Raw genomic sequence first — 144,179 nt, 5'->3', positions numbered from 1 at the left:
GAGGGGCCTAGCCTACAGAAGTCGCCCTGGCCTAGGGATACCCACAGCCCTCCTCCCCCACCCAGACACCTCCACTGCGCGCAAAGTCAGCAGAATGAGGTTGTACTCACCCCCTTGTGTCTTCTGTGATGTCCTCACGCGCCCATCCAAATCAGGGTAGGCCACCTCCAGGATCCGGGACATCAGGGGGGTCAAAGTACGACTGGCACCCCTCCCACGTTGGGAGGCCATCCCCAGCTGAGCCTCCGCCGTCTTCCTGCTCCAGCGTCGGATGTCCTCCCATCTCTTCCGGCAGTGGGTGCCCCGTCTGTGGTGGACCCCCAGGGCCCGGACGTCCTTGGCGATGGCACGCCAAATGGCTATCTTCTGGTGGGCGCTGACCTATGTGAAATGTACAGGGGGAGAAAAAGAGTCATCACCTTCTGCACCCTCAATGTGAGTGTCCCCCCATCCCTACCCTTGCCATGTGGCACATCCTGTCAACCGTCGTCTGATGCATGCCTCATTCGCTCCCCTCCCCACCATCTTTCATCCACCCGACTCAACACAGGCATTGCCCCCAAAGCATGGTCCCAGTGTACTTACCTGTTGGTCTGGAGGACCGTAGAGTAGCGCATACTGTGGGAGGACCCCATCCACGAGTTTCTCCAATTCCTGAGCAGTGAAGGCAGGGGCCCTTTCCCCAGTCGCATGAGCCATTGTCTCTTCCAGACCGAGGTCACAGCAGCACTTGAAGTGTAGGTCCTCTCCTGTCGAAGATCAGGTATCGAGTGATTAAGCAGATAGAAAATGGCGGTCACGCCTGCGGCGGTGCGTTCCCGCGGCGGTGCGTACCGAGACCGCCGGCGCACATCGTCATTGGCTCCTGAGACCCATAGGGTTCAATGTTAACCAATGCTGCTTTACGCCGAGGTCTTCGACCGCCTACCGCCACGGTGTGCCACGCCAGCGCATTGACCTCACATCCCATTGTCACACTTCACAGGTCAGGCAGGTCAGTAACTGCGTCACACATACCTAGGCCTTGCAGCAACACTCCTACAAACCATTCAATGCATTGGGAATTGTGTTTTTTGGAAACTGTGGTTACGTACCTGTAGGCTGATTGACTCTGTGCTCGCTGTTGTCCTACATAGGCACCGTCCGCTGGGACATGCGAGGAGATGGAGGAATCTTCCTGTGTACAGACCGCTGGTAGACCTGTCAACAATGGAGGAAAGACATGTCATACTGACATACAGGCTTGACCGAGCCACTATTCAGGAACTGTGTGCCCAGCTGGAGCCAGACCTGATGTCACCAATCCGCCAACCCACAGGGATCCCACCTCTAGTGCAGGTGCTGTCAGTACTCCATTTCTTTGCAAGTGGGTCATTTCAAACAACAGTGGCCATATCATCAGGGATGTCCCAGCCTATGTTTTCCAAGGTGTTGTCCAGAGTGTTGTCTGCCCTTCTGAAATACATGCGGAGCTACATTGCTTTCCCTGAGGTGGAGGATTTGCCTACAGTGAAAGGTGATTTCTATGCCCTTGGACATATCCCCAACATCATAGGTGCCATTGATGGGACCCATGTGGCTTTAGTACCCCTCAGCAGGAGTGAACAAGTGTACAGAAACAGAAAGAGTTATCATTCGATGAATGTACAGATGGTGTGTTTGGCAGACCAGTACATCTCCCATGTTAATGCCAAGTTCCCTGGCTCAGTGCATGACGCGTACATCATGCGGAATAGCAGCATCCCTTACATGATGGGTCAACTCCAGAGGCACCGTGTGTGGCTAATTGGTGACTCTGGTTACCCCGACCTGTCCTGGCTACGGACCCCAGTGAGGAATCCCCGGACAAGGGCAGAGGAACTGTACAATGAGGCCCAAGGGAGAACTAGGAGGGTGATCGAGTGGACCTTCGGCCTTCTGAAGGCCAGGTTCCGCTGCCTCCATATGACAGGTGGATCCCTATTGTACTCACCAAAGAAGGTGTGCCAGATCATCGTGGCCTGCTGTATGCTTCACAACCTGGCTTTACGACGCCAGGTTCCTTTTCTGCAGGAGGATGGTCCAGATGGTGGTGTTGTAGCAGCTGTGGAGCCTGTGGAGAGTGAAGAAGAGGAAGCCGAAAAGGACAACATAGACAACAGGAACACAGTAATACAGCAGTATTTTCAATGACACACAGGTAAGAGTCCAACCCGTCATTTTACATATACTTAACCCCTACTACCTCTCTACTGTCTGACCTTTTCCCCCAGTGTATGGTAACTGAGTTGTGACTTTCCCTTCCAATTTCAGAGATGTGGCCCCCAGTTTGTGACATCTGCTTTGTTTCCCCATGGACTACAGCTGTGTGACAGTGGTATGTTGGCATCACAATGTAAATATGCATTTTGGGACGGTAATGTCTAATACATTAGTACAAAATCACAGCCAGACTCCTGATTGTTTTGTGCAATAACTGTGTTTATTTCAGTGCTCTATATTGGTGGGTGATTGCAAATCGGTGAGGGGTGATGGTGGAGGATTGTCCATGGCAGAGTCCAGACTATTAGTCTCACAGGTGCAATGTCCAAATGCCTGTCGAAAGTGGAGCATGGGCAGTATAAGAATGGACAGGGTGTCAATGTGGGACAGTGGGATGACAATCAGGGAGGTATCCTTTCCTGGCGGGGGTCTTGGCATCTTACTCTGTCTTCTTCCTGGATCTCAGGGCCCGCATGCGGGGTGGTTCTCCTTCTGCAGGGGGTGGGGTGCTGGTGGCCTGTTGGTCCTGTGGCGGGGCCTCCTGTCCACTAGCGCCGGCGGAGGTGGTAGGCAGTTCTTGGTCCATGCTAGTGTCAGGGGCCCTTTGTCCTGCCACAGTGTCCCGCAATGTGGTGACTACCTGATTCAGAGCCCCTACAATGGTGGCCAGGGCGGAACTGATGTTTCGTAGTTCCTCCCTGAACCCAAATACTGTTCCTCCTGCAGAAGCTGGATTTCCTGAAACCTGGACAGGACCATCGCCATCGTCTCCTGGGAGTGGTGGTATGCTCCCATGATGTTGGAGAGGGCCTCGTGGAGAGTGGGTTCCCTTGGCCTGTCCCCCCCGCTGTCGCACAGCAGCCCTCCCAGTTCCCCTGTTTCCCTGTGCCTCTGTCCCCTGGACCGTGTGCCCACTACCACTGCCCCCAGGTCCCTGTTGTTGTTGGGGTGGTGGGTTAACCTGGGTGCCCTGTAGTGGTGGACACACCGCTGATTGACGTGTCCTGGGGACTGAGGTATGGGCCCGCTGGGTGGGTGCTGTGCTGGTGTTGCCAGAGGGGGGACGGTCTGCTATGGGCTGTGGTTGTCTGAGGGGAACCGACTGTCCCGAGGTCCCCGATGGGCCGGGCTGGTCATCTAGATCCAGGTCGACAGAGGTGCTGTCCTCACTGTGGGCCTCTTCTGGGGGTGGAGTGGACATTTGTGGACCCTCCTGCGCGGTGACGTGGTGTTCGGGTCCTGCAGGGGTATAAAAGTATGGTTATTGCATTTGTGTGTGCCATAGCGTGTAATGGGTGGGTGCCCTTGTACCCCAGTGCTGGCATTCCCGTGTGGGGGCTTTTGTGACAGTGATTTGGTGGGGGATGGGTATGTGCAGTGGGCATGCTTTGGTGATGGGTGTCCATGCTTTGTGGTTGCATGCAGGGCTTGGTGTTGGGATGGGTGGGCTGTGATGTGGAGACATTTGCAAGGAGCAGGATGTGATGGGGGTGAGGGTGAGGGTGGGGGTATAAGTTGGCATGCTGGTGGGGTGGGGGGATGAAGTAGTGAAGATGGGACTTACCAGAGTCCATTCCTCCGCCTACTCCTGCGAGGCCCTCAGGATGCAGGATCGCCAAGACTTGCTCCTCCCATGTTGTAAATTCTGGAGGAGGAGGTGGGGGTCCGCCGCCAGTCCTCTGCACCGCGATGTTGTGCCTGGATACCATTGAACGCACCATCCCCCGTAGGTCGTTCCACCGCTTCCTGATGTCGTCCCTATTTCTTGGGTGCTGTCCCACAGCGTTGACCCTATCGACTATTCTGCTCCATAGCTCCATCTTCCTGGCAATGGTGGTGTGCTGCACCTGTGTCCCGAAGAGCTGTGGCTCTACCCATACAATTTCCTCCACCATGACCCTGAGTTCATCCTCGGAGAACCTGGGGTGTCTTTGCGGTGCCATGGGGTGGTGTGGGTGATGTGTGGGGTGGATTGTGTGGTGATGTGTATTGGTGTGTTGTGTGAAGTGCGTGGAAATATTGCTGGGTGAAAGTTAAATGCGCGTCTGGGTGCTCAGTTCTCTTTTTCTCAGTGCGTGGTCCCGATTCTGTAGAAGTGGGTGTTTGTGGGTGATCTGGGTGTGTGTTTTATATTGTATTGGGTTTGTGGGAGTGGTGTGTGTATGTGTTTCAGGTGTGTGTATTTCGAATTGTCCAATGTGGCGGTGTTTTGTATGTGTGTGTGTGTATTTTGAGCGCAGCGGTGTGTACCGCCAATGGAATACCGCGGTTGAAAGACCGCTGCGTGGATTCGTGGGTCGTGATAGTGTGGGCGTATTTCTGTTGGCGTGACGGTGGAGGTTTGGTCTTCGCCAGTTTCTCGCTGGCCTTTGGTGTGGCGGACTTTTGTGGATGTCTGTATTTTGGCGGTTTGCCTGTTGTGGGTCAGAATGACCGTGGTGGTTTACCGCAGCGGTATGTTGGCGGTCTTCTGACAGCGGTAAGCGGCTTTTACCGCCAAGGTTGGAATGACCACCTAAGTGTCTCTGCCACCTCCTAGATAAGATCCACCGCTCTAAGCTACCCGCCTTTATCCTTTCTATTGATGTGGAGAAGACTATTGACCGTTGGCACTGGCCATACCTCCATGAGGTTCTGGGGTGCTGTGGGTTGGGTCCCAGGTTTCATACATGGATCCACTGTAACTATGACTCACATAGAGCTATGGTGACTGTGAATGCCACGTTGTCCCGTCAATTTTCAATCTCCAGGGGTATTTGGCACGGCTGGCATCTTTCGCCCCTACCATTCGCTTTGTATATGGAGCCGTTTTCTGAACATATACAACAGCACTGAGGCATAACAGGCATACCTATGGGTGGCAGATCTCATAAACTGGTGCTAGACGTGGACGTTGTGCTACTTTACCTGTCCCATCCTCAAACTTCCCTCCCGGCGGCTATGGCGTAGCTGACTACCTTTAGTGAGGCTTTCAGATTCAAAACTAACCTCCATAAATTGGCCATTCTGAATCTTACTATACTGGAAGCGGATATGGCTTCCTTGGAGGTGACCCTTCCCTTTTCCTGGACCATGCATGGGATTACATATGAGGATACTTCCCACACTGGAGGCCACGGTAGACTACAATTATAACGCAATCCTATGCACCACCCGCTCAGATGTGGTGAGGTGGAAAGCATATGGTCTCTCTTGGCTTGGCCACCTGGCTACAGTTATGATGACACTCTTGCCTAAGGTGCTCTACATCATGCAGACTCTGCCTCTGCAGCTGCCCCCAACTTGCTGGACAAACTACAAACACAATTTTGGGAGTACATCTGGGACGGCAGGAAAGCCAGAATGGTGAAGCCTCAGGCATACCTGCCACAGACAGAGGGAGGGCTGGGAGTCTCACATTTGCTGAGTTATTACCAGGCGGGCCTGCTGCGCTATATGGTTGAATGGGCACAGCCACACACAGAGAAGCATTGGTGTTTCATTGACCAAGCTGTGGCCGGTGTACATAGCTGGAAAATACCATGGCTGCCAAAGAAACACCGTACATTAGAGGCATACATTTCCCCAATTCTATATGCTACGTTTGGAGCCTGGGATAAAGTGCCGGTTGTAAGGGGGCTGTCCACACCGGTTTCCCTCAGACACCATTCATTCGAAACTCATACTTTCCACCTGCACAGAATGAATCATCATTCACTGTCTGGCAGGTATCTAATTGTAAACGAATTGCCAGCCTCTTTCATACAGAGGGGGACTTTGACCATCTTCAAGAGGGATATGGTCTTCTGGACACAGCCTGCTGGCAGTACCTGGCAGTTTGCCACGGGGTAACCTGTTCCGCGATCCGCCCATATGCGAGCAGGCCCCTCACGCAGTTTGAATGATGGTTACTTACCCGTGCGTTGGCTAGGTGACCTTTGTCCAATATTTACCCATTTTTACTTGTACCTCCTGTATTGCCAAAAACTTCAGCATGCCATAGATGAGAGATGGAGTGCGACTGTCCATTTACTGATAAGGAGTCACGTGATGTCCTACACCTAGAACGGGTCAGAGCGCACACTACGAATACTAAAGAAATGTTTTTTAAAATAGCCCACTACTGGTACTACACGCCGGCGAGGATTTCCAAGTGGAGGGTAAGTGGCATCAGCAACTGTTGGCGCCAATGGGGACAAGAGGGCACACTTACACACATTCTGGGGCAAGGTCTAAAAATGGCTCCCTTTTGGCAAACCGTCCTCCAAGCTGTAGATGAAATATACAACACCAGCATGCCAAGATTTCCCAGTTACATGTTATTAGGTCTTCCAAACTCACTAACATAACCCCTTGATTGCCTAAGAGTCACGCAATCACATTGGCTCTAGGTTCGGCTAAACAACTACTACTCTCCCAATGGGGGTTAGACATCATTCCCACACACACCGTTTGACTACATAAACTATGGACGATGATGGGGATGGAAAAACTGACAGCATCTGCGGCGGGTCTACTGCACTTTTTTAATAAAACTTGGGGTCCATGTATCCGGTAGCTGTCGGACAAATTCAGGGAACTAGAATGCCTCTTAGATTTACATATTCTCCGACTAACCACCCCTGACGTAGACCCACCTTAATTGAGCTCGGCTAATTTGATTCCAATGGGAGGTGTCCTTCTTGCCTCATGTATGCTTCAGCCTACCCACTGTGTGTTGCATTTAAGTAATTGCAATTGCAGGTGTTCCTACCCACCCTCCCTTTCCCATTTCCCCTTTCCCACTTTCCCTAACCATGTTGCCCACCAGCCTATAGATGTAGGTGGAAAATATATTGTGTTTCTGTTTCATCTTAAATCCAATAAAGAGGAGGCGGGCTTTGGAGGCCTGCTGGATATGCTTTATGGCAGTGGGGTTCCTACCCAGATTGCGTCTTGCACTTAGGTGTGGCGGTAAATTGTTGGAAGGTGGCACTAGAACTTATAAAATGGGAAAGACGTATTACTCGAATGACCCCATTGTGGCATCGGACTGGCTGCATCAGCTCACTGCCCTAAAGGGCTTTCAACAGTGGGATTTAATTGAGGTTTCTTACTAAGGGGATCTATATGCAGGATATAATCTTATGTCATTGCAGGGCATGAGAGAACACTATGGGTTATACCAGACGCAGTTCTTCCAATATCTGCAGATGCGCCACACCTTGGGTGCCCATGTTTCAGCGCACACCCAGCTCCCCGACTATAACCCGCTTGAGGCCGAGTTGTTAACTGGGAACCTGGGGAAGAAAGTAGTGCCCCAAATTTAGAAATCGCTGCTTACGAATGCCCTGGATGGACTGGACCACTTGTGCCAAAGATGGGTGCATTGGGTAGGGGAATTGGATGAGGACAATTGGCGGGAGGCTTGTTGGTCCCCCTTTGAGTTAGCCATTTCGGCTACACTGCGGATGGTGCAGTTCAACTACCTTTACGCTTCTCATCTGTCACCTGCAATAATGTCAAGGATGTCAGGTGGGCCTGGGGTGGCATGTGCTAGATGTGGCCTCCTGGTGGGAGATTTCCTCCATGTGACTTGGACTTGTCCCTGAATATGACCCTTTTGGGAGGGGGTTGGTAGGGAACTGGCAGAGGTACTGGAGTGTCCTATAGACTTAAACTCTAGGGTTGTGCTGCTGGGGCTTTTGGAGGAATTAGGGGGCTCCCGGGCTAACCGGACATTTCTAGATGTTGCGTGCCTGGCTACAAGAGAGATATCGCTCGGGGATGGAAGCTTCCCGGGGCTCCTTCGCTGGCAGGGTGGAGGGCGGGAGTGGATTGGTGTGCACATCAGGAAAAGCCGATCTATGAGGCTAGAGGGAGTGACAAGATATGGGGGAAATGGCAGGCCTATCATGGTGTTTTATTGTAATGTACCGCTGAGCTCTGGTTGTCCAGAGATGGCCTGTGTCCTATGCATTGTATCCATATCATTGCTGTTGTCAGAGCTTATTGTGTGTGCATTGTTCTCAACTTATAGAAAATAATAAAAATTTGGTTGAAAAAAAAGAAATCAATAAAAGAGATCTTAAACCTAAATTTAACATATGTTCAATTCAAGCATGTGGGTGCCCTGCATTCAACCATCAACCATGCTCAGTGAGGACTGGAGGCATGGGATATTAGGCACAGGTACTGGGCATAGGCTTGGCACTTTATCCATTTGGCAAGCCTCATAAGTAGTTATGCAGAGGGCCTGAGGGAAGACCAGGCCCTGCATCCACCAATTAGATGCATTAGCACCTACATTGTTCCAAATGCACATGGGAGAATGTTTTATTTAACGTCACAGGATGTTTCACCACCCACCAACAATTAGAGTACATGGTACAATAATTACAGAACCTTGGGTTGCTCTCCTCCCTTTAGCTTGTGTAGTGTAAGGCTGTTGGTTCGACTAGTGGATGTGAGAGTGGAATTAGTGTCGTGTAGCATGGCTGTAGGGAGTATGACCTGGATGATTTATTTGTATTTTTATATAACACAAATATTACCCGAAGGTGCCAGAGCGCTTTACAGTGCAAATATGTTGTAACATCGATAGAGAGGGGTCAAAAGTGAATACATATAGTCACATAAGCCCTATAATTACAAAATTACATAAGGGAGCAAGTTACACAGTACCTATGCACAGTAAGTATGTACATCAGCGAAACATCTGAAAGCATCCGTTGAAGTAGAGGTAGTGCAGTTCTGTGTCAAGAGTGTAGCATGTTCTTAATGGTGGGTGAGTGTCTGCAATGATTTAGCTACAATATCATTGAAAGAGGAGGGCTTTCAGTTCCATTATGAAGGTCACCCATGAGGAAGTAGTGCAAACGTTTGGAGGTAGTGAGTTCCAAATTCTGCGAGAAGGATTGTGCCAGGAGTCGTTCCTTTTTAAAGGACGGGGATTCTAGCAGCAATGGTTTGGTGTTTCACGATGGTCTAGAACCTGCTGAAAGCTTGAGTTTGTCCACCAGGTAACAGTGAGTGGATGTATGTAAAGCCTTATGGGTGATGCAAGCAGTATTGTATATGGCCCTGGTTTCAATAGGCAACCAGCAGAGAAAGAGAGCCCCATAGGAGTGATGCGGTCTTTCCTTTTGTCCCCGTAAATGAAGTGACTGTCGAGTGTAGAACTGATTTCATTGGGATGAGGTAGGCTTTGGGGAGACAAGTTAGAAGGGAGTTAAAATAGTCGACTCAGGAGAGCACCATTGTATAAGCAAAAGATTTCAGATCTTGCTCTGGAAAGTAGCAGTGGATTTCCCAGCACCATGGCAACACATCTCGGGCCATGGTGCTGATTTGAGAGTGCAAGTTGAGCTTCTTGTCTAGGATGACTTTTAGGGATTTGGCACTGTCAACTATGGTGGGTTTTCTGTTGAGGGTGGTGAGTGTGTCTATCCAGACTGTAAAGGAAGAGTTAACTTCGAAGAGGAGATGAGGAAGAATTTGGTTTTTGGAAGGGTTCTGTTTTAGGTGATAAGAAGTTATCCAAGTTTAAAGAGAGTTTAGGGCGATAGTGGGTTCAGGGTGATGTCGTTTGGTGAGTAGACTATTAAATATATGTGTTTGTCGTCGCATACCAATGATAGAAAATCCATTATTGTTGAAAAACTTGGCTTTTTATTGGCAGTCTCATTCCTGCACGATGTTGGCCATGGTAGTGATGAGGAAACCATTTTTTCTGGGTTTCGCAGTGTATATTCTGCAATAGTGATACCCGAGACTGCTATGGTAAGGGTGCCAACTTAGCACACCCATTACATGCGATGGTGGCTCTCTTCGGCCTATGTACCAGTGGAAGGACCAGTTTATTGTCATTGCCGCTCTTTTCCTAAACTTAGTGCAGTTATGCAGACCACGGTACAGCATCTGGCTCTGTACCACAGCATGTGGAAGTGACGAAACAGGTCCAAATTTAGGATCAGTCTGAGTAGCTGGAGCAGCAGCAGATAATTGGCATCAGCCACAACAAAAGGAATGCTATAAAACATAGTAAAGATTAGCAGGAATTAAAATTGACATTGGTAATTACTTGAACAAAATAAAATAATCATGATAAAAGAAAGGGGAATAAAACGAAAGGCATTAAGAGGACTATTTTATAACACTAAAAGAAAACAATCTATACACTTTTCAAAAGTACATGAGGATTACTAAAGAAGCAATATTGATGAAAAACAGAAGCACGGTATAGCCAATATCGTATTTACTGTGTTGGTATAACTGCCCACACACACCACAATACATTGTCCTCTGCAAAGTAAATAGAGTGATTGGTGCGGACAACGGTACACATGTAAAACAAAACAATCAACTGGGAAAATGCTAGGTATTCACTATCACAACAAATTAACATTTAAGAAAACTATTACAAAAGCTATAATCAAGTTAAACAATACAACAACATATTCACAAACATCACTATAATCATTTGAATCGGACTACTGGCTACTTACACCTAAGCACAATCTCAATACAAAATAGATGTAATGCATGGTGTGAACAACTGTAAATGTAACTGTTTAGTCATAACATGTTTTAACCCCTTCGCTGCCAGGCCTTTTCCTCTCAGGTGCAAGGCCTTTTTTTGGCTATTTGGAGCAGTTCGCACTTAGGCCCTCATAACTTTTTGTCCACATAAGCTACCCGCCCCAAAATTGTGTCCTTTTTTTCCAACATCCTGGGGATTCTAAAGGGACTCAGACTTTGTGGGTTCCCCTGAAGGAGACCAAGAAATTAGCCAAAATATAGTGAAAATGGGAAAAAAGGGCTGCAGAAGAAGGCTTGTATTTTTTTGCCTGAAAATGGCATCAACGAAGGGTTTGTGGTGCTAAAATCACCAGGTTCCCAGTATTCAGAAACAGGCAGGTTTGAATCAGAAAACTCAATTTTTCAAATCAATTTTGGCATTTTACTGGGACATACCCCATTTTTAATATTTATTGTGCTTTCAGCCTCCTTCCAGTTAGTGACAGAAATGGGTGTAAAACCAGTGCTGGATCGCAGAAAGCTAAACATTTCTGAAAAGTAGACACATTTCTGAATTCAGCAAAGGGTAATTTGTGTAGATCGTACAAGGTTAACCTACAGAAAATAACAGCTGAAATAAAAAAATTTTTTTTAATTGAGGTAAAAAAAAGCCATTTTTTTCATCATTTTACTCTGTAACTTTTTCCTGCGGTCAGATTTTGGAAAGCAATACACCATTACGTCTGCTGCACTCTTCTGGTTGCGGGGATATACAGGGCTTGTAGGTTCATCAAGAACCCTAGGTACCGAGAGCCAATAAATGAGCTGCACCTTGCAATGGGTTTTCATTCTATACCGGGTATACAGCAATTCATTTGCTGAAATATAAAGAGTGAAAAATAGGTATCAAGAAAACCTTTGTATTGGCAAAATGGGCACAAGATAAGTTGTTGAGAAGCAGTGGTTATTTGCACATCTCTGAATTCCGGGGTGCCCATACTAGCATGTGAATTACAGGGCATTTCTCAAATAGACGTCTTTCTTACACACTGTCTTACTTTTGGAAGGCAAAAATTTAGAGAAAGACAAGGGGTAATAACACTTGTTTCACTATTCAGTGTTCCCCCAAGTCTCCCAATACAAAATGGTACCTCACTTGGGGCCAGATGTATGAAAAGATTTTACCCATTCTTTGTCTATGGGAAACTGTGTTCGTACATATGGCCCTTGCTTCGGTAGGCCTAATGCTCACAGCAAGAAACACAAAATGAACACATCACATTTTTACATTAAAATCTGATGTGTTTTTTTGCAAGGTGCCTAGCTGTAGATTTTGGCCTCTAGCTCAGCCGACACCTAGGGAAACATACCAAACCTGTGCATTTTTGAAAACTAGACACCTAGTGGAATCCCGAGATGGGGTGACTTGTGGGGCTCTCACCAGGTTCTGTTACCCAGAATCCTTAGCAAACCTCAAAATTTAGCCCCCAAAACACCTTTTCCTCACATTTTGGTGACAGGCAGTTCTGGAATCTGAGAGGAGCCACAAATTTCCTTCCACCCAGCATTCCACTAAGTCTCCTGATAAAAATGGTACCTCACTTGTGTGGGTACGCCTAGCGCCCGCGACAGGAAATACCCCAAAACACAACATGGACACATCACATTTTCCCAAAGAAAACAAAGCTGTTTTTTGGAAAGTGCCTACCTGTGGATTTTGGCCTTTAGCTCAGCCGGCACCTAAGGAAACCTACCAAACCTGTGCATTTTTTTAAAACTAGACACCTAGAGGAATCCAAGATGGGGTGACTTGTGGGGCTCTGACTAGGTTCTGTTACCCAGAATCCTTTGTAAACCTCAAAATCTGGCAAAAAAACACTTTTGCCTCACATTTCGGTGACACAAAGTTCTGGAATCTGAGAGGAGCCACAAATTCCACCCAGCATTCCCCCAAGTCTCCCGATAAAAATGGTACCTCACTTGTGTGGGTAGGCCTAGTGCCCGCGAAAGGAAATGTCCCAAAACACTATCTGGACACATCAAAATTATCAAATACAAAACTACCTGTTTTTGCAGGGGGGGACCTGTGTTTTTGGTCCTGGGCTCAACAGCCATCTAGGGAAACCTACCAAACCCAGACATTTCTGAAAACTAGACACCCGAGGGAGCCCAGGGAGGTGTGACTTGCGTGGATTGCCCAATATTTTCTTACCAAGAATCCTCAAAAAACCTCAAATTTAACTAACAAAAATCACATTTTCCCACATTTCTGTGTGAGATCACTGCACCTGGACAAGTTTCCTACCACAGAATGTTCCCCTCAGTCTCCCGGTAAAAAGGATACCTCACTTGTGTAGGTGGGCCAAGTGCCTGTGACAGGAAAGAGCCAAAAACATGTTGAATTTGAGGGGGGACCAAAACAGGCCCAAAAGAGCAGTTTGAAAAAAAAAACATTTTTAGGCTGACAAGTGGGGCAGAATTTTTATTGGTATAGATGAGACAATCCTGGGTGGTAGGAATTTTGTGGATTCCTGCAGATTCCGGAAGGTTCCATCACAATAATGTGGAAAACATTTGTGATTTCCAGCAAAGTTGGAGGTTTGCATTGCATTGTGGGTAAGAAAATGGTACGGGGTGCATGTGAAGCACACCACCCTGGAATTACCCAGATGTTTAGTTTTCAGATGTGTCTACATCTTGGGGATTTTTCAACATATTAGCGTCCCAAAGTCCAAAAAGTGCAGCTCTCACCCTTCCAAGTGGGACGATTTTGAGAGTTAGCCAAGCTCTCATGGCCCAAACGTAAAACCAAAACCCAAAATAATCAAATGTCCTCTTGCTTGCTGTGGGATAAGATGTTTTAGTGTGCGGGGGAGAGCTGAAAGACTGTTACCCCCTTCAGTTGAGGTGGGGGTATAGCCAGGCCCATACTGGTTGGTAGCCACCACCCCCCTATTTTATATATATTTTTTAATTCCCTGGCACCTGTGGGCAGAACAACTTTGGCTCCATTTATTTGGGTTATTTTGGAAAAAAATCTTCCCTGGTCTCTGGTGGGGTTTCTGCCTCCCTTGGGGGCAGATGGGCCTTCCAAAAATAGGCTGATCTGCCCCCAGGGTGGTATATATGGCCAACAGTAATGTGCCCCCTGTTGGGAGTGACCCTTTCCCAAGGGGCTGACCCCAAACAAAACACACACACCAATCCCTGGTGCCTAAGTGGTTTCTGCCCCCAGGGGAAGCAGAAATGGCCTAAAATAAATTTGCCCCCCCCGGGGAGCGACCCTTCCCTTAGGGTCGCTCCCCTTTCGTGAAATTGGCGCGAAAAAAAATCCCTGGTGCCTAATGGCTTCTGCCCCCCCCCCCTTGGGGGCAGTTTGGCCTAATAAAAATAGGCCGATCTGTCCCCATAGTGGGCAGAAATGGCCTAAAATAAATATGCCTAAGGGGTCGCTCCTCTCACGTGAAACTGACAAAAAAAATCCCTGGGGTCTAGGGTTTTCTGCCCCCGTGTGGGGCAGATCAGCCTAATTAAATAGGCCGATCTGCCCCCAAGGGGGGCAGAAATGGCCTAAATACAATTTTCCCCCCAGGGGAGCAACCTTTGCATAAGGGGTCGCTCCCCATATATAAAAAAAACAGTAAACATAAAAACATATATATACCTGGTGTCTAGGGGTTTCTGCCCCCCCGGGGGCAGACCGGCCTAATTATAATAAGGCGATCTGCCCCCGAGGGGGGCAGAAATGGCCTAAAAATAAATTGCCCTTCTGGGGAGTAGCCCTTGCCCAAGGGTCCACTCCCTTTATGATATAAACAAACAAAAAAATCCCTGATGTCTAGTGGTTTCTGCCCCTCTTGGGGGCAGATTGGCCTAATTATAATAGGCCGATCTGATGCAAGGGGGGATGAAATGGCATAAAAATAAATATCCCCCATGGGGAGCGGTCCTTGCCCAAAGGGCCGCTCCCCTTATACAATAATAACAAAAATACCAAACTCCCTGGTGTCTAGTGGCATTTCTGCTGCCCGATCACATCGCGATTGGGCAGCAGAAATCCTGAGAGAGACATGAAAGGAGAAGAAAGGCCTCTCTTGCCCCCACCACATGATCGGAGGAGAAATGCTTTTTGGGGCAGCCTCTGATGAGGTGAGGGGCAGCCTCTGATGAGGTGAGAGTGAGATCGTGCGCTGACGTCATCAGACGTCACAGGGGTCGGAGTGGGGGGTGGAAGGAGAAGTGATTCCCCTTCCATCCCTGCCTAGGGGAGGGGGGTCCCAGGTCCCCGGAGGGAGCGCTAGTGCTTCCCTGTGGCCCCCTGTCTGAACGTTACGGTTACGTCCTGGGCACCTGAGCGGTGCTGCCCAGGACGTAACCGTTGCATCCAGGGCACCCGATGGGTTAAACATACCTCTATTTGTAAGAAGAAACATTTGCTCAGATGTAGCAGACATTTTTCAGAACTGAAAGATGGTCTTCTGTGTATCAAAGCTCAAAGGCAATGGCACCTCAGTTGATCAAATGAGAAGTACTCACAACCTAATGTGATAGATCAGTGGTGCAATAAATCAACACAAAGCTAAATGTCAATGATTACACTATTACAAGTGAGCTGTGGGTAAAAGGAATCAAAACAGGAAATAAGTGCACAAAAGAGAAACCAGACAGTACTATCTTTCAATGGCGGCTGCCGTAAATATCAAGGGGAGGGCTGGAGAGGTGGGATGGTAGGGGGGATAAATTAAAAAAAAAAATAAAGACTTACCATTCGTCGCCACCGCTGTCCTCTCCGGCCACCTCGCTCGTCCTCTTACCTGTTCTGGTGTCCAGCATTCGCTGGGAAACCAGAACAGGCTCCCCAGCAATCCTGGGCTGCTTTCATGCTCAAGTTAGCGAATTGGTCAAAGCATCTTGGGCAGCCACTCAGACACAACCCTGGGGCCTGTGCAGTTTCTCCAGTCCAGTTGTGTACACAGTCAGGCTGGAGAAAACTAAGTGCACACAATTCCTCAACCCCCTCACACCTCCTTTGACCCAACCCTGCCCCTCCCTTCACATGCTGAGCCAACAGCAGAAAAATAAAACGATATTCAAGTATTGTTTTACTTTTTTGCTGCTGGCTCCTAGCCAGTGGGGCAATGCTCCTCCGCCATTGCATAGGAGCCGCCCCGGCTATCTTTGAGGAATTCTCTATATAGGCAATATGTTTTTACAAAAACCTGAACGATTGAATTCATTAGATTTCACAAAATCGCCATATTTTGACAAATTCAGTGCTGTAATGTACATACTGTGCATGCAGTTGTTCATTTGTGTGTGTTTTTTCACATATTCATTTAAAACAACAGAACATGCAGCTTATGCAATTCTTCAAGTCCATATCCATAGTGGCAGCCACCAGGGTCGGATTTGGAACACAATTAGGCCTGTGCACTTCCAAAAAAAAGTGGCCCACACTCATTAATTATTATTAGTTTTTCTAGTTTTATATAGTGTGAACTCGGCCATTGCATAGGATCAAATTCATTTTTTATTTTAAGTAGATTAAGGCCCTCATTATGACATTGGTGGTGACTGTTAAAGTGGAGCGGCAATACCGCCAACAGCCTAGCGGTAATTACCGCCAAATTATGACCATGGCGGTGATACCTCCCATAGACAGCCAAAGTACCACACTAACTGCCAGGGCGTTAACACCACTAACCACGGCGGTAGCCATCAACAGCCAGGCGGAAGCCAAGGTACCACCCACCATATTATGACATAGCAAGCGGCCAGGATTTCAGTGGCGGTACCGATGCCATCAAAAGCCTGGTGGAAACACTGCACACAAGACAAAAGACTCATCTTCAGGGACACAGAGGAGACAGCAGCCACCATGGAACCGGACCTTCAAGTCTTCCCGATGCTCTTTTACGCCATAGCCCTCCTGGAACACCAGCACTGACGATGACGGTGAGTACAGCCGCCTAGCACACAATGGAGGGAGGGAGGAAAAGGAGAGTAACACACACACATGCACAACACACACCATTCACACACACACCATACACAGAACCAGCTGCAGAGTAAACCAATGTCACACGAACCATGTCTAATTAAAACAAGAACCACATTGAGAATTAATAAACACTGTAATTTGATGCCAACAGCCACCCTATTGTCCATTCGAAAGCAAATGCAGGCGTCAATGTCCAGAAAGGGCCAAATGGCCAGTGCAAAGTACAAAAGGTCCACATGGCCACAGTCCAAGGCCCAACTTGACTCCTGACACAATCCGGAATTCACTGTGCAGGGGCATCATGTTCGAAATGGGCAGGCACCTCAGGTGGAATGGGTGTGTGGGGTCACCTCAGCAGAAGTGGGGAACATGCCTACTGGTTCTGGAGGGGGCTCCTTGCACAACAGTCCTGGGAGGGTGGCCTACATGCGCTCTGCTGGAGGTGAGGGCTGTTGTGCCTCTGCTGGAGGTGATGGCTGCTGTGCCTCTGCTGGAGGTGAGGGCTCCCTGCCCACTCCTGTTGGAGGTGTAACCCTGGTTGCCTCTGCTGGAGGTGAGGGCACCTTGCCCACTGCTGCTGCTGATGGAGGTATAATCCTGGCTGCCTCTGTTGAAGGTGGGGGCTACTTAACCTCGGCCGGTGGAGGGGGCCTCTTAGCTCTCTTTGGTGGTTGAGTGGGAACCTTTCCTTATTTTGGCAGGGGAGTGGGAACCTTCCCTTTCTTTGGTGGTAGTCCTCCCTTTCTGAGGTGAAGGGGTGCTCACAGTAGGAGTGACAGCCATCACACTGTGGGCCCCTTTGTGCCAGCAGCTGATGATTTGATGGGAATAGTGGCAGACTGTTTGGCTGAGGTGCTGCTCTGGGTTGTTGGGACCTTGCACTTACGTGCAGGACGGGGGGTGGAGGGGGAGGGAAGAGGTCAAGATGTGCAAGGAAAAGCTTCTTATGGACACTGGGGTGAGATGTGGGAGGAGGGATGGGAGTGGAGTTTAAGGGAGTGGTTGTCGGAGGAGTACATCTGCTGGACTTGAGTGCAGGTGCATGGGCAGTGTGTGTGTGAGGTGGATGGCTGTTGGGTGTCTGAGTGCGTGCGTTTGTGTCTCTTCGAAGGAGGGCAGACAGGGTAGGAGAGGACAAAGGGGGCACATGGATCAATGTTGTGGAGGTGTCTGGAAGTGAGGTGTGTGCTGCTTGATGTGGTGATGGTGATGGCTGTTGCTGCAGTGCATGCAGGTGTGAGTGCGGATGTGACTGTGAGGGAGGAGGAGGAGGAGGAGGGGGGGGTGACAGTGGAGGCAGTGGATGTTGTTGTGTGTGCAACTGTCTGTTGTTTGTCTGAGTGCTTGTGGCCTGAAGTGTGCTGCTTATGTTTGACTGTGCTACTCTTGTGTGATGCTTTGTGTGCATGCTTGTCTGTATGTGTGCGGGGATGGGTTGGGGTTGAGGAGACGGTAGTTGGAGGAGGGACGGGAGGAACAGGGACACTGGCTGCCAGCAGAGAGGAGGCCAGAGCCTGAAACAGTTTCTGTAGGGGTGCCAACCCACCATGGATACCCTCCAGGTATGCACTGCATTGCTGCATCTGGGATGCCAGCCCCTGGATGGCATTCACTATGGTTGACTGCCCTACAGAGATGGATCTCAGGAGGTCAATAGCCTCCTCACTGAGGGCAGCAGGGCTCACTGTGGCAGGACCTGAGGTACCTGGGGCGAAGGAGATGCCCACCCTCCTGGGTGAGCGGGCACGGGCAACTCGGTGGGGGGCTACTGGAGTGGCGGCTGTAGCTGGGGTGGTTCCAGAGGTGCCCGCCACCACCAGGGAGCTCGCATCGGAGGAGGAATGAGAGTCAGTGTTGTCACCTCCTTTCTCCTCAGTGGTGCTCCCCTCGCCCTCCGTCCCACTGGTCCTCTCAGAGTCAGTGGACTCTGCCTCCTGGGTCTTGTGGGATGCAGCTCCCTCAGTCACCGGTGCCCCTGCTCCTTCACCAGTGAATCTAATGTATACATGGACATGATGACAGAAGATAATAGGGGGGGAAGGAAAAAGGGAGCACTGGGTCAATTACAGCACCAACACCACAGATGGCATACACATTACCATCACACACAGGGAACAGGATTGAGCACTAAGCATTGCAGTGGCATTCCATTGGCCAGGTACCACTGCACAATGTGAGCCAACTGCCGCTAACTGCACCCCTCCTGGGACCCACTAAGCCCTGTCTGACAAAGAATGCCACCTAGCTAGGTTACAAGATTTTGCTATACACCCATTTACCTTGAGCTGGACCACGATGCAATGTCTGAGCTGGCATTAAGGGGCACCTACTAACTGAAACCCACCACTAGGATCCCATGCCAGCCAACAAAAATGGTTGTCACACTCACTGTACTCGCCCCCTTGTGGCTGCTGTGCTGCCCCTCAAGCGCCCACCTAGTTCTGGGTAGGCCACCGCCAGTATGCAGGCCATCAGGGGGGGGTCAGGTACCGATAGGCACTCTGCCCTTGTTGAGAGGCCATCCCCAGCTGGGCCTCCGCGGTCTTCCAGGCCCAGCGTCTCAGGTCCTCCCACCTTTTCCTGCAGTGGGTGCTTCGCCTGCTATAGACCCCCAAGGTCCACACCTCTTTGGCGATTGCACGCCACAATACCATCTTCTTATGGGCGCTGACCTGCAGAGGTATTACAGACAGGAGGACACCATTAACCATACAATTCAGCCTGTCACACATATGGCCCACCAAAAATTATATTTCCATCTACATTGGCACACACATCACCTGGAGCCCTGCATGTACACTACCATCAGACATACCCCCACCCAAATGACACACTGCTAGCACACACATCTCCATGCAACCTTGTTGCATGCATCATCCCCATGGTGTACTCACCCGTTGGTCTGGAGGCCCTTACAGCTGTCCATACAGGGGTAGGACCCCATCCACCAGGTGCTCTAACTCCTCCGAAGTTAAGGCAGGGGCCCTTTCCCCTGTCATACGGGCCATGGCAGGATCCAGACACAGACCACAGCCGAACACGCAGTGTAGGTGTTGTCCTGTGTAAAGTCAGGAATCAAGTGAGGTTATAGATAGAGAATGGCGCTCCCGTCCTCGGCGGTGTACACCGTCATCGATGCCGGTGATCCCCATTGGACATTGTACTCTATAGAGCCCCATTTTAGCCAATGACGAATAGCACGGCAGTGCAAGACCACCTCCCGCCATGACGCCAAACGCCGGCAGAGTTACATCATTTCCACCGGTCCATACTTACAGGACAGACGGTCGCCATTTATGGTCGTGGACAACAATCAGAAATTGGAAACTGTCTCATTGCTGTAAATTGTACATACATTTCCATTCACATTGTCCAATTACATACATGCTCATTTACACTGGGGTGGTGGTTCCATTGTTCAGTTTGTGACACCTTTCTCAATCGTGTCCCTTAAATACCTACCACTGTGTGAGAATAGGAGGAGGAGGCAAGACCCTGTGTACAGACCCGTTGTGGACTTGGCTACACTGGAGGACAGGCATATAGTACTGACCTATAGACTGGACAGGGCCACAATCACAGAGCTGTGTACTCAATTGGAACCTGATCTGAAATCAGCTATTCATCATCCAACTGGAATCCCCACTCTTGTGCAAGTTCTAGCAGTGCTCCATTTCTTGGCAACTGGTTCTTTCCAAGTGACAGTGGGCTTGGCAGCAGGAATGTCACAGCCAATGTTCTCAACAGTGCTGGCAAGGGTTTTGTCGGCCTTGCTCAAACACATGTGCAGCTACATAGCTTTCCCCAAGTGGAAGATTTGGCCACTGTGAAGGGTGGATTTTATGCAATGGGACATATTCCTAATATTATTGGGGCGATTGACGGAACACATATTCCATTTGTCCCCCCCCCACCACCACCACAGTGAACAGGTGTTCAGGAATCGAAAGCGGTTCCACTTACTCAATGTGCAAATGGTGTGCCTAGCAGACCAGTGCATCTCCCACGTCACTGCCAAGTATCCTGGGTCCGTGCAAAACGCATTTGTCCTGAGGAATAGCAGCATCACAATTGTGATGGAACAATTACAGAGGCACAGGGTGTGGCTAATAGGTGAGCCTGAGTCTCCACCCAATATATGTCAGCGTATGCCTTCTGGAGTCATCCCCCATACCACTGTGTAAGGCTAATGTTTGTCCCTCAATTCTTGCAGGTGACTGACTACCCAAACGTCGTGGCTCCTGACCCCTGTGAGGAATGCCATGACAGGGGCTGAGAATCGGTATAATGATGCACCTGGGCGAATTAGGCCGCCTGAAGGCCAGGTTCAGATGCCTCCATCTGACAGGTGGATCCCTGTGCTACTCCCGAGAAGGTCTCCCAGATAGTTGTAGTATGGTCCATGTTGCACAACCTGGCCCTCGGACGACATGCGCCTTTTCTGCAGGAACAGGAGATTGGAAATGCCCCTGAGGCAGTAGTGGACACTGAGGACAGTGAATATGAGGATTGAGAGGATAAGGATATGGACAACAGAACATCAGTAATACGGAAGTACCTCCAATGACACATAGGTAAGACAGTGGAACTGACCATTCCTCTAATTATTTATGTTTTCAGTGTGGCTGTAGCAGGATGGCAGTGACTTTCTTTATATCTCAACTGATTGTCACCTTGGCTTTCTCAACTTGCAGATGTTGGTGTTATTACAACTGTGTACTGATGTGATGACTACAGACAATTACAGTTCATCATTTGTATACTATTCCAAAGTTCATGTCAATTGCACAAGATGTAACTGTTAACGTAATTGCACATTTTCATCACATAAAGCACTATCACTCAAGTTGTGCTCAAGGGTGTTTATTGTACTGAAATTTAGAGAAGGAATAGTACAATGGAATGGGGTGATGGTAGAGGTAAGTCCAGGGTATTGGTCCAGTCTGTTTGTAGCACAGGTCCATTGTCCAAGGGGCCATAGGAATGGGAGCAATGGCAGTTCAAAGTGGACAAGGTGGGACAGTGGAACACAAGTGGGATATTCAGGAGGGTCTTATTTCCTGGCAGTGGTCTTGCTCTTGGCAAGTGTCTCTGGCAACTGCCTGGGTCGCAGGCAATGTTTTCAGGGTGGTTCACCTTCTGCAGGGGGAGGGGTGCTGGTGGCCTGTGGGTCCTGTGGCAGGGCCTCCTGTCCACTAACTGCAGCAGGTGAGGTGGGCTGTTCAGTTGAATGGCTAGTGGAAGGGGCCTGCTGGTGTGCTATGTATTCCCTCATGGTGTTGGCCATATCAGCCAGCACCCCTGTCATGGTGGTGTTGAGGGCCTGCAAATCTTTCCTCATCTCCCAATAGTGTACCTCCTGCAGCCGCTGGTTCTCCTGCATGTTGTTACGAATCTGGCCCATCTTGTCCTGGGATTGTTGGTAAGCCGCAAAGGACTTAGTGAGTGCCTCCTGGAGACTCGGTTCCCTGGGCCTGTTCTCCTCCTGGTGCACAGCTGTCCTCAGAGTGTCCCTGTCCCCCTGTGCCTCTGTCCCCTGAATGGTGTGCCCACTGACACTGACCCCAGAACCCTGATTGTCTTGGCTGTGAGATGTGGACTGGGGTCCCTGTACAGGTGGGCACACTGCTGATTGACGTGTCCTGGGAACCGAGGTGTGGGGACGTTGGGTGGGTGCTGTGGTGTTGGATACTGAGGAGGGAGGCTCTGTGGTAGACTGGGGTTAGTCAAGTGTGTAGGTGCACTGTGTGGGATGGAGTGCAGTGATGGGGCATTCCCCTCAAAGGAACAAACCCAGAGAAAATCAAAGGCACGTTTTATGAAGACTTGGAGTCCCTTATAGTATCTGTGCCCAAGAAAGACAAGCTCCCCATCTTAGGTGACTTCAATGCCAGAGTTGGTGCAGACTACCAGACATGGGAGAGAGTCATTGGAAGGAATGGAGTTGGCAAAAGCAACAGCAGTGGTCATCTACTTCTTGAAGACCTGCACAGCTCATGACCTGTTGATCACAAACACAGTCTTCCGCCTACCCAACCGTAACAAGACGTCCTGGATGCACCCATGCAGCAAGCACTGGCATCTCATTGATTACATCATGGTAAGGAGAAGGGACAGGCAGGATGTTAGAGTGAGTAAGGCCATGTGCGGCGCAGACTGCTGGACAGACCACAGACTCCTCCTCTCAAAACTAAACATGCACATCCAGCCTAAGCGGCACCCACAGAGGAAAAAGACCAATAGTAAACTGAATGTCATCAAGATAGAACAGCACTCTGCGTGCCAGAACCTCAGTGAGGACCTCGACAGTAAGCTTGACCAACTCAGCTTTGGCACAATCTGTGCAGAAGAGGACTGGGCAACTTTTAGAGATGTGGTCTAAAACACAGCTATCGCTCACTTGGACCAAAAAACACGCAAACACCAGGACTGGTTCGATGACAATGATGAAGACTTTCAGAAGCTGCTGGATGAGAAGCGTGAAGCCTTCAGATCCCTCCAGCAAGACACTACATCTGCCTCCAAGAAGGCAGCATACAACTCCATTAAAAGCAAGGTGCAAGTAAAGCTCAGAGAGATGCAAGATCCTGGCTCAGCAGAAAGGCAGACGAGATCCAGAGATACGCTGACAGCAACGACTCCAACTGTTTCTACGATGCCCTGGAGACCATCAATGGGCCACAGCCCTCTGGAACATCACTACTGCTTAGTGCCAAAGGGTCCACCCGGCTCACTGACAAGATCGCCATCCTGAAAAGATGGGCTGAGCACTTAAACAATGTCCTGAACTGGCCTTTCTCTATCAATGCCGAAGCCATTGATCACATGGCGCAAGTCGCCATCAACACCTCCCTGGTAGAACCTCCAAAGGAATTAGAGGTTAAGGAAGCAATTAAGTTTCTCTCCTATGGTAAAGCACCTGGCTCCGACTCCAACCCAGCCGAAATGTACAAGGCAGGGGGACCAGTCTTGTTACAGAAGCTCACCAAGCTCTTTCAGACCATGTGGCAACAGGACATTATCCTTCAGAAGCTCAAGGATGCCTCCATTGTCCATCTCTACAAGAGAAAGAGGAACAGGCTATCTTCTGACAACCATAGAGGAATCTTTCTTTTAGTCACTGCCAGCAAAATCTTTGCAGGAGTCCTTCTCAACTGCCTCACTCAGCACATGGAAGATGGACAGTTGCCAAGACTCAGTGCGACTTCAGAGAGTGGCGAGGAACAGTGGACATAATATTTGCAGCACGTCAACTACAGGAGAAGTGCCAGGAGCTAAACAGGGACCTTTAGACAATGTTTATGGGCCTGAACAAAGCCTTTGACACCGGCAGTCGTGAGGGGCTATGGCAGATCATAGAGAAGTTTGGCTGCCCAGGCAAATTCATCACTATAGTGTGCTAGTTCCACAATGGCATGCCTACCCGAGTACTGGACGATGGAGACTACTCCGATGGCTTCCTAGTCACCAGCAGAGACAAGCAAGGCTCTGTACTGGCACCCAGGCTGTTCAGCATGATGGTTTCGGCCATGCTGTCAGATGCCTTCTGCAATGACAAAGAAACCAGCATCAAGTTCAGATATAGGACTGATGGTAAGCTCTTCAACCTGCGGAGGCTACAGGCCACAACCATGGTTGAAGAGGACTCTGTGCATTAATTTCTGTTCGCAGATGACTGAGCACTCAATGCTGCCACAGAGGCCCAGATGCAGCAGAGCATGAACTGTTTTTCCACTGCCTGCAGAAATTTCTCGCAATCAGTACCAAGACGACTGAGGTCTTGCATCAGCCTGAACCGCATAAGACGTATATGAAACCAACTATCACCGCTGAAGGAGAAATCCTGAAGGCTGTTGACAAGTTTACTTACCTCTGTAGCACATTCTCCAGATCTGTGAACATTGACAATGAGGTAGACACACGCATCGGCAAGGCAAGCTCTGCATTTGGACGGTTGCAGGAGTTAGTGTGGGAGAGGAGAAGCGTAAAACTGTCCACAAAGCTGAACATATATATAAGGCAGTTGTACAGCCCACACTACTGTATACGTGTTAGACATGGACTGTGTATAAAAGCCATGCTAAAAAGCTAAATCGCTTCCACATGAACTGCTTAAGAAGGCTGCTGAAAATTACCTGGCAGGACAAAGTTCTAGACACACGTGTCCTCTCTCAAGCTGGTCTGCCAAGTATTTATACCCTGCTGAGGAGAGCCCAAGTCAGGTGGGCAGGCCACCTTGTACATATGCCAGACATGTCCCCCCAAAAGACTGTTCTACGGTGAACTGGCGGAAGGTAAACGCACACAAGGTGGGTAGAAAAAGAGCTTCAAGGACACACTGAAAGTCTCTCTGAAGAGCTTTGGCATTTACCTGGACTCCTAGGAAATCCTAGTGCAAGACTGTCCCACCTGGCAAAGCTGTATCAACAAAGGCACTACCTCCTACGAGCAGAGCAGGATTGCCGAGGCACAGAAGAAGCATGTGCTGCACAAATTCATAGCCAACTCTTTGCCAACCAACCCAGCAGACCACTTGTGCCCGACGTGCGGCAGAGCTTTCCGAGCCCGCATCGGACTGATCAGCCACAGCAGGACACACTGCACCCAGTCAGCCTCCTCAATGTGATGTCCTTGGTCATCGTCAACAATGATGGACGAACGAACATTAGTCGGACAGAGAATGGGAAAGACTGGAAGTCCCTGTGAGCCAGTTCACAGAGGCCTTATGAAACTGGCCCACTGGTGACCCTGAGGCACCGGCCCATCGCCCATGCCCAACTGCCTGCCTTCCCAATCAGACACTGGCAACCACCATTAAGGGGTACACCAAAGTGATACTCAAAAGTGTCCAGCCATAGTCCAAGCTTGAAAAAAGTGATGAAATTCGTAATTTAAAAAAAAGGAATGGGACAATGAGGATAATGTTATGGGTACGGCACATAATAAAAAAACATTTGAGCAGAATGATATATTTAGCTCTGCATCAGACACGGACCCAGTTCAAAGGTGGCCTTATTGAAGTGGGCATACTGGTGTTTGACATAGGAAAGCCCTCCCTTCCACAAAACTCCAGATTTCTGTAGGAGTCAAGGTTTTGGCAAGAATAACATAAATTTAATGTATACAACACACAAAAGTAAAAAGGATTTGAAGGAAAGGGGAAGAAATGGGTTGTTTATAGGAGCAAAGTATATTTTTCAAAAGAAAAGACTGTTTCGAAACACTTTTTACTCACATTGTTTTGGAATTGTACAAGTTAAATTAGTGAATATTGTAGACTGCAAATTAAATTACATTAAAAAAATTACAATACAAATACAAAACGTAGTAGGAAAATACTTTTAAAGTGAGGAAGTGTTGAGACAGAAAATCTCTTGCAAGGCTCAAAAGAGCATGCTTCCTTGCTCAATGCTGGTCTCTCAGCAAATCACTGTAATGTTGCTCTACCTTGTTTTGACTTGTACGTCAGTTATCATGGCAATCACAATTGTCTACTGATGGTCACCCGTGTACTTGGACTGTAATCCTGGATCATAGCTTTCAGATCAAGGAGGCACACAAAGTGCATCCCTCTATTACAGAGAATAGATTCTGCCCTCTCTACTCAGGCTGTGGTAGACTGACAGTAGTGACAGCATGAATCTTTAGTGAGATGTGAGCCTTTTTACCACTACCACTTGGAAGGGGGTGTCTAGCTGTTCCCTTCTGATAAAGTTGACACATTCTCTATATCTGAAGTCCGTTTACCTCCAATATATTTGGGACAGGTGTATTGAGGGCTCTCTAACAGAGTGATTATGCAGTGAACATGCTGGACACATGCCACCAAGATTGGATGGTACCCAGAAATTCAAAAGCAGCAGACCCACTGACTGCATCAACCTCTCTATCAAGGATGATAAAACACTGGAATTGTTGGCTACCAGACTGTTCAGAATTCAACTTGTCTTCTGAGAAAAGCCAAAGGCGAATGCGGCTAGAGACGCAGAGCCAAGAGTGCAATTCTCATGGGACTGACGTTCTCCTGGCCAAACCTGGGTATAGTATCTGGGCTTCACAAATAGTTTCTGCGTCTGATTTGTTCAAAGAAAGGAATTGTCAGCCAGACAGAAGGAGGTAGGCCTCTGCTCATCAGAGGCTAAGAGCCTTATTTAGCTATCAGTGGAGGGAAATACTCTGTCACAAACATAATGGATAGCCTGTTCTCCATACAGCGATCCCATTATAACCTATAGGGCTCATAATAAGGCCTTGCAACAGCCCAACACATAATCATCTATCTGCAAGTCTGGTGGAGATAGCCTTGAAAGGACAATCGCTGTGGACTACAAGGAGACTCAAGGCAGTGGCTTAAAACAAGAAAATATGCTGCACATTGACACCTAGGGAACCAAGAAGTTCCGTACTCTCACATCTCTGAAGGTGAGCCTCCTTCATCTCTGATCCCTTATCTTTGCTGTGGGAGCCTGTGGTGCATACTAGTAACAGCGTGTAGCTGGAGGATATTGCCCTGTTTAGTAATTTACTATCTAAATCTGTCATCCATGCCTCAGACTTGCATAGTCACCTGTTTTATCCTTGCTTATCCTACACTAGTAGCAAGAAGCAATGCCCCTCATAATGTCCCTCTGGGTGACCTACTAAAAGAAATTCTAGATTGTGAATAGTGTGCTGAGATAAAGAATCCACCCCTTTGGTGTTATCTGAGACTAAAAGGGTGTACTGACACCTTGACCAGCAACTACCCTTCTACAGCTAGCCCAGTGGCAACACTTGTGGGAATCCAGTATCTGTGCCTAGAAACCAGACACAGTAAATTTATTCCTGACAACAACACAACAGCGTCCTCTCCCAGAGAGGGTGGACACATCTGCAGTCTTTGGGTGGTGGGACAGCGGGATGATCTGAGAACATTTGAGTTCATAGCAACTGCTGAAGCCAAAACACTAATATACGCATTTATATCATTGCTCTCGTTTTGAAGAGCAAACCTGTGCAGCACGGTTTGTAATGTTAACTTTTTATAGTGCTTAGCATTTATACCATTGCTTACCAAAGTTGTTCTTTTGTCTCAATTGAATTTGTTTGCTTCTTAGCTGACCATTTTCCTTCCTCTTCTTATTTATCCATCCCTGGGAGTGTAGCCTCTTTACCATCTTTTTGATTGAATGACCTGCATCCTTACACTGCACACATTCAGGAATTTTGTTTATTTTTATTTCAGCACCCCATGGCAGTACAGGTATATTCTTGTTCTCTCCATTGTGGGCTGCTGCTCCCATCAAATCCTCACTCCTGTGCTTTAGGTGTTGCTCACTGCTCACCCCCAAAAACCTCATCTGTTGCTCCCCACTTCTCTGCTCTGAGGTTTAAAAAAATTTGAAACAACCCACCCCAAAAGCTCCTGTTGTTCTCCCGCTCTCGCCTTGATGACTATTCCCTAACCTTTACCCGCTTCTTCTGTTCCCTTGACCTTCACAGTTGCGTTCCTTAAAAAAAAAAATATGTATTTGAGTTTTGGAGGGCCAAGCAGTTCCAAAGTGCTGTCGGGCAGGTTCTGTCTTTCAAAAACACAAAAATTTTATTTGGCACACTTTATACTTTTCTTTTCATTTACTACTTCAAGATTGGTTCCCATCCTCTTGAAATGGTTAAACAAAAAAGGAAAACAGCCAACACATTGTTACACATGCATTGTGATGCTGAATCCACAGTGCTGCCATAAGCCATACATGTGCATGTATACATCATCACTTTCTTTTCATATTTTTTCCAATGCGTTTGAACAACGGTAAAAATATTTTGGGGTTTCCCTTCTGCATCAGAAAAAGCACTGCCAGAGCCAATAGGTCAGCAGTGGCCAAACTAATTCAAGACCTATGAGCTTTGTCATTCTTGTTTGAATGGCCTATAACTTTGGTCCTCCAGACCAGATCTGCACCAAATGTGGCACTCGCTTTGCGCACGCAATTAAGGTTCAGCAGATATTTTCTGTGCACTTCTGCGGTGGGAAAACAAGATTAAATGGAAAAGGTGGGTGCAAAAAATAAACAGGTTTTCCCATTTTAGCTCAGACAGTACATTTTGCTTGCATCTAAAGCTAAAGCTGCTAAATGGTTTTATGCCAAACTTAATTCAGAAAGTGTGCTTTTATGGTTTGGTGTAAATCAGTAGTTTTTGAGGTATTAGCTTTTGAAAAAGTCACATGGTGGGATGGGAAGGGCTAATACTTTTATATATCTTATCATAAGAAAAGCCAAAAGCCATTTGTTGGTTTGCGTATATCTTTTGTACTGTTTAACATGTAAGTATGACATTTGGCAGATGCTTAGTATGTTGATGCTACTTACGGCGTGGAATTTAGCACAAAGCATGCCCAGGGACTGTAAGTTAACTATCACTAGTGGACTCATTGTGCCATCCACTGTCTTTAGAGTGCAAACATGACTGGAGGCCTGCCAATGGGAGTCTTTAAAACTGCAGATCAACCTGTTACAATAAATCTGTTCTACGGGCCAAAACCTTTGTTTTAAATATTAATAACTCACAATAAGTCCTTAAAATATTTAAAGTAAGAAATATAGAAGTTTGGTGTTATATATGTCCTGACAGTGAAAAGGCTCCAAAAGCTATTTTCACTGTAGCAATGTTTGCTGTTCCATAGGAAATAACTGGATTACATTATTACATTTAATAATGATAATCTGATTTAAGAAACAGCCAAAATTATAATTCAGACACTCTTTTTAATAGTTATTTCAACAAATCCGGTTTAATGGTAAAATGAAGCTTGTAATAACTATTAAGGAAATGTACTTTTGGAAAGGTACCTTTTTCCTGTCTAAAGCCTTCTGGAGGCCTACCTGCGTGAGCTGAAACTGTCATCTGGCAGCTTAATAGCCCCCTCCAGGAGGTGTGAAAACTGCTCTCAAAGCAGGACAAAGGTCTCTGGTATGGGGAGGAGTTTAGGCATTTGTTCCTCTACCAGTGTTAGAAATGGGGTCTCTGGTTGGCAGTCAGTTTGCACTCTGTCAAGCAGGAACCCTCACTATAGTCAGGGTAATGGAGATACACACTTAGATAACCCCTGCTAACCCCCTTGGTAGCTTGGCACAAACAGTCAGGCTTATCCCAAAGGCAATGTGTAAAGTATTTGTACCAACACACACAGTAAAATAGTGAAAATACTACAAAATGGACACCACACCAGTTTAGAAAGATAGCCAATCAAACAAGTCAAGATATTAATTTTTAAAATAAAAAGAATCTTACTACATAGAAAACAATAGAAATGTTGTTTTTTACACAAAGAACCTGGTTTGTTAAAAAAATAAAGCTGCACAGGCAAGCGTGCGTCGGAAAAGTCAGCAATGCATAGATTCCTTCCTCACAAGTGAGGTAGTGCGTCGTTTCTTCTCTGGTCAGATGCATCGTTTTTCTTTCCCGCAAGAGAGCGATGGGTTGATTTTTGGATGGGGTACCTCGAATCCGTGCAGGTTCATGATGATTTTGACACCCAGCGACGAAGCGTGTGAAATCCGGCCACACAGTGATGGAAAGAACACACTGAGGGGGGGTTGCGTTGTTTTTACCACCGCGATGTAGGTGGTGCGTCGCAATGTTCCTCGCAATACAACCTGTGTGTGGATTTCAGCCTTTTTCTACCAGCTTCACCTTTCAAGGGACTGGATAGGGCACCACTTGGCAGAGCAGGAGTCTCAGCAGAGAGTCCAGATGCTGGCAGAAGGAAGTCTTTGATGGCCCTGAGACTTCAAAACAAGAGGCAAGTTCAATCCAAGCCATTGGAGACACTTCACATGCAGGAATATAACACAAAGTCCAGTCTTTGTCCTCTTTCAGTCAGAAGCAGCAACTGTAGGCCAACCCAGAAAAGTACAGTCACAGGCAAAGGGGCAGTACTCCTCCTCCAGCTCTTCTCCTTGGCAAAGGTTACTCTTGGTTCCAGAAATAATCAGAAAATCTGGGGGTTTGGGTCCACTACTTATACCCCTTTCTGCCTTTGAAGTAGGCAAACTTCAAAGGAAAGTCTCAGTTGTTCACAAGATCCTGCCTTGCCCAGGCCTGGCTCTAAACTCACAGTTGGAAACTGCATTGTGTGAGAGCAGGCACAGCCCATTCAGGTATAAGTGACTACTCCTCCCTCCACTCTAGCCCAGATGGCCCATCGGGATATGTAGGCTACTCTCCAGCTCATTTTGTGTCACTGACTAGAGATGATTCACAAACAGCCCAACTGTCACTCTAACCCAGACAGGGAATGCACAAGCAGACAGTCACAGAATGGTTTAAGCAAGAAAACACCCACTTTCTAAAAGTGGCATTTGTAAAACTAACAATTTAAAAACCAACTTTACCAAATATGTGTTTTAAAATTGTGAGTTCAGAGACCCCAACCCCCCATATATCTATCTGCTCCCAAAGGGAAACTGCACTTAAAAGATATTTAAAGGCAGCCCCCATGATAACCTATGAGAGGGATAGGCGTTGCAACAGTGAATTCCGAATTTTGCAGTATTTCATTGTCAGGGCATGTAAAACACATCAGTCAATGCCCTACCTTTAACATACACTGCACCCTGCCTATAGGGCTACCTAAGGCCTACCTTAGGGGTGCCTTACATGTATAAAAAGGGAAGGTTTGGGCCTGGCAAGTGAGTACACTTGCCAGGTCAAATTGGCAGTGCAAGACTGCAAACACATACAGTGCAGTGGCAGGTCTGAGACATGTTTACAGTGCTATTCATGTGGGTGGAACAACCAGTGCTGCAGGCCCACTAGTGGCATTTGATTTACAGGCCTTGGGAATCTCTAGTGCACTTTACTAGGTTCTTACTAGTAAATCAAATATGCCAATCAGGGTTTAACCAATCACCAATACAATTTACACAGAGAACATATGCACTTTAGCACTAGTTAGCAGTGGTAAAGTGCCCAGAGTCCTAAAGCCAACAAAAACTGGTCAGAAAAATTAGGAGGAAGGAGGCAAAACGTTTGGGGATAACCCTGCAAAAAGGGCCAGATCCAACAACCAGGATGACCATCTAGGCTGCCTTGTCATAGGAAAATGTTAGCTGATACCTGGGCAGGCCCCCTATTTCTTCCCCCAGTCAGGCAGGCACCAATCCCAGTGAGAGAGAAGCTGCCTCCAGAACTGGTTTGAAATTACCACAGAGCAGGGGTTGGTCATTTCTCTGGCCACACATCTGGAATGGACACACAGGTCTGGCACATAAAGGAGAAAAGTTTCACCTTCTTGAATTTAGAGAGGGGCACTGTGGGGATGTTTGCAGAAGAGCACACAGGAACTGCTGCAAACGTGGGTAGGGTTACCCCGGGTAATATCTGTACCTATTGGTCACGGAGGAGCTGAGAGTCTCCCCCACTTAGCTACTGCCAGGCATAAATATGGCACGCCTGAGCACCCTTTTCAGAACACTGCTGGCCCTGTGGAAGACATAACAACAACTGTATCTGCTGTTGAGACATCTGAGAAGGTCGGAAAGGCTGAAGCTGTTCCCTCTTGTGCCCAGGACAAAGAAGTGGATTGCAAGGGTCAGTTGCCTGAACGCCTGCTAAGCTACAGTGACCCATCAAGCTGCAAGAAGCCCATTTTCCTAAAAAAAAATCAGCTGACCGGTTGCAGCTTGACTTGCCCTTGCCCCTGCTGGTAGCTTCTTTTTTAGTGGCCTTTGAACCACAAGTGCGGTTACTGAGGTCCTGGAACACTTGGCTATGGCAACATAGACTTATCCATACATCCTGAGAAACCTGTGACTTAGACGATTTTTGGTTACAAAGACCCCCTAGAGGACTGGGAGAAACCTATCAGGTAATTCCAAAGGTGTTTTGTCACTGCAGTCAAAGATTCAGGTTGCTCCCACTCAGAGATTTTCTGTAGTAGCGAATCTGTTTCAGCTGGACATAACAATATCCAGCCCCGTGGAGCCCTGTCCGGCCAGTGCTTGCAGTCTTGCCCCACTGGAGGAATATGAGCTCCAAAAACGTGACTCAGTCAGAAAATAGAAATCTACACCAGGCGAAGATGTCAAAAGTATCAGCCAAGCGAGAGACCTTTCCTTTGGTGTGAATTTTGAATTTCTCCCTCTCAGAGCTTTCCAGACAAAAATCAACAGCTTCAGGAGGACCTCGTCTGATAGATATCTGGCCTTGTGAAACCCTTCTCAGCCACAGCCTGCTCATTAGGTCGAACCTTCGTTTTTGTATCCAACCCACGCTCCATACCAGTCAGCCTTAAATCAGGCCTAGGTAGCAGTCAAGCGCAATCAGATGACTGCAGTTGGTGCAAACTGCTTTTTTGTAACCATTTGTATTTGAAACTCTAAAAATACCTATCTCCAACTCCCCTTTTTGAATTTTTGTCATTATGGGCCACATCTATCAAACTTTTTTGCATTTGCAAACAGTGCGAATCACAAAAATCGTCCGTTTGCGAATGTAAAAATGGCAAATACGATGTATGAAAGACATTTGCAGTGCGAAAATAAGGAATTGCTAAAATAGCGATTTTTTGCGACTGCGACGTGATTTTGCGTGTCGCAATCTGCATATCGCAAATAGCGACATGATTTATCGAATCGTTATCTGCGTTATGCAAATTGCGACAGATTTGCGAATCGCAGATAGCGATTCGCAAGATCATGACGCTATTTGTGATACACAGATTGCAACACGCAAATTCAATTTCGCAACGCAATGCATCAACAATTCGCAAATAGCGAATATTTGCAGAATGGCCTTTTGCACATGCAATTTACCATGAATTGAAATCAGGTGGAAACCAGGTGCAACCTATATAAAGAGGCCCAGAATGACTTAGCCTCTTTTCTACAATGGCTGCACTCTACGTGATGGCGAGGAGAAGACAGGAGCACATTTTCAGAGTGTGCATAACCCTTTTTGACCAGATCGAGGAGGAGATATATGAGAAGTTCAGGTTAAGCTCAGCCATGATACTTGACCTGATAGCTGATCTACAACCCATACTGCAGCGCACCACATACAGGACCAATAGTATATCCACCCATGTACAGGTATTATGCTGCCTGCACCTATTAGCCTCAGGGAGCTATCAAGGAGTCATAGCAGCAGCAGGAGGGGTCTCATAGAGTGCCCACTCACGATTTTTCAATGCATTTCTCAATGCCATGCTGAGCAAAATTCAACAGCACATAAGATTCCCCAACACCCCACAGGAATTACAACAGCCGAAAATCGATTTCTACCAGATTGCCCAATTCCCACATGTCATAGGTGCCATCGATGGGACACATGTAGCTATCTGTCCACCATCGGCCACCAAGTATGTTTATCGGAACTGTAAGAACCATCATTCCATGAACATACAAGTGATTAGAAATGCCTCCAACATCATAACCGATCTCGTGGCCAGATACCCAGGTAGCACACATGACTCGTACATCCTTCGCCACAGCGGAATTCACACAATACTACTAGCCTGGGAGTTTGGTGAATGATATCTACTGGGTAATTTGATAGTTGACAATGTTGCATTGATGTAAATGTGATGTCAGATATCACAAGTACTCATTTTACTCTCTTTCCTTTCCAGGAGACAGTGCCTACTCAGTGCGGACCTATGTACTGATGCCCTACCTGAGCCCTGCAACGCCAGCCGAGAGGAGGTACAATGCTACACATAGGGCAACCCGCAGTGTGGTGGAGAGGACCTTCGGACAGCTGAAGAGCCGCTTCAGGTGCATCCATAAGTGTGGAGGTGCACTTCAGTACAGCCCAGAGACGACCTGCAAAATTGTGGCTACATGTGCTATGTTGCACAACATTGCCACGACAAGGGGCATACCTGTAGAACCCACCGAGTCAGACTCAGATGAGGATGGTGAGCTCTTACCACCCCTTCACCCAGTAGACAGGAGCAGTGCAGCAGAGGGCAGGCTAAGACATGCTGACATCACGCGCAACCATTTCTGATGTAAGTAATGACAACACCACTTCAATTTTATGTATTTCTGTTGTTAGCACCTTTATTACCTTGACTTCAAGTAACATATGTGTCAATAGGACACAGCTATGCACTTGTTAGCACCTTTATTACCTTGACTTCAAGTAACATGTGTCAATAGGACACAGCTATGCACTATAGCCAAACATCTGCGAGTAACACTGTGACACTATTAGCATCATAGTATAACTGTATTGCTACATGTTAAGGTAGTCCCCTGTAGCCCTCAAAATTACTTTCTACGTCCACGCACTCCATCTGAGTGTTCAGTGACCTCGCTGGCAACTCTTGTAGTGGGTTCCAAGACAGTACTGTGTCTGGTACTGCGACGCCTAGGATCCATCACAGGGGCTGTAAGACTGCTGGGGCTAGAGAGCTCCTCATTATCCCCACCACCAAGTTTGCTATTTGTAGCACTGCGTGATGTCTGAATTGCGTCAAGAACATTGGTTATCTGCACCAATCCCTGTGCAACGTCCCGACTGCAATGTGCCATCTCCACCTGTATGCCCACAGCACGTCGTGATATCAAGGCAGTTGAGCTAGCGAGCCGATTGACCGATCTGCAGAACCCATCAAACCTTCCCATAAATTGATGACGACGCCTACGGTGGATGACACGCTCCTGCTGAATCTCAGTGCAGAGTTCCCTAATGGCTTTTCTCAACTCCTTTGTGTTTTCTGCTGCTGTTTGCTGTCCATCATTCAGAGACTCCAACTGCTTGTGCATGGATCCCATGTTTACACTGAGTGCATCCACTGTTTGTGCAGTACTCCCATATGGTCATTGTGAGACACCAACTGCCTGTACATTGACCTCATGTTTTTGCATTGGAGGTGCTGCACTTTCAGCATGGAAGCTTCAAGGCCGCCAAAGATTGATGGGCCCTCTCCTTCATCAGTGCACTTTCTGCCTGCATCATGACACCTCATGAGGGGAGTTGGCTGACGCTGGGGCAGGGACTGATGTCTTCCTGTGGATCTAGCTTCTGGGGGTGGTGTGGGTACTTCCTCCGGCATTTCATCTGAGTCCAGGTTATACTCTTGGAGAGGTAACACCCTTGCCCTGCATCTAGTTGGTGCAATACTGAAAGACTCACTGATGTTTGAGTCGGACTGTGGCTGTGTTTCGCCACCCCCCACATTTCCACCTTCTACTGCGTCAGGGCCCGGGACACCTAAAATGACAATGTGCAGCATGTCATGGATGAATATTTCACAAAATGTTGCACAACAGTAATGACTGTACACTAACATCTCTTCACTGTGAGTTGTGTTGTTCCTCAGTGTGGCTGTACACTAACTTGCTATATATGTGGGATTAGCACTTAAGGGCTGTGGACTACCACTCCCATAAGACATTGTTGCGTTGTATGTAAGATGTGGCACGGACTACTTATCACAATGCATCGTGCTAATGGCTGTTTTCTAAGGGTCATTTGTACATGCACATATGGGGATACACATCATTACTGCCCTTACCTTTGCAGGTGCTGGGTGTCCCTGAGGTGTCAATCTCAGTGACACCACTGACAGCTTCAGGAAGCAGTGTGGACTCCACCATGTCGTCCATTGGTGTAGACAGTGTCTGGGTGGGTGGTCCTCTACCGGTGCTCCTTTAGCCTGCTGGCCACCCGCCCTTTGGCACGGGAACGCAAGTCGTACTATCGCTTGCGTATCTCCTCAACAGAGCGCTGTGCAACCACCACTCCGCATATTTTTGTCTGGATTTCTGACCACAGTTTCCTATTCTCACTTTCAGGTACCTGGAGTGAGTTCTTGCCAAAAAGTCTGTTGTGGTCCCTTACCACCTCCTCAGTGAGCACCTCCAATACCTGCTCACTGAATTTGAGCTTGCACTTCCTGTCTCCTTTCTCCTTCACATTCCCATCATTGGCCATGTTGCTGTTTGGTCCTGGCTGGCTCACACAACTGCCTCCCTGGTGCTGGGCTGTCTCTCTCTGCTTGCTCCTGTGGGTGTGGCTCCTGGAAACAGCATGGGCTGACTCACTTCCTGGTTGTGATGTCATCAGCATGTTCCGGTTTGGCGTTTTTGCAATTTGCGATTTTCAAATACCGATTCGCAAATTTTTTGCGATTCAGTATTTGCAACTTGTAAATTGCGTTTGCGAATTTTAAGAAAACGCTATTACCGACTCGCATTTTTGATACATCTCATTTTGCATTTCTAAAATAGCGATTTCTTAAAATTCGATATTTAAGAAAAGCAAACCGGGAGCCTGAGATATCTGGCCCTAAGTTCAGTAAATTATTCTCTATTTTTATAAATTGGGGTAAGATTTTTTTATTGTGTTTTCAACTTTTGACACTGTTGTTTTCGGACTTCTAAAGGGTTAACAAGTTTTCTTAAGGTAAGCCTGTCTGCTCTGTGCCATAGCTACCAGGGGTTGAGTTCAGGTTTAAATGACGGAATCCTTTACTGGATCCAACAACAACAGTGATCTTATTGCTTAAGGATTACCATCCACCCCAACTAACAATCCACTTTCTCAAAGGGGCAAAACATTTTTGCTTCACTATTAATATCGGCAAACTTTGATGGATCTGCGCAATATTAGACGTACATTAAGCTCACTTTATATTTTTTAATTTGTGCAGATTTATCATGGGGGGGTGCTCAGTTACAAAGGATAGGCTAGTGAAGTGTTAATTTGCTAATACAATTTCCACTGTATGCCAAACTGCATGAATCCTGGCAGAAACTTGGAATGATTTGTTTTGTATTGATATGTCAATTTTTGTGTTAATTCATCAGGGAGTGAGGCAAAACTAAAAGGGAGTAATAAAATATCCATTTGGTAATAACTAATGAGCTGTTTGATGGACAGGTAGTTGACAAGTTACACAAAGTACTGCCATTCCAGGTTTCATTCAGACCCAATGGGAGGGGCAAAGTTAGAGAATGGGAGTGGGCAGGGAGTGATATTATTTTAGATTCACTAATAACTTTGGCATGGTTTGACAGACTTGCACAAAATCTAGCAGAGAATCAGCATGTTGTGCCACGTCTTGGTTTTCTCAATTTCATGCAGGTCTATCAGGGGAAGATTTAAAAGGGGATGGGGTAAACAAAGTTTTAATTTGCTAATACATTCAGAATAGTACGATGAATCCAAACATAACTTGGCAAACATTTAGCAGATTTACCCTACTGTTGGCTATGGTAAGTTAGGTTAAGTTTTGAGCAGATCAGTCAGAAGGGGAAGGTCAAAGATAAATGGAGGGCAATAAAGGATTCACTCACTGATGACTTCGGAATTGTTAGATGAAGCTATGTGAAATGTGTCAGGTATTTAGCAAATGAATCCCTGCGTAAGAATATACAGGCCCCTGTGACCAACCCTCTCAGTGTACGGGCAAAGGCGGTTGGGCACAGGACCCATCTGAAGACTGTGGGCAGCAAATAATGGGTACACCAGAGGTGAATGTTACATTATTAAAAGCATGTAACTGAAAAGACAGTAAAAGGCTAGTAATGGTACAGTTACAGAGTGCAACACACAATAGACATCACAACTCACCACCCTGCCACTATAAGTACACTCTTAGCCAATGGCATGTAAAATAAAAAGGCTAGCTACAAAGGTGAAAACATTGGACAGTGTGAACTAGGGTTCACTGTGCATTGCGGCCACAACTCTGATCCTAAATGTGTTTTCTATGATTTTATATAAATATACACACACACAGAGATATATGTAGGCATAGCCACCTCATATTTTATACTGTTTACCAAAACAAGCATAAAGACCAAAGACGTCTATCACTCCCAGAATAGAAGAATTACAGTTTGGAGGTTTACATTGAAATATGCAAGTTAAGAACTGTTACCAGTAGTCTTTTCTGGAAGCAAGTGTCATATTCTTACAATGAGGTCTTAATGTAGCCTGCAGAAAGAAGAAGGAATTGCTCACTGTTCCAAAGACCTCTAGGCTTGTATTCTACCAACATCTGTTTTCCTTGCGGTAAAAAACAGAACTCAGGTGACATGCTATTGCTAACAAATAGACAACATAACAATTTTCTTTGGATTTACAATTCTTTTTTTAATAATGAATACATTCAGAATGCCAATGATCGATTTCTGTAAAGAAATCTAAATTATAGATTATTGCACAAGGTGATTTTTGAAGTCACATGGGCAGCTCCAGGCTGCAAAAGCATACAGCATACAGTTATTGGCACTACAGAAGAGCATGACAACATTATACATTTGAAATAAAATAAATAAAAATGACACATTTGGGAACAAAAGTTTAAAAGATGCTCCAGGAAAGGCGATATCCTTTACTCGATCTCAAATATACATTTGGAAAAAACATGAATGATAGTTCACAAAAAGGGCATAAAAAATATTGCCATTTCTAAACAGCAGTTTAAGAAACGTCAGTCCATAAATACAATAATGCGTGCAGCACCATTTATTTTGTTTATAGCCAGTCCTAGTTTTATTGCAAGCTTCCGTAGGAGTAAGCCTTAGGAGAAGAAGCATCAGCTCTGCTTGGCCAGTCAATCTTCACGAGACTGAGATAACAGGACTGCACACACCAGTATCTCACCAGTGACACCACCACCACTGTATCATTTATCTTTTTTCCTTCAGACGTGAGTATTAAAACCCATCTGGAACGCAGCTTACGATGCGAGGCCCAGCAGAAACCCCCCAACAAATCCACTGGATACCACTATGTTCTGTTTCACAAACTCTGTAGACTGAAAGAAAAGAAAGGGGTTATTTGAGCACTCAAGATTCTAGGATTTTTATCATTAACTGCAGAGAAACAGATCAAGCGTTCGGACACATATTTTAGTGTAACAATCTTAACCAGAACACGACAAATTGTGTTTAAAACCACATTTTATTGCGAGGTATACATCTGTGCGGTGCTACCATGAAGAGTACAGGTTACAACCTCTCCTCCACACCAAAACATACTCCCATTTGTCACTGTTCCAGACCAACTTTCTAAACACAGTGGTAAGTTATAATCAGATCACAGAAAGTAAGAGAAAAGTATATTATAAAACATAAATGTTGCACATAAAGTACTGCTTTAACTTCTACTCACCTCACTTATTACTGTAACAGTTATTTATTTCCCATTATGTTAAGGGGTCTCACTCACCAGCACCCCCCTGCACAACTCCAATCTAGTTGTTTTGTTCCTCTACAAGTGTAAAGTTGAACAGTTTGGACAGACGCATGTTGCTAGTCTGCCCTAATGGTTTTACAGGTACTTGGTTCTTTTGTTTTTGTTTCCTGTTTGGTTTTTATTGTCCACACCCAGTCAATACTCACAATACACCAGTTCTGGTGCTAGTTTTCTCTAATGAAGCTAGGCTCTGCGACTCCCCCCAATCGAGACCATGCCTCACACAAATGTGATTATATGGAATGTTCAAGACATGCACACCTCATCACTCAGATATGCTGTGTACCACCATCTGCAAGAATCACACCTAATCGCTGCTGAGACCTCTAAGCTACAAAGGTAAAGACAGGGTCAGGTATACTCCACAAACTTCTCAACATACGCATTGGGAGTATTGGTGTGGATCTGGGCAGGTGTTCCTTTTCAGCCAGACGATACCAGGGTTGACCAGACAGACGTTACGTCCTAATAAAGGTCAAACTAGATGATCGGCAAGTTTTAATTGGCAGAATTTATGTCCTCAGCACGGACCAAGCAACCTTCTTGACAAAATTATGTGACATACTCTTAGCCTAGAGCGGATTTCAATAATGTACTGCAGCTCGATCTAGATCGCTCGTTTCCCCCTCTCCCCAACACGATTGCTACGACCAAAGCCCAACATCTTATACAGTGGCTCAGCCACTGGCGCTTAGAGGATATCTGGCCTGAGCGCAATGCCTTTACCAGAGTCTACTCCTAATCCTGTCCCCATGACTTGCATGTCTGCATCGATCGTGTAGTCAGTTCCCCAGATTTTCTTACACGTCACACATATCGTTTATGGGATGCACACACTCTGATCACAACCCCCAACTTCTGAATTTTAACTGGGGAAGAAGCCACCCACCTACATCTACTTCATGTCTACAACTGTCGACTCTGGAAGACTATCCCATTCTGCACTTTACTAGACACTGCCATCACAAACTACTTTGAAGTTAATGGAGGCACCACCACAACCTGCCTGAGAGGGATGCCTGTAAGGTAAGGATAAGCAGTCGCCAATTAGACACAGACATTACAAACATCAAATGTGACATTCTAAGATATGGAACTCAAGTCCTGCAGAGCCCTGCACACCGTGCTCACCTGACACATGCGCGTTAGGAGCACGCTGCTCTTCTGGACAGACTTTGCTGCCTCAATTATGCAACCCACTCAGCCAGAACACACACTGGGGCGGACAAAGCTGGTGCACTGTTGGCTTGGCTCATCCGTCACAAGCATCCCCGTCACCCGATATTGGAACTACATAATGCCTGAGGAGATCTCCCCCACACCAAGACCGCCACAGATGCTGAACTAACTGCCCACTACTCTGCCCTATACTCATCAGTCACCACACCCCCTACATCTGACAGATCCTGCTGCACTGGACTCCTACAGGCCATTGGCCCTCTTGAACGCTGACTACAAGATCCTGGCCAAGGTGCTAGTCAATTGTCTGGAGCCAGTGATACACCCGGATCAGAACAGGTTTGTTACGCACGTAATACCTTGCTGAATCTGCACAGATTCTTCAGGCTCCTGAAATATGTCCCTGGCCTTTGGCCACAATCGGATTGCATGTTTAATGGTCCCGAAGAAGGCCTTTGATTCCCAAGAACAGCCCTTCTTCTTTGATGTTTTGCGGCGCTATGGCCTTCGATATCGATTTATTTGCATGATTAAGCTTCTTTACACTCATTCACTGACACGAGTAATGACTGGTGCCCTAATCTCTGAGCCCATACCAGTTGCGTAAGGCACACGCAAAGGCTGTCCTCTCTATTTTCACTAGCCATTGACATTAGCACTCCAAGCTGGTAGTCACAACTGGGGAATCACACTGGGCGATGCACTGCACTCTGTATCCTTGTATGCTGAAGATCTTTTGCTATATCTCAGGGACGTCATAGCGAAACCAGACGTTGTAGCCTCCATTACTGATCCAATTGCTGACCTGTCGAGTCTGAGGGTCAACTGGACCAAATCTTGTTTCTTCCCATTCAATCCAGTAACAGTGGACCCAGCATCCACACTAAACAGTATTCCTTTTCCTTGGCAAACCTCAATACCTTCCAATACTTGGGCACCATAATTTAGCTCTACGATGGTAACCACATCAGGGTGCTGATATCAATGTGCTTCTAGGTGGTATTTTGGCAGTCTCTTTTGCTATTGTGGCGAGGTGCATTGCCCTTAGCAACCTGATCATGCTACCCCAGTTTCTATACTATTTCACTATCCTACCACTCTCCATTTCAAAGCCCTTTTTGATCTCAATCGAGGGGTTTATGCACTTATTGGACGCCTAATACGTTTCTGAGGGTCGCTTATTGTTGTTACAGGCGTTGTCTTTCTTTCACCCGTATGGCCAGCGCTCTAATTACTAGAGACACCACATGGAAGGCTGATTACATCATAAGTTTAACTGACCACTTGGCATGTCGTTGGACTCCACACACTTGGAGACCTGTACCAAGAGGGCACCCTCACGAAACTGGAGTCTCCGATAGAAGACGGGGGACTACCTCTGGGCCAGTTTCTTCCTTATAACTCACTGGTGGAAGTGCTAGGAAACAACTAGGGTTACATACACCAAGAACATACCATGCATCGCACCATACACGTCATGGGTTTGGGTATACATCTGAGTTCCTGGTTCTCTGACTCCCTACGTTTGCACACATCTCTTTCACTTCTCCCCTTGCACCACCACTGGAAGGCGGACCTGAGTCGACTATGCACAGACAAGGAATGGGAGACAATTCTAGAAAGCTCCACCCGCATTCCACGTAATGCACATTTCCAACTCATACAACATTGTTCACAGAGCTTATCTCACCCCACACAAGATAAACAGGTATTTCCAACACACCAATGTCACCTACCCCGGATGCAGTGTCATCGATGCCGACATAATATACATGTTATAGGCTTGCCCATCCCTACATTCCTATTGGCATTCCAATTGGCACAAATCCCATCTGGCACAGTGCATGGACTGCCCAGTGTTTACACACTTGGGAGGTAATATTATTGGGTTTACACCAACGTGATAAAAAAAACAGCAAGCCACAGACCAATTTCTCGACTTAGGTGATTTACTAACAAAAACACCTCATCACACCAAAATGGAAATCTTCCATACCACCCACATCCAAGGCATGGGAACGTTTGGTGACTGCCTGGCACCAGGCAGAAAGTGTTGCCTTACACAGAGAAGACACACTGGGACTACACAAGTACCTCTTAGACGGTGCCTGGGAAATTTTATTTGCCGACTACTAGACAGCCTCGGGGACTCCTCCCACCCAATATCCACATACCTTGGAGGTCATGCTGCTTACACAGCATCCCTGTTCTAAATGGGGTTTCTGGTTGGCTAGGGTATGCACCTATCAAGGCAGAACCCACCCCTCTAGTCAGGGCAAAGATACCTTGTGCTCATCCTCTCGTAGCTTGGCACAGAGCAGGCAGGCTTATCAGCAGAGGCAATGTGTAAAGCATAACACACTCACACAGCAACACCATGAATACACCACAGAAGAGACTCCACACAAGGTTACATAAAAACACATAGTATATTGTACATAACCTAGACCCAAAACAACATGAATCACAAATACTGTGCGTCTTATGATAACACTGAGATATTACTTGTTATCCTGGACAATGCAAGGTAAAAACACAAATCATAGAGTAGTGCATTTAAAGCCAATACATTTAGAGAAAAGCACATGAATCACCAGTTACCACCATAAGCACATAGGTCACAGCGCACTTGCGCTTCTACTAGACTTTGTATGGTACTCAGGCTTTCCAATGTAGGGCAAGGGTGCGGCTGCACACCTGCTATCCGGAATATGGTAATCCAGAGACTTCCACAATAGGGTGTATCCTTTCTGTCATAACCTACACAGTACAGCCAAGGAAGGCTCCACAGCAACAAACTCCTCAATGTGGAGCCAGACCCATGCCATCTAAGGTCCGTCCAAATCATAAGAGAAAAGCATTTGGGGGGTGCTAAAGATCTGGCTCGATCAATCGCCTTCCTTTCTTAAAAAGAAACAAGCTACCCGTAAGCACACTGTGAGCCCTAACACCACCAAATGAGAGGGCACGCAGGCAAGCTTTGATGACCCCCTAGAGATGCCCGCAAAGGACCCTAGGGTGGCTTTACTGCTCCCAGGGCCCTACTCAGCCACTGTGCTCCACATGAGGGGCAGACCCAATCTCAGGAGATTTCTACCATCATGGGCAACCTTCAGCAGTGAGGGGGGGCAAGACTCTAGCGGGCCTCGGGGACAGGGTCTCCCTCATTAAACCACAGTTTCTGTGAACTGCGCACCCACTACGCAGCTCTGGGGGCATGTCACCACAATGATGATGCTGGATGTCCCAGTTTCCCTGGTTGCCGTAGTGACCGTCGCTAGAGAGGGGGGCTGTTCCTCCCTGCTTGTGCGGCAAGAGTGAGTCGTGCAGCACACTGGGAATCTGAATGAGGGCCATCGTCAGTGCTGCGACGCTGGTTTTGGGAATCCAATCGGGTCATCCGCATCTGCCCCTTAGAACTCCCACACACACAGGAAATCAGACCAACAGCCCCATGGCGACACTGCATTGCCCATTTCCCCCACCCAGGCTGCTCAGTCCTGGTAACAGTGCTCATGCCCCATTGTTCCATCCAGGCACATGGGAAATCAGGCAACACAAGGTACCGTGCTTGCAGCAGGAGCACAGAACGGTTTAAAAGTTGTTATAATTGCCGAACTCAGGGTCCCACAGCAATAATGCTGGTACACGGACTTTTATGGTCCACAGTCTCTGAAGGAGAAGGGGCAAGCCAGCAAGCCCCTGGAGAACCACTTGGGGGCACAAAAGCAGGCAAGCAGTCAGCAGGCCAGTACAAAAAGGTAGGCTGTAAAGTGGCTGTCCCTTCTGCAGCCCAGTTATTAGTAGGCAGCAGACGAGCACAACAGAGCAGGTAATCAAAATGGCAGTTCCTCCTGGCAGCACAACAGTCCTCCTGGTAATCTGCAGTTGTACAGCCAGCATTGTCTGGTTACAAGTCACATGCAGTGTCTAAAAACATGGGGCCAGAGCCCCTGTACTTATACTCAAAAATGTCTCTGATCTTGGGGTGGTTTCAAAGGAACCCTCAGAAGTGCACAACAATCTGTTTCAACCTAACCCTGACTCCAGACGAGTAGGAGGGATAAATGAGCCCTTTGTGTGAGGGCAGGCCACAACATATTGACAAGTGAGTGTGAACCGCCTCTCCCAACCCAGAAAGACTATCAGTATGCAGACGTATCCCTTCCTTTGTTGTGGCTGTCTAGAAAGTATGCCCAAAAAAGGGTAGCTGTCACCTGGGCCAAGATGTGGATTGGAGATAGGCTACAAAGCACATCAAGTTATAAGTACAGAGAAATACCCACTTTCTAGAAGTAAACAAACTCAAATGATGGTCCAAACTGGAATGGTATGGCAAGCAAAAAAACTGATGGATTAAACCCAGATCTGTGACTGGGGGGAGGGGAGTGAATGTTCAATTTGCTCTACATTCCGTCAGTCTTCTGTTGTTTTTGCACTTTCTAAAAGTGGCATTTCTAAAATAGTAATGTAAAATCCAACTACACCAGTAAGTAGGATTTATCACTACCATTCTAAACATACCAAACACAGCAAAGCTACTCCTTCCTGATCAGGAATTATTAGTTAAAAGGGATGGGAGAGAATTCACAATGCTAACCTATGAGAGGAGGAGACCTCACAGTAGTGAAAAACCAAATAGGTTGTTTGTCACTACTAAGACATGCAAAACTTAAAAGTACTTGTCCTACGTTTTACTTACACAGCACGCTGACTATAGGGCTACCTAGGGCCTACCTCAGGGGTGACCTGTGTAATAAGAGTGAAGTTTAAGGCTTGGCAAGTAATTGTAAATGCCAAGTCAAAGTGGAAGAAACTGTGCACAAAGGTTCTGCAGTGGCAGGCCTGAGACAGGCTTGAAAGGCTACTTCTGTGGGTGGCACAATCAGTGATGCAGTCCCACTAGTAGCATTTAATTTACAGCTCCTGGGTATATGGTCTACCACTTTACAAGGGACTTACAAGTAAATCAAATATGTCAAACAGGTATAACCCATCTATGCTACATTTAGAGGAGAGAGCACATGCACTTTAGCACTGATTAGCAGTGGTAATGTGCCTAGAGTCCTAAAGCCACCAAAATGTAGGTCAGGAAAATAGGAGGAGGAAGGCAGAAAATTTAGGGATAACCCTTCAGAAAGGGTCATTTCTAGCAAATCCCTCTTGCAGAGCTAGGACGTTCCCAGGTATTTTCATCCCAATCGTCATGCCAAAAAATAGGGATTGGCCAAGGATCTTTGCTTATACAGGCTGGGTGCGACATAGTTCACAGTTTAAATTTTTTGTCAGATATGACAGTTCAACAGTATTTTGACATGCCTGATTCCATATCATGAAAGGGATCATAAAAAAGTATATTGCAAAACTGTTCCAAGTGTGATGTCACGTACTCCACCTTTATTATGTATCTGCTCATCATATCACGTTGTTCATTATAAGAACACGGTTGTTGATCCGTGTTTTATGTTCTATGCTGCTGCACATGTCACTTGTGTTACAAAATTTAAATGTACTCAGACCATCATTATGCAAAATATATGTAAACAATATGAGAAATGTCAAAATGTTATTAAACAGATCAACAATCGGTCCATGGACGGCCACCGAAACATTTGACAAAGTTGTTGTTCGGTAAAAGTACATCCCATTGAGACCCTTGTGGGCTACCCTAATTTTAACCCTTTAGGTGGCACCAACTTTTCACCTCAGATAAGAAAGCTATCAAACTGAAAATTACAAATTAGTTTCCCAAAATGGTTGACAAGAACACCAAACACCTTTCTTTCTAGGCCAAATAACAAATACATGTGAAATAACATTTTTCAAATTTTTGGCTGCAAGAATGTCTCTCCTCCACTCCTCTACAGAAATAGCACACATTGCTTCCAAATCAATAGATGCAATCAAACAACTCCCATTGACTTTATCACTAGTATCACTAAGTGGCTCCTCAGTTGAGGGAAACCTGACAAATAATCTGCCCTGATATTCTTATCCCCTGAATCTGTACTACATCAAAATGATACTAAAATAGATTGGTAGAAAACCCAAATGAATGCATTACACTTTTGTAAAGTCCACCAGCAAGCCAACAATTCTTTTTCAATAGCAAAAAAATTTACTTCTGCAACTCTGAGTTCTCTTGTGTACTCTATGTAAGGACTGCCCCCAGACTTGCTGGCATCAACACTGTGATGCTGTTAAACTGATGAGGTGGGGGCTTGAAAGCTGTAGGAGACCTGGAGAGGACCAGTTGTTTTTTGATCCACTCAAAGGATTACTTACACAATTCATTCTAAATAAGCAGTATTTTTCTTCAGTAATAAAGTCAATAGTTTAACGTGAGAAGCACAATCAGGTATGATATTTGCATAAAACTCACAAATTCATGAATGATTTCAGCCCTTTTTTTAATCAGTGGGTGCAGGGTTATCAATAATTGCGGCCACTAGACCAGGTCAAAGTTCAATTACACCTCTTGAGACTGCATGATCCAAATATTCCACTCTGGATTTCAAAAATACACATTTCTCTATGTTGAGTACCACACCATGTTCCTGCATGATAGGAAGTGCTTGATTAAAGATATCATCATGTTCTTCCATTGATGAAACAAATCATCATGAAACGTTACTACCCCTTTGACCCCCCTATGAAAAGGAGAGGTGGCAGAAGCCAGCCCGAAAGGCATCCTATAATATTGAAAAGTGGCAGTGCATGAAGTGAAGGCAGTAAGGTGCCTTGATTCTGGCTCTAAAACAAGTTGATGGGATGGAGCAGCTACATATAGTTTTGTGAACTATTTAGCCTCACAAATTACAGTCAACAATTCTGTGATTTTGGATAAAGGATGTGAATCTACCTAAAACGGCCCTATTAACACTACTAAGGTCGACACAAACTTTAACATCACCATTCCGTTTATGTGTTACTACCAGCAGTGACAGCCAAAGAGGTGACTCAATAGGTTGAATAATGCTCTTTTCAAAAGTAAGTTCTTTAGATGTCAGGACAACTAAGGCAGGATTTACATTATGCTTGCAGGGCATGGATCTGCAACTGAGCTGGCTATTAAAATACCTGGATTTAGCAACAACAGAGTTGCAGAAAGCAAATCTGCCCACCTATGCCACTTCATGGAATTCTTGAAGGTCCAGTGGCGGTCACACAGATTGTGACTAACTGCAGTACAAGTACATTCAGGGCCTAAAACAACAATCATGGATAGGAGTAAGGAAATACGTATTCATGGAACTTTTAAGAATACAGCAATTTACTTTATAATCATGCTGTGATTTTTATGAGTTGACTGGCCCCTACATACGCTCAGCACTTTCTCACCTTATCAAATGTTATTAGCAGGTGGGTTTTTGATTGGCCACTGGGGTCTGGCCAGCAACTTAGAAAGTGAATGGCACGAGTCAATTAGATCGAACATGCACTAGACTCTTTATCTCTATATTAAATGTTGATTAGTGGTTGGCCTATGATCATCATCTTCTAGGGTTCAGATAAAAATCTTAAACCTTTTTTGAGCCAATAGGAGGGTCTATGCTTAGAGCACTTTAGTTCTATCCTTTGATGCCTTAGGCTATCTGTATACAGACCTCAAAGCCAAGAGATTGTAATAGCAAGAATGTCTTCCTTTTCGGGCTAAATCTAGATGCTCAAATTGCTCCAAGGCAAGCCTGGAAGGCATCATACCAATTCATCAAAGAAAAGGTTAAGCCCCTGGAGTTTCTAAAAACTTAGGAGAAGGGTTGACTGACTGCAAGGTCAAAGGCAATAGATAAACAAAAAAACTGAATGATTAAGCCAGACACAATATACATCAAAAGAGCATGTATGCACACAGTAGGAATATATTACAGACAGTACGAATGAACAGCTACAGTTAAATATTTACTAATGTAGCGTTATGTAATGGAACAGGAGAACACAGATTTAATTAGTATCTAATGTTAAATTACCTTGAACGTGCAGCTTTATCACACTGTGCTACTCCCACACATACTTTTGCCCCATTATCTTGTTTTTTGGGGGTTTGCTCTATAACAGATTACTAAGAACAAGAAAACACACATGCCCCCAATGCTACATTCAAAGCATCAATTGCCTGCATAAATCATCTGCAGCTGGATGAGGAATATGGATAGGTGTCAGTCAAGATGTGCTTCTTGATAAATGTGTGACTACAGAGGCCATTGTCTCCTCTCAGACTGGGAAGATGGTATCCCCCTAAATTAGGGAACAATTAATAATAGACAAGGTAGGACTTACCTCGTATTACTGATTATACACTGTAACTTTTGACTGTGACTAGACCAGTTCATTAGGGATACTTGTCCCTCATGAATGCCCGTGACCTTAGTAAGCAACTAACAAGGGCAGAAACATGTTGGCGTCTTGTGGATGGATTAAGCCATTGAGCCTACATTCCATGTCAGTATTGGTTGTATACATACCAGAAGGCTACCTATAATAAATTGGATAACTTGGGTTGCCTCTAGGTAATTTTAGTTGGGTGGATCCCCAGCTAACCAATAGAACTTTCTCTAAGAATTCTCTCCCCCTTTTCTTCAAGTTTGAGTCTTTCCCGGTGGTATCATCCTACCAGGGTGGGGAGAGGTTGCCTATGATGAAGCATGCCAAGAAGTGGGTGAGGCTTCCTCTTCCAAAAAGATTGGTCTATTGTTAGGAATTTGTGTGTGTAATTACGGTATTCTTTGAGGCAGAAACCAGTTTGGTTGTACTAGTTCTACAGCTATCGCACCCTTTGTGTGTTGTCCTGCATAAATTATCTCCATAGTTTCAGAACATCAACACAGATGCCCAAAGTGATGCCGTCATGCACAAATGAGGATTAGCTAACTGTGCGTTGGACTCAAGCTGCACCTCACAGATGAGGCCCAGCAAGGCTGAAATAACTTCAGGTTACTTGTGTTGAAGTTCAAAGGTGACCTGTCAGAAGTGATTGGGATGGACCTTTACAGCTGGTGCTGGGCTAGGGCTGACTTGCCTGTGGTTGGTCCATTTCTGTAGAGGCACAGTAGCACAAAGAAAATCAACAGACTGGAATATAGCCCAAAGTAAGTACAGTGTCTGAGTAAATCAAGCATTTAAAACAATATTATTGTTTCTTAGGGCACTTCAATCCACAGACAGACAATTAATTGATACCATCAAAGCCCAAGAATGGGTAAGATGGACAGTTTCAGAGATTAACAATATAAATGCCAATACAACTTAATGCAATGCATTCCTTTCCTCTAATCCATTAGCCTTTATTTCCAAAGGCTTACCAGAGTACCACAATGAAGAGGGTTGCACGAAGCGGAGGTGAAGAAAGCCAATAAGAAGCACCAATGAAACATGTAAATAAAGGAAGGAGGCTTTCCTTTGGTAAAACTATCCAATAGCCAACATATCAGAATCTGTACAGCCTTGCATTGTGAATGTGTGTAAAGTTGAGATTTCAAACAAAGGTTGTCTGATGAAAGCAGTAAGAGAGCACTAAATGTGTGGCCTTTATTTTATGTAAAAGAGAAATACATGAGAAAATCACTTGCAAAAATGACAACCAAGGTAGAAAGGAGCTGTTTAAGAGAACACTAGCACTGGGAAGCCTGAAAAATACTTATGGTGTTATGTACACCTTAGCTGGTTGGGTGAACCACTGTAAATCAGTGCCTCTGCTGCCAAGCCAAGCTTGTGATTCCCCTCTCTCATTTAGAGGTTGGTGGAATCACTGGCAGACTGCAGGTGGAGTCCAAAAAGCATTCACATTGTTGTCGCCTTTCATGCACATGGAGGAATGCCCCATTTAGGGCACTCTGCCCCATATAAACTGATCCCTGAGCAGGGAAAAAAAACAGTGGCTCCAAATGCAGGAAAAAACTCTCTGTGTACGAGGGCCATTGTATTTTTTTATTTGTCACAAATAAAACTCCTGCTTTGATAGTTAGATTATAAAAAACAAGAAATAAATGCTACGTCCAAAAAACATGGAAAAATCTTAGGATTCTTTTCTGGCGTAAGCTCTCCTCCTGTGTTGACGTATGTACTTTGATCAGGAATCGAACATCGCTGTGACTGTCAACTAAAAAGTGGTGTTTAACCTGTTTGTTTACATATTTATGTGCCTCCTTTAGACAAATCATTAGTTTCTATGCTCTCTTCTTTGTATTGTTTTGGTAAGAGTTATAAACTTTTCCAAACAGCCGAAAAGAGCACAGGACTTCTCAGTTCTAGCTTGCTTGAGATTTGGACTGTATCTTCTTAGCTGTCAAAGTCCTCTCAGCTTCCAAAATGTGTTGTTCTAGCCTTCTGGCCCATGGGACTGACACCTCAAGCTGCAGTCCGATATTTCCTTGTTCAGCACCAAGAAACCCTCAGAAGCAGATGCAAGCTGTATAAAGTTTTACCATAAGAGACAACTGTAAAGAATAAAAATGTCAACTTACCTTACCTAACAAAGTATGCAGTTGGGGGCATGGCCTCACAAAATGGATATTAGCATGCTTCCATGAGGAGCTCCAGCACAACACTTTAATCTAGTCAAGCATCATGCGATGGTGAGGGAGGGCTCCCTATGTGTTAATGCAATCATGGAGACCTGCTGTGGAAGGAGGAAAGCTGTTGAGCCCAGATGGAGTGGGTTTGAGAATCCACATGCTGAAGATCATCACCAAGGGCCAGTGGGAACGGGCAGGGGCCCGTAAAAAAATGGCAAAATAATAAAGTTCTGGCTGATGGTTAAGGAAGAAAGGGGGGTAAGGACAGAGAAGGGAGTAATGCTGCTGAACGCAGTGACGCTCGGGCAGGGGAGAATTAATTATCAGGGTGAGATACACCTTTGGCGGTCACTTTGGTTTCCCACCCGCAGCTCCTGATTCTCCCATTAAACCACACTAGCCTCTCCTCCTACTTCTCTTCCCCGAGGCACCCTGCACCCAGAAATGTGGGGCATAATGCCCGAAGTGAGTTGAAAATTGTGAATCCCCTTAATAGAGGCCTGAAGTGAGAAGCTATTTGTGCATAAAACTACAGACGGGTGTGTGATTTGTGCTGAGTCTTGACACACAGTAACAAGTGAGAATATAAGACAATTCGCAGAATGAGCTGGACATGAGGAGAGGCCTAATGTGGGCTTCCAGGGGGAAGACACAGACAGACATGCAGTCAAACACTATTATCACATAACTAAAGTAACGCCCCAGCTGAGCGGAACATGAATCTGAGACAGAGGTACTAATGAGGGACACAGTGGGACTAAACATTCCTACTGCTACATAGTGTGGAAGTGTAAGACAAACAAGGCCTCATGCAACACAACAAGAGACTTAAACATTATAACCACCCAAGAGGGTGAAAGAGAAAAACAGCAAAATCGCACAGGCCAATAAAACAGACGAATAAGTAATGCACACAACACAAGAGTTGCAAGGAGGAGCACCTGAACTCTCATAAATACAGATTTTCCAGGCAATCGAGATATTCAAGAATGGCGCTGGAGACGAAGACAGAAAAAATATACCTATAAACCTAGAAGTTAACCTGCTCAGAGCAGACTTGACAAACATGGCAGGTAAGACCAAGAAGACAGAGGAGGCAACTTAACACACACCTGCATGAACTGGAGCTACAAAAAAAACTGTGTACCTTTTGTCTGGAATTGTTGTGCTCTGACAAACAGGTGGACAACACCAAAGGCAGGGAAAGAAGAAATAATCTCAGATTTTTGGCAAAAGTGGAGGGCCTTCAGCAGAATTGACCCAGCAGTCATTGACTGTTGACATATTCGAGACAAAGAGATTGCCCACATTTCTCAATTGAGCAAGCTCACACAGCAGTAACAGCACAAATTCACAAACAGTGCATAACAGAGATGAAACAACGGCTGAAAAAAGGGAGGATGAGAACTAGGATTGACGCAAACAGAACACCCCTCGCAAACGAACGCATAGTGATTCCCCATATTAAGATCCCAGGGTTCTCATGTGCTAGTGTTTGTGAAAGTTGCAGAAAGTGGTAGAAGGGCTGATAAAACTCGTTAAGAACTGCCTGGTGAAAAATTGACAGAGGAATTGGCAGATTGGTTAGAGATGATACAGTGACTGTAAGATTACCCCAGATGCAACAGCATGATGCAGGACAGCGATGTGATGTGAGCTCCTATAAAAATGGTTTGGAAAAGCAAGAAAAACAGTGGAGCGTTAATAGGGTACTTGTGGACTGGATAAAATTAAATGTGTACACATTTGAAATATGTACTCCAGTGTAATAAAAAATAAGGACACAACAAAATGATTCACCACAAGGTATAGAAAGTTCGAAATCCAACAAGGTGAAATGTGTCCACATGAAAGTCATAGAAAGTAGCTTGCTGTGGTGTAGAGCAAGTGAGAATAAAGCAGATGAAAATTGCAGTAATGGACTGACAGGAGCCTCTGTATTTTTTAGATGTCACGTTCATTGTTTACAATAACAAAAACAATAACATTTTTGAAAACACAAAGTTAGCAATCTCTAGCAAAAATACTTTGCAAATGAAGCAACATTCATGTCTAAGCTGTTCATTATTTTGAGGGCAATCGGCCATCTCATTGACGGCTGATGTTTTGTTTTAAAATTTCTAACTTGGCCTGCAGAGTCCCAATCCTCTCCTCATTTTGTCCTTTTAAGAACAAACCCACAACAGATTTATTTTTTTACTGTACTACAAACCTGATACAACTTACCTCCTCAATAAGGTTGTTAATTTCCGGGGCTGCTTTGTTTGCCTGTTTTCTTATCTTTCGCTTGGCTCGAGTTACATCTTTTTCGACTCGTTTCCAATCAATTTGTACATAACCACTGTGACTAGCAATCTGTAAAACATATACAGAATGGTTAAACACCTCACCACAATGTATAAGGAACAACAAGTTATAGAAATGAGTAGCAGACTGTAAAAAATATACCAGGTTTAAGCATGCAGGACACTGGACATACTGAAACCAGGTGCTAGTGCACTTCATGGGATAGTACTTTATTGGAGCTACGTGACATCCTGTTAACTAATAGTTCACAGTTACAGTTAACAGATGGACATGAATAAATCACTGCATATATTTTTAGGTGTGGCCTAAACACAGTTTTAGCTGTCTCTTCAGCCTCATGTTTTCCAAAAACTTCTGCATACAGGGGCTTTTGAATTGCCATCTTTGCCCATTGGCCTGTTCAAGTATCATTTATATTTTGCTTCTACACACAAGGTATACAGAGTGAAACAATGGATCAGTCCACTTCATCCAACTGCTCAACTGTACTTGTAGTGACTGCCATTTGCCTCACCACATCTGCGTAATCACTTCCAAAAGAAGTGCACTTCAGTACAATGGCCAGTTAGGCAGCTAAGTCACTACTTACTTTTACATTTCTGCCGATTTCTTTTCTTTTGCATACTGAACATGTTAGCACAAGAAATAAATACAAATTATAGCCATACCTACTGGATTTGGCAATAATTGTTAAAATGCACAGTTGCAGCTTATTTCACTATTCAAAACGCATTTCGTCCGATTAACTAGTATGCTTGCTTTTCAAATAAACTGCAAGTCAACGTTTTAGAAAAGACCAATAAAGGCCACAGCACTCTGGTATGAGAACCTAGAATGCAGATGATAGCTTCCAAGTTATAAAGATTTTGAACCAGTCCTTAAAGAAAATAATGATCATCTTTGTTGCAAACTTGTTTAATTCACGTCAGTGACAGTCCTTTAAAATGTATTTGTTCATTAACAGCCGTCAGCAATAGTCCTTCATAGGCAATTCATTTAATTAGAAAATGGCGCTGAGGTCAATAGTTACAGGAAGAACTCTAAAAAACAAACTACCTCTTTCTCATCTATTCAGGGGTTTGCCCTGTCCAGAAGGCAGATTTAGTTGTGTTGGGCTCATGGAATGACGCTAAAGAAATGCTGGACCAGATGATTTTATCTATCTACATAACGTGGCTCCTGGCTCTCTCCCAGGTCACATCTGTACCCTTGCCAGAGATCCTTAAAGTGCCCCACACATCCAGGTGCCAAATCAAGTTGCTTTCCCAAAAGGGTAGGTCCTATTCCTGTCAGGGCCCCCCACATGCTGAACTGTTCTCGCTCTAAAACACGGAACATAAAAACATTATGTTTTTTTTTTTTTCAGAAGGGCCCTACAACTCACTTACTACACTGTTTTGGTTGTATTTCCTAACATCCTGTTCCAATGTACGTAATGTCTGTAGGAAATGTTCGCAATCAGTCAAGAACCCTTTGACAGACAGTACAGCCAAAAAAGTAGTTCATTTGTTGCACCCAAGAATGTCTGCAATCAGTTCTACTCATGTGGTATTAGGACCATCTAGAAGCAGCCATGATGCATGCCAAAAGGTTCAGAAAGAGTGGCCATGCAGAATTATGGCAAATGTTTTATTGGAATTGAGTTCAGATGAAATGGCACTAACGCAGGAAGCAAGTCGTTCCTTAAATGAAAAGCTTACCAGAGAGTCTGAGAATCGGACAAAACATCCATGAAGTGGGCAGACTGCACTGCTATTATATCCTGAGCATGCAAAGGTGCTACAGTTACTTACCAGAAGTGATTCCCTGCAGTGTTGGACTAGCTTTTCAGGCTGTCAGGAAGTGCCAGATGGGCTAGCTTGAAAGCATTGTTGTGAGAGCTGGTTTATTTTGGTCCTGTAGCAGCCCACAGGACCCTAAAGTACAAGTTACTTACCTTCGGTAACAAAATATCTGGTAGAGACATATTCTAGTTGCAGATTCCTTACCTTCGAATTTTCCCCCAGGCGTCAGACTGGATCCGGAGATTTTTCTTTGAGCAATACCCTTGCGCTTCGGTAGGTGCCGTTGGTCGACTCCGCAGGCACCGTAGGCATCGTGGTCGCCATGATGATGTCGGGAGTAGTACATAGACGCGGCCCTCTCACAGTGACGCCAGTTTCTTTTAACGACTTTCCACGCCAGAGCGCAGAGCCGCTAAGAACACTGAGTTTGGTGCGCCAGAGCTAAGGACCTGAAAGTGCGGAATCCCTGTCCCTAGAAATCAGTTCACAAGCGGGTAGGATGGGTGGGCGGTAAGGAATCTGCAACTAGAATATGTCTCTACCAGATATTTTGTTACCGAAGGTAAATAACTTGTACATCGGATAGAGACTTCTAGTTGCAGATTCCTTACCTTAGAATAGATACCCAAGCAATGCCATCCTCAGTGGTGGGCTGCGAACTAAGATCATACTAGAAAGTCCTGGAGGACCGGACGACCAAAGTAGCCGTCCCGACAGACCTGACTATCCAGGCAGTAATGCTTAGCAAACGTGTGCAGGGACGCCCACGTTGCTGCCTGACAGATATCCAGGACAGGAACTCCGCGTATTAACGCAGTGGATGCAGCAGTGGCCCTGGTAGAATGAGCCCGCAAGCCGTCAGGAGGTTGCTTTTTTGCCAAGGGGTAGCACATTTTGATGCAAAGAAGCACCCATCGAGAGATGGTACGTTTCTGCACCGCCTTCCCTTTCTTCGCACCCACATAGCCAACAAAGAGTTGATTGTCCACCCAGAAGTCTTTAGTACGACGGAGATAGAACGCCAACGCTCTTTTTGGGTCCAGACGGTGGAGTCTCTCCTCCTCATGGGAAGGATGTGAAGGTGCGTAGAAGGTAGGCAAAGTGATGGACTGGTCTACATGAAATGGTGTAACCACCTTAGGAAGGAAGGAAGCCCTAGTGCGTAACACCACTTTGTTGGGGTGCACAGAAAAGTATGGAGGCTTTGAAGAAAGGGCTTTAAGCTCACTCACCCTGCGAGCAGAGGTGATGGCGATGAGAAAGACAGTTTTAAATGTGAGGAGCCGTAAGGGACAATTATGCATTGGCTCTAAAGGGGGTACACATCAAGTAAGTAAGTACAAGATTAAGATCCCACTGAGGCATGATGAAGGGAGTGGGAGGAAATAAGTGGGTGAGCCCCTTCAAGAACCTACTCACAAGAGGCGATTTAAAGAGTGAGGGCTGATCAGGAAGCCTAAGAAAGGCGGAAATGGCAAACAGATACCCCTTAAGGATGCCCAATGCAGAGCCCTCCTGGGCTAAAGAAAGAATGAATAGAAGAACCTCTGAAAGAGGGGCAGAAAGGGGGTGATCAGATTTGTTGGTGCACCATGCCACAAATGTATTCCAACGACAGGCCTATACAGTTTTAGTCGATGGACGCCTGGCTGGCAAGATAACATTGCAGACTTCAGGTGGAAGGACAAATGCCGTCAACTGTTGCCGCTCAATCTCCACGCATGAAGGCAGAGGTTGGACAGGTTCGGGTGGAGGACCGTCCCCTGCTGCTGCGACAGAAGATCTGCACGAAGAGGCAGTCTGAGTGGAGGATCGATGGACATGCTCAATAGCTCTGGATTCCACACTCTTCAAGCCCAGTCCGGAGCCACCAAGATAACTTGGGCCCGGTCATACTTGATTTCCTTGAGGAACTCTGGGCAGAAGAGGGATAGGCCGGAAGGCGTAAAGGAGGCCAGAGTTCCACTCGAGATGAAAAGCGTCTCCGAGCGAGTGCCGCCTTGGAAACTCCAACACGCAAAATAGCTGACATTGCACGTTCTCTGCGGAGATGAACAGATCTAACCAAGGCTCTCCCCACTTGAGAAAGAGACCTTGCGCCACCTCCGGATGGAGACGCCATTCGTGATCGACAGTGCATTGGCGGCTGAATTCGTCTGCTCTGCCAGATGTTGAACCATCAGGGTAATGCCCTGATGTTCAGGTCATGTCCAGAGGCGTAGGGCCTCCTGACAAAGGGTCCAGGACCCTACCCCGCCTTGTTTGTTGGAGTACCAAATGGCAGTAGTGTTGTCCGTGAACACCTGCACTACTTTCCCTTTGAGAGAGGGAAGGAATGCTTTCATCGCAAGTCTGATCGCTCAGAGCTCCAGCAAATTTATGTGGAGTCCCGACTCCGCCAGAGACCTCTGATCTCTTCCTCTCCAATGTGGCCGCCCCAACCCAGAAGCGACGCATCTGTCACTATAGAGAGATCTGGGTGGGGAAGGGAGAGGGATCTGCCAGTGACCCAATTGGGATTTGAAAGCCACCACTGCAGATCTTTCGCAGTCCCCTCCGAGATCTGGACCATGTTGGAGAGATTCCCCTGATGCTGCGTCCACTGGAACTTCAAGTCCCACTGCAGAGCCCGCATATGCCACCTGGCATGTGTTACTAGCAGGATGCAGGAGGCCAAGAGGCCCAGCAGCAGAGACTGTCTCACCGAAACCCAAGACCAAGGCTGAAAGATCAGAATCATAGCCTGAATATCTTGGGCTCGCTTTTGGGGAGGATAAGCCCGAAACAGCACTGTGTCCAGAACTGCTCCGATGAAAGGGAGTCAAGTGTGACTTCGGCACCCTGATAGTGAACCCCAGCTGGTGCAGGAAGTCCGCCGTAGTCTGGAGGTGGGAGACCACTGTCAGGAGCGAAGGTGCCTTCAACAGCCTGTCTTCTAGGTAGGGGAAGACTGAGACCCCTAACCTGCGCAGATGAGCTGCAACCACCGCCATCACTTTCGTGAACACCCGAGGGGCACTGGTAAGGCCGAAAGGGAGCACGGTAAATTGAAAGTGCTCGTGACCTACCACGAATCGTAGGTAACGTCTGTGGGCAGGCAGGATGGGGATGTGGAAATAAGCGTCCTGCAAGTCCAACGCTACCATCCAGTCTCCTGGGTCCAAGGCAGACAGAACCTGAACCACGGTGAGCATTTTCAACTTCTCCTTCTTGAGGAAGTAGTTCAGGTCCCAAAGATCTATGATAGGGTGCAAGCCTTTGTCCTTCTTTGGTATCAGAAAGTAGTGGGAATAACAACCACGACCTACTTCTGGCACAGGGACCCTTTCTATAGCTTCCTTGGCCAAGAGAGCCGCGACTTCCTGGAGGAGAAGCACCAAATGATCATCCGAAAGGTGATGGAAGGATGGTGGCATGTGTGGTGGTGCAGATTTGAAAGGGAGGGAGTAGCCCTTCCGAATTATTTGCAGAACCCACCCGTCCGTGGTTATATGTTCCCAGTGGGGCAGGTGATGGCGGATTCTGCCACCAAGTGGGTGGGAGTGAGGGGACGGACTAGGAAGGTTTGGAGGCTGTTGCGGGGGGCAGAGGTGGACTGGACAGACCTCTGGATCCCTGTCCCACAGCCACGTGGGATTCCGCGCCCCCGACCATGCATAGGCTGTCCAGCGTGCATGGCCCGTGGCTGGGTTGAGGACGCGACAAGGCGCCCCTTCCATGGCCACGAAAGTGACGAAAAGCGGACTGTGGGGGGCGTGTGGCGGAATAAAGGCCAAGGGACTGAGCCGTAGCCCAGGAATTCTTGAACCTCTCCAAGGCCGAGTCCCCTTTGTCTCCGAAAAGACGGGTGCCATCAAAGGGCATGTCCATGAGTGACTGTTGGACATCCCCCGAGAAACAAGAAGTACGTAACCAGGCATGGCGCCGTAAGGCCACTGTCGTAGCAACCGATCTGCCCAGAGAGTCGGTCGTATCCAGCCCACAACAGATCATGAACTTTGCTGCATCTCTCCCATCTTTGACTGCTTGGGAGACGATAGCACAGGCCTCCTCTGGTATCTGCGGCAGGACTTGCGCAACCGTATCCCACAGTGAGTGGGAATAATGGCCCAAAAGGCAAGCAGTGTTCACAGACCGCAGCGCGAAGCTGGAAGACGAAAACAACTTCTTACCGAATTGTTCCAGCCTTTTGGATTCCCTATCCGGGGGTGCGGAAGGGAACGCACCAGAAGAAGAGGACGCCTGGATGACAAGACTCTCAGGCGTAGGATGTTGGGACAGGAACTTTGGGTCATTCGGCGCAGGCAGATGGCGGCGAGCGAAGTCCTGTTCACAGGAGCCCCTGTGTTGGGTTTGGACCATGTACCCAAAAGGACATCAGTGAGGGCCTCATTAAATGGGAAAAGGGGTTCAAACGTAGAAGCACCAGGCTGAAGCACCTCCATCAGGAGATTAGACCTGACTTCGACAGTAGGTAGCTCAAGGCCAAGGACCTCAGCCGCCCTACTAACCACCATACTACAGGTAGCTTCCTCTGCCGTAGCCACGGTAGGAGGAGACAGCATGCCAGCGTCAGGAGAAGTATCCAGACCACTGGCTTCGCCCAAGTCCTGTGCCCAGTCCATAGCAGGGTCTTCCTGGTATTCATAAGGGTCCAGGGACCCCTCCAATTACTCCCCGTATTCGTACCCATAGGAAAATGGGTCAGAATCCAACCTCAGGCGAATAGGACCCACCGAAGTCAATGGCAGCGGCGGCAGACACCGCTCTGACTCAGAGTCGTTGGGAATGAGAATCGGGTCGACGCCGATAGTGGGCACTACCGACATCGGGAGCGTCGATAAACGACCTGGCGCCGGGGAAGGTCTTGATTGAAGCCGCTGGCACGGAACCCGAAGTCCCCTCAGCCAAGCCCCTGGGCCCAAAGGCGCCGTATCGGGGTCGGCACGCCCAAAGATGAGGCGCATGGCCTCGTAGAGCTCTGAGTTGGGCGGGGGTTGCTCCGGCTCTGGGAAACTCGGGGAAGCGCAGAGTCGACCCAGACGTAGGCTCCGAGGACGGAGACCTAGTGCGTGGACGCTCGTCAAGTGTCGCGTCGGCCGAGCGACGGGGTGAAGTCGGAGAGCTTCGACTTCTTTTTCTTCTTACCTTGACCCGAAGACTTCGAAGAAGATGAGTGGTGAGGGCTCCGCGACCGATCTCGAGACCTTCCTCTCGAGCGAGATCGGAATCTACCCAGAGTCGAGTGCTGGGCCGCCATCAGCTTTAGGGACCACTCCCTCAAAGCCTTCGGATGCATTGCCCGACACTCGGAGCACGACTTTGGCCCATGGTGGCGCTCGAGGCACCACAGGCAAACACGATGTGGGTCCGTCATCGACATCATGCGGTGGCAGTCCTCGCACGGCTTGAACCCGGTCTTCGGGGCCACCCTTGACGCACCAAGTGTCGCACCAAAAAAGTTCGACAAAACGGTTGAATTCAGCCAAAAAATAGCCGAGGGTAGCTCTCTCTCGGATCAGCGCGTGGCGCGGAAAGAAAAGAGCTGACGTCACTGCGCGAGGCCGGCGTCTATGTGCTACTCCCGACGTCATCACGGCGACCACGACGCCTGCGGAGTCAACAGACGCCACCTTCCGATGCACAAGGGTACTGCTCGAAGAAAAAACTCCGGATCCAGTCTGACACTTGGGGGAAATTCTAAGGTAAGGAATCTGCAACTAGAAGTCTATCAGATAACGGCTTTTACTCTGTGTACCTGCTATATTTACGACGCAATCCTTTTATTTACCCAAAACATTCTTGGTATGCACTAAAAAACAAACTTAATGATGAAACAACTCTGTTTAAATGACAGTTGTTTCACATCATCAACCCTGACATGACAAATGGGACTAGGAAATCACAATAATGCAATCTTTATTTTGGGTTATAAAGTCATTAAATCGAAATAAGCTGCACAATTTTGAAATCCGGACATTTAATCTTGCATTTCAAATAATCCCAAAAATAGTCAAGAAAAAAAAATAGACCAGCTGGAGATTTCCAGGAGTACTCGCCACATGCAAAAAAGTGGTGTGTGCCAAATGAGCACGAGGGCACTGTGAATGTGTAAACTTGAGGTAGAAGTGGACCGTTTTCCTGTCTGAGGATAATACATTACTCCATGGAGAAATGTTTCCTCCACTGAACATGTAGGTGTTCCTTCCTCAATTCCACATGTGAAACATAAAGACATATTTTCCATGATCATGAATGCCTCTTACAAACCTGAAAGATGTAGTTTGGCTTTTATAGCGCCGTCTATGTTACTCCACTTCTTCTACATGGAGATCCTTTATATATTCAATTGCTTGAATCATTCCTCGTCGTCAGGCTGGGAATGCCCAGCACATTAACATAGCAGTAAACAATGGAAAAATATACAGCATATGGAATACAATGCAAAAGGGCCAGAGCCCTGAAACTACATAGCATCTTTAGTAGCACATTCGCTTTGTTTGACAGAACCCAAATGTCAGCAAATGAGACGGAAGCTTAAGCTCTCCTACTCCTGGGGGCATGGCTGGAGCGTCAAGATGGCGGTTGCATCTAAGAGTGCTCAGGACCCATATGACATCCGCTGCCATCTGCATGCCACCTGGATGCCCCATACTTAAAGTGATGCGGTAATGCCCCAGAACTGCCCTGCACATTGCCTGCCTTGGTGGAGATGCCTGTGCCTCCCCCAACCACTGCAGGCCCGTGCTCTTGTCCTCCTTCCAACATGACCGCCTGTGTGCAGCCAGTGTTGCTGAGACGCGTAGTTCTGTGATGCACGCGGCCACCACTGAGAACAGCAGGTCATCGTCCGCAAGGAGGACCACTAACCTGCCCTGCAGTCTCCCTCAGCCCTCCGTTCCAAGTCACACCATTAACCTGGGGTGGGCTCATGCCTGACCTATAGAGGCACGGTGGGCCTTGGCAGGGTTGGGACGTCCGTCTTCTGGAATAAATATCCCTGATCCCATGCTTTCTGCCTGGCCCCGGGGCTGCCACTGCAAAGTAGGGGTCCCCCACCCCTGGCTCCCCCTGAAAGGCATCCTGCCAGGCCCCAACAACTCCTGTGGCCCAAGGAGCTTATCTGCAGCTGCTCAGCTTGTGCAGCAACATCTGGTCCGACAACCTGCTCTCGCCTGGCAGAAGCTCACCCTGGACACTCAGCAAGATCTCCAAGATACCACCCTATTCACCAGAAACCAGGTACGTCACCGCCTGCAGTGGAGCCCAGTTTGGCTGCATGGCTTCTGGGACTGGGGGGGATGCATGCAAGGACAACCTCGCCACCGCAGCTGGACTCTTTTTCCGTCCTCCGCTGGCCTTGTTGTTTGCTAAGTTGATGGCAGTGGCACTCAAACTAAGGGACCAGCTGGCCCAGGGGGCCTGCAGAATTGTTTCACAGGCCCGCGCCTGCTGCAGTTGTGGCGCCCACTTCACCACCATAGGCTGCCATGGCAAAGGTCTTCATACAGCCTACATACCTGCAGCTCTGTGGCCCCCACATCACTCTAGAATCTGTACCTCCACTATTGGGGTGCAAGGTTTAGCCACCTATCAGGTGGTGTGTGCCTAACCTGCCCAAGCTGAGGGTTGACTCCTGTGGTGTCAAGGTCCTGGAACTTTCTCTGTTGTCCACCTTGGGGGGTGCAAGGGTGGGGAGGGAGGGTGGGTGACCAGGGCCCCAGCCGCAATGTTGGGAAGGACTGCCCTGAATGATTGACCCTGTCCCCCTCCCCCCCTTTACTGATGAATGCTCCTGTCCAAGGTCCCTTGAGGGCCTTCACGGAAGAATCCTAGCATAAGGCCTTACCTTAACGAGATAACCTCAGCTTCTGACCCAGTGCCTGAGGTCTCTGGTGCCCTCTGGGCTGCAAGCTGGGTGGGACCCCCAATCTGCATCCTGAAGTCCCTTCCTGCCCTCCCCAGGCTTGGATGTGCTCACCTAAGAACAGAGCAGTGTTTGCTGGGATACTTGCCCTACAGCCTGGCTGCTCGTGCTGCTGCACTACTGCGGCAAGTGGGCCAGACCACCCACGGAGCCTTGGTACAACACCCTATCTTGGTACGCTATGGGCAAAGACAAACCCACCCGGCCAACAGCCTTCCAGACGTGAATGAAAAAAAATACTACAGGCCACGGACATGCAAGGAACACAGCAACAGATAAAATATTGAGAGAAGATAGCAACCTGGCTCCGAACCTACAAGTCATCCACCCCTCCCGGGCCTCTATGGAAACCAAGATTGGGGAGGTGCGCGTTGAATAACTCTTACGCCACGACCGGCAAAATGACACACACTGGATCACTGAGGCCGAGACCTGCTTGTCCACAGTGGATGATGATGCTATCACCCTTGTAGGAAGTTGCCTCTGTATATACTATTTCAAAGTAAGAAATAGTGTGCACAGAGTTCAAGGGTTCCCCTTAGAGGTAAGATAGTGGCAAAAAGAGATAATTCTGATGCTCTATTTTGTGGTAGTGTGGTCGAGCAGTAGGCTTATCAGAAGGTAGTGTTAAGCATTTGTTGTACACACACAGGCAATAAATGAGGAACACACACTCAAAGACTTACTCCAGACCAATAGGTTTTTATATTGAAAAATATCTTTTCTTAGTTTATTTTAAGAACCACAGGTTCAAGATTTACATCAGACACTTTAAATGTAAGGTACTTCATTTAGATACTTTAGGAACTTTGAATGAAAACAATATCACGTACAGTCTTTGTAAAAATGGCAATAAGCTATTTTCAAAGTGGACACTGCAAAAATCAACAGTTCCTGGGGAAGGTAAGTAAAGGTTAGATTAGAAGGTAAGTAAAACACTTACAAGTCTCAGTTCTGGGGCATAGGCAGCCTACCGTTGGGGGTTCAAGGCAACCCCAAAGTTACCACACCAGCAGCTCAGGGCCGGTCAGGTGCAGAGGTCAAAGAGGTGCCCAAAACACATAGGCGCCTATGGAGAACAGGGGTGCTCCGGTTCCAGTCTGCCAGCAGGTAAGTACCCGCGTCCTCGGGGGGCAGACCAGGGGGGTTTTATAGAGCACGGGGGGACACAAGTAGGCACACAAAACACACCCTAAGCAGCACAGGGGCAGCCGGGTGCAGTGTGCAAAGCAGGCGTTAGGTTTCAGGTAGGAAACAATGGAGGGACCCGGGGTCACTCTAGCGGTGCAGGCAGGCACGGGGGGCTTCTCAGGACAGCCACCACCTGGGCAAGACAGAGGGTCGCGTGGGGGTAACTCCTGCGTCGAAGTTCGGTTCCTTCAGGTCCTGGGGGCTGCGGGTGCAGTGCTGGTTCCATGCGTCGGGTCCCTTGTTACAGGCAGTCGCGGTCAGGGGGAGCCTCTGGATTCTCTCTGCAGGCATCGCTGTGGGGGCTCAAGGGGTCGTCTCTGGTTACTCACGGGCTCGCAGACGCCAGGGAGTCCTCCCTGAGGTGCTGGTTTTCTGCAGGTCGCGCCGGGGGCGTCGGGTGCAGAGTGTAGAGTTTCACGCTTCCGGCGGGAAACGTGAAGTCCTTGGAAGTTGCTTCTTTGTTGCAAAGAAGTAGCTAGTTTTGAACAGGGCAGCTGTTCACAGGAGTTTCTAGGTCCTGTAGTCCAGGGCAGTCTTCTGAGCCTTCATAGGTCGCGTGTCCCTGTCAGATGCGTTGCTGAAGCAGATTTTCTAATTTGGAGACAGGCCGGTAGGGCTGGGGCCAAATCAGTTGTCGTCTTCCTCCTTCTCTGCAGGCTTGTAGGTCAGCAGTCCTTCTTCTTTCTTCAGGTTGCAGGAATCTGATTTCCTGGGATCTGGGGAGCCCCTAAATACTGAATTTAGGGGTGTGTTTAGGTCTGGGAGGGCAGTAGCCAATGGCTACTGTCTTTGAGGGTGGCTACACCCTCTTTGTGCCACCTCCCTGTGGGGAGGTGGGCGCATCCCTAATCCTATTGGGGGAATCCTCCAAACTCGAGATGGAGGATTTCTCAAGGCAGGGGTCACCTCAGCTCAGGACACCTTAGGGGCTGTCCTGGCTGGTGGGTGACTCCTCCTTGTTTTTCTCATTATCTCCTCCAGCCTTGCCGCCAAAATTGGGGACAGTGGCCGGAGGGGCAGGCATCTCCACTAGCTGGGATGCCCTGGGGCGCTGTAACAAAAGGGGTGAGCCTTTGAGGTGAGAAGCACCTCCACCCAGTACAGGCTTTGTTCCTGGCCACAGAGTGACAAAGGCACTCTCCCCATGTGGCCAGCAACATATCTGGTGTGTGGCAGGCTGTCAGAAACTGGTCAGCCTACACTAAAAGTTGGTTAGGTATTCAGGGGGCATCTCTAAGATGCCCTCTGGGTGTATGTTACAATACATTGCACACTGGCATCAGTGTGCATTTATTGTGCTGAGAAGTTTAATACCAAACTTCCCAGTTTTCAGGCTAGCCATTATGGAACTGTTTGACAAACTCCCAGACCATATACTCTTATGGCTACCTTGCACTTTCAATGTCTAAGGTTTTGCTTAGACACTGTAGGGGCATAGTGCTCCTGCACATATGCCCTCACCTGTGGTATAGCGCACCCTACCTTAGGGCTGTAAGGCCTGCTAGAGGGGTGATTTACCTATGCCACAGGCTGTGTGAGGTTGGCATGGCACTCTGAGGGGAGTGCCATGTCGACAGTCATTTTCTTCCCACCAGCACACACAAGCTGTGAAGCAGTGTGCATGTGCTGAGTGAGGGCTCCCTAGGGTGGCATAAGACATGATGCAGCCCTTAGAGACCTTCCCTGGCATCAGGGCCCTTGGTAGCAGGGGTACCAGTTACAAGGGACTTACCTGAGTGCCAGGGTTGTGCCAATTGTGGAGACAAAGGTACAGTTTAGGGAAAGAACACTGGTGCTGGGGCCTGGTTAGCAGGGTCCCAGCACACTTTCAAATCATAACTTAGCATCAGCAAAGGCAAAACATTAGGGGGTAACCATGGCAAGGAGGCATTTCCTCACAACCCTAAAATCTCTAAAGTCTCCCGCCTCCTCTCCCATGCAGCAGAACTCCACCGCCAAGCAGAAGATGCCGAAAACTGCCCCAGACGCAACAACTTGTGCTTTGTGGAGATACCAGAGGGTCAGAACCACCGCAGGCTGCAGAATTCCTCGACACTTGGCTCAGATGCCTTCAGATCTACTAACCCGTTGGTTCGCGATTGATAGAGCGCACAGAGTCCTGATACACAAGCTTGTTCCAGGGGCACCACACAGACCTATGATCGCCCGCATCCTCAAGTTCAAAGACAGAGATGCCATTCAGAGAGAGGCTAGCTCTCGTCTGGACCTTAGACAGCAAAGTACTCATATTTCCAGACTATACCAGTGCTCCCCGTCCCCAGAACACTGGGCCCCATGAGAGGGCAGTGATGGATGCCATTCCAAAGCCAAAAAGACACCTCACCCGCAAAGGCATGGAGGCCTGACTCCCCTTCTCTGTCTCCTGACAAGCAGGACCCACCACCTGCTGTTTCATGCTCCTCTCCACTTACCACTGCGGTGGATTCCCCACCGAGTCAAGGAGGCCTCTGAAATGAGGCTCCCTCCCCTCTTGCTGAACAGGTGGGAGATATGGACCTATAACAGAGCCCCAAAATATGACTTTCTGCACTCCCTGTCGCTGGCAGGCGGAGGGCATTGCACTGAGCTTGTTTGTTCAACTCAAGCCCGACGGCTGCATTTGATCCTACAATATAGAGAGGTCCACCACTCCATTCACAATATCAAGTTGTGTTGTGTTGTGTTTTTGTTTCTTGTTTGTGGGAAACAGATGCTTCTGGGGAGGAAGTGTAAGGGTTATTTGGGGGGGGGGGGGGGGGGAGGAATGTTGAATGTCTCCTCTTTTCAGACAGAGAGGTTTTAGAAGACCCCCGCCCCTTTGGATCGACTCACAATGATTTCATGCAGACATGGGGTCCCTGAGGGTGGTGTCCTGGAATGTTAACGGGCTTCAGGACCATGTAAATTGTACCGCGGTCCTGAGATATGCACACTGATTTCTCCCTGATGCCCTGCTACTTCAAGAGACCCACCTGATGGGGGAACCACTGCTCATTCCTGAAGCACCAGGGATGTGACAGGGTCTAACACTCTGGCTTAGCACGAGGGTCCTGAGAAGTGGCTATCTTAATTTGCTGTTCCTTCTCCATGACTGTTAGGGAGACGTGTGACCCCAATGGCGGTTTCCTTGTTTTCACAGTAATGTGCCAATAGTTAGTGATAGTGTATAGGTGTCCAGATAGCAGAAGCTCTCTAGGAGTAGCTGAGGTGAGCAGCTAAAGCTTATCCAAGAGTAATATAAAGCACTTGCAATACACAGAAGCCAGACAATAACTTAGTCACAAGAAAGAACCACACCAGTGTTGGAAAAATAAAGGATACTTTATTACAGCACTATTATTAAACTGAAATTGGTATATATCCCTTTGCAGATATTAGATACAGTTAAATACATAAAATAACCAGCAAAAATAGCATAGAAACATACAGGGCCCTGGAGGAGGGCTAAACCAGTTCCTATAAAAGTGAAACGTAAGAGTGGAATTTCAACCAAGGTAAGTGCTGAAGTTAGCTAGGGCCACCAGAGCTAAGTACAATAGGTGACCCCAGCATCCAGGAGTAAGTCAGTTACCCACCCAGTGTCCCATAGCCTAACACAGAAAGCAGTGGATGAAGATTGTGCAATTCAGGACCCTTCCCAGTGGACCACAAGAAAACAAGCAGGCAAGAGGATGGATGGAGAGCGCCCCTACCCCACGATACCCAGAAGAAAGGAGTACCTACACCAGGGACCCGGATGCAGAGGGGAGAAGGGACGCTCTTCTCTGAAGACTGTGGATGCCTCATATTGTCCAGCTGCTGTCACGACCAGTGGACCAGGCCAGTGGAACCCAGCAACGGATTCCGGACGTGCAAAGGCAGGGGACAGAGTCCAGCACCAAAGAAGATGTAGGTGGCAATGCCCACCCTCCTGAAGATGAAGTTCCGCCAAGTCGGTGGAAGAAGAAGTCCAGCTGCAGAGTCCAGGAGTCGATGCGGAACCCAGAAGTCGCCTACGAGCTGTCCCTCGATGGTAGCCGGATTGCAGGAGGTTTAGTGACCAGCCAGGTCACCAACAAGCACCGGCAAGTTCAAACAGAAGCAGAAGATACGTTTGCAAAGTTGTGGGACAAGAAAGGTCCAGGAGACTCTACACAGAAGGGGGAGGCAGAGTTGGCACTCAGCACACAGGAAGGCCAGCAGAGGTCGATGGAGCCCCTATGAGTGACCCACAGGCGCCAGACACAGGAAGTCACACAAAGGCCTTAACAGCTCAGCAAAATAGAGGACCCACGTCGCAGCAGTTGCAGGACAGGAGCTGACCTTCGGTTTGCAGAGTGCTGGGGTCTGGGCTTCTTGGAGGTGGAAGATCTCCCAGAGGAACAGTCACCAAGCCTTGGCAAATGCAACAGTTGCGGTGCACAGGGGAGCCAGTCAGGTGGCAGGAGCAAGGCCCTACAGTCTCCCAACTTGGATAGAAGACTAGCAGGATCCAGAGGAGGCCACAGACTCAGCACGTTTGTTGCAGGATCTTCAGATGTCCAGCAGACCCCACCAACCGGTCTACGATGCCTTGAGGTGCCTGCAGTTGCAGGGGAGTGACTCCTTCACTCCAAGGGAGATTCCTTCTTGCTTCCTGGTGCAAACAGAGTCCTTGTGACCCTGGGGGATGCACAGCCTTAGATGTTTCAGAATTCTTGCAGGACCCAGAGAAACAATATTGCAGTGGGAGCCTTCCCACCAGAAGCAGATTTGTTCAATTCCAGGCAAAGACCAGCAGCGGATCCAGAGGCCAGGGGCAGAAGATGTCTTGCAGAGAGTTCCTTGTAGAGTCTTGCTTAACATATCTGAGGAGCCATTGGCAAGGAGCCTTTAAATAACTTCTTTAAAGGGGTTGATCACTCTCTGCAGTGCCCTACCTATCAGAGGGGGTCAGGGACATCACCTGCTTGGCCTAACCAACCAGATGCTCCCAGGGGCCTCTGCACATCTTATTTTCAAGATGGAAGAATCAAGTGGCCACCTGGCAGAGCTCTGGGCACTTTCCTAGGGAGGAGCTGGACAGGGGGGTGGTCACTCCCCTGTCCTTTGTGTAGTTTTGCACCAGAGCAGGAACCAGGGGTTCCTGAACTGGTGCAAACCAGATATTATCAAGGAGGGCACCAAATGTGCCATTCAAAGCAGTCTGGTGTTTCTCAGAGGCCACCCCACCCCACCCTAGCCCTTAGACACCTAATACACAGGGAGAAGTGGTCACACCTCTCCCGTTCAGGAAATCCTTTGTTCCTCTGGCCCGAGCCTTGCTCATCAGCAGGGGGGCAGAAGTGTCTGGAGTCGGCAGCAGCTCCGACTGGCAACTGGACCCCGTCCGTCTGCAGAGGCAGAACTGGGGGATCCCCTAGGGAACCCGTAAAGTACATGGTATCATGCAACTAAGACTGGAATCGGTGTACTTGCATGATTCCAACATGTTTGATACCAAACATGACTAAGTTTAGGGTAGCCATTTTGCAGTTGGACCGCTCGTGTGGATCAGTGTTCACTAGAGGAATTGGCACGGGGTCTATAGGGGTGCCCTGCCCTTGCAGGGGTATCCTCATCCTTAGAGATATGAACCCTGCCCTTGAGCTGAAGGGCCGAGCTGAAGGGCCTACCAAAGGGCTGACTTATAATGTCTACGTGCAGCAGTTAGGTTTGGCAGTGAAAGGGTGCATGCACCCTTTCGCGCAAGATGCAATGACAAGCCTGCAGCCACAGTTTACATGGGCTCCTATGGGGGGCAGAATACATGCTGCAGCCCATAGTGGACCCCTGGTGCACCAATACCCTCGGTACTTAGGTACCATATACTAGGGACTTACATAGGTGCACCAGTATGCCAACTGTAGGTGTGAAAGGTAACCAACAACTACATTTAGCGGAGAGAGCACTATCACTGGGGACCTGGTTAGCAGGATCCCAGAGAACTACAATCCAAGCACATTGACATCATGCAAAAAGTGGGGGTAACTATGCCAAAAAAGATGGCACTTTCCTACACTGGTATCTTCAAAATGAATCCTATACGCAAGCAATAGAGAGTTAACTTATGACCTACTTTCAAACCAATGAGGGCTCAGTCCACTTATGGGTGGTCAGAAAATCTACTATTAGGGGCTCCACCAGGAGCCAAATTAGGGAGATGGAAAAGATCGCTTCAAACAACTGCTCTCTTGGAATCCCAAGCCCTTCAATTGGAAACACATCTTTGCTGCTGACCCTTGGGGAGAGAGAACCAAACAGCTGAGCCTGGTGCATGAGGAGATTTGTCTATAGCCGCTTGCAGCGCGAAACAAAGATGACGCGCCTCAACAGCAAGAGTGTACTGATGAGGGGACAAGAACGACAAACAGGATAATACCTGATGGTATAGAAGAACAGGGACAAAACCTTCAGATCCTCTGAGGTATGGCACAAAGTGCGCCAATTATTACAGGTGTTTAAATTAGCAGCCCCCAAACTGGAATGGTAGCCCGACCCCCACTTATTACACAAAGTATCCCTCCCTCGGCTTTCTCCCTTGGAGATACAGCTGTTGGAACACCTGCTTTCGGCTGAGGAGGTGGGTGAGGAGCTCTCAGCTGTGGCCTCTGGGATACCCCAGGCCCTGATGGGTTTCCTACTGAATATTACACTAAGTTCCAGGAAATTCTAATGCCCTGGCTCCTGGCGCTCTACAATGAACTGACAAAAAACAATATTTTTCCCTCCAAACTGGACTGGACACTGTCACCATTGTGGTATTTCCACAGACAGCCCCCCCCCCATCAACTTCCTGCTTGGACTATCATCCAATATCTGCCATAACTGGGAGGTTAAAATACTTGTCACAGCCACCCATCTCAAGCTGGTCCCCTGCACACTTATAGCCCCAGACCAATACACCTTTATGTTGGCCAAAAGTATGCACCACTGTCTTTGGCGCCTTCATGTTGCTCTGGCATCACTTGCTTTCCTCTAGGTGAGCCTTACTACTTATTAACTTCGAGAAGGTGTTTGACCTGGTGGACTGGATTGGAGCATGTGTTGTAGATAGCTGCCTTCGGAGATTGCTTCCGGGGAGTCATCCATGTCCTGTACTCCAACCCTACTGCACGGGTACAGTTTAACGGCATGCTTTCCAAAGCCTTCCATATTAGATGGGGAACACAACAGGGTTGCCCACTGTCCTCCCTCCTTTTTGCATTGGCGACTGACCCGCTGGCCTGCCTTCTCCACTGCAATGCCCAGATGCAGCGGTTTGCAGTGAGGGGAAGGACATGAAGATCACATTGAATGCAGACAATGTCCTGCTCTTCCTAGAGGACCCTGCAACATGCAGACCCCTCGGTCTCCAAATCTTCAAGCTCTTTAGTGAAGCCTCAGGTTTCCATGTTAACCCGGCCAAGTAGGTCCTGGAGCCCCTGGATCCAGCCCATCCAGCCCAGGACTGCATAGCCTGACACACTGACATCCCAGTGCGCTGCCTTAGTTTCAAGTATGTACGAATATGGGTAGCACTTCACCCAGAACTCACTCGATCCCTTACTCTTGGACGCTTAAAATGGAAAGCTAAGCAGACCTCAGTAGGTGGCAATCCCTTCTGTTGAATGTGATGGGTTAGATTGCTCTTTATAAAATCATGGTGTTGCTTAAGTTCCTCTATGTCTTCATAAATCTCCCAATACCTTTGACTCGACAATGGTTCAGAGATATAGACACGCTGGTGTCCTTGTTCCTCTGTCATAAGTCTAGGCCTCGCTTGGCCCTTGCCTATTGCCAGCACGCCCGTAACAACGGGGCCTGGGGATGACCAACTTTTACCTATAATACCTAGCTTCTCAGCTACTGGTGATCAATGATGGCTTAGTAGGGATAGTTTGATCCCGCCTACCAGCTGGGATTGACACCCCTAGGGTTCCCACGGTTTATGGCCATGCTATACAGCTCCTCCAACATACCAAATGGGATAACAAACTGAAGCTTTAAACCCCCTTATAGCATGGTACATGGTTGTGTGAAGTGTTGACATTGGAAGGGTTTAGGAAATGGGACTTTATTGGCATAACACAAATTAGTGACGTGCGGACCAACATGCGCTCCTACCAAGAGCTACAGGACACCTACGCCCTCATCCCATCACAATAAGTACCAGCAGCTACGCTGTGGTGAGAGAACTATTGAATGTATTAGGATGAGAGGTGCAACTTTTGCCTTTGATATTGCAGCTTGGGATTCTGGAGGGCTCCATGGGTTCGAGAGCTAACCAGGCACTGTTGGTAACGGCTACAATTGTGGCAAAGCGTGATATTGCAGCCTTCTGGAGAGCTCCTACTCCCCCTACGGTGTCACAGTGACGGCATGGAGTAAAGTGGTGTGCGCAACAGAAAAGGCCTGTGTATGAGGCTGGGGATACTCCTAGAAGCACAAACATATAAGCGGTTGGGTCATTTGGAATAGCCCCACAACAGACAGTAATGCTTGCTTCTGTCTTCTTTGTTGGATATTGGCCCTACGGTGCATTGTACATTTGTCCTGTGCTTTATATAAAATGTACTATCATGTGTCATTTGAGTGCTTTATTACTGTGCCAAAACTCAATAAAGTTGTTTATCAAAAACAAAAGCTCTCCTACTCCCTCTAGAGGCCACCATATCTCAGATTTCAAAGCAAAGGTGAGAACAAAATACGATGAGCCTTGGACAGCATAGCTGCCAAGTTTCCCAGGTCCATGCGTGATGTGCTGCTCTACTCCACGTTTTTTTCTTTGCATTCTGGGAATTGTAGTCTGTTTTATAATGATCAAAACAAGAGTACAAGTCCCAGAATTAAAAGAAAAACTTGGAATGGAGCAGGAGAGTGTGTTGCATGTGAGTATATATATAATATATCAATGCTGGAGGACTGGAGTTCGAGGTAAATAACTAATTTCTTCTCCAACACTGAATTGTTTATATATTCACATGCTTGAATCAGAATAGTAAGCACTTTGCACTGTAAAATACAACAAACCAGGAAGCAGGCTCCATTTAATGATAAGGGTATCTCAGAACTGCTTGTCCCACTGCTGAGTCAGGGTCTGGGCCCAGATGTAGGCAGTAGTACTTTGTGAACGTATGGATGCTCCTCCAGGTGACCGCACAGCAGATGTCCTTCAAGGGCACCCCAGCATAGAGAGCCACAGTCAACGTTATGACCCTGGTGGAATGCACCCTCAGTTTTCAATGGAAAGGATGCGTGGCTTTGGCATGGCAGAAAGTGATACAGGCCTAAAGCCGACAAGCTAATGCCTGTCTGGACAGGGCTTGACCTTTTCATGGCTGACTAAGCAAACAGCTGGTCTGATGTGTGTATGTCCTTTGTTTTATCTGTACAGAATTTGAGACATCTACTCAAGTCCAAAGAATGTAACAATCTTTCTTCTGTTGAAGATGAGTTTGGAAAGAAAGACAGGTTAATTTAGGTAAAAGTCAGTTGAAACCTTTGGAATTAATTTAAGGTTGGTTCTGACAATTACCCAGTCCTTCATAAACAGAAGGAAAGGCGCCCTTGTGGTGAATGCTTGAATCTCTCCCAGTCTCCTGGCAGATGTTAGAGCTAGGAGAAGTGCTGTTTACCAAGAAACAAATGTTAAGCCTGCATTATATACTGTATACGCTCAAAAAGAGGTAACATCAGCTGACTGAGGACTGTATTAAGTTTTCAAGGAGCTGGAAGATGTTGAAGAAGTGGAAATGCTCCAAAGAACCCTTTCATAGACTATTTAATGATCCTGTGGGAAAACAGAGTAGACGTTGATGCGTCAGTTCTTCTAAATCTCGAACCTGCAGTAAAATGGAACATGACTGAAGAATATTTGTGTGCACTGTTGACTAAATTGAACAAATATGGAAGATTCTCAATAGGTTTTATTTGAAGTGGATGATGACAGTTATTCCTGCACAAGACACAGACACACTTCCATTTAGCGTTGCAAGTCTTTTTAGTCGCTGGAGCTCAAGCTTGCGCCAGTATGTTTATATTCTTGCAGAAGATCTAAATGGCCAAATTGTAGATGGTAATCTACCATACTATCAACTTCAGCAACCTGAGCTTGTGGTGGAGAATCTCTCCCTAATGTCTGTAAAATATCCAGGGATGCTACTTCAGAGGAATGGCTGGATATGTTGGTAACTGCGGTAGCTAACACCAGAGCAATGAGAATCAAAGTGCAATGGTTTATCTCCATCCTCTCCAGCACCCTGGGGATTTGGGGAAAAGGGGGAAAGGCATGGGCAAATATCTTGGTCTACCTGATCAAAAGAGCATTGCTCATCATCCCTAATTGCCAGAACCTGCTTGCGATGCACGAACATTTCACATTGTTTGGAGTGGCAAACAGATTGTGGGGTGACCCCTATGAGAAAGAACCCTCTCTTTGGCATGGTTAACCCCACGTTTTGCCTGCTGTCGGTGTGTTTTGACTGGGGTCCTGCTAACCAGGACCCCGGTGCTTGTGCTCTCTCCCTCTAAATTTGGTTGCTTAGGACTTTGCACATTCCACAATTGGCATACTGGTGCCCCATATAAGTCCCTAGTATATGGAACTTAGGTACCCACGTCATTGGGGCACCAGGGGTTCCCCATGGGCTGCAGCATGTATTGTGCTATCCATGGGAGCCCATGCAAAATGTGTCTGCGGACCTTCCATTGCAGCCTGCGTGAGAAGGTGCATACACCCTTTCACTAAAGGTCACTGCACCAGGTCACTGTAAGTCACCCCTATAAGTAGGCCATCCTAGCCCAGAAGGCAGGGTGCGAGTACCTGTGTGTGAGGGCACCCCTGCATGAGCAGAGGTGCCCATACGAACTCCAGCTCCTTTACAGTGGACTTCGTAAGCATGGGGAAGCCATTTTACTCTTATACTGGACACAGCTACTTAATAACTTCGAACCTGAGCATGCTTGTTATCAAACATGTTGGAATAATACCCCAATACTGGTACCAGTATTGGTTGTATGATTCCATGCACTCTGGATGCTCCTTAGAGAACCCCCAGCATTGCAACTACCAGTCTTCTGGGGTTTTCCGGGCAGCCCGCGCTGCTGCCACCCCTCAGACAGGTTTCTGCCCTCCTGCTGCTTGACCAGCTGAGGCAGAAGGCGGCAGAACAAAGGATTTTGTGTAGGAGAGGGAGGTAATACCCTCTCCCTTGGACACATTTGGTGCCCTCCTTGCATAAACCCGTTTGCACCAGTCCAGGGACCCCCGGTCCCTGCTTAGGCACAAAACTGGACAAGGTAAAGGGGAGTGACCACTCCCTGTCAATCACCACCCTAGGGGTGGTGCTCAGAGTTCCTCCATGTGCCACTCAATTCTGCCATCTAGAATCCAAGGTGGGCAGAGGCCCCTGGGAGCATATGAGTGGATAGGGCAGGAAGGGGACATCACAGCCCCAGCCTGAAAGGTGGTCACCCTGCTAGGTGACCAGTCCCCCTTCCTGGGCTATTTAGGTCCTTCATCTTGGGTGTGATCTTAGATTTAACGTGCAAGATTCCAGCAGGACTTCTCTGCATCGTTTACTTCATCTTCTGGCCACTGGAAATGCAACTGGACACTCCAGGAACCAACAATCTGCAACTTCAGTGATGGCTCCGCTCAGCAACATTGTTTCTCAGGCTCCTTCCAGCAACTGCAACATTCTCCCAGCTGTGCATCCTCTGAGGGCAGCGAGTCTTCAGCTTGCACAAGAAGAAGGTATCTCCCTTGGAGTGAAGGAGTCACTCCCCTCCATCTGCAGGCACCAACTGCAACAACGACCGGCTGCGTGGATCTTCGCTCCTCTGCAGCTGCGTGGATCTTGCATCACAGGTAGTGGTCTGGAGTGGTCCCCTTGTTCCTCTCTACCAGCTGTCCAACTTAGGAGACGGTAAGCCCTTGCCTCTCCTTGCAGGACAGTACCCCTGTGCACCGCGACTCTTGCATCTACCAAGGCTTGTTTGTTCCTCCTCCAAAGGATCTTCAGACTCTGCGTAGCCCCGGCTCCCAGCACTCCTTCCTGCAAAGCACAGTCTCCTGCCTGCTGCTCCAACAATGTGGGACTCTCTTCAGGTGTGCTGAGTGGGCCTCACTGCGACTCCTGTGCCTGCTGCCAGTGGATTGCCTGTGAGAGCTGCCTCCTCTTCTTGTAACTCTCCCAGCAGCTGAGGGTCACCCCAGATTCACCTCCGTGCGTTGAGTCCCTTGACGGTGCTGGTCCTCTTCAGCCTTACAAACCTTCTTCTCTGTCTCTTGCATTTTCCAAGGTTTATTGGTGGTTTTCCAGCATCACTGACCGACTGCATCTCAACCGCCGATGTATGACATCACTTGCATCACTTCTGGGACTCCTCTTCAGCTTCTGTGCTGCACTGCTGACCTTCTTCGTCCATCGTCGACCTGGTCCTGCATCCACAGAAGGGTGGGTAGTGGCTCCTGCCACTAACGAACACTCAAACTGGACTTGGTCCCCTTCCTCTGCATGTCCTCTACTGTCAGGATCCACCTTTGGGTTCTTCCATTTTCGGCTGGGTCTTGCATAACCCTTTTCCAAAGTCAACCTGTTAGTTTTGAGGTAAACAAGGTACTTACCTCTGCTCTCCTGGCCGCTGGGAGTTACTCTGGTACTCACCTCATGGGGTTCCTAGTTCCTTCAGCTCCTTTTTTGTTGATTCCACTTCCTTTGGTGGGGGACTGCCTTTCACATTCCACTTTTTCAGTATATGGTTTGGCCCTCCCCTAGGGCCCTCACTATTTGTTATTGCTATTTCCAATGCTTATTGCTTTCTATGCTATTTACCGATTGCTAATGAGTATATAATAGTGCTTTACTTACCTCCAATTGGGGGACTGTCTGTTCAGTATTCTAGTATTTGTGTTACCCTAATAAAGTACCTTTATTTTTGTAAGACTGTGCGGTTCTTGCAGGTGTGTAAGTGCTGTGTGGCTATAGTTGTATTGTATAAGCTTTGCATGTCTCCTAGATAAATCTTGGCTGCTCATCCACAGGTGCCTCCCTAGAGTCCTGGCTTCCTAGACACTGCCTACGCTTCACTAATAGGGGATACCTGGTATAAGGTGATACCACCATAGGTGCTCACAACACACAAAGCCAGCTTCCTACAATCCCACTGACTGAAAACATAATCCACCTGTTTCTGTTCTATCTCCCACTCGTGACAATCCAACATTTGCAGACTAAGTGCATCGGCCTGATTGTACATCAATGTCTATCCAGCGAAAAATGGCCCAGTTCCACAGCAGCTGAGTCTCTTCTGAAATGAGTTTGGACTGTGTTCCTCCTTGCTTGGCTATGAAGAACAAGGATGTTGTGTTGTCAGTTCAGACTAGGACTGGTTGATCTGCCAATCTGGGGAGGAATGCATGTAAACCCAGTTGAATGGCACTGAGTTCCAACACACTGATTTGGAGCCTCCACTCTGCATCTGACCAGAGGTCTCTGGTTGAAAGTTCTAGCAGGTGACCTCCCTTTCCATCCATGGATGCATCTGTTATCGGAAGAAAATACCTGCACTTAGGTTTCCTGGGATCCTCCACTACACTACAGCTTGCTTCAAGTGCCTTGTGACACAGACCATATCTTCCAGTTAGCCTTCTATCTGTTTCCATTTCAAATGCAGTTATTGCTAGGGAGGACTGCAAAACGGAATGAGGCCTATACATGATGCCATCAGGCCCAACAGGGATTTTTATTGACTCACTGTGATCCACTGTTTTTCAGAAATAGCCTGCCACTGTCTGCACGTTCTCACCCTTTCCGGTGATAGAAAAGTTTTTCCATACTGTGTGTTGAGTATTCCTCCCAGAAATTTGATCTTTGTCTAGTTTTCCAAAAATGATTTTTCTCTGATTAACGTGAGGCCCTATCTCTGGACAAGACTGATGCAGGCTTTCGTAGAAGCTTTTGCTCTTTCCTTGAATGGCGATTTGGCTAGCCAGTTGTCCAGGTATGGGGACACCTGGTAACCTCAGTTGAGAAAAGCAGCTACTGCGCGAGACATTTAGTGAATATTCAAGGCACTGATTTGAATCCAAAAGGAGGCACCTTAAACTGGTAGTGCAGTCCTGGTACTGAGAATCAAAGGTACTTTCTGTTTTCAATTAATGGATATGTGGAAGTATGCATCCCACAGGTCCAGGGAGGTCATAAAATCCCCTTCTAGCATCATCAAGGTTCATCATCTTGTAAAGTAATCATCCAAAATGGCTGTTTCTTTAGAAACTTGTTCAGCTGACTCAAATCCAGTATTAGTCTCTATTAACCTGCCTTCTTTCCTGATTAGAAAGAACCTGTAAAAAAGTTTGTGGTTACTTTGCAATTTGGGGACAATTACTATTGCTCCTTTGCAGAGAAGCATGAGAATTTCCATTTGAAGCTCCTTCAAATGAAGATGATCCTCCTTTCTTGGTGGACAAACTAGAGGTTTAGGGATGAACTCTAACGTATGGCCTGATTGGATAATTCGTATCACCCATTTGTTTGATGTTAGGTTCTTCCATGTGGAGCAAAAACAGAAATTCTCCCCTGCAACTTCTGAGAACCAGATGGAAAAGGAGGTAGAGCGGGGAGTCAAGCTCTTTACGAATTGCCATTGTTTAGTGCTTGTGAAGAACTTCTCTTCCTTACTGAAGGCATCCCATAAGACTGTCTTTGGTTCTGTGCGAAGAAGTATGCATGATCATATCCAGACTGACTGATGATAATAAGAACACCCCTGATCTCCATACTGATTGAATCCTTCTTTGAAAATTCATGATCTTCTTGAGCCATGAAAATTAGACATACCAAATCTACAACAAAAGTCCCAACGCCTTTGTGGTGTCAGTGTCAGTTTTAAGACCTTGCAAAGCCTCATCTACAGCGAGACCACCAAAAGGCATATCCAGAATCTTGGATAGGAAGTCAGTATGGAAAGCTGTAGACTTTAACCAGCCTTGTCTTCTTAGTAGAGTACCCCCTACCAGTTGCCAAAAACCTGTGTTCAAGACACCCACTGTTGCACCAATAATGAAGGAAGAGGTAAGCTCCCTTCTTTTAGGAACGTTCTTGCAGCTTCCCTCTTAGCTTCAGGAATGAGTTCCAGTAAAGGAGTGATGTCATGCCACATCTGGCAATCATACCAGTCTAGAATTGCCAGGGCACAGGCTGTCTTGACGTTGCTGCCATCAACAGAAATCTTCAGCCCATATTATCAATGCCTTTGCTATCATTGTCTGGAGGACAGGAGGATGGCATTAATAGGGTCTTGGCCCTTCTCTGAGCTGCTGAAGAAATAACTGACTTTGGATTTTGTATGACCGATGAGACGAACCGGAGCAGAATCCGGAGCCTTATATTTTTTCTCTAGACAAGACATCACCACTAAAACTGTAGCCAGTGTCCTCATTAATTTTAATCCTTCCGATCAGACATAATCAAGAATGGGTATGGTTATAACAGACTTGTGAGGTTGCTCATTAAAGTCATTAAGAAAACATGGTTGATCTACAGATGTCATTGGTAGGCTGAATTTCTTGGCAGCTCTTCCCATTAATGAATGAGACTTAGAGATTCAGTCCATAATAATTTCCACTTGGGACAATGAACTCCACTCAGCTATAATCTTGTCCTCCATTGTCTTGTGGACGATCACCCTCTTCCACATGCATTTCCCAATATACCAAACTATTAGAGTTAACATCATCCATTTTTCTGTGAACAGATCCGGAAGAATGTTCACTTGGCAGAGGAGGAGGTAGTAGCAATGGTTGCCCTGGAGGTGAACCTAGCAAAGGAGCAGATGGAGGGTGTGACAGAATGGGTGTAGCATAAACACCATTTAAGGATTATCGGCTGGTTGCTGTGGTAATAACTTAGTCAAAGTATCCATTATCGGCTGTAACGTCAATAAAAAAAAGTCATCAGCACCTGAACCACATCTGGTTTCCTATGATATCTTAGTGGTGTCTCTCATATCAATTTGAGTAGTTAGAGACGTATAATCTTGCTGATAAATTTGTTGTAGGACTCCTCATCCTCAATTTCTTCTCCAAAATGTGGGACATATCTTACGTACAACTGCATTGGGCTGCAAGCCATGATGGAGGCATAATCAATAGCCTCCTTTTCTTGGTCTGATTACATTATTTGAGCGATAGGTAAACTTGACACCTTTAATGGTGAAAAAACATCTCCTCTTAAATTCACTGCTGACAGAGTAGTCGGCAACAGTGATTTTGCTGTCCACAGTATGACTGTCAATGACGGAATGGTCGTCAATGGTCTCATCGACAAAGTTCTTGTTGTCGACAACAATGTAGAAGTCGTTGAGGATTGCTTAAAAGATAAGTCTTTTGAAGATTTCTTCTTCTTTACTACAAGTTGATCACCTCTAATGTCTCTAGAGGTTTGCTTATCCTGTCAATTACCGCAAGAGGTTGCTGCAAACGTTGTAACAAAATACATCATGCTCAAGAAAGTGTACAAGTCTCCTCTTGTGCCTTTGTGGAAGTGCTTGGAGAGCATTCTCATGGAATTCTCCCCTGAAGTGGGGACATCTCCTTTAAGAGGAAAATTTTCTTTGTTGATAAGGAATAATGCCAACCTCCTTTCTCTGTCCATAAAAGTTTAGACAAAAAAAGTCTTACAAATAAATGGAGAATGGCAATAAATACAGTGAGAATGTGGATCATCTGTGTAAATCCTCTTATTTCCATATGATGGACAAGGGTTAAATAGAGACTTATTTTCTCTGTCTGCCAAGATGATAGTTAGTGACAGTTTGTTGTCAGGACAAAAAGTCTTCCTGGTCCAGAAAATAGTAATCTTCCCTAAACACAATACACAGTACCTCAGCGCTGAAGACGGCTGGTTCAAACCCATGTCAGACCAAAATAATTTTAGGTTCACTGAAGGGTCAGAGCAGAGCTCAGTCAGGGGACTCCCTCACACACAACATGCAGTAGACATTTCAGCTAAGATAGCCTCTGGGGGGAGTAGGAGAGCTTAACCTTTCACCTCTTTGGCTGATGTTTTGGATCTCTGAAATGATGTGAATGTGCTACTAAAGATATCTATGTTGTTTCAGCCCTAGGGCCTTTTTCCATTGTATACTGTACGCTATATATTTTTACACTGTTTACTGCTATGTTGTTGTACCAGGGATTCCAGACAACGAGGATTGATTCAAGCATCTGAATACATAAAAGATTAAATGTTGGAGAATTTGTCACTACCCATGATGTGCAGAGTTTGACCAAAATTAGGTGGTTTAAAAGTTTCAATCTGCAATACACTATGTGATGCTAAATTAATTTGAACATAAGTAAGAAACTGCACCCTTGGAATGCTGCAATCTTCTATGTGGGTGTAAAAGTCCATTAGAGTCCCAAGTCAGGAGTCCCAACTCAGGAGCCCCAACTGAACCATGCCCTCACTACATCTTCAACCTAGGTGAAGTCAGAATCAGTCACGTACTTACCATCTTGTTCAACACCTCAATTGCCACGGCCACCTTCCACAAGGACTGGAAACACACAGAAGTCAATGCCTTACTAAAGAAACTACCAACAGACCTCAGTAAACTCAACAACTAACATTTGAGCTCCCTGCTACCGGCCAAAGTATTAGAAACAGCCATCAACCAACAACTCTCCTCACATCTGGAATGGAACCTCCTACTCGACTCCTCCCAATACGGATTCTGTAGCAACCACAGCACTGAGACAGCCCTCAATGCAGCTACCGGTAACATTCGAGCCCTACTCGATTGAAGTTAGACTGCAGCTCTGATCCTCCTAGACCTTTCAGCAGCCTTCGATACGGTCTCCCACAACACACTCATCACAAGAATGCACAACATAGGCATCCAAGGAGCCGCCGTCAGATGGATTGCCTCTTTCCTTACAGGAAGAATGCAAAAAGTCTGCTTTCCTCCCTTCACCACCAGGAAATCATCTGTGGAGTACCCCAAGAATCCTCGCTCCGCCCCACCCTCCTCAACACTTATATAACCCTTCTGGTCAGCACTGCCAAACCCACATACTCAACATCATATCCTATGCTGACTACACCCAACTCATCCACTCCCTCTCTGCAGACACCACTAATACCAAGATCAACTCCCACAACTGCATGACATCACAAACTGGATTATGGACAACTGCCTAAAGCTCAACACGGACAAGACAGAGGTAATGATTTTTGGAAACAAAAGCTCCCCATGGGACACATCCTGGAGGCCCTCAGAAATCAGACCTACTCCCACCCCCACTGACCACACTAGGAACCTAGGCATCACTCTGCATGACAAGCTAACCAGGACGGTTCAGGTCAACTCCATCTTCTCTTCCTGCTTCTCTATCCTCTGCATGCTTTGCAAGATATTGAAATGGCTACCCCAAAGCTCCAGACGCACCATCACCCAGGCCCCCCATCTCCAGCCGACTGGACTACGGCAACACTCTCCAAGCATGGACCACAGATCACATCCAACGATGACTACAGACCATATGGAATGCTGCAGCCAGACTCATCCTTGATCTCCCTAGACAAACCCACAACAACCCCTACCTCAAGGAACTCCATTGGTTCCCTGTACAGAAAACATGCAAGTTCAAGCTCCTGACCAACGCATACAAGGCCCTACACAACTGCAGACCCGCCTACTTGAACCACCGTCTGAACTTCCACCACCCACAAGACACTTCCACTCAGTGTCCCCTTCTATAACCCTCACTGACCGCATCCAAAGTAGCAGATGCAGAGTTAGCTCCTTCTCCTACCTAGCAGTGAAGACATAGAACGAGCTACCCTTTCATCTTTGGACCTGTCCATCTCTTCCAGAGCTGTACAGTATGCTAAATATTAATTCCCAGATACCTAAATGTTATACAAGTGTGGTAAGAGAAAAGCATGAATGAAGTAGGATTAAGTTCCTGGGCATAAAGTGTACAAGACAGAGAGTTTCCCTAGTCATATATTTCACAAACACATATTGAAAATACCTGTAGCAGGAGAAAGCCTCCACCTACTGCCGTAGCTGCAAGCTTTCCAACTTTTTGGAATAAAAATCCTGCGCACCTTAAATAAGATAAAAAAAATAACAATCGTTAATGGAATACCAAAACTGTAATTACACAAGCCATGAAGTTTGAGGCCTTTCTTTTTAACTCTAATTAGATTTGAATAATTATTAAGAAAAAGATATATAAAGCAGTCATCTTTGAGCACATTTCCAGTACAAATCCAGACTGAATAATTAAATAATAATGCACAGGAACATAGGTATATTGTCCCTTACATTTGTGAAGTGCTGCTGATGGAGACAGACATGCACAAAATGATCTGCTGCCATGCAAATTCCAAAGCTATCTGAGAGTTTCATCACCCTCACCATAAAGCCCGTCTGTACTCCTGTATGGAAGTCCTGAAGCTAGTTGAGGGCCTGGAGAGGAGCACTGAGGACAATCACTCCGAATGTGGGGCAGCAAGGACGATCTCTCTGAATGTATCTGCATTCTAACTGCCACCTGCTGCTGTGCCTTCCCTGCTGCCTAGCTGCTCTGAGGCTGTAAACTGTATGCAAGCTGGCAGACTCCTTGAGAAAAATTATCCCCCAGTATCACTTGCATACTACATTTACCCTATGCCACCTCTACAGTGCGAATCCATGGTTTGATACTTCAATCAGGCCCATTTCAGGACAAACTGCAGTTAATTTTCAATCCTCACAGTTATCTTTCACCTTCCTACAAATTTCCACCATATTACAGATCTCCACTATTATTCCTTTGCCCCCTACCACTGTTCATTTTTAGAAGACTCAGAGCAGGAGATATTTCCAGCAACCTGTTCTTTCCTGGTGACCTAGTTTAAAGCATCTTGAACTAAGGACACACAATTGGTGGTCCCAAGATGATGAAATCGGATCCTTAATAGGTGCTCTATAATCCCCTCCCTGGGACTGGGATTGGGCTTCCCATTCCCAGGGGCTTTAAGGAGGATATTCTCCCCTTCCCCCCTCTCCCCATCTCTTACACACCAACATCCTAATATAGAGGCATTCACAGATAGAGGGTTAGCTCCATAGACAACATTGGAATAGCTGGAACAGTCATGCTTCACTTGGCTTTGTGTGTGATCTCCTCTTTCCCAGTGTCTGGGGAGGGGTTGGGGGGACATTTAAGGGACCCCTCTGGAGACCATGCACCCATCATTGTTGTTTCCTGAGTATTCATGTATGGCCTTCCTTTGAGCAGCATTGTATTTTGGACTATACTTTTATTGGGTGCTTGTGGTTCTCCTTCTTGATGGCTGATGCCTGGATGCTGGACCTGTGTTGTGGTCTTAATACAGTTGTTGTTTTTTTGGAAAGGCTTAAAAAAAATGTTTCTCCCAAAAAATATTAAAGCAATGTCCTCATTTTAGCCACATGCTTCACTACCTTTGCTTCTGTTCTGATGCATTTCATAAGCAACACATCTGCGAGTCCCTGCTTTTACACATTTTTTTGCTATCTTGCTATTTCAAGTCCAAGCAATTGAATTCAGGTGCATGATTGTCCTTCCCTTTGAAAACAATATTCCCAGTATCATTTCCCTCTTTTTGATTTCAGGGTCAGCCCTAACATGCAGGGCCCGGGGTCCAGTGGAGACTGTCACCCTGGCATCGTACCAATTCCAATTACTAACACGCCCCAGAATCCTTGAATTTTAGGTCATGCCTACTACATGAAGTTCATCCACTCACCCTTACACCAAGATCATGCGGTTCATCATTCAGGATGTATTTTACTAGTCACTTTAGGCATTGAATGTATGTTACATAGATATGTAAATTTGGCATTTCAGTGTTTCTGGTGTGCATGCCTGCCTGCCATAGTCCAATTTTGTCTCAGCTAAACAGTAGAAAAGTTCATACAGCGTTTGTCCCTAACAATCACTTAGTGCTTAATTTGTGCTAGTGTTTGCCTGTTAAGGGCACCAGTACTTTTTGGTGCCTCCGACTTGTTTTTGTCAGCAACCTTTGACTGACAGTAAAAGAGAGAAATGAGGAATTAAGAAAACAGTGATAAAAGGGAAAAAGTATGGTTGAAAAAGAGCCTGCCAGAGTGAGACAAACAGAATGAGTGTGTAGGGTGGTGGAAGAAAGAGGTATGTGGTAGAAAAAAATAGGTTTGAGGTGGAACAGAGATGAAACAGCTTTGCTTTACAGCAACCCCAGCATTTGGCAGCAAAACTTTGAACCTGTCAGACCCTATTTGGCGGTCCAGGGGGCGGGCAGGGGTTAAAATGTCCCAACCGTAGTGGTTGAGGTTGCTTGCCACTGGTGTCTCAGGGGCCATCCTACCATGGCTTTGCAAACTGGGACAACTAAAACTCTTTCTGCACTTGACTGTGAGGGTAGCGAGGACAAGCAGTCAGAGGCTTCTTAGAGAGGTAGTGTGGTGGACAGGAGCTCAGAACTCAACATATAGACACAACTATGCACTTCCGCTCACTGCTTATTTTATAAAAGAACATACAATAGTTTTCATCTCATAGTAAAATTAAATACTACACTATTCGGTCAATTCAGTTCAGTATACATGTTGTAAGAAGCACTAATCAAGAGGAACTACACTCCATCTGGCCTTCCCCAGTAGCTATCTGCTCTCCATCTGGGGTTGTGAATACCGCTACTGCTGTGCAGTAGCTAGGCATTAGATTCAGGTGCAGACTGCTCATCCTTGTCTTGCATCAGTTGGGCAACTCAGTTCAAAGTCTTTAAAATGTTTAGGTTCTTGTAGTCTAAGTAGGTGCAGTGGTGTTTACTGCAAGTGTTTCAGTCTCTTTCATCCCAGGTGCAGATAGGCCTCACACCTACCTGTATTTACTTGTGGGCACAGCTGTGCAGCAGGTGCCCTGAGTGTTCCCAGCTGTACATAGCAGGCTTCTCTGGGGCTTGTTCACCACAGCGACTGTTGTGCCCAAGATGATCTCCAGGAACTTGCCTTAGGCTGGCTCCCTTTGCAACACCAGTTGTCGGCAGAAGCTTCTCTCTGGGGTCATGGAGAACTGGTGCTTCCGTTGGCATGTGCTGCAGCCTCCGGACAGTCTTGTTCTGGTGACAAGACAGTTATAGTTACCAGACCACTTTGGGGCTTCCAACTTCGCCTGCACTTAAGCTCGCTTGTCAGTGATGTCACAGCAAGTCATGTCAGTCCATGGCAGGCTGCTGTGTAAGTTCACTATGGCATGTTTCAGGTACAATATTAAGTACACTTCCACCAATACAGCACAGAAAGAACAGGGCACCACTCTCAGCACTGGTCACTCTCCCAAATTCACCAATTTCCTCTGTGTTCTCCTCATCCCGGTAACGTGCTGGACCTCTCCTTCTTGGACATTCTTTGCTCCTGCAGGTCCTTCCCGGTCTTAGGTGACAGGCAGGCAGGCTTATAGACTTATTCAGGCAGATCCTCAGTTCCTCCAGCAGAAAGTAATGGCTACAGGCAATGATCCCTCACTTTTGGGAGACTAGCTGTCAGGCAAACACCAGCCCTGGTTTCACAGCAGCTTTTCAAGTACTCTGCAGAGCATGCCCTTCGCTGATCAAGAGAAACATGGTAATGCAACACAGCAGGATTTTTTGTGCTCCACTTTCATACACATTTTCCAGATGGGGAATGTCATAACCTTCACCTGTCTGAGGTGGTTCTTCTCTCCAATGTCCTTCTCAGTTTGCTCTCAAGACACAACCTTTGTGTATTGTGGTACTCATCACAGTGGATAGTGCCATGCTGGCACACCCACAACAAAAACACAATGAAGTGTGAGTTTACTGCTGTTGTGAGCCTTCCTGAAGCAGTAATCAGGAATAGACAAAATGGCAGATCTAGCCTCCAAACTTCCTCACCATCAACAACAGAAACTGCTGTCCCACCTATCATTTCTACCAAATGGCAGTGCTCAGCCACTGGCTCTTCCAATTGCAATCCTGTTGTCACCCTTCTCACTTGAGCTTCTAGGTCTCCATCCCGTAGCCATAGAAATATAGGCAGGACACTTTCAGTATTTGGGAAAGCTGCCCTCACCATCTAACTTGTGCCATGCTAAGCCAGACACATCCAAAATAGACTCCGTTGGCTTCAGGTCACAGACATACACATCACAGGCTCACTGCACATACACAAGCATCAACATACACAGTTTGCCAGCACAAGGTATTGGGTCTCACACAGAGGACATTTATACAAGGGGTCTGTTGCCACAGTTTCCTTGACACAGATAAAAAGGTTTGGTCACACTATACATTATCCAACACTGCCATACCACTTTATGTAGGAGAGTAATCCACTGTTCACTAGAAAGGCTTGTTTGGTGTACCCCTCTTGATCACAGGATAGGTCCTGGACCTCTCACTGTCTGGGACAGGACAAGACCTCTGCGCGCCCTGCAGATTAGTATAACAGAAGGGCCTCAATAAAAAGTCAGGATAACAGATTCACATGCAGTCAGGCACTCAGGGCAGGGGAACATACCTGTATACAAAACAGAGACATTTACTATTTTTTTTAACAAACTAAGCCCTATCAGCAGTAATGACCCAAACTCCGCTTTCTCATAATGCCCTGCTGAGCTCAAATATCATTTTGCCCCCTCTATCAATGCTAGTTCTTTAATAGTGTTACTCTCTCCTCCAGTGTTTCCATTAATTTGTTACAAGTCTTCTTAGCTATTCTGCCTAGCCTTGCATAATGCAGCAATTGTCCTGAATTTCTCCAGGTACTGCAGCAAAGTTGGTACAGATGTTTCCATGAAAGGTAAATATTTGACTGTCATCAGCATAAATGGCATGGGAGGCAGACAATGTTTGTATACCTTATCCAGCCAGGTGTTCCTCAAGTCTGCATACTAGGGGCTCCACAGCAAGTGCAAATAAGTGTGAGGGAAGGCTACACAGATGGGTGCCTCTTTTTAGCTTACAGCATCCTAATACTATGCCACTATCTTAATTCTTACAATAAGCAAGATACAAAACAATTGGTTCAAGCCTACAAAGTTAAGTTCAAAGCTCAGGCATTGTAAAACTGTAAGAATATCCTTCAAACCAACAGTGTCAACGTTTTTTTCTGTATACACGGCAGCCAATGCACAACTTCCCTCCACTGCCCCCAACTGTTCAATAATGTGCACCAGTAACCTTAAACACAAGGTTGAGCTCCTGCAGCAAATAAAATCAAATTAGTACAGCTGAACCAATTACCAAATTACTAATAACAGTCTGGTTATGAAAATGTTACTCTATATGGCCAGGTTGCTGGAATTTCAGCCACTGGTAATTACTCTGGGCCATCTTTTCTTATTTTGTTTTTGGCCACCACGCACCTTTGACAAAAACCAGCCATATCCAAATCAGTCTTGGGCCTGCTCTAAAAGCAACAGTTCAGCTTAACTGGTCAGCTGGATCACATCTGAGAAGAAGCACATGTAACCCATTTTGGCTTCATCAGTAGGGTGTAGTTTGAGTCCTATGGCACAGTGAGTACAGGAGCCACAAGTGGGCATACCCCTCATGCATAGGGCATCACACTCCGGACAACAAAAACGTGATGGTGTATTGCTTGAAACAGTCACTGGTACTTACTATGTGTCACAATCCAGTCCACTGATAAAATCGGTATAGGATTGTTTGTATTCTCATCTGGAGGACTCTTGGCCTGGCAGCCCTGTCTCAACTGTTCCTATTGGGAGACGAAGAGAAAGTTTCACTAGACAGGACTCTGTCTAGAATGACATAAGTGGGTAAAAAACTATGGTCTGCATTATAGAGTGTGTGACAGTGGCTGTGACAGTGGCTGACATTAATTGAATCACTCCATCAATCAACTTGTTGCTAGTTGCCGTAGACACCCCAAGTGTGACTGGATTGCCCATTCTCAGGTTCCTTGCTCACTGTGCCATAGGACTCAAGCTATACCTCATGGACCAGACCTATCAAAATTGGTCTGGGGCTGCTTGTGCTGATGTCTGGAGAGGACCTGGTCTGGTAGTTCAGGCTCGATTGTTACTACTAGTGCACAACCAAGACAGATTTGGGGATGACAGGGCCCTGTATAGAGTGGCATTATGTGTGATGCCTGAGTGACTGCCAGCGGCTGAGATTTCTTCAAGCATTCACTCAAACACCTCATTGTTTGTTGCAGTACATTTGATTTACACACTATCGTTTGAGGATTATGGTCAGCAATCTTTCTAACTTGCCCCTTTTTTACCCCAGTGCAATTTCTAATGGTACTGTAGGTAAAGATGTTAAGCGCGCCATGCACCATTCCCAATCTGTGGTTCTTTTAAACAACCTATCTTGTGGGTCAATGACAAACTATACCTGAAGTTCAGTGATTCTGTCCACATGTTTGACTATAGATGTTTTCTAATTCTAGCTTGTTCAAGTACACCCATGCATATGTCTCTCAGGACCGCTTTAAATGCTTTCCGTTTAGAGCCCCTCACCCCAGCACAGCTCCAATTAGATGTGAAATGCTCTTCTATTACATGTCTGTAGCAAGTGTCTGCTCTTACTAAGTCTCCATGTAGGTAGGCAAACTCTGTTCCTTCCTCTTAATATGTTGCTTTAAGCGGTGAAAGGTCTGCCAACATCCTGCCTAAACAGGACACCCGGAGCACTTTTGCTACAGTCCTCATTTGCTAGTAAATAATCTATCTTATTATGTGTGCCATAAGGTGATAAACAGGAGGAGTAACTTGCCTTCCTGGTACAAGGTCTGCCAAGTAACAGCAATACCTGACTTCTACATCAGACAGCAGTCCATCCCTTCCCTTAACTGTCAGCACTCCATCTCCCATCTTTTATTTTTTAGCGTGGAGCATCGCGGTTGCCTATCTCACAACTGGGCCCATTAACAATTCCCATCTCCCACTCTTATCATGATTACCTACAAATATGGAGTCACTATACCCAACGGCACACCAAATATCTGAATCCTCTACTTCTGGTGCATATACTGTATATTGGCGAGACTGATTTCTTGCCCATATGCTAACAGATATCACTCTCCAGAGTCAGATACTGTTTTATGAGCCAATGAGCAGCCTCATATGCCACCTGATAGTCACTCCCTTGTCATATGCAAAGTATGTGGAGACGAATCCTGCATTGGTCGTTCTTGCCAAGTATATCACATTGCACAACTGTCAAGTGTATTTCCAGAATGTTAAGCTTGCTCACAAATCAAAATGTTTTCTTTTTTTTAAATGTATTAATACCTTGGACATTCCATCTCTCCAAATTTGTGTGGGCTTCCAACATTATAGTATGAGGGGATATATGGCACAGTTCAACATCACGTCATCTCAGGACCAGGATCCCAATGCCATGTGGGCCTAGTGGGAACAAGCGACTTTTGGTTTACATGGAGGCAGAGCACAGGCATGCATCAGGAGAATATTTAGCTTAGAATGGGTCCCTGGCCAGTCCTGCCAGTGGGCTTTACGTCAGTATAGCCCTCTTGTAGATTTTTTGTGCATCAGAACACAGTTGAGCAGGTCCTCCTTCCAGACTGCTAGTTTCAATGAAGAAAAAGAAGAACCAAGAAGGGTGGGGAGGGTTCAGCATCAGCACTGCTACTGGCTTTATCTCTCTTGGCACCTGCTTGATAAGACATCAATGTCAGGCTAACAAACAATTTCACAGCCTGTCATATGGAAATTCTTCCAGTCACTTGAGAGCCACAGCCAAAGGAACCCATACCGTCTGTCTGGTGCCTCCACACCTGGTCAACCCTGCAACCTAGGGCCAAAAGAGATCTTTCTGTTGCCCCACCTGGCAGTCTCAAAACACAGGCAGGTGCCCAACTAACCACACAAGATCACCCTGTCTCTGTTTACTGTCTGGGAAGCAATCCTTTACTATCCTGCACTGCTCCCTCTGATGCGGATTGGAGTCTATTATTAGCTATTGGCCCTCAATTTCACCTTCCACATCCTCCAGGTACCATGTATTCTCAGCTCAATTCGAAATTGCCAGAACTCACCTGCAGAACAGAGTACTCTCAAACCTGTGCTACCATCATCCTGCAGTTAGTGAAGGCAGGTAGCAAGGAAGCATCCTTCATTCACTCCAGAACCCTGAGTCACCTCTGGCATTTGTGAGGTCTCCAATAGTAGAATCACTCTTCTTCCACTGTGGGCCATTTCATTTTGTTGCACATCCCATATATAAGGATTTAGTCATCTCAAGCTCAGAGTTCTTCAAGCACACTTCTCACCTCTCATATAATATCCACAGGAATATGTCATACAAGCCTGTGAAAAAACATGCTTGCACCTGAGGGCCAATATAAATGAGAATATTTAAGTGATACTTTGAGGCAGGACTCCAAACAAGAAGCTCCATCAGGATTTGCTAAATTGAGGACTTCACAATATACTTGTGAAAAGAGGACTTAATTTGTCTTGACTTTAATCTGTCACTAAAAACAAGACATCTAAATTCTTACTAACTCCAAAACGATAGAATTACAAAAAAATCGCTCCGTGTTTCTATGCCTCTGTAACCTAGTATGCACAATTTTGAAAAGCTTGGAAACTAGCAGCATGTTGGTTTTGAGAGCAATCTGGTTCTTTCTCATGCAGCTCTACACATCCACCCACATCAGGGAGAAGTAGCAGCACAGAACAGCAATGGGAAGCTCAGCTATTACCACCAATGCAGGGGGCTCCAGCAAGTTTATGCCATTCATTAAACCACTGCACAGATCAGACTGCTTTAATCCACTTCACAATGTTCCATGTTCACAGACGTGCATTCCAAGGAAGGGCATAAAGAAACAAAGGAAGTAGAGAAAAGATGAGGGAGCAACAAAAAAATGAAAATGAGGAGAGGGAAAAAGCACTCTCCTCCATAGTACAAGGAGAGGTTAGTCAGCGAAGACAGAAATACTGTGCTAAAATAGAATCCAAATCAGAAGGTCGATGTTGGGGGAGTCAGAGCAATAGTGCAATGACCCTTTTGTCCTCCTGGACCTTTTGTGCATATGAGTTTTGGAGGGGCTATGGTCCAGCAACTGACTTTATCCCCTGCTGACGGCACCCAAACCATGACAATAATGTCCTCATTATGAGAAGCCTGGGAAATGGACCGGTATTTCTCCACCCCCAATGCTACTGATACCAGGTGGACTAGTAACTTCAGGGGCATGGACAATCAGGCCAGTAGGAGTTGGACCCTTAGGGTCCAATATCCAATAAAAGATGTGTAATCACCAGGAGAATTGGTAATTCTGGGTCTAATTCTCTCTTCAATTACTTAATGTGGCTCAGCCGAAACCTCTGGGTAAACGTAAACAATAGATCTCGCAATTTAATGGGGACAGTACCTGCTGTTACTAGCCCTAACAGAATTAAGAGGCAACACATAATGAAGGCCCAATATTGTTCTCCTCTCAGGCAGAAAATGTTGGCTGTGATGTACCCCAAGACTCGCCCCTATTCTTATAATCACCTAATCTGTGTGTTGTCTCTCTCCGCCAATCCTAATTTCTATATGTGACTTTCAGAACTACATGTAGACAAATGATAACCAGATCGTTCTCAGGTTGAATGGCGAAAAATAGACTGCTTTATCATGCTTATGCTCTATGAAGAGATGTAGTTCACCTGCTAGAAACTCAAGGGAAAGAAGAATGCAACTGTGACTTAAAGTGGGCAAAATTTATGGGGCCCTGCTTTTTAGCAATCTGCCCATAGTATCAATAACTATGGGTGTCAGCAAAGGTTATGCCCATAGTATCAAGACTGACATAGTATCATGACTGACACTCATAGTTCGCTAATCACTCAGGTGAAATAATGTGTATAAAGCCTGTTTTTTCAGACAAAACTTCTACAGAGGGTTTTCCTTTGCATCCATTTTTGCAAAAGGCCCATTATCAGTGAAGCAAGATCCATTATCAGTGAAGCAATTATTTAGTCAAGGATTATTTTTTCTAATATTTACTTAGACTGCTTCACCCAGCTCACCTCTCCGTTGAAAAACAGCGTATAGGACTGAGTTGGGATGGGCGAGGCAATGAATGCTTGGAGAGTGTCCAACTTGTATCAGAAGAAAGGTCAAGATCTTTGGAGGGAAAGGCATGAGTTTTTCTGTTTGTTTGGGAGGGAGTAGCAAGTCCTTGTGTATCTGGAACAATTCTTTGGAGGCTCTCTATGCATTTACCTTTGAGAAATGATGAAAAACATGTTCTTGTCCTTGTGCCGACTGTCACTTATTAGCTGGAATGTAGTAACTTTGATATTTTTTTTTCCATATCTTTAAGGTAAAACAGGATTCTAATTCTATTTTTGGTTCACAGCTACCTTCAGTTCACACACACATATGCATACTGAGGTTCAGACTTTGGCAAACTAAATGAAGTAGCAGAAACGTTTAATCATTTGAATGATTTGTAGTTATGATCAAGTCAGACTCTAAGCACACCCCAGTCTCGAAGGCCCTGATGAAAGCAAGGAGGCTGTCAACATTCGCCACACAGCCAGGAGGGATTTTGAAGCTTCACAGTCTGGACAGACAACAATCAAGCATATCTATTGAAACATTAGGAATTTCTATCTACGACTATATCTATGAGCAAAGGCTACTGCTCAGCGAGCAGATGCTAAATCTTCTTAGAACAATGTAGGGGCAATTAAATGTAGTGTGTGGTGGGGAAAGAACGACTGAGGTGCAAGAGGGTAGTGTGGTGGTGAATCATGTTAAAGGCAGACAAAAACGGAATGAAGTTTGAGGGCAGCAATTCCATTCCTCTCCACTCAGGTTTTGAGGGCATCCCATCTCACCAAGGGGGATCAGAGAACAGACATGGGTAAGATAATGTCATAGGAGAATTTGGGAAGGGCAGAGTTACATGGTGGACGTTGTTAGAACTTACCTTCGGTAATGGTCTTTCTGGTGTACTCTCTATCTAATCACGTCCCTCACCTTTAGAATATTTCAAGACTTCAGACTGGATCTGGAGATTTTTTCAGCACTTCTTCTCATGCCCGGATATGTGGCACCATGTGGCTCCATGGTGACTTCATAACGCCCCAGATGTGACACAGCAGAGTTTAAAATAAGCACCAGCCTGCATGTCTGTTTCTTAATCTTTCTCCTTCCGTGCCTTCAGACACAGAGCAATTCAAACAAATTGCAGGTGACCCTTTACCAAAATCTAAATTTGGGCCTTTTAAGATGTAAAGACATTCCACTCCATAGAAAATGGAGGCGGGGGAGCAGCGTGGAACCCGAAGTTCTATGCCAGGATCAACAAGCAACTCTTTTGAAGACTACAAACCATCCCGTACTCAGCCACCAGACTCATCCTCAACCTTCCACACAGAACTCGCATGGCTGCAGACCTCAGAAAGCTTTACTGGCTCCCAAAATGCGAATGTGCTAATTTCAAACTGCTCACACACACATTCACGACACTACTAAACTTAGGCCCCACCTACTTTAACATTTGCATTTCCTTCCCTCAACCACTGAGCCACTGCCGCTCTGCAGGACTCCTACTCGTGCACATCCCACTCATACACAGAACCAGATCAGAATGACAGGCATTCTCTTATATCGCTCCTAAAGCTCAGAACGACTTCCCACTCCACATCAGAGCCCCTTTCTCTCTTCTTGGATTCCGCAAGAAGCTGAAGACCTGGCTTTTCAATTAACCATCTACCATAGGCAGGGCTAGGTAGCCACTCCTGCTCAGCGCCATGACACCCACGCGGGTAATAATACGCTTTAAAAATACATATAACATTATAAGCATTTACTCTATGATCCTTTACCAGAATCACCAATGATGTAACTGTAGTTGTGTTCACAGGTTAGGCTCTGAAAGAGAATTCCGTGACCTATGAGTAGTATTTATACATGGCTACCACAAGCCCTGTAGGGATAAGTGAGAAGGTAGTATTACATATATCTGTGCCTTAATACTATCATGTGCATCAATAAAACGCCAATTTTTACGCCAGCCTCGACATGTACTGTTACATTTTATTACTGAATTGCTATGTTGTTTTTATACCAGCTTAAAGATAACTGCATTATAAGTTACACATATTTCTAACGTATCGCAACCATTTTATTTTGTGGCTGGATTACTGCACCTTTTCTGCATTGTGCAGTAAGTGCTGCCTCATTTTTAGGACTGGGACAAGGAAAGGAGAATTTAAAAAAACAATGAAGTCAGTTCCTGTATGAGATATCTGTATCAACTTGTCAAGGCTTTCTCACATGGTTTCTCGTGAGAAGATCCGGTCACCTGCTCATTAGTGATTATCAGTTAGTGTCATTCTCAGTCGCATGTTCCTGCTGCCATTACCTTGAAATAAAGCATAAATATGACAAACAAATGTATGGATTTTAGCTTCATATGCTCCAACTCTGCAAGGGCATACATCTGATGTGTTTAAATGACAAGTGCCTTGCACTATTTTTGCTTACTTTTTGGCTATTTTACATTAAACACGTTAGACCCTATAGGTTATGCTGAATGCTGTGTTTACATTTACAATCAACACACCATTATTTGATACCAAGAAGGCCCACTATTATTTAAGCAGATCATATATAGCATTATGTGGCTACAAGCAAGGAAATGACAAAGGCGGACAGTAGCACTTCATTTCTCTTCCAGAAAAAATCTTAAACATGCATCTACAAAACCAGGGACAGTCGTTCACTTTTAGTTTGGCCAGGCACATAAGGGGCATGCTAAAGAGTGGGTTACAAGCTAGCATTTTTTTTTTAAATCGATTTATAGAAATGGTGTCAGAGAAGAGTTATTCCCCTATTCTGCAACTTACAGGATCGAGACACAAATATATTGGGTATACGTAACACAAATTTGAGAGAAAAGTTTAGATTATAAAACCGAAAGTTGTACTAGCTTTTATCTATTCTTTAGATTTGAGTTATTTCATTCTAATGGAACAAGACAGGATCCAGGTCAGTCACATTAGTGCTGTTCCCTCTATGCATTGTAGGTCCCAGCTTGTTCAAGCGCTAAAATGAATTCAGACCTCTTATTAGCGCCATTGTTCCCGACTAGATTCTATAAACTCATTAATTCTCACTGTGTGATGTGTTTCGGAGTAAGGGAAATGGCTATGAAGCACAAAACCTAGAACTAAATTAGCTCTAGATTTCATCAATTCACTGTTGATCTCTTCCTAAACGAATATGAGTGAGTGAATTGTCCTAGAAATGAAACAAATTCATTCCACTGCTTAAAGCACTCTGTTTTTAGAAAAGTCAATAATTTAATTCCCGGATATAAACAAACAGCGTAGCTTTGTCAAACAACCGCTTTCCTAGAAGCCCACTTATTGTCAAATCTGGAACCCAAAGGCAGAAAGCAAGACTGGTAGACAATAGCAATTACAAAATAAATAAATACAGAAGGTAATCATAAAATAAATGCACATTGTGTAGGGAGTGAAAATAACCATTACAAAGCAAGAATTCAACGATACACGAGCAGTCTAAAGTTGAAGAGAGCCAAATAACCTTGAAAGATGTCAAGCCAAACGACAAAGGTATGTAAAGTCTTAAGAAGTCATGTCGGCACTTTTAAATGATTTAGGCTCTTCGTGGTTATTAAAATAGTATAGGCAAGACATCTTACCAGCCAGATACTCCACCAATTACAATTTGAGTTGCCACAGAATATTTTTCAGTGATTGGTCCAGAGTTGTTGCCGAAGATCCTGCTCCACCAGTGATGACGTCTAGCATACTGTGTTATATCTAACACTTCAAAGGAATCATCATCACTCTCGCGATCTTTGCAAAAAAGTAAAACAGTAAAATTGTTAACAGGTACACCTACAGGAAATCTTTAAAAAAATAGTTTTTTTCTTGGCTTTTACAAACTGAAAGTACTAAGCATTTGATTACATAAGATGGTCCTAAGCACACAATCACGTTATTAAAAGCATAAAACAAACAAAATATAAGTGCATCATAGGCACTAAACACTACGCTGTCTAAAAGTGCAGAATTCATTTTGATTTGACAGAGTTAGAAATGAATATGGTAAATATTAATTGCATAGTAAAATATTTTAGAGCAAATAAACCCTGTACCGTGACCATGTTGAGATGAATTATTTTGTTGATTAAAACAGTGGGAATGCGAAAGTGAGGAGAAGATAGGCTGACCCTGTGATGCAAATACAGAGAACAGAGTGAAAGAAAGCTGGCTATCGTTTAGTAATGTGAAACAAGGTTTGCTCTCCTACCGCCTACTATCCATTGAATTATGTACAACAGCCTCTGGGCCGACTGACTCACTAAGATGGTTTGTACGAATTAACTACAATTCGTGCCTACAACAAACTCATTTTACTAAGTGTTATCAATTATGATGCTGCAGCATTGTATGATACAGTATAGCTAATATTGCAATTAACTTGTTATATGATGTAAACTATACAGAGCAAAGAGGCAACATTTGTTTAATGTTAGGCTACACTTTATGAGTGAAATTCCACTGCCTCCAGAGTAACCAATTCAAAGTGTTTTATCCAAGTGGGGATCTGACACGGTATCTTGTACCTCATTGGAAAACAAAGGTTTTAAACGTGGTGGAAATTATTGTGCCTCGATACCCTTCATTTTCTGGCAAACATAAATGTTCTAAAAATGCAGCTTTGTAGGCAGAATGAAGGGGTGGAAAAACGGAAGATGGGTCCAACCCCCATATGTCTGGGTTTCCACCAGCCCTTCTCCCATTAATATGTGGTAGTGATGAGCTGGCAGTTGGGGCACCACCAGTTTTGAACGAAACATCAACAGAGAAAAGGTTTGTTTCTGATAGTCTGTGAATTTTGGGCAAGTAGGTAAAAGTGGTTTACGCTATCCCTGGCAGCCTTGATCCCCTGAATTCACCCTACTGTACTTCTGAATTTTCATTATGTAATATCTTGCAGAAATTCAGAGCAGATCAACTCGAGTGATGAAAAGTTTCTAGACATTCCAAGACACATCATCATTGCTGTTATCTGGGGAACACCTTTTATTTGTGAGCACCATTTCATATTTCCAAGTGGGGTGTCCCTTTTTTGACCTGAAACTACAGTGTCTTAGTGCATTTAATGGGTTAAAAATTATACCTGCATGTGTTGCAGAAGCACGCTTTGTATGCAAATCTTTTGTACTTATGGGTAGCAAGGTGTCAAATGGAGACTTGTCACTTCTTTGGCAGAGACTGGTCTTTATACAAAAGGCACTGCAAAGTGAAAGCTAGACAAGGTGGCAATGCACCAACAGCTCACTGGTTATGTTTACATTACTGCAGGAAGCTGGCTCTGTATATACTATATCAAAATGAGATACAGTGTGCAAAGAGTCCGGGGATTCTGCAGAGGCTTGACAGAGACTGAAATAGATAATACCAATGCTCTATTTGTGGTAGTGTGGTCGAGCAGTTGGGATTATCAGAGTGTAGTGTTAAGCATTTGTTGTACACACGCAAGCAACAGACAAACACACACTAAATGACTTAACTCCAAACCAATAGGATTTTATATCGAAAAATATGTTGTGTTAATATATTTCTAGAACGACAAGATTCAGATTGCAGGTAAGTACACAGTTTTTCTTAAAACAGCAAAAAACTATTTTAAAAGTGGACATTTAGTGCATTTTTCAACTGTTCCTGGGGTAAGTAAAGATAGTACGGTTTTGCAGGTAAGTATACAATTTACAAGTTCTTATCTCTGGGGTGTAGGTAATCCATCGTTGGTGGTTAAAGTTAACCCCAAACACCCACCACCAGCAACACGGGGCCAGTCGGGTGTAGGGGTCAAAGAGAAGCCAAATTAACGTGGGCTCCTAAGGAGACAGGGGGCACTCAGAACTTGGTCTGCTGGCAGGTAAGTACCCGTTGTTTGCGGAGGGCAGGCTGGAGGGGGGGGGGGGGGGGGAAAGTTAAGAGAGCAGAGCACTGGGGGGGGGGGCCCAAGTAGGCACCAAACACGCACACTCAGCGGCACTAGGCAGCCGGGTGCAGGGTGCCAACAGGTTGTCAGGTTTTCAATGCAACTCTATGAGGGGACCCCGGGGGTCACTCTGAAGCTGCAGACGAGGTCCAGGGGGGGTTTCTCGGGCCAACCACCAGCTGGACAGGGAGGAGGGCCGTCTGCTGGTCAATACTGCACTGGGGGTCGGTTTCTGCAAGGCCTGGGAGCTGCGGGTGCAGTGGTTCTTCAGTTGTCGGTTATCTTCATCCAGAGCTCGCGGTCAGGGGGGTCCTCGGGATTCCCTCTGCAGGCGTCGTCGTGGAGGGGTCAACCCAGGGTGGGCACTTGCTCACAATTGCCTGGGGACCGTCTCTGGCTGGGTGGACCACCTGGACATGGGCCTGCGGGCGTTGGGTGCACAGGGGTCAGGACTCGCGCATCCGGAGTGAGGTGGGAGTCCTTGGTTGTAGGTTTCTTCAAACAGATCGGCTGTCCTCTGCAGTTCTTGGTCCTTTTGGGTGCAGGACAGTCCAATGGAGTTGACAGAGGTCGCTGGGCCTGCTGGATGCGTCGCTGGTCTTTTTGCAGGTTCTTTGAAGCAGGAGACAGGCCTGTAGGGCTGGGGCCAAAGCAATTGTCTTCCTTCTTCTCTGCTGGGCAGCTTAGCAGTCCTTCTTCTTCTTGTAGGTCGCCAGGAATCTGGTGAGCTGGGTTCAGGGAGGCTCTTAAATCCTAGATTTAGGGGCGTGTTAGGGATCAGAGGGCAGGAGCCAATAGCTACTGTCCTTGAGGGTGGCTACACCCTCCTTGTGCCCACTCCCTTTGGGGTGGGGGGTAGGAGAGAGACATTCCTATCCCTATTGGTCCCTGTCCTCCAAACCAAGATGGAGGATTCTGCAGGGAGGGGGTCACCTCAGTTCAGGACACCTTAGGGGTGGTCCTGGCTGAGGTGGTCACTCCTCCCTGTTTTCCCTAATTTTCCTGCTGGACTTGCCACCAAAAGTGGGGCTTTGTCCGGGGGTGTGGGCATCTCCACTAGCTAGAGTGCCCTGGGGGACTGTAACCCGAGGCTTGAGCCTTTGAGGCTCACTGCCAGGTGTTACAGTTCCTGCAGGGGGAGGTGTGAAACACCTCCACCTAGGACAGGCTTTGTTTCTGACCACAGAGTGCACAAAGGCACTCACCCCATGTGGTCAGAAACTCGTCTGAAAGTGGCAGGCTCGCACAGACTGGTCAGTCTTACACAAGCAGTTGGGCTAACATACAGGGGGCATCTCTAAGATGCCCTCTGTGCGCATTTTTCAATAAATCCCATACTGGCATCGGTGTGAGTTTATTGTGCTGAGAATTTTGATCCCAAACTTCCCAGTATTCAGTGAGGCCATTACGGTGCTGTGGAGTTCGTTTTGACAAACTCCCAGACCATATACTCAGTTTGGCTACACTGCACTTACAATGTATAAGAATAGACTTAGACACTCTAGGGGCATATTGCTCATGCAGCTATGCCCTAACCTGTGGTATAGTACACCCTGCCTTAGGGATGTAAGGCCTGCTAGAAGGGTGATTTAACTATGCCACAGGCAGTGGTTTGTGGGCATGGCACCCTGAGAGGGGTGCCATGTTGACTTTGTCTTTTTCTCCTCACCAGCACACACAAGCTGCAAGGCAGTATGCATCTGCTGAGTGAGGGGTCCCTTAGGGTGGCATAATACATGATGCAGCCCTTAGAGACCTTCCCTGACCAAAGGGCCCTTGGTGCCATGGGTACCTTTTATAAGGGACTTAACTGTGTGCCAGGGTTGTGCCAGGGTTGTGCCAATTATGGAAACAAAGGTAGAACACTGGTGCTGGGGCCTGTTTAGCAGGGTCCCAGCACACTTTCAATCAAAGTTGGTATCAACACTAGGCGAAAGGTGGGGGGGAGGTGGGGTAACCATGCCAACAGTGGCACTTTCCCACAATCACTGAGCCCAACTTGTTTTCTACACAGTCCTTGCTTTCCCTGTCTTCAGAAGACAAGCCGGCTAAGGACATTGTACTCAATGATAGAGGATAGGCTAAAAAAAACGGTTATTTTGAACTATAGCACAGGCAAGGTGACTGACTCTAGGGCACAATCACGTATTTAGATAGTAAAAATGTCTATGAAGAAAAATATAATTCAGTTTGAGGGAGATAACTGGTAAGCTACTGGTGCACAACCCTACAAGAGAACAGCCTGGTTACGTGGAAGGAGACCGCAGCGTATGCTCACCTTTGTGCGAGAAATCATGGCCATGTCTACTAAAGTACAAACCACCACTATGTTACAAAACACAAAAATCACCATCACAGAGAACATGCCAAACACTGGGTCATGAGAGTAACTGTGTCACAGAATAGTTGGACAACTGTGGTGAGGTACAAAGAAAAAAAAAAAAAAGAACAGCAGATAAGAAAAAATTATCTTTATTGAAGGTTTTGCCAGCCCACGACTGAATGCTGCAGCTAGGGAGAACCTTATGACTCCCCAAAAAGTGTTGGTTTGAATAAGAAATCATTTTCAAACTGTAAGTTGTATGAGTGATATCATTACAGGAACAATTCACCACAAAAAGTTTTTCTTCAAAATAATCCAACTTACTTTTTCCTTCCAAGAACGTTCTATATCCTAATATAAGAGGAGATACAAAAAGGGGTTCAAAGTCATTTTGTTGCAGCATGGATAGGTCACCAATGATGAAGCATGTCACAAACTGTGGGTGAGGTGTCCTATCCAATTCTTTTCAGATTTCTGCAATCACATGAAGATACAAGAAGCATTACTCTTCAGATGTAGAGACCTGCACACTTGTAGTGTGCTATTCTTTTATAGGGAGGATCTGTTCAGGTCAGTAACCTCTCAAATCTTCTGTGAGTGTTTAGAGACTAGCAAATCTACCTACACAACCGTCCAGTGAGCCTTGGAGACCCGATCAATAGGCCAACATATAAGTCAAATATGTGTACTGATTGTCCACACATCCTTACTTTTAGTCAAAATGACTCTACCCAGAAAACCAGCGATGTTGTCCATTGCCAAGCCAAATGCATGGTCCTAGGAGTTTCTAGAAAATGCATAAATTTTAGATCGAGCTATTTGATAAAGTTTTGTGAGTGAATAATATAATTTGTGGGCACAGTAAAGTGTGATTAATTCATCGATTCTGTCTGGTAGATACACATATACTTAATCCACTCTTAGACTGCCCTTAAATGCCCTAAATCTAATATCTTCCCTAGTTATGATTGTCAAGATTTTGGAAACCCTTCTTTGAATAGAAAAATTCACCAAACAGAATTTATATTCCACCCAAAAGCGAGAACACAAAGTTCCAGACAAACAGAGTTTATTTCCAGGTTCCTTTGCTTCGGAGTAATAATCCGGATAGCCATGATCTTTCCTACATTTTAAACTAAAATTGGTAAATGAATTAATGAGAGAGCTCAAGGATTACAGTACAGCCAAGAACGTTGACTGTGAAAGACTCGGGCCCTAAGAAGCTACATTTTTCTTCTCGAACACTCAATTTACTGAGTGCATTGATCAAATTCAAACTGAATTAACCAAATTTTATCAGTTATCCAGGACATGTGAGCTCAAGACTATATTCCTCAACAGATAAGGAATTGGTAATGTATTCTATCCAATAAGAGACTACAGTCATGCCACTCCGCACCAGAGAAAGCATGGAATGTGAACCAGTACGTTAGCAAATAAAATCATTTTGGTAATCTTAATAAAATATTATGTTCATCACATCAATAGGTAACCTTAGCCACCGGTTATTTTCGTTTTCAGTACCTCATATAAGCAGCTCTGTACTGTGCTTCTTGCTTATATGTTCTTTGGAGTGGCCCCTAATCCTCTTCCTAAAGTCTTACACACGCTGCTGAAATTTAGGTCTTGCACAGTGTCCCACCTCGGGAGCTGGAGGTCTAGGTTCGAGCCTCAGATTTGGTGCAACGTCCTGTGATTCTGGGCAAACCAAAATCTCCCCGTGCCCATGGACAGCGCCTTGAGACCCTTACAGGTGATAAGCCATGCTATATAAATTTACATTTCATTTTCAATGTCACTCAATGCAGCAGAGACTAAGGCCTCTATTGAAGACAGTCTATAACAACCACTACTTTATAGTTACACCGGCACCTTTCTCATTGTAAAAATATCATCGGAAACAATTAGATAATTACAGCATACGGCGCAAAAACCTTCATCATGCTTTCGGAAACACTGCATGGTTACTAAACATCTTCATTTTAAACAGCACTGTCTAAACAGCCTTCGCACATTTTTCTAGCTATCTACTAATTTCTTCATATTATTTCTTACAGAAAATCATATAGGCGGCCCTTGGTTGTTCATCACACCAGGTGTTGATGGAGTAATCATTAATTCATCCATATACAACATCATATTCTGTTTTTATTTTGCTGGACAATTAAGCTCACGCACAATTATTTTATGCTAAGGAGTATGAGAGCATTTGGATAAAGAATAATTTCTGTTACAGGAGCGTAATCCCTCAAGATTTTGGTATTTTTCCATTACATGTGATACGTGAATTTCCACCATTACACCATGTGGCGCAATGTAGTACCGTTTGCGCCTAAAATTTAGATTGAGGGCATGGGAACAATATAAACGACTGGAACATGAACCGCTGCTGCTTGCAGCACTTGTGTTCTTTTGCATTTTTATTTTTTTAACATGAAATGCGTCCTTTTATCCATCTTACACTAAAATACCGTTCTGGATGCTTGTTTTACACTTCACTAAATTTTCTAAAATGTCACATAAAAGCAAATTGCGTGAGTTTCGCACACATCCTCAATGATCTCCTAAGAAACATATGGCAAGCAAATCTGAAAGAACGTGAAATACTCCTTTGTTCATCCAAAGCCTAAAAAATTGGGAAGCCCAACAGTTGCATAGTGAACAGACCATGGAGAGCACCATCAAAACAGCTGCGTTCTGTGTTTCCAGAAGCCCTTGCAGATAACTATTACATAGTGAGAGTGAATATCCAGGAATAATCAGCATGTGCTCTTTGAGTATCTGTGGCAGTCATTTTTATTTCAACTGCTCCAAGCTCCAGTCATTTTAGCCCAACGTAGCTAGGCTATGTGAGCTTACTCTCATTTACAATATGTGTTAAATGTTATTTTGATGAAGGAAATTGTTTTTTTACACTGTTACTTTTAGAATTATTTCAACACTGCTAAAATAAGGAAACCTAAACGATAAAGATTAAGGTCACCTCGTTTAGTCAACAGAATTACTTCCAATGTTTTGTGCTCCAGCTGCAGTGACTGCCATCATGAATATGTTGAATTGAGCAAGAAATCTGAGATGGGGCAGAAGGCCTTTCCGTGATGCAACGATGGAGACTGTGTTAGAATTTATTCTCAGGATTTCGTACTGAGCACGCCATTGCATATGGTTTATCAATGTTTTTCTTCATGCACATTTGACATTTTCCTTTTTAAATATGAGCCAGCTCTTGCGTTTTTCAGCCTCGTATTTTAAACACTGTTGAGTCAAGTAAAACATATTCACATTAATGTTTAGCAAACATTTACCTTTAAAAAGCATTGTTTTATTTCCCCGACTGTTTTTGTTATTTTAAGCTATAAATTAGTTGTCACAAGTCCTCAAGTCCTAAGTATGCAACTCTCTTTACACTATTACGTCATTCTCTTGCCACATGCATGTGATTGCTAATCCTTTTTTCCACCTTATGTTCAAATATTTTCCTTTATTATTTCTCATATTACCTTCTTCTTTTTTACTTCCTTGTATTTATTATCCTTGTTGCTGATTCTACCCGTCATTTCTTCCTCCTGTCAGCCCTAGGTTTCCTCTCGCCTAGCCTGTCACTTTTTATTTCACATTTCTGAATGCTAATCCTCTCTGCTTTACATTCTACAGCAGTTCCAAGCACATTTTCATCTCAGGGGGTATAAATGAGCTTATCTCAGGGGTTACTGCACAAAGGCCATTAAACACACAAATATCATTCGCCATATGTACAACATAATTAAAAACAGCATTACAACAAAATACAACAGTATACTAAACAGTACCTAAAACTTTTTGGATATAGTATGCGACACAACACGGCCTAATCACATAGCAACGATAAAATACATATCAGCCAGACGTTTCAAAGCAGAGTAACAATATGCAACATGGTATTAAACAGGAACGTCTAGATGTGTCGAACATAGCACAACCTAAGAGCAAATGCTTCACATCGAAATGTAGACTGAGTAAACAAAGATATTTCCACTTATTTACCTTTCTCAGATTCAGAGAGACTCCAGTCAGTTTTAAGACATGCACAAACACATGTCTAGAATACTATCATCATCAGAACCAGTGGGTTCTTATATTACGGGTGCAAGCAGGTGTTCTCACTGGTGCCAATCAAGCTAATCAGCTGTCAGCTATTCAGCAGCTAGAAGCTGTGGATAGACACGTCAGGCATGCCTCCCTTTTACCCTTGACTCCTTCTCTCAGATCAGTTAAATCTCCTGATCTTTCCCCTCATCACCCACCTTAATAACTCCTTTTCCACAACTATGTCCATTCTAATCCAATATGGACACATTGGCAAACAGCCATTATAACGCGGTTAAAACCACGCATGACCGTTACCATGAAGCTATTACCATGCATATGCCCTTACCATGCAAACCTTTACCACAAATATGCCTTTCCCACGCATGCCTTTACAACAAATTTCGTTCTAATGGCATGAATGGCAAAGGCATATGCATGGTAAAGATTTTACAGGTAAGTATTAAGTGTGTATGTATGTATATATTATTTATATATATTTTCATTGAAAAAAGACAGGTTACAAGGGACGTTATGGTTAGGAAATAGAATTTAAAAAAAAAAGAAAGTCCCTGGGGAAAAAAAACAAACGAGGGTTATAGCGACGTTATAGTTAGGCTCACATTTTAAACGTACAACACCATAGAGATTCACCTGTTACAGTTAGAGTTATCTCAAGTAACTATAACTCGCGCCAACGCATGCACAGTTTTTTAGTAAAATCAATTACTGCAAATATTACATTGATATTATCGGTGTTTTCTAAGTGAATTTCTTACTTTACGTTAATCCAACCACCGCCACGCCACAGGGCCAGGGGTGTTTGAGTGGGTGTGAGAGTGTCTGAGTGGGTCTTTCAGTGGTTGAATGAGTGTCTGAGTGGTTGGGTGTGAGAGTGTCTGAGTTGGTCTTTGAGTACATGTGCGTGTTTGAGTGGGTCTTTGAGTGGGTACCCAAGTGCTCGAGTGGGTGCTTGAGTGGGTCTGTGAACGGGTGAGTGTCTGAATGGGTCTGTGAGTGGGTGCATGAGTGCCTCAGTGGGTCTGTGAGGGACTGTATGAGTATCTGAGTGGGTCTGTGAGGGAGTGTGTGAGTGGGTCTGTAAGTGGGTGCATGAATGTCTGAATGAGTATGCTACTAATAGTCTTTGTGTTTTCCATCCAGTGGTTCAGGCCGCAGCCATATCTAAAAAGTCTATGGGAATTAACATGGGAAACACTTGTCTTGTCCCCCCCCCCCCCCCTTTTCTCGGCCCCGCTTGAAAGATCACCCCAAAAACGTTCCATGCACAAGGCCCTTGGGTAAACTTTTTTTAAAAATGTCATGAAGATTTGTCAAACGGCGCCACAGATATTGCCAAGTTAAAAACGCTTTTTCTATGGAAACTATTTCCAAATTATAGCTAGCTATTGGCGACTGCCAGTAGGTGTTCATATTATATATATATGTATATATATATACACACACACACAGATATAGATATATATAGGGATTATACTTGCCTATTCAATTTTTACCACGCATATGACTACCAACCATGCCTTTATAATGAAACATTTGTGGTAATGCCATACGTGGTAAAAGCATATGCATTGGAAACATTTTCAGTTGTAAATGCAGGTGTGGTAGTGACATATGCTTTGTAATGATGGCATTGTAAAGGCATGTGTGGTAGTTGCATGGGTGGTTCTGTCATACAACCAACACGTTCGACTGCGTTTGTCCTAGGAATGTTTTCAACCCATGCCCAATGCAAGACTGCAGGCCCATTTACAAAAGAATTGCTGTCCCATGAGGTTTGGTGAGAGAATCATTGAATATTTAGGAACATATTGAGATTCAGTCAAACCTTCCCAACCATCTCACTGAGGGCCAGCATTTATTTAAAAAAACAGAGAAATGTTTAATATGTTTCACTGTTACCCTAAGAGAAAGTCACGTTGTTCCCTGGAGAAGCCTGGAGTATTACTCACTGTAGTTGGTAAATAACCATTTCATCTACATTATGGTTCGTTAAACCTGCCAAAATGAAATCTCAATTTATGAATTAACTTTCTGCATACCTTGCCATGAGAACTGGATTGTTAATTTTAACTGAACACAGATGTTCCAATTTTGTGAACTACCCTACAAGAGGCTGTTCTGCTTTGCCTCAAACTAAGAGGGAAATGATGCCAATGAATGCAGCACTCCTAGTTTGAATAATGAATTTATTAAGGCACTTCCCAGATATCAAATAAAAGCACACGAAATAATGAACATGAGCATTTAACTTGAATGCAGTAAAACATGTGTAAATGCTAAAAATACTCACAGCACTTAAACAATTACAGACATAAGAAGTGCAATACATCAACACTGAATATATATCTATAGATCTATACATATCCATATATATACATATACACACACACACACACACGTACAGCCAAGCTAGATAATTAAGAATAAAATGCATCACCATGGGGATCGCATCCATCATCATCATCATCATCCTTGCCAACATCAGGCTGAGGAACCCTGGACGGCCGAGACAGGAGAGACTTCCCCGACGGGATAGGATTTGGGCAGTGCGTCCACCCGCAAAATAAGTTCCTTCTGCCTCAGTGCCAAGGTTCCCCGCCTTTTATACTTTAAATAAACTTAAGAGGAAGATTCTAGCAATCAACCCCTCCCTTCGGTTACTGTCTTCAAATGCTGGCTGTACATGGTCTGTGTCGAAACCATGCAAAGGAACGGGCCCTACCCCAATGCGCATTCCAGAGACAGAGGAGCAGTACTTTTCTGAAATGAAAACATTGCCAGGATGAGACTTTCTTATCATGTCTACCGTCCACATCCCCCATGTTATGTTCCTGCACAGTGTAACCCGATGCTGGTGAGAAGTGCAAACAGTTTGTATGTGGAAAACAAGCTTGGTGTGGAAAAACCCTGCCCCACTGATGTGACGGCAGGCACCTGAAGCTACACACAAAATGGAGTCAGTGGTCAAGATGGAGTCAGTGGTCAAATACAGAAAGCATTACAGAGGCATAGTGACATATGCTTTGATCGTAAGGTTGCTATTGTGATTAACTACTGCTTAAAACTCTGAGAAAATGGGGTACCTATTTCACAGAGTAAGCTCTCCTTTATGACTTTTGTTTCTGCGTAGGCTAAAATGATCAGAAAACAGGCTACAGGGAACTTGTAGCTGAAGAGTGCCAATGATTTGATTATTTCTCTCTCTTTCTGCTAACAATTAAGACATATTACGCGGTGATATAACCCTTTCTGTCTTTTTCATTTAAGGACCCAAACTGCAGCACAGACAGTAAAGTCTGTGGAGTAGCACAAAGGCTCTCTATTTAGTAAAAGTGTTTCATTCCCAGTTCCTCATTTCCCTCCCCCACTGCTCTCAGGTGCTTGCTGTTTTCAAGTAAACTCTGTGAGGATTTAGAGAACGAGAAATAGTGGCAGCAGTATCCAGCAAAAGATATGCATCTTTTGCTGGATACTGGATCTTTTAATAACTCAAGATGTAACCATTTATCTGAGATAGAATTCAGCTACGGAAAGACACTCCCATCACACAACATGCCAATTTGCTGAAATGTTATTTTCTACATACAATCTGTCAAAATTACACTCAATACAGTTTACTGCTATTAACAACACTGACATCACCAACCAGGGATCCAATAATTTTGCAAAAGTGATTAAAAGCATTAAGTTTTATTGGACAAGTCCAACCATTATAAAATGAGAATATATGCTCTAGATGCACTAAAGTGGAGAACAATCAGACAGTGATCAGCTGAGAGAGTGGCAATCTGTAAAATATTGAAATATTCCCCTATCTTTGACCAGAAAACCAATTTTAATATGTACATGCTAAAAGAATGACAAATTTTTACCATTTTAACGGTCTTCTGCCTATGCTTCACTGTGCTAGCGCGATTACAGATCTAAAATATAATATTATTAACCTGGACAGAAATGTTATGTAGGCCTCAACTAAACACTGCTTTCAAAAGTGGCTTTGCATTTGAAATCTGCTCAGAGAATGTGTACTTTGTTTAACTGCTGACAAGCATATTACATTTGTTTTTCCTTTTCCCTTCCTTCCGTCTTCTTTCTTCGCATTGTTAGTTTTGACCAGTGTCATGGTCATAGGAATATATTTTCTCATGACGTAAACGTCCTATGGTAAAAATCATATGAATGGAACAAATGTTAAAACTTAGCTTCCTAACCATCTGACCTATGAAAAAATTACTGCTATGTTAAATTAGTCTTAAAAGTTGCATCTTTAGGAATATGAGTTTTCAGTAAGAGCATATAGGAAATGGAATGAAACGTGTTGTACTTACTTTGACTTGTGTTTATTTTGTAGTCTCTCTACGCTGGGAAGAAGCCAGGAGGTTTCAGTTTGTTGTACACAATAGTCAAACTTATCATGTGTTTAGAATCTTTATTGCTGAACCTTCTAAAGTCGACAGAAGCTAACCTGTTCTCATGAGGCCATCAACTTCTGATTGGACCGAGCTGGAAATTATCTACCCAAGACTTGTAACATCTTGCAGTTTTAAATATTATCAAACTAGCATTCTCAGACTAGACGAGAGAGACACTAGACTGGAGAGGAGAGACAAGACATGACCTTTTCCTTAAGAGAGCACTCTGACTCGGACACATTTTGACTTAGGGCCTGATTGCAATCTTGGCAGATGGAATACTCGCAAACGTGACAGATATTCCGTCCACCATATTACGATCTCCATAGGATAAAATCGGATCATAATATGGAGGACAGGATATTCGTCATGTTTGAGACAGAATAAACCCATCTGCCAAGATCGTAATCAGGCCCTTAGACTGTTTGCTGTTGTGTCTCAGATTCACTTGAAGAGCTACTTTATTTATATTATGACTTTAGCTGAAGAGATCTTATAGAAATTGCAAACCTCTCTTTATAGGAAGTTTATTAAAAATGTATATGCTTTCACATCAGAAGAAAGAGCTCTTTATGAGTTTTACTGAGATTTTCTAACTAACCTGAAATTAGCTTAGAATAGGGGCTAAATTGTATGGAACACACTTCATCCTTTGTTCAGTAACTTTATTGTAATATTATGCTCTGATAATAAAGATTGTGATGAACTAATAATTTAATATTACATTCTTGAAAATCTAATCCAAACTCATTATTGATTCCCATGAAACGTAGATGATATCCGACTTGCTCATAAATTGTTGGATTAGCTGTTCTTGGTTACTTCTTTCTCGCCTCTTGGGCTCAGTTGGGCGCGGGTGCTTCATGATAATGATTGGAGTTTTCCAATAGACCCCGCAGCCTGTGCATGGGTAGTCCTGTGCCAACTGCAAATTAGGTCCCCACTACAACTAAATCCAAATGTATGCTATATTTATCCATGATTATTTGTTAAGTTGTCAGTATCTTTAGAGGGCACTATCATCTATGAGAGTACATGGTGCTTAGCATGCGTGTCTCGCCTCAAGGTGTGGAGAGGGACTTAGCCGACAAGTCAAGTTTTCAGTTTCTTATGGAGCTCAAGAAGCGAGGAGTAGGCCCTGCTGTGAACTTAGAGGTTGTTCCATGCTTTAGGAGCAATGCAAGAGAAGGCACGACTTCTGGCCCTATTTCATGTATGCAGATGATTTGTGCAAGCAGGAATCTGGCTCAGCAGAGGTTATGATGGTTGATGGACGGACATGTAACAGTTCAGGTAGGCAGGGCCTCTTTTGTGCAGTGCTCTGAAAGTGTGGGAATGTTTGTGTATTGGAAGCCAGTGGAGATGAGTGAGGTGTGAAATGATGGGTGCCCAGCGCGGAAGGTTGAGGATGAGACTGACTGCTGCATTTTGGGTGTTTTAAAGTCTTCTGGTGAGTAGTTTGGTGATTCCGGCATATAGGAATTTTCCTTAGTCCAGTTTGCTAGTGACAAAGGTGCGGGTGACTGTTTTCCTGGTGTTGCTTGTGAGACATTTGAAGATCTTATTCAGCATCTTCAGGGTGAAGAAGCATAATGATGAAGGGTACTGACTTGTGCAGACATGTCCAGTTTGTTGTCAATGACTATTCTGAGGTCTGTGGCGTGGGAGCTGGGGGTGGGTGTTGGTCCAAGAGGAGTCGGGCATCAGATGGAGTCCCAAGGAGAGGTGCTTTTTCCAAAGATTACTACTTCGATCTTGTATGTGTTGAGCTTGAGACAGCTGGATTTTATCCAAGTAACAACTTTGGTCATACAGGTGACAAACATATTTCTGGCACTGCAGGTTATGGCTATGAAGGACAGTATGAATAGGGTGTCATCAGCACACGAGCGGATGTTGATGTTGTGGGTGGGGATGACATGTGCCAGCAGAGTCATGTAAGGGTTGAAGAGGGTAGGACTGAGATATGACCCTTGAGGAACTCTGCAGGTGAGATTCAGAGCAGATAAATAGGGCTGGTCCTTGAATGCTGATCTTGTACAGACGTCTGATGAGGATGGGATGAGATACTGTGTCAAAAGCTGTTGCAAATTCAGGAGCATCTCAGATTTGACTTTTGCAAATATGCTAAGTGCACATGCATCTGCTTCAAGGATGATGTCCCTTTCTTTGGCATTCCCTTCCATAAGCAAACACTGTTTCAGATTATGTGAGTCATGAGGGAAACACTTCTCTCATAGGTACTGCTCTTTTAACAAAACCGATGTACTGCTTTTGAACTACTTTCGTTATGGCTGTATACCTACAACAACCATCCCAGGGTTGCATCCTGTCAGTAGAAAAGTGAGAGTTGTCACACACAACTCACATAATATACAACCCACACAATATAATCAAAGGTATTTGCAGATTCAAATATTTTTAGGATGACCCCAGAACTGGCCTTACTCATATCCTTCCTCACGACCTTCTCACAGCCACTCACAATACAGGCTCTACAAACGTTTCCCTCCAACTTACATGTGAAGTCGGTGTGTCATGCCAAAGGCTTGATGTTGAGATAATAAGTTTTTGGATCACAGCCTTTTTACACAGGTCTAAAACTCTAACCTTTCCTCCCTTGCGTTGCCCGATTGAAGAGCCAGTTACACTATTCTCCACTGTTTTATGATCTAGGACTTCCACACTGCCTGTTGCATGTACTGCACCATCTTCAAAGCCCAGCTATTGTTATCCACTTGGCTGTGAAGTATTTACCCCCAGTGCTAAGCCATTTTTGGGATAGTCTGTGCTTAACCCTTCATAACCTTCTGCCCACAAAAAATGGATCCACACAAAATCTTCAACCCTTTTTTCTAAAATCCTAGGGATTCTAATGTTAACCAGTTTTGTTTCCTCGGAGGGAACCATGAAAATAAGCAAAATATGGCTACATTTGTGTGGTGCTGGGGTGGGGGATCTGGGAGCAAGGGATGGGGGTGGAGGGTGGGAAAAAGCACTGTGCAAGAAAGCATTTTTGTTTCAAAAAATGGCATCAACTAAAGGCTCTTCCCATTTTTCTGGAATATGCAGAGTTGTATCACAAAACCAATTTGTTTTACAACAATTTTTGCAATTGTCTAAGAGGTACTTAATTTTTCCCAACTTTTTGGTTGCATCCAGCTCGCAGGTTGTGATGAAAACAAGTGTGAAACCCATGGTTGATACGCAAAAGTTGTATGTTTCAGAAAAACGGAAGAAACTCTGAATTCAGTTAGGAGTCATTTGTATAGATCCCTCAAGGTTTTCCAAAAGAAACTAAATGTTGGAATGAACAAATAAGGAAAATGAATAGGAAAAAAAAAGTGATGCATAGATATACAGGAGCTAAATACCGTTACATCCAACAGACTCTTCTGGTCTCTGGAATATATAAGAATTGTAGGCCCCCCAAAAACATGCTTCTAGTGATTTTTTTCAATGTACACAGATAAAGTAAATCATGTGGTAAACTATAATTAATGGAAAATGGGTATGAATTAAACATATGTATTTCTGAAATGTGCAGATACTGAGTTTAGGAACAGTGGTTATTTGTACAACTTTAAATGCTGGTTTACCAATAGCATTGTGATATAGAGGGAATTTTGCAAATGTCTTTCTTCTTTCACACTGGCAATGACAGAGGTGACTCCTTCATGGGTCAGCAAGAGTCTAGCTGAGGCTGCCAGACAAAGAGACTTCAGATGGTAGAATCTGATAGACACCTCCGAGGCAAGAGACCTTTTTGGATGTGACATTATCAAATAGTTTTTCCAATAGAATAGAGTGCTAGCACTGGTCTACAGGACTGAGAAGCATTCTGATTCCAGCAATTTCAACACACATTGCCTGAGTGTGATATCAATTGGGGTGAACAACCGAACTACTACAATCCTGAGGTTAAAGTACTAACTGAGGGATTTTGGTGTGTATTGTCCATTGAGATGCTATAGCCCATTTTATAAAGGAATACATGACGAGTGTGAAACTTTATCAATGAGAAATACATTAGAGGATCGCTCTCTTCAGAATGGGACCTATGGACTTAAGATATTTAGGTTTTTCAAGACAAGAGTGTAAAATTAATAAAGTTATTAACTGGAATGTTTCTTATTAGCCCTATAAACAAACTTGTGGAATTTGTCATTCTAATGGCTCGCTATATGTCCTTCATAATAGGTCCAGGTGTTTCTCTGCCCTCTCCACAGTCCCCTTTGTACTTTGAGGAAGGTGTCTGACTAAAGACGAGTCCCACACCGAAATGCGCAGTGACACAACACTGGAGACCTAGGGAAGTGGTCCATGTCTCACACTGATGGAAAATTAACATGAGGATTAATTTCCAAAGCATTAAGATGATTCATAGATGCATCAAAATATAAATATGTAAATTGTGAAGGGAATGCAATCACTAGTAATTTAGTGTCGAGCAAACATCTAATATGTTATTGCTAGGCCCAGGAGTTTCAGCCCTTTTTTTTTTTTTTTTTTAAGGTTTTAGCAAGGCTTGAATTATTAAGTAAATAAATGTAGCATGAATGAGGTATGAGAGAGGTAGTAGAGTGAGGTTTAAATCATATTGTGCATATGGTGATTAGCAAAGCCTATCAAAATAGCAATGAGGTAGACATTAATCTACACTATATGAAGATGTGCTGAGATTCTGGAAGGAGGCAGGCCCCAAGACGTCCTCACGGTCAATACTGGATGCATTTTACCACTATTATGATTGCCGTGCATGGTGTTTTGTGAGACTCTAAACTAACTCAAAAGGGCTGAATTTGTTTCAGTTGACACTTAAATAAATGTATTAAGATATGGGCATTGTGACAGAGGAGAGAGAGCAAGAGATAGATAGATAGATAGATAGATAGATAGATAGATAGATAGATAGATAGATAGATAGATAGATAGATAGATAGATAGATAGATAGACAGATAGACAGATAGACAGATAGATAGATTCACAACAGTCCTAAGGATGGACCAATGGTAAATGCTAGCATGGGACTGACACCAATTAGCTGTTTTCAAATAAATGACAGACTTAGTGCAAGGACGACGGGGTAGAAAATGGATCCCTGTATTGAAAACGAATCTCCAGGTAGAGGTTCTGTCATCACCGTCTAACACCAACTTTGAGAGCTAGTTTCCAAACATGAAGCAAGAAGAGTAGAAACTCTGTTAGTGGTGCACCAGATAAGAGTGATGCATTGCACAGTCACAAAAATCTTTGATGGACTATAGAATTCAGACCAAACTTCTGATAGAGATTTTCTGACTTTACAATATGGTAGATCACCACAACTGGGCCTGAGGCACATTAACTAGGTTAATAAAATTCTCCTTCAAGATCTACATCCTCCAGCACTCCATATAATAACCCAACTAGGCATGTTACATTTATCTGTCAGAATTAAAGGACAGTCCTGGGATCCACTGTACTCCAGAATCAGTGGAGTAAAATCATAATTCAACTATTCCTCTCAGCAATTTAACAGACTAAATGTGGGTTTAAAGGAGTGTAGCACTGTTAGTGTTCTTGAGGAACCATACATGGGTTCATTTTATATTTCCTCCCATTTCTTTTCTATCAATTTGTACAGGCAACTCCACGCCCAGTATTTACTCATGCTCTTCGCTTTTTTTACCTTCAACCTTTGTATTTATTCCCTGTATCTTTGCTTACTTTCCGCCCTCTTAATTTTTTGTCTCTTGCCCCCTTTGCCTGCAACATAGTCCCTTAGCATCTTTTCTTCCTTCCATGCTGCTCAAATATTTGCCTCATTGCCCTCCTTCCCCAACTCCTTTTTAAAATTGTGCTAACTTGTCCTATTCCTTTCGCATTCCCCCATTCCTTAATTCTCTGTTTCTACCTTATCTTGCTTCTTTTCTTTGATGTTATCTCCTTTAAGACTTTTGTATCTCCACTGCTGAATCTTTTGACCACTCATTATCCTTCATGCCACAATCACTCAGGTGCACTGTTAACCACTGAAAGATCCCACTCTGCTTTGCCTGGACAACTTGATTCTGCTGCCTTCAACTACTATACATGAGCAGTTTCTGACAATGCCAGGATACTCGTGCACACAGCCCAACTGTCACACGGGACAAACTAAGACAGATATCCAAGCGAAGAGCTCTCGACTTCAAACAGACACCCAACCCGATACACAAGCTTCACCCTATAGTAAAAATGACAGCAACAACACTAATGACCTCTCCAATATTCAACAGAACCATTTTACATTTGCAACAGTATCCCAGCTCTTTAAAAGGGGATGGGGGAGGTGAATTACCATTCATGTCGTGGTCTCCATCTGATCTCTTATATATTTCCATACAATTCCTCAAAATACTCAAACAAAATCAGGTAGAGATGCAAACTGTTTTGAATAGTATGTTCTTAATCTGGCTGATGTAAAAAAAAAAATTGTATGTGACTGTCTGGAGAAGTTACATACAGACCAGTATGTAAGAAAAACAAACTATTTGCCCAAATAATCACCTATGGATAACGCAGCTAGATATGCTTTGTTGAATGCCATTACTGAAATCTATTCCACTAAAAAAGAATGGGTAAAAACTAACAAGTGTAAACAAAAGAGGAAACCCCTGCTAATTTTCCAGATCAACTGTAAACTGTATTTGACCTTCATTCTGGTATTGTGAACTCAGACAAAACCGTTCCAAGAGGCGGTGGCGGGTGCTTATTTTCTTTTTAGGGATTATTGCCAAAGGTGCAAGAAGAATAGTGAACCATAGCCGTAGATTGGCAATGAAAAATAATTCTGGGGGTTTCTCTAGCAAGTCATTATGTAGTGCTTCAAGAATGTAAAAAAAAAACAAAAAAAAAAACAATCTACTGAAGTTAAGCTAATGTTATTACAAGTGCAAACTTTTCAACAAACAGTCAGAGGGAGGGGCAGAGATCAACCGGTTGGGGCGAGTGGAAAAGGAAGCATAACAACACAGAAGGGAAAAGGGCAAGGAATGAATGGTTTATAAATTGTAGCTCTCACCCTAGTAAAAGGATGTCCTAGAGCTAAAACAGATAAAAGGGAGTGACCAGGTAGGCAAGAGATTCCAATTAAGATTAAGCTGTGCTGAACAACCAGGTGTTGAGCTTGCATCTAAACATAAGCTCAGATGTTGAGTTGCATGTGTCAAACAGAGAGGGAAGGGAACTCTAATGCTTGGGCATCAGATAGACAAAAGAACGACCACCTATCCAGGAATGTTGTAAGTAATGAATCCATAGGAACTTGGCATCAGAGAACCTCATGTCGAGTGCAAATGTGAGAGTTTAAGAAGTTTTGAATATAGACTGGGACGTTTTTGGAATAGGCTTTGAAAGTCATGCAAAGACATCTAAAAATTACTCTGTTTCTTACTGGAAGTGAGTTAAGTTCTTTCAGACGAGCTGAAACACAATGGCAATGAGACAGACTGAGGAAGAAATGAGCAACCTAGTTCTGGACAATTCAGAGTTTACGAAGAAGATACTTTGGAAGACTCCATATATAGCTAATTTACAAAGTTTAGCCTTGCAGTGATAAGTGCACATATTACCGTTTTCAATGGTAAAGTAAGTAGCAGATCAAGACTTTTCCTAGTCAATCACAGTACAGAAAAGTAAGTGGATGAGACAGTGATTAACTGAATCAAATATTATGCCTAAGGTTTTCAGAATGGTGAATGGTCCTAATTTACATAGCCATCAAGCTTTCATACATAAACGAAGACTGACTGCCAAAGAAGAAAATCTCTGTTTTATTGTTGTTCAGTTTCATGTAACTCTCCTTCATCCTACAGGCCACTGGATGTAGAGAGACTTAGAAATAGTTGAGTTTAAGTGACATCTCAGATCGAGACAATAAGCTGAGTATCTTCAGCATAAGAAGTAATACTACAGTCAAACGTATGCATTATGGCTACTAACGATATCAGATAGAAATTGAGTAGTATGGGGCTCAGTGAGGAGCCTTGCGGTATACTCTGCTTTACCTTAAAAAAAAGGAATTAAAAGGAGGAAGAATAACAGACTGTGACCTGTTGGTTAAGAAGTAACTCATTTTAGAGCACATTTCAAATTCCTAGATTCAAAATGTGAATTAAAAGTATTGGATGGGATTCTGTATCGAACGCTGATAAAAGGTCTAATAGGATCAAGGCAGCAGAACCTTCTTTATCCAAAGTGAATCTAATTTCTGAGACTGCTAAAAGAGCAGTTTTGTGCTGTGTTAAAGATGTAAATGCAGACTGGGTCTCTTCTAGTAGGGTATTTGCTTTCAAACACTCAATCAGTTGTTTATTTAAGCATTTTGGGCAGAGATGGAAATAGTAATACAGGGCAGAAATTGGATAAAGCCAAATCTTTGGCTAAAGTTTTTTTTCTTTTTTTTTTTTAAATGGAGTGTCACAACAGAAGTTTGTTGCCAGACATCTTGAAAGGTGATAGCGCAGAAAGAGGAATGAATTAACTCCAAGAGATTAGGTCTGATAGCTTCAGTCCCTATGGCAAATATGTGGGGGGCATGGATTATGTGGAAATCGGCATTTGCTGGAAGAAATAACAGTTACAATTTTGGTAACAATTATAGGAGGAAAAACTTACGAACATAGATCCTGAATGCCCAGTTGACGGACCATCCTAAATCCAATGAAGGATGAACTTTAAATTTCTATAAATGTTAGCAATTGTTTTGAAAGAAAGTAGCTAATTTTCATAGAGTGTATTTGTAGGGGACACAGTCTGGTTGACAGCCTTTAAGTTCAACCGGGATTTTACAATGGAGGAGATTTTTGCACAACGTATGACGTCTCTATTTCATTAGTATAGAAAGAGGTACATGCTTTTCATATGTGCCAATGATAGATTTTGTGCTCACTCTATAGGTATGTAAATATACCAAGCAGTAGTCTATGCTTCATTTATGTTCCAGTGCTCTGGGGTGTCACTTTAAGGTTCTTGGTTTTTCAGTGATCTGTGGAGCCACTTGTGAGAAATGATGAGAATTGGGAGATTTGAGAGAGGTAATTGAATCAACAGTGAGAGAGATACATTTATTAGAACTATCTGCATCTTCGGAGAAGTCAGTGGAGGAGGATTCTGCCGCCAAGTCATCAGTATGCATAAACTTAAAGGCAAAGATCTTGGACCAGGAGCGTGAAGGTTTAGATATAGTATGGGATTGTATACAAGGCTTAGAGACGACATTTTGAAAATTATTTGTATGGTGGTCAGTTCTAGATCCTCAGGTCTAGGGTATGCCCTGCTCTGAAAATAGGAGATGTGACACACTGTGTTTGTGCAAGTGCACTCAAGGCGTCAATCAATACTGCAATTTGAGAGTGCCTCGTTATGACTATATGGAAATTTAGATTACTCAAGACTGACAAAAATAGCTAATTTCAGTGTGCAGTTGGCTAGTGTGTCAGTGAGAGAATTACCAAAATTGCTTAAGTGGCTTCAGTGATAAGTAAACATGCCAGAAGAACAGGTGGGATAAAGATCGTACCTTCTCCTTTGGCTATGTCAATACTGTTAACAACGGAGCTGGTCAGTTTACAAATAATAAATTATGGCCACTGGCTGCCTAACCACTGGATGTGGTACTGACTGATAATAGTATATCCTTGAGGAATAGCTAGAATAGTGTCCAGAGCATAGAATTTGAGGCATGTCTCAGTAAAAATACTGTGCTGGTCATTTGTTATAAATAAATTCAAAGATGGCCAGTCTAAGATTAGGGTGGGAACTCTCATTGAGAAGACAGAATTTTGCCAGGACTGGAGACCTGCTCAGGCTGGAAGATTCCCCTATTTACATTTTATTCGTGAAAAAACAACATACAAGGGGCCAAAAGATGGAAGGAGATTGTAGCAGGGGTGAAGTAGAGCATTTGGTCCACCCGGTAACCCCTCCCATTTCAACTGCCTGCACTCAGTTATGTCACTGGGTAGAAGACTGGCTAAAGTTACCTCGAAGTGCCAATGATCAGTGCGAACAACCTAATTTCCAGCCTCCTTCTCCAAACACGTACCCTATTTTTTATAAAAGCCCCAGGGAAAAGAATGCTTCATATATACTTTGACCCCTTCAGATGAAGAAGGGGCAAGAAGAGATCTATGCATGATATGTTGTCATCAGAAAGCCTGTTTAGTGCCTTCATGATACTAGTGCTGGTGGATCCTCTCTAAGAACCTTCACATGCCCCACACTTCCTACCTCAGGCAATATGACTGATGCAGGTTACTGTCTGCAGTACAAAGCATTAATAAATAACTTTGCCTGGCAGTAGCCCACTCCTGTAACTGTATCCTCAACAGAGCAGTGAAGAGCACAGCAAGGAGGCAGGTCTATACGCTGCCTGCCATGCTGCAATTGGCTTGAACTCAATAATTAAACAACTGGGACACTGGAGGATCACTTTCCCTGTACATGTGTTATCATCACTGCTTGCAGTACAAAGCGTTTTATGAAAATGTGAAACTAAGATGCAGAAACCTGCTCCTGTCACTGGATCCTCAACAGAACAGTGAAGAGCGTGGCAAGCAGGCAGGTCTACAAGGTGCATGCCGCACTGTGATATGTTGGGGGTCAACATTTAAACAACCTGGATAGTGACCCAGGTGGTGGTTGCTGTCGTGATGTCTGACCTGCAGTGGTCGCCGTTGTGTTGTCTGACCTGCAGGATGCAGGCAGTGAGCGAATTAGGGTACCGGTTGGTACCCATTAGGGAGCAACACATTAGTTAAGGATATCTTCTTTTTAGAAAGTAATACAACATGCATACATAGTTATTACAAGAATCCTAGGAATCAAACAAAACACAGAGCAAATAAAAAACAAAAACAAAAAAATTCATGCAGCTAATGTTAAGCTCTGGAATTCTTGAGTCATGAATTACCACAATAACATCGGACTGTGCTGTTGCCCGGGTAGCTGAAATGATTACCACTGAAACATTTAGTATTCAACTGTTTGAACAGTCTAGTTCCAGCATCACAGTGAAGATAAGGCTGATTTAACTATGAGCTCAGCAATGTTGTGGGCTTGAACAAAGGTTTGCTTCTCCCCAATAAAATAGTATACAGTAAGAATAGTCACAGAACCACTCCTGCTGTAAACACGTTACTATTCTATCAGCCAGAGGAATCCTAAACAGAAGATAATCTAAAATGGCCCCAGGTCTTCTACACCCTGTAAGCAACTATGTAGTCAAATAAGTTAAAGACCTGAATCAATCTCCTACAGATGATGGCTACCTACGTAGTAAGTACTAATAAAAGAAATAGCCTATGTGTGTGGTTGAGCGGTTGAAGGGAAAGCAAACTTAAACAAAACCAAATAGAACAATTGTTTTGTGTTTACTGTTTCTGGACAAACCAAACATGGTTCCTGAAATGTTATCAAACCTTTGCTGAGGATTTAACATCAGTCATATGCTTACTGGCAATTATATACTGGAAAACAGAGTGCAAAAATGAATTTGCCTCCCCAGAGTAGTAGAGTAGCCCCCATCTGAGGGTTAATTGATATCATCACTGAACAGTGCAGAGCTAAACCTTGCACTCTTGGTGTGGGCTCCCTTGGCATATTTAATTTACTTGTAAGACCCTAGTAAAGTGCACTACCTGTGCCAAGGGCCTGTAAATTAAATGCTACTGGTGGGACTGCAACACTGATTGTGCCACCCACTTCAGAAGCCCTTTAAACATTACTCAAGCCTGCTATTGCAGAGCATTTGTGTGCAGTTTTAATCTGCCATGTCGACCTGGAAAGTTAACCCTCTTGCCAGGTCCAAACCTTCCTTTTTAATACATATAAGCCAACCGTAAGGTATAGTTACACACAAAGGGAGCTTAGGTGTGACTGATGGACCATCAACATCCTGATGGCCCATCCTGGGCAGGATGGGAGGGAGGGGCTCACACACCTGAATGGGCTGTGTCCTAATCCCATAGAACGGGCTGCATACCCTCTGTAGTGAGTCTGGAGCCAAGGCAGGAAGGGCAGGGACCCAGTGCACTTCAAAGGCCTGCCTCTCTTGGAAGTCTCCACAACTTCCAAACCACCACTGGGTATAGGAAGTGGACTTCTGCCCGCACCAAATCTGTACACTTCTGGACCTGAGGAAACTGTGCCAGGAAGAAGGACTGCTGTGCTGATGAAGGGACTGTCGCTCTGCTGGACTCTGCTGGACTCCTGCTGTGCCTGCCCCGCTGCCCTCCATGCCTGGGAGTGAAAGAGACAGACTGCATCTCTACATCCCCAGAACCAAAGTGACTCCTAAGGCTTGCTGGCTTGCCTCCTGTTCTGCAGTCTCAGGGATATCAAAGACTTCACTTCATCCTGCTAGAGCATTTGGACTTTGCTTCCTGAAAGTCTTGCCCTGCCAAGTTGTGCCAATCAAGACCTGGACCCTTAGAAGCAGGTATAAAGTGCTGCCACATCCACAGATCGCCGTTGATGTGCTGGTCAGAACCAATGTATCTCCCTTTGATGCTGACGCATCAACACTGCAGCAGAGGACAAAGACACCGCACCACAGTCTGTGTGGCTTGACGATGACGTAGCACCTACATCGCTATGAAATGACTCATCTCTGAATGTGGGACTGGAAAACCAACGCATCACCTACTTCCAGCAGGAACGACACATTGTCGCCTCAGCTCCACGCATCTGGCCCCGTCAATGGAGAAACAAGGTTCTTTTTCAGCCGTGTGCCAACACTGTCGGTCTGATTTTTCAAATTGTATTCAGCCAAGCACGACCGGATAGTCCCGGGTTGGAGCTTATGCTTTTTAGCACTAGATTACATTTTAATCTTTAAAAATCTATATCTTGAATTCTACTTATTGGGTATTTGTTGTTTTGGTCTTGTTTTGTTCTTTAAATTAATCTCAATGTTTCTAACCAGGTGTGGTATCTTTGTGTGGTGTTTTCACTGTTTTAAATGTTGCACAAATACTTTATACATTTCCTCCTAAATTAAGCCTGTCTGTTCTGTGTCAAGCTACCAGAAGGTGAGAACATGTTAATGTATGGTATGTAGCTCACTTACCCTGCATACTTACCTTGACTAGGATTGTGGTCCCTACTTGGTCAGGGAGCATACCTCTGCCAACTAGAGACCCAATTTCTAATACATAGTCATGATTAATCTTTGCTTCTGAGGCGTTAGAGTCCCTGTAGGTATGACTAATGATAAGCTATATAGAGCCCAAGTTCACACTAGTAAGATAGTGAGGCTAGCACTCCACTTTCAAGTATGGAGCATAAAACAGCTAAACCTATGTTACATGTATTGAAATCTACTTTAGAAGTAGTAAAGTTTATGTCTGAAAACCCAGTGACAACCATTTAGTAGAATAGGTATTAAAAGTGTCTGAAAAAAATAAACTTAAGAGAGTTAACCTCTCCTCCTTCCTGGTGGCTGACAGCAAAAATAATCATTCATGGTTAGTATGTTTTAGTCCCCTCACAATCGCAAGTGAAGGCAAAAACCGCAGGACTACAAAATCTATTGCCTAGGCTCCACAGTAATTAGAGAAGTTAAAGATTGTGAAATTAATAATACCAGCTGAGTGCAATCAAGTAAACAATATTTAACTCAAAATAAAGATGAAGCAATTCTCATCTGTAGTGGTATATATAGAGGATGGCCCTGAAATATCTTGCCACCCCTGATACTTCTGAGGCAAAGCAAACTCACAAAGAGGCAGAAAGGGAAAACATAACAAGAACAGGGGGTCAACAAGATTTTATAAGCACTTCCGCACCTCTTAATTCAATGTTGTAGTATCAAGGCAGGTGGATATGGGACAAGAAACCTAAAGAGGGAAATACAATCATACCTACAGTTACTAACTAAAAATTACATTAATTCATATTTGAATGTGTTACTGGCTGGCACAAAGTGGGCAGATAATCTGCCTCACTACCTTCTGGAGACAGCTTGTTTGAATAAGAGCTACCCATATGTAGTGTGACAAGCAGTGCAGAAGTGGGAACTATCAATTAAATCTGTGCTGCGCAAGTCCCCATTCGCTAAGAAATTCGTATTTTGGTGATTGCAACCCTTCTTCCATATCAAACGTGTTATGCCGATATCCGTTTGGATAGATGGGGGCTACAAGACATTAGGGGATCTGTTCCCAGGGGAAAGGTACATAACGTTCGCAGAAGCAGGGGAGGCGTTCCAGGTGGGCCACAGGCAGTTTTTACAATCTGCTAAACTTTTAAAGAAGGCTAGTGAACTTTGGACTGACTTTTCACAGACCCCAGTTTCATTGCACACACTGAAATGCTGATAAACATGGGTTCTCCCAAGAGGTTGGTCTCTCCCCTGTATGGGGCACTGCAGCGGTATAAGGCTCAGAACTAGATGGAGGCAAGGAGAGGGGGGCCAAGTGGGTGGGGATGGTGACCTCGGGGATCCTTTGACAGACTAGGAATGGGCAAAGTCCTTTGTATTTGTGCAAAGGGCCTTTTAAACTTGCACACTTCTATGTTCTACATCGTGCCTACCTATCTCCAAGGTGATTACACAGCATGTACAGAACTAGCTCAGACACCTGCCCTAGGTGTGAAGCGGCAGAGGCAAACTTGCTGAACATGGCTTGGGAATGCGAGGGGTTGGCACTATACTGGGGCACGATCACAAACAGACTCTGGGAGGTTACTAATATACACATTGACAACACGGACCACCATTGTCTGCTACACCTCATTCCATGCCCTAAAGGAAGTGAGGTTCATTATAAATTCGCATTGCAGGGTCTGGTAATGGCCACTGGATAATTGCGATTAGATGGATGTTGCCTATGGTGTGCAAGAAAGATCAGTGGAATAGGGGTATAGGAGAGTAGGCCCTGGCTGAGGAGCGTTGGATGCGGGAAGTCAGGACTGATAAGGAAGAGGAGAACTGTTTTGAGTGGGCAGGGATGCTGCAAGAACTACTAGCTCCAGTCTTGGAGGGGAGCTCCGCTAATGACTCAGATACCGGCACTCCTGTATAGCGGGCCTGCAGTACTTCCTCCAATGGGTGGCTGCTGTTTGGGTCGGAGTCTGTTGGGAGCCCACTGAGAATTAGGTGTGGGAAAGGAAAGTGGTTGTGTATTTGCATTGCTGTGTTGTGAAAAACGAAAATAAATACATTAAAAAATATATATATATATTTAAAAGCCCCAGCCCCTTCATTGCAGTCATCTGATAAGTATTACAAAGATAAATACATTTGGGTAAACAAACCTGTACCACAAAACAAACTTCATCATGAACATAAGAGGACCACCAATTAGTATTTCCCACAAAAGTGGTCTAACAATGCAGTAGGTACTAACTTTAGTGTGGCCTCCTCTGTCACAAAAAAAGCTTATAAATTAGAAAGGTATATCAACTGTTAAAATGGTTTAGTGCAAGATTCAGATGTGTGGCTATCTTTAGCATGCACATCGGAACCATCTGCAGACCATATGTGTCACTTTAGTCATAGACCTAATGAGCTGCTGTTCCATCTGGAATAGGTCTTAAAAAGGTTTTTTGTCATGTTTAATAGAAGTAACATCCACTTTTTAAATGCCCACTAAAAATATACCACCTTGTCTCAAAATGCATATTTAGTATAGTTTTAACCCTTCAAAGGTTGAGGATTATTAGGAATCAACACAATTCACTTGGACACCTCAAGAAAGTTTTGTTTTAAAATAGGTCTTCCATTAATTACCCTGCAGTACTGGAATAAGAAAATCTAAACGTGAATATGAACAACATCAGTTTGTTACATGTGGCACTGAACCACAATCATTCCATTTAATCCGCAGGAAGTGCTGTCAGTTCATACTCCAGTGTATACTCCAAAATGCCAAAGGCTCCAATCTAAAAAAAAACAAGATAAAAAGTGGCACTCATGTGTAAACATGTAATATGAAGAAGCATAAGGTGTATAACTGGCCAAGATTTTAAGGAAAATTCGAGTTGGGTCACTTCTGCTTTGTTGTTTTTCTAACGACAAACATATGCATCAGTTATAACCAATAAGCTATTCACTGCCTTGAAAATCAGCCCTTGGAAAATGACATACAACTCAGATGTGCTCAGCTTTTACATAAGCCTTTATATGTTTGTATCACATTATACTTGGCTATTAAGTGACTATCTGAGGAGGGGGTAGGGGAGGAGGGGTCAAGGGGCAGAAAGTAGCGTTTTCTAGAGTTGTTCAGACACTCCTGTCAGGTATGTTGGGGCCCCTGGTCCTAACGGACTTCCTTTGTCACTTCCTTTGTCACATTTGCTGTGCATTCAAAGACCAGGGTCAAATGTCAGGCGCTGTCTTCCAAGGGCACTTGTTTACTTTTCTTTCTCGGATTTCAAAGTGTTAAGATTTATGTGACAATCTTGCTGGATACTGTGGGTAGGAAAGGTTTTTTTTCTAGCACACAATAACATTTAAATGAACCACGTAAGCATTTTAGAATATATCAGAATTATAAATGCATAAATGAAGCACATTTTTTGTTATTTTTGAAGTGTGTTGGGAACAAATACTTTAATATGATCAAAATAAAACTAGGTGATGCAATTTGCACACATTTTCGTATATGTGCACTATGTAGCTGTATTAGTAAAGGTGAATGTCTATGCAAATGTTATGTTCATTTCAATTGAAAATGTGTGGTCTTTAATGTCAATGTGCTACCCCACCATGAATACTCCACTCTGCACCACTGCACTCTAGTCTGCACCACTCCATTTTACACCACTACATGCCACTGCACTCCGCATCACTCCACTCTCCGCCACTGCACTGTGCATCACTGCATGCTATGCCTCTCTACTTTACCCTGTACCACTCTACTCTATGCCAATGCACTATCTGTCCTAATACTCTACACCACTGCTCTCCTCCGCATTAGACTCTACACCACTGTATTCTAGGGCGACTATCATCTACATCTCTCTTATTTGAAAGCAAAGACTTCTGCATCAAACTGCTTTCTTGCAACCAAGCAAAGAAAACTATAGTCTTTTATTAAATCCAATATTAAGAGTAATAAAGGCTAAATTAATGCCAGCACTAACACAGGGGCCTTGTTGCTCTTCCCGGTACAATGATTTGTGCTGGACCTGGCCCTTTTTGTAGGGTTATCCTCAAACTTTTTGCCTTCTTCCGTCTATATTTGTTTACTGTTTTTGTTGCCTTTAGGACTCGGGCACTTTACCACTGCTAACCAGTGTTAAAGTACATATGCTCTCTGTCTAAAATGTATTGGCGATTGGTTTATCCATGATTGGCATATTTGATTTACTAGTAAGTCCCTATTAAAAGTGCACTATGTGTGCCCAGGGCCTGTAAATCAAATGTTATTAGTAGGCCTGTAGCACTGATTGTGCCACCATACGAGTGAACTTGTCTCAGACCTGCCACTGCAGTGTTTGTGTGCGCAGTTTTAAACTGCCATTTTTACCTGGCCCCCACTGGCCAGGCCCAAACCTTCCCTTTTACTACATGCAAGTCACCCCTAAAATAGGCCAAAGGCAGCCCCATGGTATTTAGAAGGAAGGACATATACTGGTATGTTTTACATGTCCTGATAGTGAAATACTGATACATTTGTTTTTAACTATTGCAAGGCCTAACTCACCCATAGGGTAACATGGGGATTGGATTTAAATATCTTTTAGGTGTAATTTCCCACTGGGAGCAGATGAGGTGTGGAGTTTGGGGTCTCTGAACACTTAATTTAAAAATATATCTTTTGGTGAAGTTGGTTTTTAAATTGTAGGTTTGAAAATGCCACTTTTAGAAAGTGGGTATTTTCTTGCTTAACCATTCTGTACCTCTGCCTGACTGTGGAATACACGTCTGGCTCACAATGACAGTTGGGCTGTTTGTGAATTCACTCCAGACAGTCAAACAAAGGGAGCCGAGGTGTACCATGCATTTACTGATGGGTCTTCCTGAGTTAGAGTGGTGGGAGATGCTGACACTTGCACCTGAATAGGGCTGTGCCAGTCTTCACACAAAGCAGTCTCCAATCCCCTGGAGTGTGCCTGAGGCCAGGGCGGGGAAAGGTAGGGTCTTGACCAGTACAACGTCTTCTCTTTGAAGTCTGCCTACTTCAAAGACAGAAATGGATATAACTAGTGGACCTCTGACACCACAAACTTAGAACACTTCTGCACTGAGGACATTCTGCCAGGAAGAAGAGCTAGATGCTGTAGGAGAAACTGCCACTCTGCCTGCTGTTGTGCTAGCCTGCTGCTTGCTGTTTCTGTCATGGTAGTGAAAGGACTGGACTTTGCTTTTTCATCCTGCTTTCCAAGGTTTTGCAAGGGCTTTAGTTGAGCTTGCCTCCTGTTAGGAAGGTTGAGGGACATCAAAGACTGCCAGCACCTGGGCTCCTCTGCTGAGAGCCCTGTCCTGTTAAGTGGTGCCAAATCCAGTTTGGACCCTTAAAGGAGGTTTTTTGCTGCTACAAGAAGAAAATCCACGCATCGACTCACTGCATCGATACATTGCTGCTACCTGCATTGGAGTGTGGTCCCTGCTTGACGCAATGACCACGGTTTTCCACACACGTCCGAGTTTTCCGACACAGCGCATCAAAATACCCACGGCTGCATAAGTTTCGAGCACTGCATCACCAAATCCCAGGACACACTGCCCTGACTCCGTCGCAGCGCCTGATTCATCGCTGAGAGACTGAAGTATTGCAGCTTCACTTCCGACGCATCGTCCCTTGGTGCCATTTTCTTCATCGACAACACAGTAAGGAACTGGTGCTTTGTACTGCAAACTACGTATCACCTCCCCTGTGGCAGTAAGGAACCAATGTATCACCTCCCCTGCCTAGCAGTAAGGAACCAACGCATCACCTCCCCTGCAACAGTAAGGAACCAACTCATCTCCGGTTCTTTCGACATATCACCTCCCCTGCGGCTCACATCGTCTTTGTTTTTGACACATCTCAGGTACTTTACCTCAGTCAAGCGCCCTTATTGATTTCAAGGACCTACAACTACATTTAATCTTTTAAAAGTGATATCTTTGCTTGTATAGGTTGGATTTTGTCATATTGGTCTTGTTTTACTCAGATAAATATTGGCTGTTTTTTATAAACTGGTGTGAAGTACTTTTGTAGTGTTTTCACTGCATTACTGTGTGTGTGTGTGTGTGTACACAAATACTTTACAGAACTTATGGCCCGAGGATTCTCAAGGTGGTATAGCTCACTTACCTGACCACGCACAGATGTTCATTTGAATGGGAGGTGGGCATTACATCACCCACCACATGGCAAATATCTACCAACATACAAGACGCATATGGGCAAGAAATGTTGGTGGGAGTGCTGAAAAATTACTTTGCAGAAAATTTGTTGGGCACACAGAGCCGCACTACAGAGTGGGACGAAATGAAGGTTGTCCTCAGGGGTCCTATGTGTGGGCCTTTCGTGGGGAATGCGCAAAGCCCTTCAGGCTGAACAACTGCATAAGGAGGCACATTGCCTTTGAGATAAGCCTGATTGCTTGAGCCAAGCTACCAAGGGGGTGATCAGGCATTGTCTTAACTGTGTGACTCCCTTACCCTGACTAGAGTGAAGGCCCCTACTTGGATACGGTGAGGACCTCATTTCTAACAGTTTCATGGTCCAATATAGCATACTGTCACACTTATCAATTGTTGTTTTACTTTTCCAAGACCCCTACACAAGTTCATATCAATAAGAAAGGATGTTTTTGAACCACTTTTTGTCCAGTGAAGGATTAAAAATATAGTGGTGCCATTATAACTGTTTACAAGGCAACATTCCAAAACTCACTGCCTGTTTCCTTAAGTTTATAAATTGTGTAGAGCGGTTTCTGCAATGTCATTTGTTATTCATTTTGTTTTAACTATGTTTTTTCAAAGTTAAAATGAAAATCTGTGAGGAAGCAGCGATCCACAGGTGACACAAGATAGGTTTTAGCTAACTTTCTCGATTTTGAGGGACGCACCCAAGGTAATAAATTTATAGGTCTTCTTATTTTATGATTTTGTGCAATGGTTTTAAGTAACTGTACAAAAAAAAAAAAATCTAAACCTAACAATACATGTGGTTTTTCCAACACGTTTCCCACCCTCGTCCCAACCTTATGGCCATTTTGTTGAGTCCGATAACAGACCAAAATGCTTTCCCTTTTGAGCCCAGACCCCAGACTTTGTATGGACCTCCTGTGTAAACTCAACTGTACTGTTTACTGCATTAGTGATGGGGTTTATTTTTGTTGTTCCACGTGAAACTGCGGACAGCCATTTTATGTGAAAATGAATGCTCTTCCAGTGTCCAATACACTATGAACACGTCACCTCAACCAAGTTCGAAGCTCTAGGTCAGACGTCTCCAACAAGTAGCTCGTAAGCTTAAGGTAGCTCTCCTGCTACCTGTAAGTAGCTCATCTGTGTGCAACTCAGCCTACTACATTAGAAGCGTTTGCATTGTTGAATGAATATATGTATACCAAAATTCAAAAACGTGCAATACGGGTGAAGATGTCTGTATTTTCAGAACTTCTCAGCAGACGTCTGTCTAAAATGGTTGAATTGCCAATTGAAGGGCCAATTCAGCCATTGCAACCACTCAGTTGGTTAACAATAAATATGTTATTTCAGCACCAAGGTGCCCCTTAGGGAAAATATGCACTTTACAAATGCTCATGTTATATTTAAAGTTGATATTTGAGTGATAAGTTATACTGCATTGGGGAGACTTATCTTGGTGTACTGCAACTATGGGTGTTATTTATTACTCAGGCATTCCAAACTGATAAAACTTTTTTGGAATTACTGCTAGTAACTCTGCTAGATGCACTGTTGTGATCATTGCTCATTTACTAGCATGAGGTGGGCTCTAATGTTATCTTGTTCGATGTAGTCACTATTACAGCACTAATATTATTATTAGTTTGGGTATTTGTTTTCGTTTCTTTTTTTTTTTAGTTTAGTAGCTCCTATTACAGAAAAGGGTGGAGACCCCTGCTCTAAGTCAAGTCCCTTTCTCTTTGTGATTTAAACATGCTACTGATATAAACTGTAGTTGAACTGTTAACTCTGTGGCAATCAGGCTCAACCCAATGAAAACCTTTCCTGGTATATGATAATATCTGCTGTCCCCTAAGCCTGAAGCAGGAATCTGCCTAGTTATTGCAACAATGTTAAAATAAGAGGATTTGTTGAGTAATACACCCTTTCTACACATCAAGAAAGCAGATAAAGAAAAGTCATGTTGGGCAGGATGTTGAAGACTGCCAACTTTTCCAGCTATATCAAACCCATCTACCATTATGTCATGCTTTCTGCCCACTACACTACGGTTTACAGTTGTTTGTCCGTGTTTTGCCTTCTTCTCTATCCCTGCATATGCCCGTAGTTATCACTCTTCTCCATTATATATAATTTTGCCTGTAGTTATCTCCAAAGGAGAAAGCGTTATCACACTTCTGTCTGAGTCAAAAGGTTCAGGTCAACCTCTAAGGGTAATATATCGTTACCCTATACATGTCACCTTATAAATAAAATATCAACAGAAATTTAAGGCTGGACATGCCCACATTAACAAGAACAGTAAAATGGTTGCTCCCGTAGTACTGCTACCAAAGTTGGCTCTATTGTACATTGTCTTGAGAACGTCAATCAAGATGGAATGATCGGTGCTGCAGGCACACACTAGTTTGCATCTTATTTCCCATCAAATGGCCAACATTACTGTTGTATGCATTAAAACTGCCCTAGCTGTCTATGCCTTCAGGACCATTTGCCTAATTCCAAAGAGATTGCTTTCAAATGCCCCCCAGTCCTGATGATGATCATATATTTACAGCCTGGTACTAGTTTGTATGTTTTCTGGATGGGTCAAAGCCTATCCCTGTGCCCCTGAGGATGCTATCACTGTGGCCAAGAGACCTATAGAAGACATTGCCCCAGGTCTGGAATTCTGCTCAAAATCCGAAGTGACAAAGGAACAAATGTTTTGTGTTCTGTAGTTCAGAATTAAGCAAAGCATTAGGGATTCGACCAAGTAAAACTTTGATTAACCTGTGAAAGATGCAGAGAAAAAGCATAACTTTGAAAAACCAAACATTTATTTGAGGGGAAGCCAATAGCACCTGAGAAACTATGTAAGTATCATATTGGGTTGCTCAGTATTGCAGACTCAAAAAGATTCTGCTTAGGCACTGAAGGAGAGGCAAATATGGACGTACTCCTGCAACAAGCCAGGAGGCAGTTTCCCAAAGTAGTGAAGCAGATGTCAGTTCCATCTCTATCATTGTGATGAAAACACATTCCAAAGTCACTTTTAAGAGAAATATGAGCGTCAATACAGAATTTAAAATCATCCTTTCATAAATGTTGACTTCTGTAATAAACAGATAAGTGCTGAATAACGATATAGAAACACATTCACAGATAATGTTTCATTTCAGAACTATACAGAAATATTGATACATTAACAAGTATGGTGCACTTAGCAAAAGACAAAGGGCATACATGCAAAATACAAAGAACATTCACAGATGATGCAGTGAAAGCACACAGGGCAGACAGGGATAGTGGCCATACATGTAGAAGCAAAAGAATCTGGGTTTTGGCAAAAAAGTGAAGGGGGGTGCAGTCGGACACACAAAGACAAGAAGCAGAGTCATACACAGGAATGGGATAGCAAATGAGAACACGTACACTGGACATTGGATACATGGGGTACAACTGACAAAAATAGGTGCAGGATGAAAAGTGAGCTTTGATGAGCAAACGGCAGTGTTCCCGTGGATGCACTAGGGAAACATGAAGGAGAATAATACATGAGGAAGGAATCCATGGTGGCACCAAAGGCAAAGGCACAGAGTTCCATACAGTATGCGGCATGCACACAGGAGAGAAGGCAAACTGGCTAGGGGAAGTTGTGTGGCCAGATGCGATGTCAGGGCCAGCCCTGTTCTAGCGGGGGAGCAAAGCCCTCCCAAGAAAGCCCTTTAGCTCACCCAAGGCCCATTCACAAGGGTTTATGTTATTTTTAAAGTTTCACACGTGCCTGTGATACGTACTTTCCGTCTTCTCTCCACACCTGCAGGATAACTAGCAATTCAGCTAGATGCATCTTGTCTGTGTGACGAGGAAGTCCCAGTGGGTTGCAGTCAAGTATATAATCCTAAAGTCTATGCTTCCAGCCAGGAGAAACTACAGCATGGGGCTCGTAGACTAAACTAAGTCTCCTCTGTTTACTCTGATAACAGTGAAAAAAGAGCATTGTAACCCTTTAAGGGATGTGCCAGTTCTCTAATAACACTATATAACTACTCAAAAAACACTTTTAAGCAACCCTCAAATTTAGAAAGATGGTAAAAAAAAAATTGAAAAACAATAACCTTTTTTACCCAATGCCTTGCAGTTTTCATGTAGCTCCTTCATGTCAGTTCATAACTCAATGGGCTACGTTAGAAGGATTGTAACTTATAAAATGCAAGTAACAAAAGGATCTCTGAAACAAAAGCAGTAAGTAAATGAGCTATTTACATACCTACATATCTGTCATCAGCATACTATGTTGTGGTGCACAGCAACCATCTATCTCACAACTGTGACTAGACAAAACACACATTTCCAGCAAGTACATTAACCACTAGAGTTATCTTATTATTTTTATCCCCCCAAAATTACTGGGAACGCAAAGATCCCTGCAGCAGATCAAGCCCATAAAATATTTTAAAATACAGCCTGTTTATGACCAATTGAATAACTGAGACAGAAACACTGTCACATTTGCCCTTACTGACATGACTTGCTACTGGCAACTCCACCCCCTTCTGCTGCCGTAACTAGACCCCTAATTTATGGGATCCCAGAGTATTTTTTGCCATCTCCAGCTCTAGCTAGATGCAATTGTGGAGTGCACGCCACTAAGCTGGATTTCACCACGATATACAGTAATTATCCTGGGCTAAATATCCTCCATAGTCTTGGGACTTCTACCACTAGAAGTGTGCATTCTACAAAGAGGTCTGTAAGTGGTGCAAAAGAGCTCCAATGGTGGGGCTTCTTTCACAACTTTGTAGAATCTATAAAATAATTACTGGTCCTAAATCAGTTGGGTTAATTTTGTGCCAGGACCGATTCCAACCATTTCTACTTCAGAGGGCATCTTCACTTGTCCTGTCAGGCAAATCTTGGATCTTGTTCCCATGATTAATAATAATTAATGTTAAAGCCAATGGCATGCAGATCACCTAAAAAGATTTGGGCTTTCCTACAAGCAGTACAGATGAACATAAATGACACTCACAGTGACTTGTTTTCTTCCTTATGGGTCAAGCATGTTTACCTGCTGCTGTGACAAACATGAAACGCATTTTCGGGACACTCACAAACAACATGAAAAATCTATACTTTAGATGAAACAGAACCAAAACCCATCCAAAGGGGCTACTTGCTAAATGTTTTGAGTCCGCAACGAGAGGTGCAGAAACCACTACAGAAATACTAGAACACGAATTGATAACTAATTTTAAGGATTTATTACAGGTGGTGTCTCTGAAAAGCTAATATCGCTGGGTGAGAGTCAATCAAATGTCAGGGAACACTATAATTCGATTCTATGTCAGGACCAGAGGCTCAGATTATGCTTTCTCTTTCTTTTACTGTTCCAAACAGCAGCCAATAAAACAGCAGTAAAACATCAATACCTATGATGCTCAATAATATTGTCACATGGCCCAATCATAACACAGGGCCTTAACCCATAAAGGCCATGACCCCAAAAGTCACTTCCTCTTTCTTTGCTGCTCTGCAGCCAGATAAGCACAGCGTTGTTTCTCTGCACTTTTCTCTTGTATTAATTGTGTATATCCTGCACCATTTTAGCGTTCTGCTAGCTTTGTTTGTTATTTCCTGCACAGCGCTCGTTTAACGCTGAATTTCATCTTTGGCCGTCCGGCCGTATTGTTGCCTGGTAGAGCGGGAGTGGACTACGTGGCCTCCGCATAGTCCTATTTATATTTCTCGGAGAAGCCGGCTCGTTTCACAGCAACATGACGGAGGATTAGTGCCCTGATATTCTGGCCATCTGTTCTCCCTTTGACGCCCTACTGCAAGAGCATGGGGTCGTATACATTGAATTGGCACTGCCTGGAGTGCATATTCCAGGCTGCTCCCTCCACGTTTTATAGGCATTGCAAACATATAGCCTGGCAGGGGTTCTTGCACTCCCCCTTTGATCTCTCCTGCACATTCATCTCTGAATACCTAAAAAATAAATTTTAGAACAGGAGAATGGCTCAATGCATGGGGATAAGTCGGGATACTATCCTGAACATAATTCTGACCAGCCTGAACTGAATCTGGTCAAGGCCCTTGATTCTAGGGTTCAACAATCTGTCAACGACGCTCTTGTGAGGGCACTGGGACCTTTTTCCAGTCAGCTGATTGATCACGCTCGTAATCAAGGTTGGATGCCAGGGATTCGGCTCCTGTTGAAAGTTCTAAGTCTAAGGACAAAGGGAAAAATACTGAGTCTACACCCCCAGATGCCCAGGCTGACGCCTTTGATAGACTTCGCTGCAAAAGGGCCAGCGAACATAACTATAGTATTAAAAAAGATGCTGGTTTTTCACCATCCTCTTCTGAGAATGACTCCTCCTCCAATTCTGACGAACCTGGATATTCCCAGCCCCAGCAAAAAGCCCAAGAAACAGGCCTCACCTCGTAAAGTTCTTGATTTTGACCCCACTGAGATTATTCACCACAGGGCATCCAAATTGGTCCCCTCTCTGGAAATGGCTGAGTATGTACAATCTCCCATATGCAAGAGTTTTAATAAGAAGATTCGAGCCCGCCTTCGGGCTGAATGCCCCAGGCCAGACTTAGAGGGTAAAGTTGCTGATACCCCATAAGTGGATCCAACTATGGTGATGTTCATGAAGACATTTTCTAAAGACCCAAAGAAGGGCTTAGACAGGGCGTGGCGTAACTGCCAGGATAAGCTTTTGGACATATCAGGCCCCCTTACCAAGATTCTAGAATTGTCTTTCCACTCCAAGGAGTCTGGAGCAGCAGTGGATACTGATATATTGATTGGCTAGGCACAGAGAGCCGTCTGCCAAGTAGGCAACACTAACTGTGCTATTTCTTCCGAACGCAGGCAGACCTTCCTGATGTGTAGTGATCCCAAACTAAATGATTTAGCAACTTCGGAAGCAGGTCCTGCGGCGGATGGGATGCTCTTTGGAGACCCTTTTGGGAAAGAATTATCTAAATTCTGCTCTACCTACTCCTCCCTCAACAAGGCACAGATGTCCCTTTAAAAGGTTTTTAAACTTGACCTTTTTCTCAGGGCTGGTCGTTATGGAGGGCGTATGTCCGGGTGAGGATCATTTGCGAGCCCTCAAGCCTACTACCCCGGAGGTAGAGGGGATTGGTACCGAAAATCTGCGGATACCATTTCTATCCCACCCGCTCCCGTGGAGAACACGCCAGATTCCGCAGAGGTCCCAGACGGGGACAACAAGGTTCGATCCAAGACACTGGACATTTCGGTAAGAGTCATACCTTCTTCCCAGGTGATGTTGGGGGCAGAGTGGGTTCATTTTTACACAATTAGAAACTGATTTCGGGGGAATCCTTGGGTTCTTCTGACGGTGACAGGCTTCAGGCTAGAGTTTTTCAGTACACGGAAACAAACTTGGCCTCCTACCTCAATGTATTTTTCCTTAGCAGATCTTTCTATTAAAGATCTAGAGGTTCAGTCTCTTCTCAACAAAGGAGCAGCCGGTTTTTCCTCCCCTCACCCTTGCGGTTTCATCAGTCTGATTTTCTTAGTAGACAAAAAGGGTGGAGGTCATCGTTTAGTGTTAAACCTCAAAGAGTTCAATTACTGGATATTATACAGACACTTCAAAATGAAAGGAATTCACATGCTGATGGACTTTTTGTTAGAGGGCAACTGGATGGTCAGTCTGGATCTAAAAGACGCCTACCTCGCAGTTCCCATTTTTCCTTGTCACAGGAGATACCTCCAATTTCTGTGGAGCGGCTAATGTCTAGAGTTCAAGGCTCTCAAGAGTCCGGATCCGTTGGCTCTAGCGACAAATGCCGTCCTTCAGGATTGGAGTCAGTTTCGGAGATATGCATTTCCACCGTTCATGATGATTTCCAGCGCTCTGTCACAGGTTTGAAGACAAAAGGAGGAGATTGTGCTTTTAGCCCCTCTTTGGAGGACTCAGTCCTGGTTCCCGGTAGCTCTGTTGTTAGCATGCTCTCCTCCTCACTCATTCTGCCTCGTCAGAATCTTCTGATGATTCCAGAGGGCCTTCAACATCCCTTGGTCCTGTCGAGAAAACTGTGGTTGATGGTTTGGACGGTTTCAGGTCAAGATGGAATTCCCAAGGCATTTCACAACAGGCTTCAGGTTTCATCAAACAGGCCTGAGCAACAGGCACTCATAAGCGGTATGCCTCAACTTGGCGGAGATGGTATAGTTGGTGTGATGGATGGAGTTTCTATCCTGTGGGGTCGAATGTTGATATGACTTTAAACTTCTAAGCAGAACTCGCGGGGTTCTGGCCTAGCCTACTGTATGGTCAATATTTCAGGTCAGCCATTTCAGCTGGTCTTGCACAGATTGAAGGTAAGCCGGTTGGGGGGGGGGGGGAACATCCACTAGTTTGCAAATTAATGAAAGGGATTTGCATGTCATCTCCTCCTCCACCCAGGTACTCTCCCCTTTGGGATGTAGCTATATTTTTGAGGTTCCTGGAAAAATGGCATCTAATCGTTATCTTTCCAGAAAGCAAATCTCAGCGAAGTAACTATGTTACTTTGTCTCATTTCTTGTAAACATGTGTCGGATGTTAGGGCTTTAGATTTGGTAGGGAGAGTATTCTCTCCGGAGGGAGTTACGTTTAACATCACTACAAGAACGAAAACCAATTGCTGATTGGCAACATATCCTATGTTTCCTAAAAATCCACAGTTGTGCTAGTTCTATGTTTGAAGGGTTATGTAACTGTTACAGTTGATATCAGACAAGATTCTATGGGTCAATTGTTAAGATCATTGCAGAAACCATTTAAACCAGTGTCATCTGCTACTTTATCCAGATGGATGAGATAGTTGATAAATGAAGCGGGAATAGAAAACTACTAAATTTGGGGCTCATTCAGCTAGGGGAGCAATGCCTTCCAAGACCTATGCTTTAGGCTCTCGTCTGGAAGACATTATGAGAGCGGCAGATTGGGCCTCAGATTTTACTTTCAGGAAATTCTATCACAAACCAGTAGGTGATGTAGCGACTGTGGCTGTTGGACAGCTTTAAAAGAGCATAATCTGAGCCTCAAGTCCGGACAGAGAATAAAACAATTTCTATCTTACGCATCAAGAATTTTCAATTCTATTAAGGACACGGAGGTGAGGATTATCCCTCCCTTAATATTGTATGAATCTTATTTGGTTCTTATTCATGAAGATTTTGTGATTAACTTTGTTGAATGTTTTGGGTTTTGCCCGCCCTGAATTATGAATTTTTGCAGTTTTCATTTTGAGTATCTGTTATTTTGGTGAAAGTATTACTTTCAATTTTTTGTTATCTTTAGGATCGGATCAGAAGACACTGTGATGGTTTGGATCTATTGATTCCTGTTTTTGGAAGAAGATAGCTCTATGGATATCAGTTTTTCTGCTGAAGCTGCTGGTGTTATATCATGTCCTGCCGCCTGCTGAGCTCAGATTGGGGTGTTCTGGACTTCAGAATGGTTGTTCATGGACTGTTAATCTGTAAGGAGTTTTGTTTCCACTGAGTTCTGGTTCTCATATGAATATTACAAAGAAAGATGAAGTGACTTTTGGGGTTATGGCTTTTATGGGTTAAGGTCCTGTGTTATGATTGGTCGATGTGACAATATTATTGAGCATCCTGGGTATTGATGTTTTTGTTTTACTGTTGTTTTATTGTCTGCTTTTTGGAACAGTAAAAGAAAGAGAAAGCAAAATCCTCGCCTCCGTGTCCTTAATAGAATTGAAAATTCTTGACGCGAAAGCTAGAATTTTTTTTATCATAGCTCACCATGTAGCTGAATCAGTCCTCACTTATTCTGACTGCCATAGATACCAACAAATTATAAAATCACCCTATATCTACATGAATGTTAAAATTATTCTCGTTTGTGCCTTTCCCTCTTGTATTACCAACGTGGTGATTACTATCACTATCTCAAGTGCTTTAAATACACTGTGCAATTCTTTAAATAATTAATATAGAGAAAGTTTAGCCTGATGTAAATGCAACATGCACCAGTTTTCTCCAAACGTCTCACTTTAACTACGAAAACATTTTATTTTGATCACTGTTACTTGCATGCACTGTTTTAAAATCTCTATGTGTCATTCATGCTTCCCAACATATCCAAAGACTATGTAAAAGCTTGTTTAAATACTCTCAGCTTCAGATAGGGGCCACTGCAATTTTTATTAAAATAAAAAATTTGCTATGGGCACTGAAAGCTATTTTGGGAGAGAACTAATAATTTTTTCACACAAGTAGTCTTTCACCAGGACCCCACAAAGCCTTCTGAATAGCTGTGGGGAAAGTTGTGAGTTCCGTAAGGAGGCAAGCTTATGGTATCACATCATCTATCAAAAAATTAACATCCAGGTATGCTGTGCCCCTCCACTCCAACTAAAGAAAGAGAATGCAAGCTCCCATCAGAAGGTAGTTTCAAAGTCAAAGGCAAAAAATGGGCCCTGTGCCACAGGCTGTACCAATTAGATCCAACATTACAAGGGATATGTTACTTTTACTAAAAGGACGTGTCGATATTCAAAAATTACTGTCAGAATCTAAACAGATCTCCGAAAATCCTAATTTTTCCCACTTTATCACTGCATTTTCATGGCCCACCTAGGCTTCTTCATAGTCCTCCCACGTCCACAATCCTGGATCCATGTGTTTGTTTCGGGCACCAAAATAAAATGAACACAATGTGGCAAAACAAAGAGGGGAATGCAGTGACAAGGGGGTGGAGAGGGAGGACAAGTGGCAGGGATGCTTTGGGACAGGCAAGCATAAAATGCGGTGGGCACAAACGCAGCTCACCGATGCAATAAAGAACTGAATAACTAAGAATACAAAGAGAACATACCAGGATAGTAAATACATTGGAACATGACGGGCAGTAAACGCGTCGCAGTAGTAGGCTGTATAAGCAAGGGTTAAAGCCGATAGCAGCAGAAACGGGGTGAGGAATACCGTGGGATCAGACTGAATACGAGGCAGGGCGCAGAAGGAAAAAAAGAAGCTTGAGATACAGTGGATTCACATACTAAAGGGATACTATGGGGGAAACACACGAGACAATGGTGAATAAGGGATGTGCATATCTAGAAAGGTGTGTAGGGCGCGCAGAGTTTACAAAGGCAACACACCAAGCTTAGGATACAGGACAAACATCTGGGAGAGAACAAGGAGCAAATAGTCTACTTATTTCGCACCTCTCGTGTCCTGTGGAGAGTTCATCCTGCGATACACTCTGCGGCCCCCGATGCAAGTGATTTTAGATGTGCTGAAACCCTTCTGCTCATATGTACGAGGGCCAGAGCCAATGTTGTCCTGTGGTGGATGTTCATCTGTGACACCGCCCCTTCCTCTCCACAGCCAATCCTCAGCGTCAGCCTCCATCACAGGAAGCGTCCTGTCAAAGGCGCCTGCGTCACGTGACTACGCGTCTGCCGTTGCCTACACGTGCGCGGCAGCACGCTTCGTCCCTATTTTGTAACCGGCTCTCCAAGTAGAGGTAGCCTAGAAAGTAGCGTTCGTCTCATTGGTGTAAAACCAAACACGCAGAGGGCGGGGACAGGCAAAACCTATAGACTACAGTATAAGTAACTGGAGTGCTTCAACCAAAATACTTGCGCGTTGCATATTCAGAGTACTTGTTCGTATTTGTAGAGCGACTCTGGTCTTTATCGTTGGAGTCTGCTACCCTCGCGGCATATCCACAGTAATTCGATCAAAGTATTGATTCCGTATGGGCAAGTCTGTCTAAAGTGGGACCTAACGAAAGTTTGGTTGCACGAATGAGATGAGACAGTTGACGTCTATAAATACTTAACTTTATGATGTGCAGGAACATTCTTAATCTCCGGCACTGAAGATTTCTCGGGTTTAGCATATTTCCGGGTGCCAGACTGGAACTGGCATTGTTTAAAACAATTGCTCTAAAACACCTCCAGTTGGTGCTTTCGGTCTCTGCGTCGACCATGCAAACCCCACAAGTGACAGCGAAGCTTTATGTAGATGTCACCCCGCACACTTACGTCTGTTTCTTTCTGTGCTCTTTGGCGCGGTTCTGGAATGCCGCTACAAATTTTGTTCTTCTGCCGATGCTATCTAAATCTAAAGAATGAGTGTGTGACATGGAAGAAATAAAGGCTCTTCTAAGATGGCCGGTTGTAAAGTCGTGCCACCACTAAGGAAAGCAGATGTCAGTCACAGATTCACACTGATGTATTTTTGGGTGCGGCCAGGGCAGAGTCCTAAAAAAAAAAAGAATTAGGGGATTTTCCAAGTTAGGCAATATGCAAGTGGCTTTGCATGTGACATCACAGGAAGTGGCATTATAGTGCATGAACTCACAGGAAGTGACATCACAAGAAGAGACATAAAATAATTCTATCACAGGACCGGAGGCGAGGATTATGCAGATCTTTCTTCACTCTTTATTCAATAGCAAGTTCAAAGTTAAACAAAACATGAACAAAAAAACTACAAGTTCCATGAGCCCGCCGCCATGGTAACGAGTATCCAATGAGGTGCCCTCCTTCACGTCGGTATAAATAGCCCGAGACACGTCACACTTCCTCTTTCTTCACTGCTACGTGTCAGATAAGTGCCTTTTCTGCCTCCGGTTGGGAGTTTGTTTCTTGACTTGGCGCGCTGCCGCTCAATTGTTTTGCGTGGGTTTCTGTTTGCGTAGCAACTTCATCGCTATGAGCGGTCCGGAACGGACGGGCCGCTCGAGCGTTTCATTTCCTTTCGGCCCTCGGCGTGTTTAATACACGTCGGGCCCACCAGAGGGAGCGCGCGCTGTTCTTCGTTATAGGAGAGCGTGCCTCTTTCAGTGCGCGGCTCGCGCTTCGCGTTTTCTTTTTTCTAGGGACACTCAGTCTCTCAGCGAGCATATCTGCATTAATCACTTTGCTTTTTTTTTCTTTTTCTTCCCAGAATTGAGGGTTTCTCCTCTAGTACATGCTTGGCACCCTGGTGCATATTTTCTCTTCCCTACCCTGACACCCGTTTGGGTAAGAATTACCCCATTAGGGAAGGCATTACTTCTTGACTTACTATCAGTGACAGAGAGGGTAGGGATTTTACCCTATATATTGTATATTTTTTGTTGGGTGTACACTCTGTCATAGTCCTCATTATGCATTCCTCCCAAGAGAATGAACCTTTTACCAACATGTCCCCAGGTGAGGGTCCCTCTCACCGTACCCTTCCCCCCGGAGTGGACACTTTGTTTTCCCAGGCTATTTCTCACGCTTTAGCCCCTCTTAGGGATACTGTAGCTAAGCTTACTGAACAGGTGTCCAGAGGTACGGGCATGTTTGGTGTGACGGGAGCGGAGGGTGATTCCTCTACCCTTCGGCCCCCAGGAAAATGCGCAAGCGCGACGCGGGGCACCTGGGGGATAGTGTATTTTCACCCAATCCCAAGAGTGCGCGCGCGCATAAGCGCGTACCCTCCCGGGAGGACCGTTTGCCCGGAGTACTGGGTGACAAGCTTCACCACCTATGGAACCCTGATCTGGGATCCCCCAAAGGCTTCATGGGAGGTTCAGATGAGGACTCATCATCTTTAGATGACGACTCGGGTCGCCCTTGGCGTCCGGGTGCTACCCTACCAGATCCTTCGGATCACGCCGATTCTGACTCCGATATGTTTGAACCGGAGGGTATCTACCATCCGCGTTCCTCGGAGTGGCGCCCAGACCACAGGGTGGCTGAATATATCGCCAGTAAAATTAGGCAACCTCTGGACAAAGAGGTGCGCGCTCGTCTACGGGCGGAGTGCCCACGCCCGTCTTTATCAGATAAGGTCGCTTTCACGCCAGTTATTGACCCAAAAAATGAGTACACCAAGGATCCCAAAAAAGGGATTGATCGCTCCTGGAGGGCATGCCAGGATAAACTTCTTGATGTGTTAGGTCCCCTCACACAGATTATTCAATTGGCGGAGCGGGCCAAGCAAGCAAACACTCCCCTTCAGACGGACATCATAGCGGGATGGGCTCAGAGAGCTGTTTGTCTTCTGGGCAACGCGAACTGTGCCATCTCTGCAGAAAGACGCAGATCTTTATTGATCAAAATCGACCCCAAGTTAGGGGAACTGTCTAACTCGGAGGCAGGGGCTGTTGCCCAAGGCAATTTATTTGGCGATCCCTTTGTGAAAGAGTTGGGAAAATTTGTGGCTACG

The 144,179-nt window shown here is 45.1% G+C and overlaps 1 protein-coding gene across 1 annotated transcript; it reads right to left on the bottom strand.

Moving 5' to 3' along the window:
• Positions 1 to 39,018: 39,018 nt before the first annotated feature.
• FUNDC1 (FUN14 domain containing 1) lies at positions 39,019 to 141,399 on the bottom strand. Its single transcript, XM_069204191.1, has 5 exons — positions 141,197 to 141,399; positions 97,510 to 97,666; positions 83,840 to 83,915; positions 53,836 to 53,964; positions 39,019 to 39,476 (listed from the first exon to the last, which is right to left on the bottom strand). Exons 1-5 carry the CDS (start codon positions 141,381 to 141,383, stop codon positions 39,399 to 39,401), a joined length of 627 nt encoding a protein of 208 aa, XP_069060292.1. The 5' UTR covers positions 141,384 to 141,399; the 3' UTR covers positions 39,019 to 39,398.
• Between the last annotated feature and the right edge of the window lie 2,780 nt (positions 141,400 to 144,179).

The sequence above is a fragment of the Pleurodeles waltl genome, chromosome 8 (assembly GCF_031143425.1).
Source record: "Pleurodeles waltl isolate 20211129_DDA chromosome 8, aPleWal1.hap1.20221129, whole genome shotgun sequence".
Classification (NCBI taxonomy): Eukaryota; Metazoa; Chordata; class Amphibia; order Caudata; family Salamandridae; genus Pleurodeles; species Pleurodeles waltl.
The sequence above is the reverse complement of the archived record's forward strand: the minus strand, read 5'-3'. Positions and strand labels throughout refer to the sequence as shown.

Coding starts and splice junctions, on each gene's coding strand:
- FUNDC1 (XM_069204191.1), bottom strand. CDS start 141,383: ATGGAGGCTGACGCTGAGGATTGGCTGTGGAGAGGAAGGGGCGGTGTC. Junction 97,667..141,196: donor CTCTCCACAGGACACGAGAG/GTGCGAAATAAG, acceptor TTTTTTGCAAAG/ATCGCGAGAGTGATGATGAT. Junction 83,916..97,509: donor ATTGGTGGAGTATCTGGCTG/GTAAGATGTCTT, acceptor ATCTTATTTAAG/GTGCGCAGGATTTTTATTCC.